The sequence below is a fragment of the Lonchura striata genome, chromosome 3 (assembly GCF_046129695.1).
Source record: "Lonchura striata isolate bLonStr1 chromosome 3, bLonStr1.mat, whole genome shotgun sequence".
Lineage (NCBI taxonomy): Eukaryota > Metazoa > Chordata > Aves > Passeriformes > Estrildidae > Lonchura > Lonchura striata.
The window spans coordinates 75,342,825-75,487,003 of record NC_134605.1 but is presented as its reverse complement, the minus strand read 5'-3'; the positions used below and the strand labels follow the sequence as shown (position 1 = coordinate 75,487,003).

At 36.5% G+C, this 144,179-nt stretch overlaps 1 protein-coding gene across 8 annotated transcripts; it reads left to right on the top strand.

Moving 5' to 3' along the window:
• The first annotated feature begins 37,384 nt into the window (after positions 1 to 37,384).
• FUT9 (fucosyltransferase 9) lies at positions 37,385 to 142,145 on the top strand. Of its 8 annotated transcripts, none has more exons than XM_077782296.1 (3): positions 37,385 to 37,588; positions 110,161 to 110,254; positions 133,033 to 142,145. In XM_077782296.1, the coding sequence occupies exons 2-3, from the start codon at positions 110,188 to 110,190 to the stop codon at positions 134,118 to 134,120; spliced, it is 1,155 nt and encodes a 384-aa protein (XP_077638422.1). In that variant the 5' UTR covers positions 37,385 to 37,588; positions 110,161 to 110,187; the 3' UTR covers positions 134,121 to 142,145. The 8 variants fall into 8 exon arrangements, with proteins under 8 accessions (XP_077638422.1, XP_077638425.1, XP_077638421.1 ...); XM_021545238.3 differs by lacking the exon at positions 37,385 to 37,588 and adding an exon at positions 38,759 to 38,855; XM_077782297.1 differs by lacking the exon at positions 37,385 to 37,588 and adding an exon at positions 85,655 to 85,690.
• The last annotated feature ends 2,034 nt before the right edge of the window (positions 142,146 to 144,179 follow it).

Genomic DNA, 144,179 nt, shown 5'->3' with positions numbered 1-144,179 from the left:
ATAAGCTATACTCTGTAGAAACAGAAAACTGCCAACAGAGAACTTGCTACAGAATTAAAACAGTCATTTGCAATCTTAAAACTCTATTATCTACTCATTTATTGATTAAAAATTCATCCTCATTTCTGTAGTCATTGTCTTCAAACTCTCTTCCTTTATAAAATACAATTCTTGGTACAATTCTCAATCAGTTCTGTTTGCCAAAGGCCCTGAGATAGCTCAGGGAAGTTTCTGCAAAGACAGCTTTAAAACTTTATGATTACTTAGATATTGTAAAATAATCTAACTTGTCTGATATTAATATTTATTTGGTGCAGTTTGTAGTCTCTTTATCTCCTTTTCTCTGTGAACCACGCATGAAACTGGATGTTGTTTACACTGTAACCTGACTATCAGCCAGATCTTCACACATTTTACGTAAGCACAAATTTTGCTCCATATCCCAGTGTTGTGGTTTGATATAGCTTGGCTTTTAGTTAATGAGAAAATCCATCAGTTATGGAAGTGATTCTCTGTGAGAACTGCTAACAGCTTCCTCCAAACCCAACAGAACCAATCAGGTGGCCACTTTTGAGTATTGGCACCCTTTTAAACCACTTAAGAAAGCTGAACATGCCTCCAAATGTGGTGAAATAACATTTAAAAATGAACAAAGCCCGGGAAATCTCTCTTGCTTTTGAGCAGGAGACTGGACGCCGGCCGGGCCAGACCCTGCTCCACCACGCAGCCTGGCCAGCTCAGCCCGGCTGCGGTTCTGCCACCGCTGAGTTCCAACCACGGCTGGCGGGCCAGGCAGCGCCAGCTCGGCTTTGGGAGGAGCCGCGCTCCGCTCCGGCCTCGAGCTGCCGAGCCACCCTGCCAGCCCGGCGGAAAAAGAGGCAGCCCCAAGCCAAAAGCAGCCCCATGGATGGAACTGAACACAGCAGAGGCTGGAAAACAGCCATGCAGCCAGAGCGGCCACTGCCTGGCAGAGATCATGTCACCATCCGCAGGCCTGGGCAACATACTCTTTCTGTACACAGATGAAACTTGCCGACATTAATCCTCTCTTGAGTGACAGAAAAGGAAAGAGTGAAGACGCACAAAGAAAGCAACATAGAGACACCAAGGTCAATGAGGAAGGATTCATATCTCAAATGGGAGGAGAATGAGGAGGCGCCTTAGTCTTGGGCAGAAATTCTCTTGAAAGTCTATGGTGAAGATATAATTGATACATCAGACTTTTTTTTTTCCTGTAACTCATGGAATGCACTGGGGGGATGTAGCGTTCTAACCACAGCCATGAGCAGAGGCACCACTGTTGAAGCAAGCAGATGTTGAAGTAGCTGTGATCCAACTGGAGAGAGAGATGAGAAACCTTTCCCGAGGGATGGAAGAAGAAAACCTCTGTTCTCAGAGATAAGAGAACTTTCATGTCAATATTAGAACAGCTCATCCTTAAAATTTCACACCAATAAGGTGAAATGACCCATGGTGGTAGCTGTAGGAAGACTACCAAACCGTGAGAGGGACTTCACGATTGCAGATTTCCAGGCAGCTGCTATTTGTGAAAATTAAAATCAAGAGAGAACTGTTTCTTATGGAAAAGTCTCCATGGCATGGCAGGAGAGACTCCTCTCCCTAAGTGAACTGAAGAAAGATTATTTTAGAAGTGGTAAACTGACTGAAAGTACCAAATTTTGTCTCAATATTGTCAGTTGGAAAGGAAAGTAGAGTTGAGGGGAGAAGTGTTCTGAAGATTTATTCTGATTCTTATTTATTCTTCTTTTAGTTCTGTTAATAAAGTTTTTCCTTATACTCTTTAAAGTTTTGAGCCTGCTTTTGCCCTTCTCCTAATCTTTATCTCACAGCAGAAAATGAGTAAATAATTCTAGTGAGTGCACTGGCATTGGGTCAGTGCACCCATTTCATTAACTGATGTGTTGGCCCAGAAATTGAATTAGAGAACCAAAATCACTACACTTCATTGTGTTTCTACCTTTTGAACCAAAACTGCTACACCCACTATGTCAAGATCCCAGGGCTTGGTGATTGGGGCAGGGAAAAGACAGAATAGTGTCCTGTTGTTGTACTCCTTTTACACTCAGGGGAGGCAACTTTATTTTTGCTGTTGCTCAAACATGCTACACCTCTCCAGCTCTGAATTACTGTTCAATGCATTTGATTTATAATAGGAAACAATGTTCATTTTTCAAGTCACCTAGGAACAGATGTAGCAGAGCACAGTTGAGTGAAAAAAAAAATAGCACAGGGTTTCCTTCAAGTGACTAAGAAGGCCATCTATGAAATCACAGCCACAGGACTATTTTGCTCATGAGAACCTAACTGTAGTGAAGATCAGTGTAACCCTGACATGCATGGGTAAGGCAGCACTGCCAACAATAATCCTAAAATCCCAAAGCTGATATTCTTCATTTATGATGTATTTATTGGTAAGAGTAGAAATCTTCAACTCAACTACAACTCAAAATGTATTTCTCACTATGATCACACCATGTCTGGCCTGCTGGAAAGCAGCAACTTCAGAGAAGGACCTGGGAGCCCTGGTGGACATTAAGCCATCCATAAGCAAACAGTGGGTCCTTGAGGCAGGCCAACAGTGTCCTGGGGTGCAATGGGAAGAGCACTGCAAGCAGGTCAAGGGTGGTGATCCTACCCATCTACTCAGCCCTCGTGAGGCCATATCTGGACTGCTGTATCCAGTTCTGGCCTCTCCAGATGAGGACAGAGCTCCTGGAGGGGGTCCAACCGAGGGGAACAAAGAGGATTAAAAGCCTGAAGCATCTCTCTTACAAGGAAAGGCTAAGGGAGATGGGCCTTCTCAGCCTCAAGAAAAAATGATTGAGCGGGAATCTCATCAATATCTGTAAGTATCTGTAAGGGATAGTGCTAAGGGGATGAAACCAGTCTCTCCTTGGTGATTACGAGCAATAGGACAAGAGACAATGGGCAGAAACTGATGCACAGGAAGTTCTACCTGAATAGGAAGAGAAGCTTCTTTACTGTGTAGGTGACTGGGCACTGGATCAGATTTCCCAGAGAGGTTGTGGAGTCTACACACAGGTGTGAGCCTGTTGCTCATCCTACCACCCCTGATATAGTACTATGCTTCCATGTAAATTCACACAGATGCAGAACTTCCCCCATGCACTCCAAGCAGTTGCTGTAGGACCAGATTGTTGCTTTTTGCACAGCTGAGTAAATAAAGACATCTTTGCACCTTCCCCCAGATTACATGGTAACAAACAGCTCTGTGAGAAGCTGCCCCTCTGAGCAGCATTGTTCCCACTCTTCTGAGCTGCATCCGTGCCACCATGCTCACCCACTAACCCCAGGAGAGTGCAAGATGATTCACCTCAGTTTTGCAAAACTGTAGAAAACTCTTGTCTGCTTTTCAGCAGGCCCTCAAAAGTCCAGAAAAGAAAGGATGAGGAGTGATTAGTGTAACCAGGTTATATGCAAGTCCTGCTTCTACCTGTTCATTCTTGTTCAAGGATAATTCCATGTCTGCCTTCAGGGCTGTAATGTACTGCAGCTGAAGTAATATTATATATACCTGTATATACTAATGTATAACTAACTTTTTGTTTTAATTTAATTCACTGGCTAACTATACCTCTCTAACAGAACATGAGAAAATAATCTGTTTAAATATGTAAGTAACATTTTCTGATGAATCAGTAATGGTAAATACAACTCAAGCAGCATAGACATTATCACAATCAATTACCACAATCAGTATGATAAATGTAACAGCATAAGAGAACAACAGAGAAATGAACAGTAGCTTCTGCAAAATTTTAATAGAAAATAAAGGCTCCTGGAATTTTATTCAAATCTCTATTAGATATCTCTGTTTTAGAAGAGCATTTAAAAAGAAACTAAAGGTATATTTCACATTCCCAACTTGTAATCACCTACTTATCATAAAAGTAGAGAGAATTACATTTTAAATTTGGTATGCCAATGTGTTACAAAATTATTTTCTGAATCCTTAATTAAAAATATGTTTGAATAAATAAAAATATATGTTTAGTATATATACATAACACCTGCATACATGCACCTTGACTGATTAATGTTATGTCATAGATAGAGCTTCCTTAACCAAAAGAAACAAAAAGAAAATCTCAAAAGTGTGGAAAGCACAATATTACTTCTTGGTCTGAAATTAGAAAGAACGTTGACACTGTTAGCTATCTTTGAAACTATTACTCTTGTCAAGTTATTTTATCTATTTATTTTCTTTGTGATTGGAGATAAAAATCCATAGTTTAGTTGCAATCTGCTACTGATAAGTCTTTACACCTCTTTATTTGTTGTAACTCATTCAGAGCTCTTTAAAACTTGTATCTTTCAAACAAATAATATTTTTACTTGGGGTTTAGTGTATTGGGCTTTTTTTCCCTAAGGGATTTTTGCTATGCAATTCTGAACAGAAATAAAACATTAATGTTTAAGTGAAAAAAACTTTCTCCTCCCTTATCATTATTTTTGCCATTTTGAAAAAAAAAAAAAGCAAACCAAAAATCTCAACAGAATAACTCTATTTTTTGAGACAAAAATGAGTATGCTAAAATTCAAATTATTCACTGGAAATATACTCAGTGAATAACAGTCTACCTTTTCTCTCTGAAGTAATTGGTTTTGACTGGGTAGTTATTTGTACTTGAAAATTTCACAGCAGGCAGAGTCTTTTAAAAACATTACTTACAGTTGTATACGAAAGGAAAACTTGCAGCAACAGAAATACATTCAAAGTGATTTTTCTGAGAGCCACTATTTTAAGGAACTAAAATCTGGGTCTAGCATGAGTTATTTGTACATGAATTATTCTGTGACTCCTGCCATCCTTCCTTTCAGCATATATTCCCATACCCTTTTTCATTATAAGCACTATATTTTCAAGCAGTAGTCAATATAACTTGGAAACTTTGAAATATAACCATATTTATATGTCAGGCACATAGCTAACTACCAAAACCATTGATGACTAATGCCATGCATCTCCCTCATTAACAGTTACCCTAGAACGTCTGAAAGAAAAGTTGAATGGGAAAACAGAAGCAATCACAAATTTCTCTTAATTCTTCCCCAAAGATCCAGAAGTCACATTCTGGCTAATCACATCATTTTGAAATAGAAATCTGAGACTTTTTTACTGAAAGCATTTTGATATAAGTTCGCTGCAAGATGAGAGAAAGAAATAGCCCTCTCTCCACCTCAGGATGGAAAACAGAAATAATGAACTTCAAAGAGAATATTGGAAGGAAGCAATAGTTTCCCCTTATATATTCTTCCCTTCTTCCATGTGTCCTTCACAACCAGACCCAACATTTCAGCCAGGTACCTTATTCAAAATCTGGCTCTATCACTCCAGAATTTCACCCTTTCTTTTCGCCCTTTTATCTCACATTTTATCTGCCCTATTGATTAGAAATCTTACCATCTCCTTTTTCAGAATGGAAAAATCCTCTTTGCATTTATCCCATCAGAGATCATGTTCAACCTGCTAAAAATCTGAATCTCTTCTGGCTTAGAGAGAGAGACTATTAGAACCAAAGATCCTTCTTTTTATGGATCTGTTTTTCTCTGCATTCTTAAAACAATATTTTCTTTCTACTCAACACTTAAAAGTATCCTTCTACATTTGTTTGGGAACATGAGCACGTGCAATTGTGCAGATGGCATTTTTTTACTACCATGGTGTATTTTTCATTAACCTTTCACCTTTGAGAAAAGATCTTTTCACTTCAAAAACCATTTAAGAGATACAGGTCATAGACTCATAGGTACAACAAAAGGAATGAAAGGTAGAATGGACTTAAATGTCTTCAGTGTCTTTGGAGAAGTTTCAGTGTTGCCATCAATCACCACCTGAAGGATTTGGTCCCCTGCTGGTAGGACAGGAATGTTTCAGGCTGAAATTCTTGAACACTTCAGTCTGTACATTTAAATACCCAGTGGAAGAGGATCATCTCATCCTAACCTGGTATTAAACCTGGAGCAGATTCAGCACTGGGGTTCATGAGCACACCAACCACCACCACCAATTCCAACCATATTACCCTTTACTCTATACTAATTTGAGTTTTCTTTTGAGAACATTGTATGAATAAAAAGAAATTAAAATCCATGCATGACACAGGCTCAAGTAGCTGATTTGTTGAACAGAAGTGAGCTGGCACACCCACCCCCTCTGCTGTTCATGTTTGTCATGCTATTTAAATTGGATAATCATGCTGTACAAATGGTGCCAAATCAGGTTCCCCACCTGGCAAAACATGGAAGGAGAAAGCTTCTGCTGGTAACATGGTTCTGGTCAGTGGGAGACAGCTAAGTCCAGTGCTTCCAAAACTAAGGCAGATTTTATGTCCATCCTTTATAGGCAGCCATTTGTGTGGGGTGCTTGAGGATTACAATTTTCAGGTCTGGTATTTTGAATATGTTTGAATTTGAACATCTAATATTTCCGTGTCTCTACTTCATCTCAACCAAGCTGTCAGGCTGTTCCAGCCTCCTCAGTGTGTTGATGTTGCCAACATTCTTTCCTACTTCTTCAAAATTCTATTAACTGTCTGTAAAAAATTGAGGTTTGGAATATGAATTTGGTTTAAAAAAATCATTCTTATTTCTCTCAGAGTAGGAGGTTACACTACAAGCTGACAGTGAAGATGAAAAAGGAAGCGGAGTGTCTGGTTAGAAACAAGCAGTTTGCAGAGTTGCAATACTGTGCCTTGCCAAACTCTGTTCCTAACACCAGAGGGAGCTGAGCAAAGGTATAAATTCTGAAAACTCCCTCCTTGAGAAGCCCAGACATTGCTGGCCCAACGGGACCCTGAGGCTAATACTGCCATCCATAGAAATTCAGAACAGGGAAAAAAAAAATATTACCAATATTGCCATAAGGAGACCATCCATTTTCTTCTGATTGAGGGGGAGTAAAAAATAGATTCACAATGTTTGCCCAAAAGTTTTCTTCCTTTCTATCATGTCACTGAGAACTTCATAATATTCTTTTTTTTTTTTTTTTACATAGCATCCATTTTTAAAACCTAAACTTTCATACATCTACTTCTTGGGTGGCATTGGTAGTCTGTAACTTATATTTATTTCATACACAGTTACATTTTGTAATCTTATCTTATATAATCTTAAATACTGCTTTTATACTAAGCCATAAGTGTTTTTCACAGTTTTGTTATATGGATATCTTCATAGGTTTAATATCATAATCTTATTTATCAACAACGATCTTACCTCTTCTGCAGTAAATGGTGTTTGGCTTTTTGTTTTAGTTTGGTTGATTTAACCATTCATTTTTATGTATCCCTCACAGTTTCAAACATATACTGTAAGATAAAAACTGTATGATCAGTATTCAAATGTCTTGAACTAAAAATGTCTTAAAATATTTTTAAAAACCCACAAACTACCACATTGCCCTTAGTTTTGCTATAATTCTTAAAGAAAAACAAAGGATCTGCTGATCTATCAAGCTCACATATACACAGTCTGTAATTATTTCAGTACTTGTCATCGGCATAAACGATGACATGGGGTATCTGTACTGTACATGAAAAATCTCAACCCTTTCCAGGAACCTAACTACAAAAATGTAGAGACTCCCACTATATTCAGAAGAAGTTCAACACATGTAGTTTGAGGCAGTAGTTGGGTCAAACCAACTAGCCTATAAACTGAACTTTAACATCCAAGAGTTCAGTTTGGGGGATTTTTTTTATTTGTTCAAAACTCTCCTTTTTTATTTTTCAGTGTTTTCTACAGACCTGAGCACTCTGTCATTGCTCATTGTGGTAACCTGCTACATGGAGGACTTTCCATTTTTGGCTTCACTTGCAATTACTGTGCTGCAATAACTTTCTTTAAATATTTACCTTTTGTTTTCTACTCTGACCTTTATGTACACCACACCTCATTTGCTGCCCAGGAGTCCAATTAAATTGAAAAATTACATTTTTGTCTACATTCATCTGTTACAGATCATTTCTGTGCAACAAGTTTAGGTCTGCATGAAACACCACCTACTTGATTTTAAGCAAGCTAAGCCTGCAGTTATAATTACTGATGTGTATGCTGTGTTTCTGAATGTGAAAATGGTCATCATCCATTTGCATGTGCAATTATCCATTCCTCATATACCATCTGCAGGTGAAGGTTTCAGAGGCCACAGTGGTCATTTCACATCCAAAATAGATGTTGCACATTTTACATGCAATTACTCACTTAAGACACCTAAAAATCAAGAGATAAAATTATTTTTTTGCAATAAAGGCAATGATAAAATTCATCAGCCTGATGAAGTTCTAATAAAGATGTGACAGTGTGAAATCTTACGTCATATTATGATTGTGTTTGTTACGCCAAAGCTGCTGCTGGACAAGTAAATAATGCAATACTTTGTAGCAAATCTGTGGATGGATTAGGGCATTTGAAGAAATAATAGCTGATTAATTGAAGAATAAACTTTGATGCAAAGTTTGGCTTTGTGAAAGAAGTTGAAGTTCTGTCATGAAAAATGCAAAATGGGAGCATAGGTTCAGTTTTAGGTGAGGGAGATGTAACCTACTGGTGAGTTGTAGAAGAGAAAGACTTATGAAAGTCTTATGAAAGTTAAATACATTGCAGAAAATGTTGATCAGCTAGTCTTGAACATGTAGCTGTTAGGCCACTGACATTTCACTGTTCAAGCTGCCTATATGTCAAGTTTAAGTCTCACACATATATCAATGCTAAAAGCCATTAGTGAGTGAGGTGAAATAAAGGGTTTTATCCTCACTCAGAAGAATTACTCCATTTTCTATTCATAAAAGAATGTCTTCATCAGGACCTGCAAAAGCAGCAAGTGTGAAAAGAAAGGATTAACATAGATGCCCTTGTGCATTGCTGAAGGAATGGGATTTTCTCCTAGATGAACCCAGTAAAAAACTTAACTTCTTCCATTAAAATCCAAGGCTAATTTGGAATTTGTTTGGTTCCATTCATTTGAAACACTCTCATTAAACTCTTATCCCATTTGTGACTGTGAGAATTCCTGTCTTAAAGATAAGTCTCTTGTAAAACATTTGATATTGAGCATTTTTATTTCAGTCAAATTATAATGCACATTTCAACAGCCTCTTTTCCATAATAATAGTCACTGACTTTCCAGAATTTCTTGACCCTTCTTTTGTTAAAGGACACTATGGTGCATGTTTTTGCTGACACCAAATTTATCCTTGTCAGAGTGTTTAAATTTTTTCTGTGGCAAAAGAAATTAAGTTTTCCTGTGGTCACAGATAGCCTCTGAGCTACCCAGCAAGCTTCACTGGCACAGACATAATCTAAGCAGATGGGTTTCCTGAAAATTGAATTATGTTCCTAACTTATTGAGTAGTAGTGCTTTTGTAGCAATCTAAGGTCACAAAAGAGACAAGGTTTACAAGGAGAAGCAGTATTTTCTATCAAAAGAATTAATGCAATATTGTAAAGAAGTGATATGTTCGGGGTTCAGAATGCCTTAAAATAAGCATCTTTGAATGACTGATTAAAAAAAAAAAAAAAAAAACCTGAAAAAATATAGGAAACTGTGGGAGAATGGATTGGATTGTAAGAGAATAGAGATGATGCCACAGGCAACCTTGCCCCCATGAGTTGCAGCTGGGCTAGTTACCAAAGAGTGGAAGCAGCCTTGTCCTTAATAGGTCTCAGCTATGACCAATAAGGATGGGTGCTATAAAAGAGTGGTTTGGCTGAGTGGGGAGGAGCTGGCTGGTCGTGGAAAAAGAAGAAAGAGCAAGAGAAGGAGTCAGTGTTGCATGGTGCTGCCTGTGGGAAATTCACAGAGAAAAGGAATAAAAGTTTTACTGTAGGATAATAAAGGGCTGACACTTGCCACAGTATCTGATGTCAGTCATTTGAGTCCACTGTCAGAAAACTATAAAAAATAATAACCATTATTAAAAATAAATATATTTTTTTAAATAGGACTAAAATAGTTTATCTATGTATAGACTGTCCTTGTATATTTTCCTCCCTTACTCAGTACTCATTTTTTGTGATGCATTGGAACTGGTGTTTAGTTTGTTAAAAAATATGACTACAAAATAGAGGTAGGGAACTAGTTCTGTCCAGGTCACCATGTCCAGTCATTATTTTGTCAGGTAAACCCTTTCTTAAATGTATTCTGCTTAAAACTGATTATGCTCCTTGCTTCCCCTTTTCCAATCACAGAAGTGTGGTTTAAAAATGAACTGCTCCAAATCTTAGAAATTTGCTCCTAAATTCTACCTCAAGTTAGTTGATGGGTCATTTGTCTTGTGGCACAACAGCTGAAAAAGCTTTTAGCTCTCCCAGGTTTGTAGTTGACCTTCTTATGTACTTCTCCAGAGTAATCATATCTGGTAGGATTTTGCTCACCTTAATAATGTGTCCTCTCGGAAGAAATAAATTCATTTCCCTGGTTGTCTCAGAGCCTGTGCTGGCTGCACTTTAACATAACCTTTGTTAGACATGGGGACCAGAACTGGGTATGCTGCTGCTGCTCCCTTATTGGTATATTACCTATCTGCCCTGAATTGCTGCATCTTTCAACTTTGGTTGTCTTTTTTTTTTCCTGACCACATCACATCAAGGGCTCACAGTCATCTTGTGATTACTAATGCACTCAATATATTACACATTTGTCATGTTGTGTTTGTTCATTCTATTCATTCTCTGAGTCTTTTCCCAGGAGGAGAACCATGTCCAGGGATGTGTCAGTCTTTAGTAGCATTTTTTTCACCCTTAGCTCTGTGGTGTCATTGCATATTTTTTAATTGCTGTCTTATTTTTTCCATTTGAATGAAAGGGTGAGGACATTGGTGCTTGTTGATAGTCCCTGAGCAACTAAATTCAGCACCTCAGACCAACCATACAGATTTTTGTCCTTCACATAGAAAAATTTTGTTCCTAGAACAAAATGTTGAAGATGCACACTTAATGACCATGGTCTTATCCTGATATTCTCGGATGGCCATTTGGGTAATTTGGAAACAAAAGAACTTGTCACCAACATCTTGAAACTTAGAGATTTACCATGAAATAAATACTGTTACAGCCCATGTGACAGCTATGAGCTGCTCACAGAAGCCTTTAATGGTACAGAAAACAATCTGCAATATTTCATACCACCCATGAAGACTTCATACCTTGTACCCCCATACAGCTATACTGCTTGGATACTGTCAAGAGGAGAGGAGTGCATAACAAACTACAGCTAAATAATTCTGAAACATTTTGAGACCGCCTGCAGTTGCTTCAGTGAGAACTAATATAGTTGGTCATGCTTATAGAGGTAGATTATTGATTTTAGCATGAGTGAGGGATACAGAAAGAGGACCCTGCTATCCACAGAAAGCAATGGCTGAGAGAAGAGCCAAATGGTCTGAGCTCCTGGAAATTAAACTGAGAAGGAAAAAAAAAGATTAGTCTCACATTTTTTTCAAATTGAAACCTTTCTTTTCAAGAAATATAAAAGCAACTAAGATTTTCAGGTTATTATCAATTCTGGGAACTTGAGATTTGATATTGGTAATGAGGATATCTATGCATAGAATTCTTAATATATTTTATCCAATGATTTTAATTTGTTTCTTGGCAGAAAGAAGGAATTCACTCAGAACCTCAAAACAAGTTAAAATATGTAAAAGAGTAAAAAATACAATGATATGCAAATCTTATATTAGCTTATTTTAAAAATAATGAGAGAGGGGAAAAAAAGATCACTTTAAAATGCCTTGATGGGTTTATTTTAAATATTGGGTGAATTATGCAGCCTGTTTTCTTGTTTTGTTAATGAAGCATCAGGACCTAAAATATATTTAGTGTTTCATGAATATGCAATGAATTGCTAAATATTTGCAAAGAGTTTTGGCAGTGTGAACTTTCCTGAAAACTTACCAACCTGAACACTTAAAAATACTTTGAATCAGGAAGAAGTCAAACACAGGAGCAGATCAGCTGCTCTCTTTCCTCAAAGAAATTTCTATTGGCTTTTGGTTTTTGGTCAGGGAACACAGAAGAGCAGGCACTATGGATGAAATCTTGACCTCATTCAAATAATATCTTGATCAAATTAGAGATGGAGCTGTTCAAAGGTTCCCCACGTTGGCTGATAGACCTGAATTGAAGCAATTATTATAATAAGACACAGTTGCTTGTTTTGCAGCTGTCACCCAAAACAGAACCTTTAGTACACTTGGAGAGCTTGAAAGCATTTTTCAGCTCTGGTAAACACCAATTTATTTATAAAAGACCAGTAATAAGTAGAACTAGGCTAACTACAAAACACTGTAAAATGGAAGCAGTTTTGTCAGACTGAAATAAGAAAAAGAAATCAGCTTGGAGCTCTCACTTTACTTGGAGTTATGACTGTAGAATCAAACAATGGCTTGAGTTGGACTGGATCTTAAAGATAACCTTGTTCCAACTGCACCACCATGAGCAGGAAACCTCTGGGATTTGTGGTTTTCTGAACCCTAACCCTAGGTGGAGCAGTAAAAGCTGCATGGGGATGAGGCTGGTGCCATGCAGAAAGGTGTGGAGGGAGCCATGTTGTGGCTGACCTGTGTTCCCCTTGGAATGCCTTTCTTATCTGCATCTTATCTGCCTTTCTTATCTGCAGTTCCAGTTCCTAGAGCTCTGGCCTATGTGGGTTTTTGAATCCTTACCTTGTTTTTAACCCTAACCCTAGGCAATAAAAGCAGGTTTGGACTGAGGCTGGTGCCAAGAGCAGAATGGTGTTTTCTCACTTGATTTCAAAAATGGTCAGAAAATTATCCGACCTCCCCCTCCCTCCTTAGTAAAACTGTAATCAAATACTTTCAACAGTACATATTTTTAATTCATGCCAACTATATTTCATTTCTGCTGCTGGTAGCAGAGTTTTAAATAGGGCTCTGAGTCATATCAGGGCTCTGTGTGGCTGCTTTCCTTGAAAGAAACAGGCATAGCTGCATTAGGTGCCCTTCTGCTGCTGAAGTGTGCAGGCTGCCTTTTTATTCCACACTCCTCACAGTAGCTGTTCATGCTGAAATCATAGGCTGCAAATTGCAAGAGCTAAAAGGCATATATTCTTCCTACTTAGTTATGCTGTTGGGAGCGTGGCAGCACTGTCTAAGGAGAGCTGGGGTGGAGAACAATAATCCTATCATCCATTTCAGCCAAATTCCTTTGGACAGTGCAGCAGGGCTGGAGATGTGATACCACCTAGGATAGTGGGATTGCTTAAATGACTTGGTTACAATTAGAAAGCTGCCAAAATATGCTGCCCAGATGGCTTCAGACTGTGCACTACAGATCCAAGACCAGCGTCCACCATTCGAGAAAAGGTAGCATTTATGCATTCTTTTTCTTGTGCTGATGTCAAGTGCCTCATCTCACATGTTATATCTCAGGGTTTTTTGCTCTTGTGGCCAAGGGAGAAAGAAAAAATTGCAATGCTTACTGCAAATTTCTAATTTAATTTTTCTTTTTTTTTTTCTTTTTTTTAAGATTTTAAGATTCTGTGGCTTAGCAAGCGTAAAGGTATTGGGAGTAAACAAAAAAGTCGGAGTCAGCAAGTCTAGGCCCAAATCTGTTAAAACGTACATTTGTCATTTCCTCGTTCAAAATTAAAAAGGACATACAATTTAAGATAAGAAGCCAGGCTGAAGTCACAGAAATAGAAACCTAACTAATGTTTTCAAGCACATATTAAAAGTACAGAGATGAGTCCCTAGCAAGTCCAAGGGATTAATGCAAAACGTGCTGAGTGTGTCACTGTTCACACCTGAACCTGATCTTTGGTAGCCCACTGAGGTTTGTGCTGCTAAATTAGAGCAGTTTTTATAGAAAAGAGCAAACCTATGGTGAAAAATTCAGCATACAGTGACTGGTAGTTAATTAAAACTTTATTTATTCTCAAGTTTGCTGTGCTGACCCTAGAGCTGTACCTACATTCAAGCAACTGTTCAATCTATAATCTAAGGATACTTTGACGTATAGAGAAAACACACAGAACAAGATGACTGGAAAAGTTAGAAAACTGTGAGGATGGTATTCTAAGCTATGGTTACAGCCTTTTGCAGGTTGTATTACATCTTATCAGACAAGCATAATTTCTAATAGCAAAAAATGTATTGCATTCAAATCCCCCTAGAAAATGATAGATGGAAGATAGCTGGTTTTTCTTACATGCAAAGAAGATTTCAGGTTTTTCCTGTTTGAGTTACTAAAAGAGGTTTCTTGACACACAGGAAATTCTGACAGAAGCCAATATTAAAGGCATTCAAGTGAAACTTTTAGAGCTTTCTTCTTCTGAACAGCCAGGGCAAATGGTTCTTTTTGCATTTTCTGAGACCATTTTAATTGTATTTAGAGCCAGCTCAGGTTTCCTGAATTCAGAAGGTCCAGTGGAGGAGAAAATACCAAATGCTTTCAGACTGAATGAATTATCAGCATAGACCCTGATCCCTTAAAATGTTCAGTGACATTGATTCCTGTTTTAAATCACAGTAAGCTGTGATTGTTCAGTGTAATTGGCCCCAGGTGTCCAAGGCACAAGACTGCCCTTTAGTATGAAGTATTTCCATCTTGTTAGCACTAGAGCAATGCTAGAAAGCTGTGTAATTCTGTAACAGCTTGAATTTATATACAATGGGACAAAGAAGGAACTTATAGATATTCAGGAACTGTGGTAGTGGCTTTGGAAAAGGATACATTTCAGGATTATAATATTTGCAGGAAATATCTATTTTCAATCTTCTTTTCCTTAGGACCGTCTATCAGCATAAATTGATTGCTGTGTCACAAGATTCATCCAGTTTATGTGCTCATCATCTAGAGGAATCCAGGAAAGATTGTGCCTGCTGTCCCCAAAACTATGAAGGAGAAAGAAATATTAGACCTCTGTTTTTAATAGTGTGATTCAAAATGTTTTGAAAATTCTGAAATGCCTAGTGTAACTTTAAAATATTCTCATGTATGAAACCATAAGCACTGTAAATATTTCAAGTAACATTCCATGTACAACAAACCATCATAATTTCCTCAGGTTAAGTAAGGTTTATTTGCAGCTCTGAGGGCCAGTGGTTGACAGACAGAGTATCAAAGGATTAACTTGAAAAATAGCATTTGAATATAGGCAGACTTCCCCAAATAACAGGAATAAATACAGTCACTTTACCACAGGAATATTCCCTTCTTGTTTTCAGCTATGTCATAAATCTTTCTATGGTACAGAAGCTCATTAATCAGAAAAAACCTCAATAATCTCTGAGCATAGCCACTCCCTCTTGAATAGCTGAGTTCAAATGTGATCAACAGTAAAATGAATGGTCTTCCTCTAGAAATGGTGATGCACTAAAATAATCAATAGAACATCAGGGTGGTATGATGATGGCATGCTTGTAAGATGTTGTTTGTACCAATCACACCTGAGATTTAATTGCATCAATTTAAAGGTATGAGGAATCTCACTGTCACTAAGGATGAGAAATGTGCTAATCACTGGCTGACAGCAGATCCACACCAGATGTCTGCTGTCACAGTGCTGCAGCACTCATTGAGCCAAGTATTCACTTGGAAAATCTTCCATTTGTTGTTCTAGTTCACCGTTTCTGATGATGCTCTCCCTTAAAACGTGCTTTGGGGTAAAGCAGGTGTTGCAAGCAATACAGCTGGACTGGGCTCTCCTTGGGCTGATGTGACCTGTGTCTTTAGTATTGCTGCCAGGGTAATGCAATCCAGGCTCTGAGGCTGCTTGGTTTGTGATTACTGCCCAATGCACTGTGCTATACTGTGCCAGACTGGCAGAGCTCCCACCTGGGAAGAGATGCAATGCCTAGGACTGGTAATTTTGGAAACTCCTTCTACACCAAAGACAGATGTAGCTTCAGACTCTGAACCATATGATGAACTGCTGCAGTTTTTTTTCCAGGATCCCAGTGTCTCCTGGTGGTTTTCATCAACTTTCCCCTTGTATTTTGACAACAGAGTCTGTGTGTTTCACTCTAAGGTAAAGTAGCACTTCCATAGGGTTCCATCTACAGAAAAAATATTCCTCCTTGTGGTGTGGTATATTATAGTAGTCAATTATATTGTAGCATTCAGGCACCATTAAGAAAGATGTATGTCCCTCTTATATCTAATTCAATGCTTTGATTTCCAAAAGGTGCCAAACCCCTGCTTCACACAGGGAATTTAAAAGAACTATGACTTGTGGGGAAAAAAGAAAAAAAAAAAGAGATTACAGAAATTTAGGGGAAAGAGAAAACCAAAAAAACCAAGCTAAACATGAAAAGGAAAATGTACATTAGGTTTTTATATACAGTTTAAGCAGGGACAATATACATAATGGATTGGTTTTTTTTTCATTAGAGGTATCTCATAAGAATGACATGCATCAAACAAAGTAAGAAAAATGCATGCTAATATGGCTAAAAGTTAAAATGTTAGACTGAGTGAATTAGTGAGGAACAGTAACCCAGAATAATAGGCAAACATTGTGCTTGTGTCTGAAGATCATACAGGGTATTTTGTCAAGCATAAAGAATGCATCTTAAAAATGTGCTGATTAGTAAGATTTCTGTACAAGCAGGAGTAATTATCTGACAAGAGCTAAATACTTATAACTATTTAATATTATCCATCAACAAAACAAATAAAAATGACTGCTTCCCAGCAGGTGGCACTGAAGCTAATGAGTTCTGAGTCACCTCAGCATCTTTCTCCAATCCTTGTAAAAATTGGTATATTTTCATACTGGAAGGTTTCCTTATTCTATTTCTAGGAGGTCTCCCTATTGGACATCTTAAGGAGTCAGAGAAAATAATAGGGGCCAACAGAAAAAATTCAAGTAACACAAAATACTGTCATTAAAAACTACCTGGCTGAAAAGAAGGAGCCTTTTTCTCTCATAAATACTGGGGAAGAAAAATGTACAATACCACAGAAACTTGGCTGTATCATCTTTGCTTTGGAATTCATAGATCATGTTTTGCTGCCTAAACTTCTAGTTCCTTCAATCTACTTTTCTTGCAAAGCTTTGCAATTCATATTCTAATATTCACTCTTTCTATTTTAAAAATTATAGGCAAAATACTAACATGACAGCTGACAAAGCCCCATGAATGTGGTTAGTGTGAGATATATGGTGCAGCCCCGTGGAAGCACAGTGTGATAGATGGATGCTGTGCAGGCTTACCAGCCATCCTGATCTGTATGCAGTGATTCTGTCCTCATTCTGAGACTCCCACATTATGCCAGGGATTATGATTGTTCTGAGACTCCTGATCCCTAGGAGACGCATGCAGAAAAATATCTAAAACTGCTACAGCGAGGCAAAGTTGTAAAGGAACAGCTGGAGGGACCAGCCATTGACAACAAAACAGGGAAAAGACAATCCCCTAGGCCTTAGAGAGATAATTGAATTACATCATCTGTCCCTAGCATTCCTGATATCCTACCATTCTTTGGCCTTGTCTATTATTATGTCACTGCAAATAATAACCCTGTATTTAATAATATTTAAAAAGATGTGTACTATGAATATTTTTAAGTTTTATAAATCATTCTACCTTCATCCTTTGTCTACTGCGTCCTTGAAAGTCTACTAAAGATTGAAAAATCCTGTTAGCTGACATGATCTGTTGTAAAGAAATCTTGATTTTCCCTTTTTGGTTGTTTAAATTTTAAAGTATTTGTTTTAACAGGTTATCTGTATGGCTGTCCCATTATAAGAAAATATTTAAATTTTAAAATCAATTTACAAATTACTCTTCTGTATTCTATGCATTTGTTCGTTAATAATGGATTTCCATGTGATGCTTCCTTATTGCTTTTTTTAATGGAAGAAATTTAGCAAGTCACTCTCCTAATTGTGACTTGATTATATTCCAGTTTTTACAATAGACTTTCCTAAGATCAACTTAAACACAATTAGCTCTGTTCAATGTCAGTTCCCCTGAAAATGTATATCTAACTGGTAGGACTGACAGGACTGCTGCTTGTGCATTCACACAAGAAGCTGAAGGCAGTCCAGCAGAGAAATTGTGAATTTGGGAGGCTATGTTTATTAGAAGTGAATGCAACAGTGTAGCCAAGCATGCCTGCAAAGAATAATATTTCAATCGCAAAAGAGGTCAGTGAAAAACATGTTTTTTTCAAGGTACTTTGATAGAGAAACAAAAATCTCAAAAGAGTACAAATTAATTCAATTAAGAGAGGAGACTAAAATTAATACCTCTTCAAAAATGAGCTAAGGCTAACTTCAAGGAGAATATAGTTGCACAGATATATCCTGACCAAAATTGTTGCTAAAAGTATTAAAATTGTAAATCAGAGTTTCTTAAAAGCCAGGAAGTGATGGAAATAAGGCTTCCTATGGAAACCTGTGTATATATTATTCCTGAAGGAACCTGACTCATGAGCCTCCTCTCCACAGGATCAAGGAGGGATTCAGATATACAGCACAGTGCAACCTCATGCTTAAAAGGAAAGATTAGGCCATCCCTGCAGAAGGTTGTTCTCTTCTGTATGAGTCACCGTGCAGAAAGGGACAGAACCATGTAGCTGGCAGCTTGGCAGAGTTTGTTATATGGCAAGGGAATGTAGAGCAGTGTGATTAAAGAACTGCTCAGCTTCTGAAGGAGATGGGTTTGAACTATTCTCAACTCTCCTTCTCTAGCTTATCTTTATTCCCCTCTCATGTTTCTTCTATCTCTCACTTTCCTCCTCCTTGTCTAATCTCTTCCTTTCACTTTTTATTAATCTATCCTATCCCTTCCTACCTCCCTGTGTCCAGTCAGTTAAACCTCTTTTCTAGAATTTTTCCTCATTAGTCCGAGCTGACGGGAAGCATGGGAACTCAGCTGCAGAGTCTGAAGCCATAACACCCCTAAAAAGGCAAGAGCAACAATAGATAAAGGAATGTTCTTGTAGTCAGGAATATCCTCCAAATGCCCAGGATGGACATTTGGGGAGGCAGGCATGGGGCTATAGTTCAGGAGGCAGCTACAAAGCAGAAATAACAGCATCTTCAGAGGACAGGAAAAATTATTTTTATCAAGTCATATATTAGAAAGCTAAATACTTCAAAATCTTTATAGTTTATTTTATTTTCATAAAATCAGCAAAAAAAATTTAATCTCATTCTTTTTTACCTCAGAAATCAACCTGACAAATGTCAAGTTCTTGCTCAGTAGAACAGAGACCTAATAGCTACCTTTAAGAAGACTTCTAAAATGTGTAAAAGAACATTAGTCCTGTCGCCTGAAAATTTCTGGATTATTTCAGATAAAACTCTCTCTAATAAAAAAACCTACAAACAAGCCCACATATAACATGAACACAAATATTTCAAAAGTTTGACGATATTTTCAGCAACTAGAAAGGAGTCATAGCCTAGAAATTGATGGGAATCTTTTAACATTATCAGATGTATTATCTTGTCAATAGTGTTGAAGAGAGAAATTACCCATTACTAAAACATGCAAAAATTACAAAAAACTCTGTAATGTCTGCCTGTCCAGCAGGAAATTGCCTAACCTGCACCTCTTGCAAGTAGCAAATAGCATTTTTTGTTAGCTAAGCTGTTTTTAAAGATTGATAAAGACCTTTCTGCTATTTATGGTAAATTGTCTATTACTCTGATGATTCCCAGGCTCTAGCACAAAAAAAAAACATTTGCAATAGGGCTTTGTTTGGTACAAATTACAAAAAATTACAAATAATAAAATATCAATGTATCTTTAAATTGTGTAAAACATTTGCCAGCAATACTTCATTCTTTAATAAGTGTCATCAGGATGATAATTTTTTTCTGCAGATTTTCTTCATAACAACAAAGCTATTAATGTAACTCACCACAAGAAAAATACACTTTGTTTCAACCAAACCACTGGAAGAGCCCAGCAGAGGTTGGTAACACATTCTTTATGAGTTTGATTGGCTGTGGTTTCATAGCTCTGATCAATAAACTAATTGAGCTGTGTCCAATTGCTCTTCTGGGCTTTTACTCTTATTAGAAGTAATTCATACTCAGTTTTGGAATAAACACATAGAGGAGACAGGCACTGTGATGAGTCCTCTGTGAACAGCCTAGATGTACTGCACATTTTCTTTCTGTTTTCTCCTCATAGCTCATTCTGTTAGAATAAATACAGTTTCCACGACCCTGAAGTTTCTTTAACTTGTAGTGAAACTTTCTTTTTAACCCCACAACAGCTTTAAACATACTGTTCTGCTCTGCTAGTGTTCATCGCCTACTTTTCTGATCTGAGTCTTTCACTGTCTTGCTGAAGTTGTGCCACATTTTTGACTTTTATTTATCAGGCCTTGCAATATCTCAGTCCTGTGTTGTTTTCACTGTATGTTATTTTTGCTATGCTATGCATATGAAGTCCAAATGGGAGGATCAATAATCTTTGCATTTTGATTAAAAGCTCAAGGGGAGATAATCAGGTATATGACTTTTATTTATTTACTTATTTATATATTTTCCTGGTGACTTGCAGTTGCATTGAGATATCTCTGAACCACATTTTGAAGATTTACAGGAGTCTGCTTCAGGACTACTGTGACAATTCAGCTTCACTATTGACTTAATAATGTCTCCAGAGCTTTATTTCAAAACAAATTCCAGCAGGCATGCACAGATTGTCAACTTCCAGAAGCATTAAAAGTAAATGCAACAATGACAGGGAGGGAATTCCTATGTACAGTGCTGTACTTAGAGTTACTCCAGCATCTCTCTAGTCTTAACAGGTCCTTTTTTATCCCACTTACAGATCCTTCTCATATTGCCACTTATAAATGCACAGGCAAGTTTCTCTGGAGATTTGCAGTCCTGAGCATAGTAGTGAGTAATTTCCTTGAGAACCATGTTTGCCAGAGGGGTCAGAACCTGGGTTTGTACTTCCTTTCCTCTGGTCTTCTACTGTTTTGCATGAGATGTAGACAGAGATGCGGCCACCAGGCAGGTGTCCGCGGGGCGCGCTGCTTGAGAATCCAGCTCTGCTTATTGGAGGGTCCAGGAGAAGTGGGATGAAGGGGTCAGGAAGCAGGGTAGCAGGCAGCAGGATGGCAGGTTGAAGGAGCTCGGAGGCAGCAAGCCATGAATGAGGGAGGGTCTAGGGTATATAGCCAGGACAGGGTAGGTGTGGAGAGGAACCAGCTGGAGAAAGGGCAAGGGGAGGAGCAGGGATGGGGTGATCAGAAAACAACTAATGGGGAGGCAGAGGATAAGTGATGAGTAACAGGAACCAATGAGGGAATACAGAACACTGAACTTTCAGGTACGGGGCATTGAACGACAACTTGATTGACATAAAAATATTTGCATTTAAAACAAAGAATCATGGGAAAAATTTTCAGTCTCCCACTCTGATCCTAACAGTTGTGTCCTCCCAAGGCATTTCTGCCTCATCATTTCCCATCTGATATCTTACACAGAGATATTTTCATGTCAAAGATCCTTGTGCAGCAGTGCAACAAAGAGGTATGGGCCGATCCCCCTTAAGTAATCAAAATAACATCAAGATGAAACTTAATTTTAGGAAATGTTCCACTAGAATTTTGTCTATTAACAGAAAAAAGTTTTATCCTTCTGATCAGCTAAGGCTTGAAAATATTTTGATTTTAATAACTACATTAAACTTTTTATGCTGTCATAATTAAATGATCTGTATGTTCTACTGCTGCAAGTTGTACAAACCTTTGAGTATAATTTCATTATTCTTTCTTAGAGATATGGTTATTAAGGAATGGAATTTTATTTGTGTTTGCAAAGTTCCCTAGTATTTGGTGGTTGAAAGACATATGAAATGTTGTGACTTTCCTGGCAACAAGAACAGTTTTTCAAATTGTTTTCTTTGGGTTTTGTGAGATTTTTTTTTAGAAGGGAAGGAATCTTTTGCACTTTGCACACTTAAAAAATGAACTTTCTAGTAGTTCTTTTTAAGGTCAGAGGTAGGAGATAAAACTACTTTTTTGACTACTTTTTTATTTCTCAACTGCACTTTTTTGGTGAGATAAATGTAACATTTAGCAAATTCACCCTGACACTTTTACTGTTCTGCCTACACTTGGTGATTCCTCCACTAAGGAGTTAACTGGAGGTTTTGCCCATCAGTACGACTACCTTTCCTATCAACAAATAATAACCTTTAATCTGCTTTTAGAAGTGATTTAAACCTTCACTAACTGCAACACTGACTGCCTAGGAAGGTTGTGATGGGAAGACTCCTGAGTTATGCTCTGACAGATACACATTTACAATGAACAGAGGACATGGAGAAAATCAATCAGCTGTCATTACTTCTCTAGAAACATCCCATAATTCTTGCAAAGAGCAGATACGTTGTCCTGTGATTGACCCAATTGATGGGAAAGAGTTCGTAGGACATTTAACAGAAAAAGCCTTACAGTTGACCATCAAGGTATGTAAACAGAAGCAAAGAGAATATGGAAACAATTTCCTGAGGAAAAATTCACACTTAGAATAAACCTAACCCTGTGGGTGCCACTCACCCAGATTACTCAGCATAGGAGATGGTCTTGTGGACTGGCTGGCTGTGCTACACTTACTGGTGTGTCAGCATCTTAGCAAGTATTCGTCAACATTTACCAAACTTTTCTCTTTGAGAACCCAGCAGTAGGGAAGACCAGCATCTTAAAATCAAAGTAGCATGTAATTCCCAAAGAGAGCATCTGGACAACTTAGGAATATATTAGCACAACAAAGAGACCCAATGCATCTTTTTCTGTATGAACTCAGAGGGTTTATCTATTCCTCTAGTATGGTCCAGCCTGTTTTTTCCCCTAGACTGAGAGAGATAGGAGGCTTGATGGGATAGCTAAGGTCCAGATGTGAATGTTTTGTTAACAATTAAATACTCAAGTCATCTGATAACTAATGCATCAAAAAATTTTAAAGTAGTAAAATGTATATAGATTAATTATTGGAAGAATAAAATAAAATTATGATGCAAAAAAAGATTGTTATATGTTTTGCATCTAAAAAAATCATATTTGTTTTCCCAAAGAACATGGTATTGCAACATTAATTTACATGGCAATGTCTCCTATAAATTTAGGATTAGAGCCAGTCTCCACTCTCCAGCCCAATAAATCTATAGTGAAAACCAGTGTAATGCCCAAAGTATTAGTAAAGCCATACTTCTATCCCTTCTACATGCCTTCATTCTTTATTAATGCATGAAAACCTTTCTCCTACAAATTGGTAGAAGACCAATAATGAATAAATCATTCAAATAAGCCTTTTAGCAGAGCTGTATGTTAATGATAATAGTCAATATCTGACATTCCCTCAGGAAAAAAAGTCAGTATTTAAAGTTATTTGCTTTGGGAAATGTTTGGGCAACAGGCATTTTTGTTGCTTCAAAACGACAGCAGGGAGTCTGAAGCAAACTGTTAACACCCTCTTGAGTAGATGTGACTACATTTTCAACCTATTGAAATTCCTGCTGCGTTGCTTTGTATTTAATCACAGTCTTTATTGGCACTTATTCATTGTAACTGTGCTTTATTCATTTATTCACTTAAATGTTTATACAAAATTGAATATCTAAAATTGTGACATCTTTCATGAGCAACAAATAAAAATTAATCCTCCTTACATTGCATGTGCACGTCTATTCAACAGATGCCCTGTTATTGTTTGATAGATGCCTGTGCCAAAAAAGAGCTAGAAGCATATTCTCTTTAGTTTAAAAATAATTAGTTTTTAAAATATTTTGTTTTCTATTTATCAGATACACGCATGTATGTTTATGCATACACTCATTTTATAGTAAGACTGTCATTTGTACTTTCTACAGTAAGAATTCTGATTATTTGCCACAGTCAGAATTCTGATTTAAACAAAGCATGACAGATCAGTCTTCACTGCTAAAAGTCACTCTGTTTTCAGTTTTCATAGATAAAGACTGAGGTCAGTACGGGCTGACTGAAAGTATGGCCAGTGTTTCTCAGAATTACATTTAAAAAAGAGTAAGTCCTTAATATTAAATTACTTTTGTTTTCCTTGTAATATTTTTTCCAATTTTTTTTGCCAAGAAAAGTTTCCAACCTTTGACCACCACCATACGACTAAACCACTGCAGTAAGTGTCACGTCCGGTTGTCTCTTTAGCACCTGCAAGGGTAGTAAGTCTGTGCTGCCTACTCCAATGCTTAATCACCCTTTCAGGGAAAAAAAAATCTTCCTTATGTCCAGACTGAATCTCTCCTGGCCCAGTTTGAGGCCATTTCCTCTTATCCTGTTATTCATCGTCTTTGAGAAGAGGTCGACTCCCATAAGCAGTTAGAATCGTATTTGTCCTCAGATGAGGGAGATTTGGTCCACTACTAGCAGGACTGAATATTCCCAAAAGGCATGTCTCACAGCAGAAAGCCTTTTGTTCTGTGAGCCAATGTCTCAAACTGGGCATTGTAAAGAGAGAACATGTTACATCTTCAATAACTAGACCCATGAATAATTTCTCTGCATGTAACCTGCAAAGCTTTTCCTTTTAACTTCTTTCATCTGGAAGGATGTGTCTGGGAATTGTTTCTAGCACAATTATTTCCTCTTTGTACTTGCAGCTCTCTGGGCCCTCATCAGAGCTGAGCTGCTACAGGTACGGTGTTTATCTCGCCTTTTAAATGGTGATCCTAAAAGATAATTTCTGGGGGAAAAAATAAATTCAGAAATCAAGAACAGATGTTTTGGGCAAACGACTGCTTCTTCAGGCACTTAATTTTGAAATTGCCTCATGATAATCACATAAAGACCCATCTTTTTGTCAGCAAAACCCCTATGGCACTTAATTGCTTGATTCTTGACCACAGTGAACAGTTATGTGTGTCTTTTGTGCCTAAACCACAGTGTGACTCTCAAGTATCTTCACTCTTCCTTAGCTGTGGCATTCTACTCTAGAGCATATACTCTAACCACATGGCATACACCCCCCGGAGAAGACACCCCTGACCACACAAAAATTAACATATTCCCTTTGCACTGACCTTGAGCTGGAAAGACTGGGCTTAAATTAGTAGACCATAAGCTTGAGCATTGGCTTGGAGTAAATTATATTTATAAAGTACCTACAGAAATAATGACACAATCATGAGTTAAATATTAATATTTCACATCATATCCTGCAGCTTGATAGCAAAGATGGGATTGCAAATGGGTGTTGAAACTTCTGCCTGTTCTGTGGGCGGTTTAGCCCTTTACACAAACCTCAGTATATATACTTGGGAAAGAATTAATGAGTACATAAAGGTGTGTCTATCCAGATTGGATTTAGGTTTCTTTGTATCACAAAGAGGGCTTGAAGCCAAGTTCTTCACTTCAGCAACTCCTTCTAATTACCTTAAAAGTTTTGTACACCGAGTTTTGTGAATCCTGTTTTGATCTACCTTTCTGGTCACTTCATCATTGTGTGGAAATTGTACTTACCTAACTTGTGGCCGGGGATGCTGGTAAGTAGAACTAAAGAGGCAGCTTGCCTCACTGCTGCATTGAACAAAAATTCCCTGTGTGAGTCCAGGCCCGAGAGACTATCATTAAGCAGGAAAAAAAAAAAATCCTTTTGATAAGCTTTAATAAGTCTTTTTCAAATTTAAATATATCGATATTTAAGAAAAAAAAAGGAAAAAAAAAAAAGAGTGTTCACATTGCTACAAATTGGAAAGTAGAGAAATAAGAAGAACAGTAGTTTTCTGAATTAATAAAAATTTTGAGTTGCACAAGAGTCTGTGTGAATCCGGTATCAGCCCAAGACATATTTCTTTGTTTATTTCCTTTATTCTTCTATATATCACTGAGATTTTAAATTAAGTTATTTCCGGAGGTTGAAAGGATTTTCCTAGTGATTCATAACAACATAACTTTGGACATATTCCAAAACCATGGCAACTAATAGATATCTTTCACTATCTTAGTCATGCTTTGAGCTAACTCAATGTCTAAAACATGCTCTAAAATACTGACCCAAACAATGCAGTATAAGGTGAATCTTTTATGACTAGTATTACACTTGCCAATAACTAAGTAGTAAAGGTAAGTAACATCTTGAAATTCAATTTATATCCTATAAAAAAGAAAGGAAAAAACCTTCACCTTAGTACATGGTACATAACTTTGCCAAAAGAAGTTTTATTCTGCTGACACTTACACTAAAATAAATAAGAAAATACTAAGTTAATCAAAGACTTATCATTAAATGGATCAAAATCATATTGTGAATATAGATATACACAATACATACAGTAACTGAATATGAAATAATAATGGAGTGAATTTTATCTTAGCTCTTCAGTGTCTCTCAGAAGATCCAGCACATACGTCTCTGTCACGAAGACACAGTCCAGAGATTGCTTCAGATGAGAATCTGGTCTAGCACACTAATGTGATGTGAGCTTACATGTCCAAAGGAACAAAAATAACTGTCACAGAAAGTTGCCATGGTCATTGGATTCCCTCCTGGAATTTGTTTCAGTAAGTTGAGAATGAATGGAGTATCAAAAACTTAAGAGATGACTTAAGGAAATCTAATTACACTTGAGAAACTGTTGAGCCCTCTGTTACCAAAGAGTAAAGATAAATTCCCAGCTGCTCTGTGCAACCTCCCTCATCAATATTCTGAGGTAGGATAGAAGGAAGCTCCTATTGAGTAACTTCTCTGTCACTCTTGCTTCAGTCCAGAACAAATAATTTAATACAGAAAAAAACCTATCTGATGCTAGTCATAGAGCCACTTACCTTTGATTATCCTGTCCATGGAGAGGTTTAGGGTTTGAACTACAAATGTTTGAATCTCAAATTAATCTCTCATCTCCCTGATCAGCAATGCTGCCACCCTTCCCCCATTACCATCCTTGGCTTTTGACATGTCATTATTATCAACAGTAGCTCAAAAGCTGTCACTGAGTATAATTCAGGTAATTTCAAACAAAGCAAAAGGTCCTTTCTATGGCTGTATCCTCAGTAGAAGGGTATCTGATCAGCAAGTAGAAAATGCAAAGGAAGGAATGTCAAACTTTAGACAAGCTTGAAAAAATTTTAACCTGATGATATTTTTGCATAAATCAGCCTCCTGATTTGGCTGTCAAGCAGAGTAAAGCAGAGCTTAATTGTTTCACTGTGAAGTAGTGCAGTTCTAAGTTGAACCTTCATTTAGTGCATCATTGTTCTGGGGTAAAATGGTGATCTTTTGTCAAGCAAAGGGATTTGATTGGTAACAGAAAACAGTAAAATGAGCAGAAAATCCAGAGGAAAGCTCACAAAGAACAGACAATGCTCAATGAATGTGGATAACAGCCTTCTTTCTTTGACCAAAACACCAGTTTGCATTTCTGAAATGTGCCAGAAAACATTCTTCAACTGTCGGCAGCCAGGAACCTGAGCTATTTTCATTAAGGCTTCATTTGTGATATGAATGTTTTTTGTTAAAATATGTTAAATGAAGAGAAGCAAATGTTATTTTCAATCCTCCAAAAACCCCAAGAAATTGCAAAGCTATGCTTCCAGTCCCTCCTGTGAACAGATTTAAGAGATGCCTGCTGAATAGCTGTCCTCAGACTTCCAAGTCTCTACATATATTGACAACCTCTTCATAAGGATTTATGATATGTTTATTTCTCAATAATCACTGCCTCCTTTAAATCATGTTTTATTGCTATAATGCATACCAAAAGATTAATTTACAGAAGATATCCTTGTGCTGTCCATGTGAATGTATAAAACGTATAAAATGTACTTAATGTTCCTGTGTGCCTCCTGCAATACCCATTAGTTACACAAGAGCAGCAAATGTTGCATATGTTGTATATTGTTACAGTATAAGATGCTGTGCAGTTAGCACCATTAGCTGGAAAGTGTTTGATCCCTGCTCAAAGGTTTGCTAGGGATTGTGCAATCCTCAGGGATTTTACAGGTTTGCCAGATTTGAAATACAGAGACATTTTACACAGCGCTTTTGTGGTGTCTGCTGAGTGGTTTTCTTCAGGTTGCATCAATTCACCGCACTAATCAACAGATGACAGTAAACAAGAGTCATTTAATTACTATTAAAGACCACTTTCTCCCTCTGGATATCAGTGAGCTACTGCCAGTGACTTTAAAAACAGATCCTAATCTGAACCTGAGATCTAATTCTATGTAGTTTGGTTTTACTCTATTGTTTCATGGTTTCACTGCTAGTCCAAGGACCTAGATCATGTTTTCATGTGTTTGTTTATGGCTCCAACAGAACTACTTTATCAAAACTCTCTATCAGCATCCTCATATCTTTATCCCCCAAATGCAGAGGTTTTCACATACTGGAATGCCCTCAGCATACTGGAAGGTCGGCATCTAAAAAGCAAACTACTACATTTCACATGCAGCCTGGACCAGGCTACAAGTGGGAAGATTGCTGCTGCCGATCCTCCAAATCCAAGTCTTGCAGGGATAACACACCAGAACACTGCACATGTTGCTCAGTTTTCCTCTTCTAAAATGTTGCAGTGCTGGTGGAAGTCACTATAAAATCTTAAACACTGTGGTTGACATGGAAAGGTGGAGCCAGAGTCTGCCCACACCCTGACAAGCAGGAAGCCATACAGATGTGCCAGCATGGCTTACACTTCTTCCTGCAAGTGGCACAGCAAGATCCTCCCTGTCTTGGTCTCATGGTCCAACTTGCATTTATCTAATAATTTATAGCAAAGCTTTCGCCAACATTATACAATTAACCAAATCATTCCTTAGAGTCATGAATTTAGCCAAAAAAAAAAAAAAAAAAATTTAAAAAGCCAATCTAGTTGGTGAGATTTAAATTCCACTTTGCAACTGCTGACTGCAGTAGGAGTTACAAATTACAAAGTTACAAAGGAGTACATCTTGCAAATTCATAGGAAATTATTCAACATTAGAAACTGAAATGTTGGAGAGCTCATTATACTTTTAAGATTACCATCTATATTTGATTTCATGATTGGTACAACCCAAAGAATTCTGAAACTGTATCTTTACCATGCTTAGTATGTCAGGCTCAGGAACACGCATTTTGCTCCTCACCATTGGTAGCAGCCTAATCCTAGCCTAGTTGTAGCCTGCTCTCCAGAGACTAGATTCACATAATCTCATTTTAGATTCTCAAATGAGATAAATAGTAGTCAAGAACATGCAGTATCCCATGGCTAATTGACAGGTTACAGTTTTTTAATAACCGCAAGGATGGGATTTTTCTGACTCTTCCTGTCTGCTCTTGCTTTGCCAGTGAAAAGGTTTATTCCAGTTTACGCAGTTGAAACTGCAATTACCTAATGAGCAGGTGGACATCACCTCATTTATTTTAGCTTTTCTTAGCTTTGCATGATTTCGTGCCACGGTGCTTATTGCTGTTAGAATGTTGAAACATGTCCTGTAAATAATAGATATTGGTTAGAGGTATCTATTCTAGTAGTTAGTCTGAGTAGAATAAAGCATCCATGTTTCCAGAAAAAACACTATGGTGTAGGGCAATACAAGTGCAGGAGTGGCCACAGAAATGTGTCTCAGACACAGAGGCTTTGGGGCTCTGCACAGCCTGCCTGTTATCCACTTCTGAGCACTAGGGGAATGAAGCCGCTGAAGCTCAACAAAACTGGTTTCTGGTGTCACCAAGAGCACAAGCAGTGTGCATATACAATATATACAATATACACCATATACAATATACACCATATAGAATTAAATTTAGAAGTTATTTGAAATTGCAGACTAAAGAAGAAAGACCTAAGCGTAGGATTTCTTGGAAAGCCATAGTAGGCCCTAATTTACACTTGGTTGAGGAGGAGTAAATTATCAACATGGCAAGACTTGAGATGCTGAGTGTTCAAGTAATATGACTATTGAAATAAAGAGGAAAAGCAATGGCATACAGTGAGTGACTGGGTTGTGGGGGGTGGGGGGGGGGGTGGAAGGGAAGAGTTAATGAGTAAAAGATAACTTGAAAGAAAGTATTTTTGTAAATATTCGACCCATGACATATGGAGACTGATTTATAACAGTGCTGAGTGCTCACATCTAAAAGCAAAATATGCTTGACCAATGTTGAATATATACCAAGCTCTCTAATAAACCTAAGTATTGTGACACTAAGGCTACAAGAGTGATATTTTAAAATATATTCAGGCACCAAAAATCATGCCTATAGGGATTTTCTCAGAAGACATGAGAAATTACATCCCTAACACCCATGAGTCAGGGTTAGCATGTCCTCAGGCTTATGATATCCTGAAATTAATTTGCTTACCTACACTTTAAAAATTTCAGAAAAATCCGTCTCCAAGTACAAGAAAGTTGGGAGCTTGAATTTATATTTTTGACAGGGCTGTCAGGAAGAAACATCAAACTAAAGGATTTAAAACATTCAGAAAAAGAGTGGGAAAGCTATCAAAACATCTTAGCACCTGATCATGGGCAGGTTTACTCCACAGCAGAATGGGTAATGCAGAAAAAACACAGCTCAATCTATAGCTAGTCAGGAAAATTAAGCCTGTGAAGAGAATTTTGAGGGACAGGATATGTCTTTTTCTTATTTGTCTAGATTCTTCAGAACCTGTAAGTACAACTAAAAAAAAAATGAATAAATGTATGATATCTTTAATAAATTCTTCCAAATGTCACATGATTTTCTCAGCCAGAGTGACTTTAACACCTTGAGAGACTTATTGTCAAGTTTTCTATCCTGATTCAGAACCTACTTAGGTATATCAAACAGAAGTTTAAAAGGCAGCTTGATCAGAGTTCATAAGAACCCAGAGGGAAAAAACCTCAGATATTTGAGACACTTTAATCTGACAGACAACATCATAAAAAGATTCAGACTCTGGGTAACTTGAACATAGAAAAGTAAAAATTAGGAAGAAGAGACAGATTTTAGGAAGAGAAGAAATTTTAGGAAAAGAAGCAACTGATCATTGTTGCAGCTTGCCAAGGCAAGTGGAATATTTATCATAACTGAGTCTTTAGTTCAAGATTGAATGACTTTCCGAAGGATGGGAGGCAAACAATAAATGTTGGTGGTAGATAGGAAAAGGGAAAAAAATTTCCTGAGGGAGAATATTTTCTGTCCTGTGTATGCACACATCCAGGCTAAGTCCATGGAATCCAAGGCTGCCTTTCATGATGAGCAAGGGGTGGACATATACCACAGGATGTACAGCATGCATTCACTGAACTCGGCATGGAGCACTTATCTTTTTGGCCTTGTTGTGTGCCTTTGTGTTTTGCTTTGGTGTTTTATTTTTTGTTTTGTTTTTTCTCAAAAAAATTAATTACAGGTAATTATTATGAAACATTTTTTTAACATTATATATCTGTGCTGTTTCTTAATATGTATAAACTCAAACACTGTCCTTGACTTGTGTTCCATCACAAATGGAATAAAAAACTGTTCAAAGATGAAGGAAAACTACTGTATAGTGTGAAAATTGTTTACATTCAAGAATATACAATGACATTCCTGTTTCTTACTTCTGCTGACATTTGCTTGCATTTGCTTTCAATGACTTTATTTCCAAATATTTGAAGGTTTTAGATGTTCCAGACACTATATTCCTTATCAATGGTAATCTAAATAATAAGAATAGATTTTATAATTAACTTTTCTCTCCCAGAAGTAAACATAAATATATTTATATGCATGTAGAAGTAAATAACGTGAGCCACTAGTTTTGAAAGATTTTTATTATTTTGTATCAACCATAAATTTACATTTGAATTGTATGTTCCTAAAATTCAGTGAAGCTCAAAAGATAATTAGAAAACCTTGACAGAGACCAAGTCACTCTATATTTTACACTCCCTCAGGGATATTTTAGTCAATTAAGAGTGGTCATAAATGAAATGGTAGCAACCAAAGAAAGGGGAAGGGGAGGTGGTATAGGAGTACCAGTTCTCTTCCAAATCTATCAGTTAGTTTAGCAAGAGACAAGAGCTTTGGAGCTCTTTCTCCAAAGAGCTTGCCTCTTTCACATCCCTGGATTATCACAACAATCATTCTGCAGATCAATACTTTTTTTTTTTTTTTTTTTTTTTTTTTTTTTTTTTTTTTTTTTGTAATATTCTGACTCATCTTGAGATTTGAGGTTTAGTAGGACCTCCTAGGTTTTTGGAACGTGTTTTCTCAGGAGAGTGAATTAAGCTGAAATATTGACCTCCAGTGTGACTGATCATGTTTTGAATGTACAAATGAAGTTCTGGAGTTTGTCAATGCTCAAAATACATTAATTACTGTATGGATTTTATTGAAGTGGATCTTGGTGGAAAAAAATTTAATTGCTGTCCAACTTGTTCTTCAATCTTACACACTCAAAAAAGTGGAAACTTTTCCAAATGTGCTTTCTTAAAATTTTAAATCTGTTATATGCAAGCAGATTTTTTCCTATTGTTTCTCTAATGATACATAAAGTGTACAAGTGACATTATGTGCTTCAAACAACATAAGTCAAAATATCACCTTACTTTCTTTGCAAATTTACAAATATTTAAACTATAATTTACCATTATCTGTCACGAAAGCCTTTGACCTTATGTATACTTGAAGTGGAGGTTTCCTTAGCTCCAAGTGTTCTTTTTCACCACATCTCCTGCATCTCCTGTGGTCAGCACAAAGGCACAAAGGCAGCCTTTCAAATCCTTCTCTGAGCTACTAACTTTGGCTTGTCTACATACATAAACTTTTCACCACTGCTTCCCACTCCATTGCATATTTTGCCAACATCAAAGGAATCTGAGGCTTTCCATATGTCCCAGCTGCTTAGCCCACATGATTACAGGATTTGGAGCTGATGCATTGTTGTTGTTATTACTAGCTACTAGCTGGAGCCATACCAATGGGCCATGATCCTGTTGTCCTAAATACTTTAGAGAGTGAGAACAAATTATGGGTTGTGATTCCAAGCACCTTATAGTCCTTCCAGACAAATGAGAGAAGCCAGGAATCTAAGACAACCGTGCAAAAGGAAGAGTCAGGTCTATAATTAATATTTAACAATTGTAACTGATACTAAAGAAAAACGCTGAGAGAATAGAGGATAAACTCTCACATGGGCAAGAAGACTTTTAAAGTTTAATATGTCCCTTCAAGGACACAGTAAAATGAGTTACTGGGGAGTTAAATGTTTGTACTTCTCTCTGTTACTTTGGTCACATATATACATATCAGCCTTTTCTAGAGGAAAATGTCCCTGCCCCGCACAGGGAGAGTTGCAACTGATCTTCTGTAAGGTCCTTCCCAGCCCAAACCATTCCATAATTGACTTTATGTTTCAAGTAGAAAACATGTCCATTTTTCCAACTATAGGCTCTGCCCAACCAGACTGGCCTCTCACATGAAAAGGCTGTATTTCTATTCCCCTCAGTGTTAGCAGTAAAAATGGCCAGACCACCTGGGTCCTTATTTTCTTCAGTAATGCACTCAATAACAGTTTCTATATTCCGCTGCCAGTTCCAACTTGAAATTCAGCTATGCCTACATTGCAGACTTCTGTGGGCATAGCTCTGTGATCCACTGATATGAAAATGTCTTACAGAAGCTCCTGTTATAAGCCTATTCACATCTAAAAAAGAAAAGCTAAACACAACAACCCACAAAGAAAAAGAGCTTTTAGCTGTAAGTTTGTTCAGCTGCTTAGCTTGTTTGATTCAGAGGTGATCAAATAAACTATGCAATACATAACTTCACAAAAGAAGTTGCATCTTTATTTAGAAAGAGTTACTACTATGACACATATTACAAAGAACTTTAATCATGTGGCCCTTAGTGAACAATTCTGTTGATAATACACAGAACAGGCAGAGTTTGCAGCATAGTTGTATTCACTTGGCATCACTGGGTAATTTTCAAAGAAATTGGTAAATTCTTTGTTTCCAAAACCACCAGATTTAACACTGAACTAACTTAGAAACAAATCTATTGAAGTTTTTGTACTCCCTTTTTCCTGTATTAAGCTTCCATTTAGTGTACCACTACTGAAATATATATATATATGAAGTATCAACAATATAATACTGGTGCACAAGATAAGAGTCAAGGCAGGAAAGAGGCAGGAGAAATCTATAATTAGATTTTTCTCAGTGCATCCATCTTCATTTATCCAAGAGGCCAAAGTCATTATTATTTACTCAAGAATCTCCTTGGAGAGTAGAACTGTAAAGATTTACTGCATATTATGAGAATCTATAAATATATTGAAGTTCCTTAGTTCAATTATTTGTCCTTTTTGCACTTGATTAAAATGGAAAGAAAGTTATATCAGTTGTATACCATGTTTGGTTTCTGATTCTATCTTCCCTCTCCTAAGTTGTTCTTGTAATAGAAAAGGGGTAACTGTATTTCAATTCTTTTCTCACACTTTTTTCACCAGCTGATATAAGCTTGCCTGTAAAGTTCTTTGTGTTTAGTAAGCGAAGAGGATCAAATTTGTTAAGAAATTTGTGACAGAAAGTCTTAACTAGAATAGTTGTAGTTTTCACAGCAATCCTTTGAGCTCAGGGGAGTTTGATGCTTAGATGCAGTATAGTCCCTTTAAAGATAGTGGTACCCCAGACCATTCTGGATTCAAGAATTAAGTCCTTGCTTTGTCTTGGCCTGTTAGAGCAAAACACTTTTTCAGGATCAGTCCTATGAGTCATAGAGCAGAGGCATTTAATTTTAAATTTTAAATCTGATTATCCAGTATAATGTGGAACTGCTGCTTAGCAAACAGCTTTACTTAGCAAAAATGGTACTATGCACATGCACAAAAAAAGCCAAACCCAAGGCCAAACCAAACCCAAACCCCAAAGCACCCTATTTCGCAAGAGATTACTTATTCTTAATCTTTGTTTATCCTTGAAAAAAACTAATAGGGAAAACAAAATTTTCTGTAAATAAAAGAAAGCAGTAATGTAACCTATTATCTACCTTTCCATATAGAACATATTTTAATAAGTTATTTATTTTATTTTCTCTAAAATAAAGACATTAACGGACAGTATAAATGTGCCTAAAAAGAGACACTTAAACCACTCCACTCTCAGAGTGGGCTCTGACAGCATACAGTTCTTTCTCAGATTCAAATAGTAACAGTATTTTGTGTTATTTGTTAAACTTAATCAAACCCAAAGCCTCAGCCTGGGTTCAGTTCTCACTGTACAACACAGTTTTGGTCCCAATCTAGAATCCTACTCCTTGTCCACAACTTTGCATACTGCATCTAGTCCCTGTGCCCAGCTCCAGGTACTGGCATTAGGCAAACCAGCTACAGAAACAGGGTCAAGTCTAAGGCAAGCTATAACTAATGAACGTCGTGAACAGCAAGCCAAAGGATGATAGATTTTTAAATGATTCATTTAACCCCCAAGCCAACAATCAATTACAAATAGTTAATGCACACAGGACTCCCACAAGCATGGGTTCTGGGTCCTATCCTTGCAAACACTGATGGGATTAAGTTTATGGAAACACCAGTGGAAGAGCACACATTTATGTACAGCATGTAAGAATTTCAGTAAGCTCTTAAATATTTCTTCTTTAAAATCATCTCATATAAATATTCAGATCATGTTTGATACAAAATAATTTTTTTTCAATGATTTTGATTTGTATCTACTTTTGCAGTTGGGAAACTAATTGAGAATGGAATTGTTGTTTCTTTTGTTTTATTTTTGTACTATTGTTCTGTTTCTTTCGACCCTGACAATATAGTGCTATTTTACTTTTAAAATATCTATTAATATCCACATTTTTCATTATGTGGATAAAACCTATTAGTGTGCTCTCAGAAAATATTTTGGAACCTTCACACAGAAGACAACATAAGCTGTATTTCCAGTCTAAAGTGGCAAGCTCAGCAGCCAGCGTTTGCAAAGGCAATTTATATAGCAACAGTATAATCACAAAGGGCTTACATTTTATCTTCAATGGGGAAAAAATATTTACTGCAATTACAAAGGTTTTATACAAGAGGTGAAACCTCATATCTAAGAATAAAGCAGTTCACTACATTGACTTTGAAATGTAAAGGTTAATATTTGTGTTCTTCATAAGCTAAATTCTGCTATAATTTAAAGACAGCTAAATCATTGTACATAAACACAAATCCTTGCACAAATATATAAATGCAAAAATATGAAGTAAGCCCTGTAATATCCTGAAGAACTGGCCAATTGTCAACAAAATAATTTTGGTGAAAAAAAAAAAATTCTGTGGGCATATACAAGCTTGCTTTAATGCAAGCTAAATATGTAGTCAAAGATAGGAGAGCTAAAGCCATTCATCTGAGGAAAGACAGAACCTCAACGGTTCATTTCCTATTCTGAATCTCAGTGAAAAAAATGTTTACACTCAGTTTCTCATTTCTCAGGAATGACTCTAACTACCAGACTACTATTGTATTGTCCCTACTGAAGTCATTCATCAGCAACTAGAGAGCAAGTGAGAAACAACAAAAAAAATTAACTATATTAAAAACTGCATGAAATATACTAAACTCCTATCTTAACTATATTTAAAAATATAAGCCAAATTCTTTGCCTCTCAGGCTAAATAAGATGATGTCATTATCTACACAGAGCCCAAATCTTTCCCACTGCCCTATTTACCTTCTCTGACTACCTCCATTTCTCGTAATAGCCTAGATCCTCTGCTGGAGAAGGCAAGGAGAAGGGGAGAGGACAGAAAAACACAGGCAAAATAGTAAAAATCTGCAAGTTAGAATGGTGCTTAGATCTAATCCCAGGACTGAGACCAGAAAAGAAAAAAAACACTGAAAATTTAATTTGTTGAGTTTTTTCACAGGCCACAATGGTTTGAAATGAAACATTAAGTTCTTCTGCTGAACTTTAGTGATGCCCAGAGCTGGACCTGTAATTTCCCTTTCCTTTCATTTTTGTATTTGGTAGCTTGGTTGAGCCTACAGCGACACAAGACATCCTCTAGCCAGGGGCTGTAACCTGCCTTCTAGTACATATTTTTTGCCAACTGCTGCAGGGAAACACAGTCAGGTCCCTGACCTTCTCTCAATAATAAAAGATGCATATTTTAGTACCTTTTCCTGTTCCCTGGGAGTAATTTTTCTTGTTCCCAGGGAGTTCTCACTAGAATAGCTGCACTCAAAAATACCTTCACGCCAACAGCAAGCTCACGGGGGTTTAAACCAATTCCCACCATGGTTATAGAAATATTTGTATTGTCTACAGTGAATTTTGGGTCAGGCCTCTCTTTCTGAATTAACCTGCTGGAAGACCAGACCTACTCTCTAAGTGATTCTAGCCCTTGCAGCAAATCAGCAGTTTGTGGAGCTACGAGGAAATCTACCCAATCTCTCTCTTTCCTGGCTTCACAAGTGGGAGCTGTTGATACCTGCACAGCTCCTGGTACGAGGCAGAGCAGAAGAGCACAGTAAGTTAATCCACAAGCCATTCAGAAACGTCTAGGACAAAGACAGTGACACCAGGGAATCATATGTCTGCACTGAACATCGAGCAAATTGTTTACTTGGAGGGTTGATGAGAAACGTGCAAATGAACCTCTGAAGCAACTACTTGTCAGGTAAGGATACTAATGTGCTCTAATAAAAAGCAGTGTGTTCTCATCATTGCAGTATCTTTTCCCCAAATGTACTTGCAGCAGTTTATCAACATTATATAATGCAGGGAGGGTTCAGGACAAGGATAAAGAGTTGATAGCCAGCTTTTGGTGTGCTTGTTTTTTTTACTCGCTTGATTCATAGGTCTCATCTTTACACAATGTACTTTGAGCTGTTTTTACTTTTATTTTTAATGATCAATGTTATTCCTGATCCTAAATAAACATCCAAGAAATCCTTTAGATTTCAGGAGCAGGCTTGAAAGACTGCTTTTAAGAACTAATCCAGTGTATGGTTTGTTTCTCATTCAGTCAATGATTATTGCATTCTATGTTTTCCTCTTGTTTACTCCCTTTTTCCCTGCCACAGAAGAACGGGTTTTTTCCTCCTGCCCTGCAGGGAAAAAAAAAAAAAAAAAAAACCAAAAAACCAACAAAGCAGAAGAAAGGAAGAGCAGGAGAGCAGGATAGGAAAGCTCTAGCAGTGCTTTTTCTTTAGGGCTTGTGGCGGGAGTGAGGGAGCGAGGCTGGGGACCTCCTGTCCTTCAGAGGAGCAGGTTGCCCTTCCCAGGGGCAGGGAAGGCGGGGGGGAGGGAAGGGGGAGTCGTCTGAATGCCCCGCGGGGGCAGCATCACGCCCGCCGTGGCCCCGGGGAGCTCCGGGGACACCCTGCGGCGGAGAGCGCGGGGAGGGCACCGCGGGGGAACGGCGGCTCCGCGGCCGGGGAAGCGGAGGGGCTGAAGAATGGCGGGATGGACGGATGGATGAGGGATGAGGGGTAACGGGTGGAGTGATGGAGGGGTGAAGGACAGATAGATCGGAGGATACGGGATGCAGGAAAGAGGGATGCAAGGAGGAAGGGTATTAAAATGAGAGAATAAAGGCTGAGGGACGAAGGGATGGAAGCGACGAAGGACAGGGGGCTGCCAGAGCGAGCGCCCGAGCTTCCCAGCTTCTCGCCCTGCGCTGCGCGCCCCCGCGCGTCTCCCGGTCCCCCCTCCCCGCTCCGCCGCTGCGCGTGCCCGCGCCCGGGGCTGACTCTCCTCGCATCCTCCTCCGGCGGCGGCGACGGCGGCAGCGCCGGGGATGGGCAGCGAGAGCGCGCCCAGGAGCAGCCCGGGCCCCGCCGCTCGCCCCTGCTCCCGCGCCCGCTGCTGCTCCTGCCCCGCAGCCCCCCGCGCACCGGGGGCAGCGCCGCCGCCGCGCCATCCGCAGCCCCCGCCTCGGACGGGTGAGTGACCGGGCCCTGCGCCCTCGCCCCGAAAAGCACCTGCCCGGCATCCCCCCATTCCCGCTCCCGCGCCTCCCGTGCCGGGGTGGCCCCGGGGACGCGTGCCGGGGGAGCGGGGGCCCGCGGGGGCGGCTCCGCGCTCCCCCCCTGCCCCCGCCCCGGGGGAACGGAGCGTCCCGGCCCGCGCCCCCTGCGCCCGTGCGGAAGGTCCGCGGGGCAGCGGGGATGTCCCCGCGGCTCCGCCGGGATGTGAGCAACGGGGCTCCCGCCCTGCTGCCCCTCCCGGGCACCGCCGCCCGTTCCCACGGGATCTTCCACAGGCGTACGCGGACGCCCCGGCAGCGCCGCTCCCCAGCCGCGGCCAGGAGACCCCCGAGCCCCCCGAGCCCGCGCCCCCGGGCGCCCGGGGCGGCTCTCGGAGAGGGGGCAGCGCCTTAACTTTGCAAGGGACCCTTTGGAGGTGGGGAAGGAGCACCCAGCTCAGCAGAATTGGCAGCTTCCCCGGAGTCGCCCCGGAGGGAGGTGGCGGAGGGTCCTGGTCCCCCTCCCGGAGCCGCCGAGCGCGGCCCTTCCCCGGGGCTCGGGGGCGGCTTCGGGCAGGGCTCGGCGCTCGATGGACTTTTCTAACACTCCCTCCACTAGCATAATTAAATAAATAAAGTGAAGGGGGGGGTGGGGGGGGGTGGGCTAGAAGTCTCTGCTTGATCTTCTTTCGCTGCCCAGAGCCGCGAGTGCAAACGACGGGATGCTGTCTCTGAAAAGGGTTTTCTGGTTTTTATGTGTCATGATGCACACGGCTGGTGGTACACTAGTATAGTAACTATCTGTATCCCAGTAGTTCCCTGTCGAAGGGTTGTTATGGCAGCAGCGGTCCTCGCTTCTTTTATTTTTTTTTATCTCTGGCACAGGGTAATGTCAAAGACCTGGAAACAGCCTTAATTAAAAAGAAAATTAAAAAAATTAAAAAGAAAGAAAGAAAGAAAGAAAGAAAGAAAGAAAGGACAAAAAAGATAATAAAGCAGTCTCGTGCCTCTTTGACAAATAGAGAACAAATACAAATATAAGATTCACACTCAATCTTCACTCCCTTCTCCAGAAGCTGGTGCTGTGATAAAGCTAATGACTGGAGGAGGTTGGAGTAAAATGTCTTTCCCCCATACCTAATTCCTGCTTTTTGCTAAATTTTGTCAGAATTTTAGCTTGATTGTGAGTTGTGCTTTTTCATGTGTTTTACTGACACTTTTTTCTTACTTGGAGAGAATGTCTTTAGTCCTGCATTAGACTGGGCAAATGGATTCAAGTGCTCTTACATACAAGTAAAGCACATCATTTGCAATATCTTGTAATTCTGTAGATTTGCTTTTCTGTGCAAGTCACAGGATGATGGTTTTCTCCTTGTAATGCAGAGAGGAATATCTACGAGACTCATCTGAATGGTTTCAGCACATCTTACCTGCCACAGCTGGTGGCAGTCTGAAACAATAAGATTTAAAGGCTATTATGGAAGTAAGTTTCTCTATCACATTTAGTGGTCAGCCTATTCTAAGCCAAAACACATATAGTTCTAAGAGAAACAGTCTGATTCTGATTTCAGTTTAGTTAGTTTTTTAGACACAGTGTTTAAACCCTGAAACCATTGAGGAGGATGGATGTTAAAACTCATAAAATTGGTAGCAGGCTGTACTACTTTGACATTTTTACTCTGCACTTTTGTAGATACCATTTGTTGTCTTTGATCAGAGTTTGCTTGGGTGGAGATTGAGCAGTAAATGATAAGGACAGAGGATTTTTGTCCTGGCAGCTCCTGCATTTTTATTTCCATCAGAATATTTGAAGACTGATATTGATATTGCAGAATGAAATGTTATTGAATTGTGATATCTTGTTTCCAATTGTACATTTTGAAATGTTTGGCTTATCAGTGGGAAAGCAACACAAATGTGTAAATGTTGATTTAAGTTTAAAAAAATGCTGTCCCAGGGTGATTCATGTCTAGAAACAGGCTAGATTCAGGTTAAATAAGTGAACTAAAACAATGTAGTGTAAGTGATCCATAAATAATTTTCACTGCTTATAATGAAATAGGTACTGTTATCTTTGAGTTGGAATTTAGAGATGCTGGAACAGAGATGAAGAACAGCAAAATACCTATATTTAATGACAGACAGAACTCTTGAATAAACATCAAGTATTTCTGAGGGAATGCAAGCCCATTTTGTAGTATAACTTTCGTCATGATTCTGATCCCAGCTAAATCAGTATGAGATTCTCCCTTGGCACTGTTGTGAGCTGAATCAAAGACAACTCTGCTATCCATTTTTGAAGAATGGGAACATGAAAAGATCATTTGTATTTTTCCCCATTATCATAGCTGGAAGGATTTCTTTTGTATCTCATATGGAATAGCCCACACTTTACCCTCCTAAGCAGTAGTCAGGCCTACAGTTCTTACCTGCCCAGACAGCTCAGCTGAGATAATTCTTGTGAGAAAGAATAATACATGTTTTTAGGGGCAGCTTTATTATGACCAAATAATAGTCATGTTTACTGGAAAAAGGTTTGACTTTGTATGATATCTTCATATCAGATAGCACAAAAATTTAATATTAGGGAGTGGGAATAACACATTTCTTAAAATGTGGGGTTTTTTTTGTTTTTTTTTTTTTTTTGCTTTATTTGCTTTAAGGTTCTAATCTGAAAGGACTAGATTAATTTAATCAAGATGGAGGGTAGATGCTTCTATCTTTAGTGATTAAAAATATCCTTAGAGATTTAAAAATAACCTTAAGTCGTAATGAAGAAAAGACAAATTTGGACATTCTGAAAAGGGTTACAAATAAAGTTATTTGATACAAACTAACCAACAGATTGCACTTATTTAACATAAGACAGTAGTAAAATGGAACAAAAAAGAAAGCTGGCAAAAACAAGACATCTTGGGAAAAGCACAGTATAAATCCTGAAAGAGTTGCAAAAATTGCCCAAGAGACTCCAATGTTAACTGTTTGACTCCCTTACGGGAGTCAAAAAGAAAAAGCCCCATTGATTTCAGTAAACATTAATAGTGTGGAATGTATGCTAAGAGAAGAGATGGGTAATTAACTAAGTACCACAAGAATTCAGAGTGATAGTTATTGAAATCAGATTAGAAATGTATGGTCTTTCTACAGTTTGAAGGAAGTCCTGACTTCACTGAAAATGAATTGGAGGCTTGCTATCTGTTTCTCAGGGCCAAAATGTCAACCTGAGAATAATGTTTCAAATTAGTTTTAAAAAACATGGCACATTATAGTTAATCTGGTTTTAATTTGTGTGATGTTTTATTAAAATGATGTTGCCTTTGCCAAGCTCAAATAATTAATTAGTGATTGGTAACCATTTTCTCTTTCTTTTTACATTTTTTTAAATGTCAGTTTTTCAGAAATGGCAAGAAATACAAAACAGTCTTCCTGCAAGACTGCACTTATAAACTGAATAATTCAAAGCCTGTACTGTCATAGTGCAATCAAATTTTTAATATGATGCTGTCAAAAGTCATAAAAAAAAGAAAATCAAATGTGACATCATAGAAGACAACATATATAGCTGACATGACATCCAAATGTTTTAATTTCCCCACATTATATTTAGTAGTTAATGAAGATAGACTTTTCTTTCTTCCCTCTGAGGAAACTCCTAATACAAGATATTAAATCGTCAGAAAAAAAACCTACTTTATTTTCTTAAAAACATATGCAAGTTTTGTGAAGATAAGTTCTGAGCATAAAGGAGATCAAATCATTAAAAGATGATATAAAGCCTGGGAAACAGAACTGAGATAATTTGTGGATGATGAGAAAAAAAATGTTGTCAGACAAATTTTCTAGAATATGGTATGTATTATCTCAATAAAGGACATTTTATTAACTATTCATAACTATGGATGAACCTCTATCTAAAGAAAGAGACGAAGTCACCTATTCTGTGACTTTCTGCAGAAATAAACAGAAATAAACATTTTTCTGCTGTTTTTCTCCCCAAATTAAGTATAACTAATGCCAATTGAAAGTACAAAGTACCAGATTAGCAGAAGTGGAAAATGAAACTGTTTTCACTCAGCCTTTGTGGAGCACAGGAAGCAACAGTGCAGTGTGGTGACCCCAGAATGATCTGCCACTTCAGCCTGGTTTCACTAGCTTCTTGACATGGGAAAAAAGTTTGCCCACTGAGATCTTCCAGGTGGCTAAGGACCAATTTGCTCCAAGTGATCAATGTACTGAGGAAATTTGTCTGGAATGGGATTTCAGTTGATAACCTCAGCCCTGGTTGTGACTCCATGGGGACCCAACTGGATCCTGCAAGGAGCTCAGCATCAGTGCTTTCAGAAGTGCCAAGTGCCTGCTCAGGATCCTCTAAAAAATGGAGTGAAATACCTGTTCATTTCATACAGGCCACAAACCAGCTTTCAAATCATAATGATTTTCCATCACTGTTGCATGTTGGCTGTATTTGAATCAGTGAACTAGAGGTGAAAGGCTCCAAAAATGTGATTATCCAGTCCCATGAGACATTTAGTTCTTCAAAAATAGCTTATTGGAAATGCTTATTTGTATTTCAGAAACTGAGGTAGAGAGAAATGAATTAACAACACAAATATTTTTATTTTGTTTTAAAAAGTGCTTTCACAGATTTTTTTGTTTTGATTTGTTTTGGTTTTTGTTTTGTTTTTGTTTTGGTTTGGTTTGGTTTGTTTTTTTGTTTTTGGTTTTTTTTTTTTTTTTAGAGAGACTGTAAATGCCAGATATTTGGTTCTGGAATACATATCTAATCTGTGAGCAAACAGCCTCATAGATTTGTATTTCTTTACCAAATAATAATAATGCTGCATTTTTGATTTGACAGTAGAAAATGATTTAACCATACGCTCCCACCATACGCTCCCATACATGGCTAAATTGAAACATTCTAATACTAATGTTTGTAGTTTTGGGTTTTCCCCCCATATCTACCACTAAAAGATCATATAAATACTTAAATGTAAAAACAAGTGTAGACTAAATAAATAAACATACTTTATTTATCATGGATCTTTATGTAAAATGGCTTATTTTGTCTAATTTAAACCTAGTAGTCTTTTGGGAAAAAAATCAGCTTAAAACTATTGTAATCATTTTATGCTACAATCCAAACCTACTATGTAAATAATGCTACTGAATTAAGGAAAGCCACCAACACTGAAAATGAATATTTAATTAATAATCCATCTGTTCAAAGATCTCTTGTCTTTTCTACAGATGTCTTCTTCCTCTTAGTTTAACCAGGGCAGCTACTACAGGAATTTCAAACTGAGAAAGTGTGTAAGAGCTGAAGTTGCAGGAAAGCCTGTTTTCCCATTCCAGTGTTAGAACAGAGGTGAGAGGCAGGGACCCATAAGGTCTAAGTTTTGGAGGTTAGCTTTGTCAAAATGATATAAAACAAATGCTTCCATCAAAAATATTCTTGTCACTGAGGCAATGAGTATAGGATTTTTAAAATATGGAATATTGGTGGGAGTGGGGTGGAATTTGTATTTGTCAAGAACCTTTATTTTTAAAATTAAGCAGCATTAACTCCCTGTATATTCAAAGACTTTCTTCAAATGAGTCACCACATCTTGTGAAGTCAGGTACCAACAGCAGTACCCAGAGCAGATTCCTAACCAAAAACAGATGGACGCAGGTGGCAAGGAGACCATGCCAGACACCATGGGGTGAAGCAGGCTCACAAAGCAACAAAACCAGTTTTCCCTGTTTATCAGCATGACATTTCAAATTTCACATCTCTCCTTTGGAAATAAAAGACACAGATTTAGAAGTCCTCAAAAAAAAGTTTATTCATGCAAACATTTTTGATAGAATAAAAGGTATTGTATGTATATTGTAATACACATACCAGCATATCAGAGGCAATTTAAATATTTCTTTTTTGAAATCTTTTTTTCTTTCAAACTAAACCCAGCAAAGTTATTTCAGTTTTGGGAAACAAAATGAATGGATTCCATATTCTGACAAGATAGGACTTCAGTAAAGTTTCTTCCATGGCTTAAACTAGAAAAGAAACACCTTCCTTAAAATTAGGGTTGTAGTGAATGAATGCATCAATCTGAAAATTATTTGTGTTTATGCAGAGCACAGGGAGTGTGAGCATTCCAATAAATTAACTGATTGTGTACATCAAGTTACTCATGTGGCAAGTACTTTGAATTTATCAGAATTAAGTCTTTGGCAAAGCAGTGAAATTCTTGTCTTAGAGGGAGAGGATAGAACTTTTGGTAGAAATTGATCTGCAATTCTCCATCAGGGTTATTTTTCAATGGAAATAGTTAATGCTTTGAAATTAGTAGTGAGGGTCAGTAATAGAAGACCACTAATTTATCTTGAAAAACAGAAAAGCATAAATTGCAATTTATAGTTTGAAATTGTAAATATTTTATATCCACTGCTGATGAGTACTGCATTTAAATGGAATGAGAGGACACCCAACTACACTTAAAGCAATCAAATTATTGCCTATATGTTATGTTTGGAATAAAATTTATCAGACAAGGCTATCAACCTCGGCTATACTGATTTTAAGATTTATTTAAGCTGACAATAGAAGATTTTCACAAGCTAGCTGCTTAAGACTGTTGTTCAGCAGTTCTAAATACCCATAGTTTAAAGGCCAATGTTTAAGCATAATGAAGTAAGATTGCTCTGACACAAATGGTAATTAGTTTCTTGCAACAACCAGACTTAAAAAAGAGTATTTAAGAAACCTCATTTAGATAAATGGAGAAAGAAAATGCAGTAGTATCCAACAAATGGCTTTTTGGGAACATAACAAGCTTGCTCATTCTAGAACTTGCCAAAATTAGGGGACTTTCCAAAAAGAATGTTTGCCACAAACAACATTCACCTCAACCAGCTACACCAAGACAGCTGATGTCCTATGTTCAGTGTTAGGGCTGGTCTTAGAGTTGGAAGGTAGGAGCTCGAGGAAGGGATTGAGTTTTAGTGCTTGGATGGTCTCCATGGCTTCCCTACAGATGCTTACCAGCCACCCTTTCTTGGCAGCATGCCTGGTGAGCACAGGAAGTACCAGCTGCCTCCCCAGCAGAGCTTCCTGGGGAACACAGACAAAATTTCCAATTATTTGACCTCACTAAGCCTCAGTACTGTGTACATAGCTTCCTTACCTGCTGGACCTCCAGCACTGGCCTGTGTGCCCACCTGCCACAAACTGACAGTATTTCAAACTAAAGAATATTTAGGGAGAAAGCTATGAGAAATGGCATTTAAATGGCATTTAAAATATTTTGGCAGTTAAAATGCATATAGATAGAAGTATGTTTCCTTTAAGGCCCAATTGAGATGAAAATTCTTTCCACAGACATCCTAGGGAAGGCAAGCACAAATAGATGAGAGCATCTGTATTTTTAAAGCAAAAACAAAACATAAACATAAATAAAATCATAAACAAAAAAACAAAACCAAAACAAACAATTACATCTGGTTTATAGATCTTTCCAGACAATAGACGTTTAAACCTTGCATGGCAAGTGGCACCAATATTCAATGGGAAGGACCTCCACGCTGCTTGCATTGGAGTGAAACACAACAGCACTCCTATGAAACTCAAGGCTGAGAATTTTTATACAGTCAATAAAATCCAGCATGAGCTTGAAAATAATTTAATTTGATTCAATCAATGAAATAAATAGGAAGGTGGCTGCTATGTGTGTGCACATGCAAACTAGAGTATGAATGAATCAATTCAATAAAAGGACAGGAGTCTGTTACATTATCAATGAAGCGCTCAGCCATTTGAAAACATTATTTCATTTATGGAAATTTTACAGTTTAACTAGTTTTCCAAAAGAGCAAAAGCATAAATTGAATATTTAAGAAGTGGAACTTTTTTTTCAGTCAGTAATTCTCCTTTAGGTCAACTTAGTGGTAGATAAATTTAAAAGACTGATTATGATAAAACCAAACCAATTGGTTACTTCTTTAAAATGGAAAAAGACACTGCAGTGGAAAGATATTTTAGAAGAGAAACCTTACAAATATACCTCTTTCAAAACAATTCTTTCTTGAAATTTGCAGAGTTCCAACTTTTTTTTTTTTTTGTGTAAAAATACCAAGCTGTCTTTCATTCTTCCCAGATAAATTTCATGCAGCTGTAGATCTAGAGGAATTATATCATGTCCTACCAGAAGATATTGGAAAACCTGCAGCTTTCTGTGTTAAAGTGTATAACAGCAGTAGTTTAATTTGATGAACAGTATCACTTTGCCTTAACCATATAATTAGTTTATATATATATATATATATATATAGACTCTGTGTGTGTGTGTGTGTGTGTGTTTATACACATGCATATGCATATATATAATTCTTTAGTGTATATATACACACTTACAAAGGAATATGCATGTATCTAAAAGTATATATATGTACATACACACAAATATATACTTCTTTCTGGTCTGCAATAGCAGCTGATCTCCTCAGGCACCCAACCTGGTTAAAATCTTCCTCCCTGAAACTCAGCAGTTTTGGGGTTTTTGTTTTCCAATAGAGCAATCTGCTGTGGTAGATTGATGAAGTGATTTTTTTTCTTGAACTTTTTTGGTTTAGCCTAATTTGTAATTCTTTTTGCTCACATTACTATGCAGATATTTGTTCCTTTCACTGGCTTGTTATAGAATAAGTAATTTTGATGTTTGTGTCCTGTTTTTGTAAGTGCTTAATGCCATGTAATGATTATGGATTATCTATGGTTTTCAGGTAAGTAGAAAAAAAATAACTTCAGAATTATCCCTCCCTGGAGACCAGAGAAGCACAGATACACATGGAAGCCAAGGCTCTAAGTTCCCAATCCCCAGCTCCAGCCATGTCTCCTCAGATAATACAAAATTAGTTTAGCACAGATTTCCCTCAAAATATGGGCAACAATTTTGATGCCATGAAGGGGAGGTAATGTGTGATAATCATAGATTACTTCACCAGAAATGAGTAAATGCTGGTATAGACTTGGGAAGATAGTCTCTGATCAGTCTAGATAACTTATCTACTGATATGTATACATTTGAATGTACAAAAATTATCTCTCTCTATATATATATGGTATGCATATTTTTTTAAGCTTTCTACAAACTGTTGCTTCAATATAACATTTTCCTGATGATTAATTACCACCTGTTTTCCTTTCTGGTTTGTTCCCTCGTAGTCATTATTTAACATTTTCTTAACTTCTGTGAAACTTTCTTCCTGCATATTGTTCCTCAATATGCAAAATAATGAAACAAAAAATATTTGTTTTATTTCAGTTCTTAATTTCCATCTTGTCCTTTGTATCTTTCCCCCAATTATTCCTTCTTACTTAATTATTGAAAAGTTATTTTATTTGCTCTAGAGAAAAAATGGGGGAAATTTGAAGTTTTCACTAGCAATTATCTGTGATGAATGAAGGCAAAATCCACACAGAGACTTACAGCTCTATAGAGGTTTTTAGGTAGCAGAAAATGTGACTTGGATGTTTTTGCCTGTATTAGCAACCAATTCAGCACAATAGGAGCAGAGCAGTAGACCAAAGCATCTGGTGTGGAGGTCCTTATATTTAAGCGTGATCAATATGTTTTACCACAGACTAGATCTAGTTTGTTGTCTCAGACAAAATGCTATTATACTGATAGTAGTTTGAGGCTATTCAAAGGACTAATTAGTTCAGATCCTTTTGTCCCCACTACAGGTTACAGTACATTTGATACAGACTTTAATCAGAGCTTCCAGATTACTTTGCTTCAAGAGAAATCTAATCCATGCGCACCATGGCTGCTTCCAAGTCTAACCAATGTATGGCAATTGGGATTCATTCACTGCAAACCAACACTGTGTCTCCCAGCCAAGTGGCACTCTCCTAGGTTCCCAACAACAAACTCCACCACCTTGTCCTGCAATTGCACATTCCTAACTCAGTTCTCAGCCTTGAAATTTTTATTTGTTTCTGTCCCTAGGAGAGCCCTAAAGTCTTCTGAAAAGTAAACAAGTCTGAGAACTGTAAATATTTCATTGTTCTGGCTCATGGACCAAGTACTGCAATCAGTTACTCACTTCTTAGTCAGCTGTGTCAGGCATTAGGCTAAAGAGTCATTCCCCACTATTGTGTGGCCAAATAAACATTTATTTCCTTAATTCTGATCATGGTTCCTGCAGGTGTGGCTAAAAATGTGGTTGCTGCTGCCTATAATCTGTTCCCAACAAGCCTCTCCTGTGGAAAAGCAAGCTGAGTTAACCTTCTGGCAACACAGCCAGACCTCACTCCACACTCCCTCAGCTGGCTCAGCGACAGGGGCAAGAAAGGCTCTTTTTGCCAGGTTTTATTCCAGTGAAGGATATCACATGTGACTGAAGGGAACCCAGTGAGGTAAAAGAGAATAAACACGTGGAGAAGGCAGTTTAAGAAGGGGAAGGGATGGGGTGGAGCTAAGGGCTGGGCAGAGGAGTTTGGTGTCCAGGGAAAGGGAGGTGGCCACCAGGGATGCCAATCCAGTGAGGGCACAGGGAAAGCAGAAACCAGGGGAAGTTGACACAGAAGCCCATATGGGCTTTTTCCCCCAGGAGAACTGACTCTGCAGTGAGTAGTTACTGCCATTGCTGGGGCCGAGGACTTGGGAATTGACCATGGTGGGAGAGTTCATGGGATGCTACATGTGGCCAACATTTTATCTCAGTACAGTCTCTGGGAGTAGTAGGTTGCAGTGCCACAAATACAGCAGGGAATCAGCAAAATTGAACTCTGTCAGTATTTTGTCTAGCAAATCAAATCACAATATCATTAGGAGAACACCAGCACATCTCTTATCCTTTTAGTTTAAGAGAAATCTTGATTCCATTTCTTTTTCCTCTCTCTCCAGTTTCTAAAAATAAGTTTAGTTTGCTAACAAAATCTGAAGTCTGAACAGATAGATGCATCTCTTTTTAATCTTGTATAGGCACTTAACTTCTGGCTGAATAAAATTTAAAACAGACTTAGTGATTAAGACTCTCCTCTGTATCAAAGTTCCTTTTCAGTGCCATGGCATTACATAGCTCTCTGGGTTTCCCACTACCCAGTGTGTACTGCTTACCTTCCTGAGAGATGCTCATACACTTCATAAACAGTAAATTATGGATGCTTCATCCATATTTTAGTCCATGGGGACATGCTTCATATGGATGAAACATGCTTCATCCAACATGGGGACAAGACACCAAAAGTAGTGTAGTGGATTGGTCTGCTTTTAGCTCCTTAACACTTCTTTGAATGCAACCATCAAGCATTGCAATGTTGAACTGACTTTGTTTATAAAGACTTTCTCTAGCCTGAGTTAGGCTTCCTGGACAAAGCATAAGAGATAGATGGCTAAGAGGGGCAACCAGAGAAATCATTGAGCAGAAGGAAAAATAACTTCAAGAAATATGGTGGGACAGTAATATACATATAACCTACACTTTTAAGGTATCTCCTTTCAGCACTGGAGAGGTCTCTGAAAATAAATATATAAGACCAATCTTCCTTTTCTCCAAAATTACTAGAACATGCTGCTAATTGATGCCCAAATATCCAGTAATTAGAACACTTACCACTGAGGTGGATGACCTTTTAAACATATAAAGACACTCCTGAGTTGAGAAAAAATTTCTCTCATAGGCATTTTCAGGTCAGAAATGTGCCCTAGCTACTCACTGAATGGTTATTTTAGGATGAAGTTAGTGACTTTCTCCTCTTGAAACCTTGCCAATTTGGATAATTGATTAAATAGCTAATGGAGCAGGAACTTAAACCTGACCCCTTTTCTTCACAGAAGAACAGACTAACATTGGTCTGTGGAGTGAGTTGCTTGCTATTTGGTTGAATAAATATTTAAAAGCAAACTGAATAGTTCCAAGAGGGGGAAATTAAAAAGTTGTCTTGTCAAATAACAAATATTTTCTGGTTAATAGGAACCTCCTGGGAGGCAGAAAATCTTAATTCTTATACTCTCTGTAGATCAGATAAAGTGGGCTTGTCAGTTTCCCGAGAGGGAATTTAATTTTCTGCAGTTTCAGAAAGTCTTGCTTCTATCTTTTTTTTTTTTTTTTTTTTTTTTTCTTTTGGGATTTTTTTTTCCTCCCATTCATGTGGCATCTGCTCTGGCAAGTGTGTTCTCAGAAAATATAGTGGTTCTCTCTGTGGGGCGAGACTGTAAGACTGCTACCTCTTGAAAACAGGTTTGTGGCCCAAGAACCTTGGTAGGCTCAGTGCTTGAGGGAGCTGGTGCATGAGCTCCATGAGCTTGGACTGTGCTGCAGTTGTCTGGAGGCTGGAAAGTGTTGGGGGTGTCTGAATGCTCAACTTGGCATGGAGCAAAGTGGAATCCCTTGATAGAGTTGGTAGTCCATTTTAGGGCATTAAAAAGCAACACTTAGGAAATACAGGAAGACACTTATAATGGAAACATTTCATAATTTTAATATTTTAGAGCAAGATCTTAGTATCCAGTTTGGGGTACTAAAGATCTCTCTCCTTTCAAGTAGGAGATAGAGTGTACTCTGTGATAGTATAGCTTTCCATTTACTTCACCACTTTTTCTCCATTTATTGTCAGAAGGTATTCAAGTGGCAAAATAATAAAATAAGTTAATGTTCAAAGGAAAGAAAAATGTTTTAGTTCAGGGAATTAGGCTTCAGATGAAACTTCATATCACTTCCCATAAATAGTAAATTTTGACTTACTACTTACTCAAAAAGATCTTTACTTAAGTCCTTTACCAGTTGCTCTTCCTATTGAAGACTTTTAAGTCTTCATGGGTCCTGTGTCCCAGAAATCATCTCTGGATTAGCTTGATAGTTCAACTTAATCTGATATAGCTTTTACATTTTTATTTTACATAGGTTTCTGTAGCATTAAAACTGATTTGCTGATGTCCTTAAAAATATAATTTATTCAAGTTCATCTGGGCATTCATAGTTCCTAATGCTCCTTGAGGAATTTTCAAATCATAGATATAATTCCAGAGAAAACTCTAATGTTTGTGGTAAATCGTCCCTCATTCAGAAAATGGAAGAAAACAAATACTTGACATTTATTATTCCCTGTTTAGAAGGTGCCTTCACCTATTAACCTTTTACAGCTTCCTCTAACCCAAACCAATGTGATTTCATGCAAAAAAAAAGTATCTATATAAGTTTTAACAGGTTGGAAAATGTTATTTTTCTGATTATAATGTGTAGCTTCATTGTTACATGTGTAATTCCTTTTGGATGAGTATCCTGTAATTCTTGGATAGATCAATTATGACTTGCATTACTCCTGGACTTACAATCCAGTGACTACAATATATCTATTCCACAATATATTAATCTTTCAAATTATTTTTGGGTTTATGTCTCTCTGTGAGTTTTGCAAAGTCTATATTTTCTTTCTGAAGCACAGATATGCCAGCATAATCATTGTTTCCTGCTAGTCAAATCCTCAGCTATGGTTTGAGTGCACTTTAATAGGTGTGGGAAAGCTAACTTTAAATATTTGCATTTTGAAATCCCTGAGTTTTTCTTTAAAGTCAGTGAGTTAAGATAGAGGTGTGCCTCTGACAATTAAGTATTTAATTAATTTGAAATACAGCCTAACCTTCCTTGTGAAGCCACCTAAATTTTAGGTTTAAGCATTTTAATCCCTGTATTTTTCCTCCTTTTTGTTGCTAGTAATCTGCACCTTTCTTTCTCATCTTCTGTACCTTCCTACCTTTTTTTAGCAGTATTCTTTCACTCAGGTTCATGATCTTACTTGTAATATTATATATAATTACCCAAAGCTGTCAGCCTGGAGAAGTTCAAAATGCACTCATGAGTGGTTTTTCCCTCAGGTAACTTTAGCCACCAAGAAGTCAGCTAACCTTCAAGAGTTCTGTAGTTAGGAGAGAGAAAGCCATCCCAAGAGAATAATTCACTTGACTTTCTGGACCTGTCTCTTAGAGTCTCTTCCTCTATAAAGAAGAGAGTCTATATAGCACAACAGAGGGGCTTCAATGAGTACCATAGAGAATATATACCAAGGAGACTTCTTTTTAAAATATGATGGCATTATTTAAGACTATTAATTATACTTCTACAAGACTTTCAGTTTCCAGTGTGGTTGATGTGGGTTATGTGTAGAGAGCAGGAAAGGAGCCAGAGGAGCTTGCTGTGCTACCCCTGCAGTTGGGAAAGCAGAGGACTGTGGCACACAGACATTTGAGCTGCCAGCACAGAAGCCATTGTGGAGCAGCACAGCTGTGTTCATGCAGCACTGCACACTGTGTAAAGAAACACTGCTGAAACCAGCCTAATTCTCTGGCAGAATAAAAAAAAACTAATATGAAATTTTTTAATAGCAAGCAGATTAGAAAAGCCCACATATTTAGCAAGTTTCTTCCAGATTAACACATTCTTTCAGTTTCTAACTTGGTTTTGGACAGATTATCCCAAACCTTCAGAGATATCTTAGAGACATCTCATGCAAGCTACTTGCTGCTACAGAGTACATGCTCTCCTGAGAAGCAATACAATCATTCCTTCACCCTCCAATTTCTACATGAATGCACATCTATATTAAAGAACATGTTAAGCAGGAAAAAAGTGAGAACATCCAGATATTCAGTTCTGGAGGAGTAATTCAACTTAAATAAATTACAGAAATGTCTTTTTGTAATTTTTTGTTAATGAATTCAAGCTGAATGCTTAGACAAGTGCATATCATTAATTACTCCCAAACCAAAAGTATAGACCACATAAATTTTGCAGTAAATGCTTCCAGTGCCCTTCCAAATAAGATTTTCTGAAGCTTTTCATGATATATCAATATTTCTTTTAGCACTTCAAGACTATGGAGGATAAAATAAAATTGCAATTTTTCTGAAAGCCTGAGAACCAAGTCTGACTTTCTGTACAGTTATTATCATTTTACCAGCTGAATAGATTTAATTTAAGTTAGACCCTGTAGTATTAGTGCTTCATAGGGTTTTGCAACAGGAAGTATTTTGATTGGAGAGAATCAAATCTGTGTTTGCCAAGAAAAATGTCTTTACATTGGAATAGACCGGTCTCTGTTTTGGTTTACTACTCTTTGTCACAAGTATAACTGTGTTGTTTCACCTAAAAGTACTTCTAGGTTGGGAAATGACAATCTGTGTATAAGGAGATCCTAAACCAATAAAAATGAGGCTCAGCTAAATTTATGACTGTCATTCTCAGCAGAGATGAGCAGGGAGCTGACCTGCTCTAAGGGAATTTCTCATGCCTCTCTCTAAGAACTGCCAGGACAGCATGAGCATTTGAACTTGTTCTACTTCGCTGAGCTGCATTTGCACCAGGAGGAAAGCATGGAGACAGCAGCTTTGAGATCCAGCTCTGTCTTCTTGGAGCAGAAAGTTTGCTTTAATTCTTTCACATACACTTTGGTTTCTTAATGGACTTTTGATTAAAAGTAACAAGGCACACAAAATAAGGAAACTAAAACTGGTTTAATAGCAGCAATATCTTTGCATTGTCTCTCCTCCTAAAAATTCACTGCGTAGTTTTCCTACCACTTATGGGCACATGAGAGGACTGGTGATAGCTAATCTCATTATTCTGATATGCTTTGTTGTTTTTTTTTCCCTCTTAATACTCCAACTTAGAAAGTTATAGCACTGCATGAAAATCTCAAATGACATAAACAGCAAAAAATTAAAAAGAGAGAAAACTAGAAATATATCTATAGTAATAGTACTCTTTTTATGCAAAATCCTTTCCAGCTGCTAAGCATATTATTGTCTTCTCTAATAAATACTATTAAAAGTATTTAGGTTACACTACATATTTTAGCCTCAATGACAGAACAAATTATGAGCATGTACTAATGTGAGAAATTTAACTTCTAGATCACAGAAATAATAATTTTCAGGTGACAGGATGAGGGCAGGTAGAAGTTAATAAAGGTAATCATATCTGTAACCAGAAGAGGAAGGATGTGCTTCTGAATCCTGACTTTCTAGATATCATGAATGTAGACAATAACTTCAAAAGGCATCCCATAAAAAAACAAACAAACAAACAAACAAATGGATCCAAAACGAAAAAGTAAAACATTTTAAAAGTATTCATGTGTCTTTCTTTTTGATTCACATAATTTTGGAGCACAGTTCATAGTATCTTTTGAGCTACCATTTTTACGTTCTATACAGAATAGCTTTCATAGGCAACCTGTTAAGAAATTATCTTTCTGATATATAATTCAACCTATCTTAACCTAATCCAAATTTATCTCCTATACTTGGATGATCATATACCTAAGCAGGTAATACTATTGACATCAGTGTGCCTACTCACCAGTAGGAATTTAAATCAGGGTGAGTAATCAGCATGGAAATGTCTAATGCTATGATTATAATCTTTCACAAAGTAGTAGTCCTCTTGACTGTTCATCTTGCTTCGTAACTGAAGATAAGCCTTATGATTGAACCTTTTGTTAGTCTGTGTTTTTTGGTTATGGGGTAGGGCGTGGGAAATTGGAGATGATGACTCATTATGATTTGATGCTGTGAGCTGCAGGTTTCCCAGAGCAGCTGCTTTTTCTGATAAACATAAGGTTCTACACTAGGCCTTTGATTTTCTGCATATTTTATTTGCTCATTAGGTCTTGCTCTTTATATATTACTGCTTCATTCATCTCACCTACTGTACTGTATGTTCCAAGATGGTCAAGTATTTTCATCTGTGCTTTTTTATTTTTCTCTAGCAGAAATTGGTGAAGGTTTTATAAGCATGAGTGAATGAAGATTGAAATTATTCCTCAAGAAAATAGTGGGAGAAAGGTGTGATTGTAACAAAAATAGCTGGGTGGAGGCCAGAATACTGGGGGTGTACACTTTTCTACTGCAGTTTTGAGAGCTAAACCAGTTGTACTAAAAGCTAAAGGTCTGCTGCACCATGAGCACATGCCATTTCTTGGAAACTGTTCCTCTGACTATCACTTTCCCTTGGAAAATACTCAGGTCCTTGGCTGCTTGCTGCCAACATTCATTCTGAGCCCTCCATATGGACAGAGGAGGCATTGTTTAATATCTTCTGTATCTGATGCTTATCCACTTTCATGGGAGAGGTTCTTGTTTGAGTTTTGCCAAAGAAAAAAGGCAGTAGTAATTCTACCACTTAATGCTTCATGTTTACTAAGTAATTTCTTTTATCATTAATCACAATAGATTGTATCTGAAATTTAGCTTTATGTGTTATTTATGTTTTAGAAACTGATAACTCATTAAGCATCTGGATTTTCTTCATGTATTATCAACATTGTTCTGTAACAGATAAAATGTATTATCTACTTTATAATTTTTGAAATTAATGCATTTTGCTATTTTCTTTGGTAATACTCACAAAATATAATAATTTTCATTTTGAATTTTAATCCCAGACTGTATTCTAGATCATGGTATTCTAAAGAATTATAACATCAGCAATTTAATGGCCATATTAAATACAGCATTTTGTTTCTAAAATTTTCAGGAAAACTTTTGGTTTGCTTTAGGTTATTGAATTGTAGGTCACACTGTGGATTTTGGTTTGGGTTTTTTCTTACAGTCTTATTTAAAAGGGATCTAGTTCACAGACTTTTTTCTTTTTTTCTTCTTTTTGAAAAATGGATTTTGGAAATGGAAACCCTCAATTCAATTCATTTAATGTGATATATAACTACTGTGTAGATCAACAATATATCCTCTATATGACTTAGGCATCATAGTCCTCTTGTCCTAGGCAGACAAATATTGATTTCTAGATAGATTTCACTCTATTACTTTTGGTACAAGACTGAGAAAGTTCTTGAAGAATTTTGAGCATTGTGTTACCACCCTTAAGGACCACTTCTTATGTCATTGGATGAGATTGAAAAGACTAATACTGGAGCACAGACTTCAGAGAATATTCAGTTGGATGTATATTTTGGAAAGTTTTATCATCTGGATTTCTAGTTGAGCTTTGCAGTTAACATAATTTTGCTCTAGACACTGGTATGTAGTATTAAAGGAAACATTATTTCACTTCATGCTCTTCCTGTTTAGAAGTCACCCATTTAGGGAGCCTCACAAACACCTAGAATAAGTACCAGGCCTCCAGGGAACACATTCACACTGCTCTGTATGACCCAGTTGCCTTGTGCAAGGTCAGAACATCACAGATATGTTAGAGAGATAAACAATCCATGGTGTTGTAAGGATTTGCTCCTCCCTGCTGCTGTGAAGTTGGAAATGCTGGGCTGCACAGCCAGCACAGCTCCCTGGGTACCCTCCAGGCTTGTCTGCAAACTCTCATCAGCTGAGGAACTGTCACAGGGAACTTACCACAAGGATAAAGGGAAACAACCTTACAGCCTTTCACAACACCATGGAAGGCTTCCAAAATAATCTTGGAAGATCTGGAAAAACAGATCTTCTTCACAGAGACCACAGAACAAACCCTGCTTTCAAAGGAAATTAAAGGAGTTCTGTAACACCTGTCCTCTGAGAAATCCTGAACATACCCTGTTCACACCTGCTGAATAAAATTGTTTTTGAAACTCTTTTCTAATTAAGGAAGTGTAATATTTTCCCCCCATATAAAAGGAAACCTCATATCACAATATTCCACCACTGGCATTTATCATACTAGTTTAAAAGGATGTTTAAAAGACCTCTAGTGTTGCATTCAATGTCATTTAATTTCTGTCTATTATGGCACTGTGGTAGTGCTATCAGTCCATTCTCCAGAACTTGCTACTTCTTGGAAAAAGCAGTAAATTTCAGTCCTTGGAAATGAGCTTAATTTTTAAAAATGTGTCAAGATGAGTAAATTTGATTTTAAAAAATAGGTTTTCCTTATATAGATTCATAGTGATGCTAAATGAAACTGAATTATGCTGATTACACATATATTTATTTTAAATAATGTGAAACTGCATGCATATAGTTAGATCTTTAATGCTAATTTTACAAAATTGCTTCAGTACGGTCAGCATAATCTATTTTTTTATCAGCACTTCAAATTCATTCTGCTTTTGAATCTTACTATCTCTTTACAGCATTAACAATTTTTATTTATTTAAGAAAGTGATTAAACACATTTCAGCATATATTTTTGGAGGCAGTATAAAAAGCTCTTGCTATGATATTAAATGTGAGACATCTTTCTGGGTGAAATTATTGTACTAATGATTAAGAATCTATTTTTTTTTTAGTCCACATTTAAAACTTTATTATCTATACAAATAACATCATTAAAAAAACTAACAGTTTCTTAACAAGTTCCTTTGGAGTGGAGGAAACTTATTCTGCTGTTCACACAGACTGTTTTCCTAAAGATATTTAAACTCCATTGATTGATACAGAAAAAGAAAAATAGTTTCAATGTTTAAAATAATGAACATTTTCTTACTCTTTATCTGAGATTTGGGGGAGTAAATATGTGTTACCTCAGCTTTATTTCAAGGCACAGAATTTGTAGTGAATAAAAACAAGTTTAAGATGTGGCTTTTCAGATCTCTGTAGTTAACCCTGGACTCTCCAAATTTTACTGTAGTTGAACGATTATGAAGATGCCTGCATTGCCATTTCCTCAAGGAGGGAGCATTTCCCTGTGAATCCAGCCTCATGAAGTTTTGGGTTGGTTTGTGTGTTTTTTAACAAGATTAAGAGAAACTTTTTAAATGAATGATAACTTTATGTCCAAGAGGATTTTTCTCTTTATGATCAAAGATTTTTATCTTTAGAAAGGAGTTATCATGAACCTATCATTCAGAGTGGATGATTTAATGATCTTCCAAAGTTGTGCTAAAATATAGGAAATAAAATTTTTTTAAAGACTAGAAATAACAGCAGCATGTAACAAAGTGAAAATGTTCATCCAGAGAAGGATCTTAAAGGAAATAGCTAAAGACAGCAAAATTAAATTAAACACTTTTATGCTGAGCAAAGACAGAGAAGGAAAAAGAAATGCTGAGGATTGGAACAGCCACTGCAGATACATTGTTGAAAACACAATGTCTGTATTACATAAATTATTTCTGAATGTATTTCCAGTTAGATAAATAGAAATTACCTTTAAAATCAGCAAGAAAGGGAAGCATATCTGTAAAAATTAAAGATTTTAATATAAATTCTAAGGGACCAGTGATTTACTAAGACAGATGCAAAAAGCATTGTTTATGCAGCCTGATTTTTGAATTATCAAGGTGCAATTTTTCCCCAAATTCCATCCAGAGCCTCCTTATGAGGGTAGTCACACATTAAGTACTTGAAAAGACTGAGCTGGATTTTGCTAAAAATAAAAATAAGACTGGTGTGACTGGCAGCAAAAGTGGTCATGTCCAAATCCATGACATTTATGGCAGTATCACCCAGGCTGCCTCGTTGTACAGAGAAAATCACTTTCCCTTTGCCCTTTCCATTTCTGCGAATAGGATCATAACCTCCATGATAATTCCATTTTTTCCTTCCAGACAAAGAGAGGACTCATTTCAAATATTAGAAAATGCTTGCTAGATACCTTGCTTTGTATATATTCCTTATTTATCTTTTTCAAAGGGAATAGTTGAATGCTGAAAGTGGGTTGTTCATCTTTAAGAAAAAATGGAAGTGGACACTGTCAGGCAATAGGACTATATATAATTCCTACTTAGATACGCCTCTTTCATGTGTGTAGGTATGGACTACTGCCAGCTGAAAATTAAGTCTGTTCTCTTGGCATGTATAAAGCTTGATTAGCTAAATATTCCACACCAAACCTGTAGGGACCTGCAATATGGAGTCCAATCATAGGCTTCAGAAGACCTGCTAAATTCAGGAGCCCCGACAATTTTCATCACTCCAAAAAATTTGATAAATATTGTCTCTTCAAATATATTTAAATAAATCTGTTTATGATCTGGTTTAGGGATTATCACCTTCAAGCAGCAGGAATACTGAAGGCTGTAATACTTGTGTCCTGCTCATGAGCATGAGGAAAATGTTAGAGTGGCTGAAGAAAGCAGAACCAGAGAGAAGTCCAAACAAGGGATGGTATTTGACCCCATGAGTTTTTTTCCTTGAGCTCCTGACAACAGCACATAACTCTGTATGAATAAATGTGTCCAAAATTAATAAAATAGCTCTATTTAAAGCCAGATATGACAGGTGGACAATCGTTTCTTTTAAATCCTAAGTAAGCAGCCAGATTAGCTCAAGGTGGGGGCTCTATTTGGGTACTGAATTAAGCAAAATAATGATTTCTAACTTTTAAATTTTTAGCAACAGCACAAATTTTTTTCATCCTCATTTGTGTCTTGCTGGTCTTACTATGAGAATTATCTGCATAATGTCTCTTCTGCAGTTGTGACATTTCCAGTCTTCCTTGCTCTGTATCTTTTTTAATAACATGATCTTAAAAACATAGGAAATATCACATCATCTTTCTGGACCCACCTTCTTTTTATTGTTTGATATTCAGTTCATTATCTCCTACATTTAAAGGGTCAATGCTGCAGCCTGCAACCAGTCTTTCAACTTGGGAAATCTGAGGCGCTGTTAGAGCATTCAGTTTTGTTCTGTTTTGCTGCCCTTAGTTGTCACTAGGTAAAGCTTTTCCCATTCCTGAGAAGCACAAGCCTCCTGTGAATAGTTCCCTTATAAAAGCACCCTTTGTCTAAGGTCTTCTCACTCAGCAGAATCAGCAGTATAATAAAAATGTCAGTTTAAGTTTTAGTAGGAAATGCTTGACTTTTTTAACAAGAGAGGAGCACTTGATGTTGAAGCAGTTGAGAAAGAAAATATCTTTTCATGACCACTGAAAATAGAGGACAGGGACAGTGAGGGAGAAAGCAAAGGGTGGGAAACTGGCTTTCTTCCCAAATGAGAAAAAGCTACATTTAAGGACAAAATTGAATGATTTGGCATTACTTTGAAGAAGTAATACAGCATATCCTTTTTAAATTAATAAAATCTAAGTGTATAATAATCCTATGTGAAAAATGAATAAATGTTTGAAGTACCAATGGATGAATTTACAAATATTTTAAATGGAGAAAACAAGTGACAACACAATTGCCATCTGAGTTAAAAACTACAAGGCCAATTATGTTCAATGAAGTTGCGTTAGAAAAAATAAATGAGGAAACTTAAAAAAAATTAACATCTTGTCAGCACACTGTCTTCACTGCTTGCTTAATAGAAAAGTCTGTTATCACTTTTATTTCCTTTGAGGATAGCGAAGAAGCTATTACAGTATAAAATCCCTCGTGCCTATGAGAAAAGAGCTGAAAATAGATTGAAAAATGTGGGGGAAAAGCAGGCATAATCAAAACTAGTTACTCTGAAGGAACATTTCAGTTTTCTATACCCCAGCTAATGATACCTTTTGCACATTTTTCTGTTTACCTAAAGGAGATGCTTATAGTATTTTATGTAAGCACAGAAAGGAAAGAAACTGAATTATAGGTGGTTTGAAGAGAACACCATTAAATGCTGCAAAGGGCATACTTAAGCAAAGACATTCAAACCCAATAAAAAGGGGCATAAATAAATACTGGTAGTGTCTAATTAACAGAGAATCATAGTTGAATCTGTGACATACCGCAAAGGCTAAATATTGTTTTGTGTGCCTAGAAACATGTGTGGGAGGAAAGAAAAATAAGAGCTGTTCATCACAGAGGCACAGTGAAACTTGTCAATAACAAGCTCTCAAAGGGCACAACTTTCATCATCTTTGTACCCAATGGCTGCATAATGTAGGATGATTAATGTAAGTCTTGTCTCCTGGGGACGGGGGTTTGTGCTTACGATAGGGGGGGTTGTGCTTACGATAGGTAAAGTGACTGTCAGGTGACTGGTAACATTTATCTTGTTCTAAGAAATGTTTTGTCTTTCCCTTTTAGTGAGCAGGCCTGGCACTCAGTATTTGAGCGCTCCCAAATATTGAAGGCCTGTGTGATGGCTAGATTTGAGAACAACAAAATCAAAACACATTTCAAGTGGTGGTCAGCACCAAAACGGGAGTTTGCATCTATGTTGCCTGGGAGGCAGAGATGTCTCTGCTACTTATGAGGGTTTTTTTACAGCAAGAATAAGACTGGAGTGTTGAAGGGTTATTTTAGCAGGGAATGATAAGGGGAAAGATTTTGGATGTCATGGAAAGGCACATATACCAAGAATGCCAAAATCACTGTTCCCAACTAAACCTTCTCACTTCTTTTTCCAGGGCTTTCTACATGAGGAAGTCAAACATAACAGCTGGCTTAATATCGATTTTTTTTGTATTATTGCCTTGGCTGCTTCCTTTGGCTGCTTTCTCCATCTCTTGTATTATAATGTATTTTCACTGCAAAGTTTACAATACATCAGGAAACAAAGCACAGAGGAATGTACAGCATAAAAATTGATTGAAAATATGTTGGCAGTGAAAAATAGAACAAGTCAAACTAGCATAAATACAACAATAAGCAGGGAAAATTAGCCAGAGATCTGGTATCTGTCTTATCAACTGGTATTGAATAAAAAATGTATTTTGATTGGAAGTGGCCAAGAAATCACCAATATCCCTCAGGGAAATTCCACTTTGTTTGCTCTGTTCCAAAGAAAGTATGACAAATACCACAAATTATTTTCACTTTTTAACTTTTAATATTGCTTTGCAAGTGCTCATAAGTTTCAAGTTAACACAAGGTGAAGTTCTGCTTTAGTCTGTTATAGCAGTATGGCAGTACACTCTTTTGGTTACCAAGTCCAGTGAGCTGAACACATCATCTTTGACCCAAATTACAATTGCACAATTTCTCTGAGCAAATGGAAACACTGCTGTATGTAATAGAATCATAGAATTGTGTAGGTTGGAAAACCTCTAGGATCATCAAGTCCAGCCATGAACCCAGCACTCCCAAGTCCAACATTAAATCGTCTCCCTAAATGCCACATTTGCATCTCTTTCAGATACCTCCAGAGATTGACTCTACTATGGCTGTTCTAATGCATAACAACCCTCTCTATGATTGAATTTTTTATGATATCCAGACTAAGTTTGCCTTGGCACAACATGCTGATTGGACCTGATACCCTGGTCATCCCTCAGATGCCATGTGATGGCACTGAAGATCATATTTTTGTGAATAGAAGCTCCTCAAGTAAACCAACAAAAATACGTAGTTAGTCTAACACATGTAAACAGACAAAAAAAAAACTGTTTAACAGGCAAATATCTCCTACAAAGTGCCCTGAAATGTTTTTTTTTTTTTTTCCCATACTTTATGGAAGTTATCCCCAATACACTTGAAATGAAAGCAATCACATCGTATACAGAATATTATAAGTTATAGTCCCATTCATAAATATCTCTGTTCTACATTGCTATATTTTTATGTTAATAATTTACAATCTTGTTTTATTACAGTGTAAAGATAAACAAAAACTAAGACAAAAAATGGCATCTTTATTACTTAGTTTTCAGTGCCTTCTCCAGCATAATGTTCCCAAAGATCCTGTTTTACTACTGCAAGGACAGGGAGAAAGCATGGTGGCTTCCATGTATTTTAATAACTTAACATTTTAGTTTTAGAGGAACCTGAACTCCATGTTAGATATGTGACAAGAGGAAGGATATGTACTCTTCAAAACCTGGAGAAGTTATTGTTTGAGACAGAATGAAAAAACCTAACCCTTACCAACAATCTTTTTCTCCTTCCTTTTGCAAGATGAATTTTCTGAGAGATTCATCTGCACTCATTGCCTAATGATAGCAATTGTCTGTGTAATTGGGAGCATAAAAAGAGGTGGGTAAGCTTTTGAGGAAAGCCAGCTAAGCATGCAAATACTGCTTGTAATTGGTACAGAAATTTAGATGGTCTGGTTGCATATGTATTTCCTACTTAATGGCAATATTTAGAAACTTGATATTTGTTCTGCTTACCAACTTTCCAGGCCCTAATCAATGATCCTTCAATGCATTTGATTTTGCATAGCTTTTACAAGACCCTACACCCAGAAATGGTTGTTGGAAATTATACATATTTTATCCATTTGCCTTTTGCACAAAAATAATAATGAAAAAGCAGGAATAATATGTATGTATGGAATAATACTTGGCAGAGAATTCACTGTTTTCTCTTGTGTTGTTTCAAACTTATGTTCAACCTGTTCAGATTGAGCTTTGTCTGAACTGTCTTCTACACAAAGTGGTTTTGAGGATAGACTTGACCACTTATAGCCAATATATCATTATTCTTTTTCAAACTACAGGTTCAGGGTTACTTCCTTCCATAATTTTCCTTTATCCATAGAACAAAACAGGCTTAAGTGGTTCACATACTCTGAAGTTTCTTCACGATTGTATTTTCATCCATAAAATATATTTCCTTAGTCTCCATCAAACTCACCAGCCTCTTCCAAAACCAGCTAATTTTTATTCTGATGCTAACTTCACTTTGTTCTTACTGTCTGGAATCCCATATCCTTCCATTCTATCCCTCCATTAAATTAATTAATTCATTCTTCTCTGTCCTTTTTATCTGTATCTTCCCTCGTCTTTTATATTTCTTCTAACTTCCCAGATTGTCTTCATACTGACTTCCTATTTCTGTCAATACTATTTCCAGTTTATGCACGTCATTGAACTCTGGTAAGTCCCAAACCAGGAGTGACAGTGAATCCTAGAACATGACTAGTAACATCCTCACAAGGTAAAAGATGGTAGCACTATTTCTGAGACAGTGACTGCAGGTTCTGGCTCCATTTCGGGGCTGCACAGATAAAGCACTTTCTGTAGAATTTCTCAAGGAAAAGCATTTCTTTGGTGAAGCTGAACCCAAAAAGATATATCTGTCTGTTAACCAGCAATCTAAAATTGTGTTCACACCTTTTCTTACTGAAAACAAAGCCCACAGATACAATTGGAGATTTGCAGAAAAAATGCTAAATTGGGATGCAGTAAATTGGTGACAGTGCTGATGACCATCTTTATCACTATTTTTTACAGGTAGCAGCAGTTACATATTTAGTCCCCATTGTTATATTTCTTGACAGTGATTGTCCCACTCAGTTTGTGTGCAAGTTTTAAATTGAGACATTATCAGTTGATGAGTACATGTTCCACTAAACATCTCAATTACATCCACTCTCTCCACATGAAATTGTGAATATAATTGTATGCATGAATACTGGCATTGACATTAAATTGTGTAAAAACTGGATAGCTTAGAAAAATAACAGACTGCCTGTTGTTTTATTTTACTACTTTTCACAGCTATTGTCATTCTAGGATTCTGGACTCTGCTAGGGTTCACAGGAGTTTTATTTTTTGTAGCATACTATGTGGTTTCCACATGATTTAAAAAATACTTCCATGTTACTTAATTGTGACATAGATTTTAATTTTCTGAATAAATAATATATATCTATGATGTCTTTTAGAAAGACAGAATCTCATTTTAATGTTGAGAAATGCGTAGGAGAAAGGAGGAAGACATACAGGACTGATAAGACAACTCTTTATTCATAAATTTAATTGAAAAATACCAAAATATGTTATCATCAGTAATATTTGACTGACTCCTTGCAAGGGCTTTTATGTAGCACAAGGTCATAACTCAGGTCCAAAGTTAAAGCCCGGTTCTCAGCTGCACTGAGAAGAAACCTGGAACCTCAATTAACAGAAAAGTTTTTTTATTTAATTAAATATATCCTATCTTCTTAGATGAATTTATTGATTAAATTACTAATGGCTGTCACCTTTCATCTCCCATTTTTACTATGATATATTTGTAAAAATTCACCACAAGGCCTCTTATTCTCATCTTTATTAGGCCTCTTAAATTTTCCTAAAAACAAGATAATCTCCTTCAGGTCATTGTAGTAGGGCTTTTTACATCATTTTTCTGAATGAATAAATTTTAACTAAATGGGGGGAGTGAAATTTTCTGTTTATGAAAACTTACCAGGGAGAATTAAATTCCTGTGATAGAAATATTTTCTGATAGTAACAGGAAAAAAATCATTAATTGCTTTTTAAACTGTGACAAATAGATAGCAAATTTTCTGATGAAAGGATCTAATCCAAAGATGATACACAAATAAACATGTGGGATTTAGATGGTATCAGATGTTATGCAGACATTACAAAAGATGCTATCACAGGAATATTTTGAATGTGCTGGTTATAAAACACACCCCAGTGCAAATAGATTTTCCTAAGATTAGTCCTCTGAGACTCGTCTTGTTACAACTGGTATAAATCAGCTGAGAAATAGGAGAAAAGTGAAACAAACTTTTCATTCATTCAACTGGGAATGCAGTTAAGTATAAAGGAAGACCAGAGAAGAGGATAGACAGGTCAGGAGACCAGTGGATTTCCAATATATATATTTTTGAGGGTAGAGTACTTGTGACTATTCCTCTTACATATTTTCCCAAGTACCCATTTTTGCATTTGCTCTTTGGCAGTGAATTCTGCAGCACTGAAGTTTTCAACACTTCTGTTCAATCTTAGTGCCCACAGCAACATTATTTAATTAAACCATGGGACCCATCTGCTATACTGTAGGAAATGATAGGTCCTTCACTGTCATAATTTGATTTACTTGTAACTTACTGATGAGATGAGAAAAACTTCAATCTTAGAGAAAAACATTTGCCAACATAAAAATGTATTTCATGTACAAGAAGGTGTGCAAAGGAGTCTTAATTTGCCTTTATATATCTATCTCATTGATTACATTTTTATAAACACAGGACATAAAAAGAGAACACTTTTTTTCTATAGTGTAGTAAGATTCAGAAAGGTTTATTTTTATATTCTTTCACAAAAGCAGGTATTTCAGATACAGTTTTGGCAAACTATAATAAATATCTATTAAAATATAAAGGGAGAGCAGAGAAGAAAGAAAGTGCTAATGTCTTAGGGTAGTCATAACTTTTCCTGAAAAATAGTTTGATTGATCCATTACGCTCTTCTTTATGTCTTAAAGATTATTGCAAGTTGCAAAGAAAAAAAAAAAACACAAAACCAGTGATCCTCCCATTGCTGCATGTAGGTAGTCTTTTCACTGAATTTCCTAACATCTGCTGAAACCTTTCAAAACTTTTCATTTTCAGTTTCACTAATATGCAAATATTAAGCCTTATGGCTATTCCAGATGTTTTAGCCTGGGCACATGGTCCTGATTGCTGTAAAGCTCATCTCCAGAAATTATGCTGTACCTTCAGGACTCTTTATGATACTGACTGCTACCAGGAAAGATGTTGTTATTGCTATGAGAAACATTATGTGCTATGAAACATAAAATACACAGTAATGGCACTAATACACCTTAAGTATAAAAATGCCATAAAGCATGAAGTGAGAATTTTATAATGAAATTTTACAATTTATAGAGTACAAATAAAATAAAGATAAAACTGAAATCAATATCTCTTTTATACTTTCCTTTTACAAATTTGCTTGCAGCTCACTACAGATATCATTAATTATTAAAAAATTCTGTGTTGTATTGAAAACTTAGCAAAGATTTCTTTCAATAGTTTTTTTGCAATATCAAAATAAACCAGATAACAAATTCCTTCTTTTCCCTTCCTCTATTTTTTTTCACCATCAATCTGATTTTCCTGTTGGGGCCTGTGTGCTGCCAATCCTTGTATTTTTCCTATTTGGAAGCTTCCTGTACAAGAGAGCATTTCTCCCAAAACACAGGCCATCAGAAAGCCCTTTTGCTAAAAGTAAATCCTGGTCACATTTGCAGGTCACAGCCACAGAATGTGGCAAGAGAAATAATCTTTGTGGTAGCAGCCTAGTGAGCTGTGGGGGATTTCAAACTCTTCCAGCTGACAAACAACTGCTGCAGTTTACAGAGGGTTATTTCCAGTCTCACCAGCTACTGAATTGGATTCTAAAGTTGCACTGGGTTTTTTTGTTACCAGGACCCAGGGTATCTAAACTGAAGTCCCAGAATGAAAGGAGTGATTGACGATTTTGTTCTACTAGCAAAGGGAAACCTTTCCAAGGACGGTAAATCTTATTTAATAGCAAGCAGTGTTTTTGCTGGGGCCAGTCTGAGATTGAGAAATCGACTCAAGCAGGAGGCAAGGTCTAGAACAAGTTGAGTGCCATCCTCCTTTCCAACTGCGAATTAGATTTTCTTAACCTTTCCTTCTGCAACATAAACATTTAGACAAACAGTCAGACAAACATTATATGTTGTATAACAAAACATTACACAGTAGACACATCTTCCCCTGGGGAGAGGAATGAAAGAATAAACATGTAACAACCATTAGTCACATTGCTTAATGTACTACTGGAAAGCACTCAAATATTTCTTGTGAGTATGCTATAAAGAGATATATGAAGTATAATAAGTGTGCTATACAACTTGTCTGATAATTTACTGCACTCTAGATCAGCCTGAGTTAGAATAAAATTTAAGAGTTGTTCCATGTACAGTTGAGAAAAGCATCAAAATCTTGTAAAAAAAAAAATTTACATTTCTCTAAGTGCAGGTATGAAAAGAATTACTGAATTTTTTAAAATTTAATTCTTTAGCAGTACCTATCATTGATAAATTGTCAAAGGCCATCTATATTGACAAACTGTAGAGAAATATCCTGAATAAGAGGACCCAGTCCTCCTCATCACCATCATCTGACTGTTTCCTAACAACCTTTCAGTACCATCTCAGTTTATTTCCATTTCCATAGGGACTGAGACAGCAGCAGTTAACAACTACAACATGTAGATACAGCCTAGGAACAGAGGGCAGCCAGTGGAAGTCAACAGAAGGAAATTAAAAGTTACTGCTCTGCTCAGCAGAAAGTTTTTGGAAATACTTGGGGATCCCTTCTAACTTTAAATATTCTGTGATTCTATTATTTATACATAATTAAAGCTTCCATCACTGGTTGAAAGTTCATATTTACAGTCAGTCACTTACAGTCTATATAAGCATTATTTTTTAGAACAGAACAGACATTTTAGTTGGAAATAGAAATTGATTCTTTATACATATGAACTAGAGACAAAAAAATAAAATCCCACTATCCTGAGTTGTGCACACGAAGTCAGTTGATGGTCTCAGGTATGGAATATTCAAGACAAGCATATTGAAAATTCATTGTCAGTCAGAGATACACTCTGTGGTCTGCTCTGCTGCCAGAATTCAATTTTCTGACATAATGTTAAACTTTTTGATGAAAATAGCAGGTTTACAGTAGATCCTAAATAGAAACAGTTTTCTAAATATTTTGGTTTTGGTGGTGGTGGGGGGTTGTTATTTATTTGTTTGTTTGCCTATTTATTTTGCTTACATGGAATATTTCTCTGTTTCTCATCATGTCTTACCCCCTGGCATAGGATTTTCAAACTGCATTGGATGGATTCAGCTCTGTCACAATTCCTTCTTTAGACCAATCAGTGGTGAAAGGTGAGGCATATCACATCTTACCAGGAGTGAATCCAAACTCTCCTAGTTTTCTACTTCTCCTGTCACTTGCTCACATGTTGTCATCTTGAATAGAATTTAACTTCTAATGTGGGTTCCACTGCAAGTTGTTCAGTATCTCATTGTGTAGGAGTAGCTTAGACCATGAGCTGTGGCCAGAACTGGACAGCAGTTTCATGTGGACAGGTCCAAAGCGTGCATCTAAGTATGCTTCTCTGAGCATTTCCGTGCAGTCTGCAGCCTGCTGGGAATACAGACTTACTCTTTTGATTGCAGAGTTTAGGAACCCACCTCTGTTTCCTAGGTCAGAATTGCAGAATTTTATGTTGGGTTTCCAGTGCCCATTTGTTTCTGTTGATGCAGTGCTTCTTTTCCCTTCTGAGTTCTGTAAGCTGTGTGTTCAGTTAATTACTCAATATTGTGGTGCTAATGGTGACCCAGGAGTTTGTACAGACTGCGCCTGAACTTTTCTGAGGCTATGGGAAAGAAAGAGTAGATCAGCAAGCACACTGTCAGCTAGGTATGATGCACACACTAATAAGACAACTTGAAAGTTGATGGGAATGGGAGGAATCGATTCATTACAACATTTGCAGATGCACTATAGGAATTCCAAGAAATATGTTCAATGACTCTTAGGGAGTAAATTATTTACTCTCTTGCAGAGAGTAAATTATGCAAAACTCTGCCAGTGGCTAACCTTACACAGACTTCAGTGGTTCCAGGATTTAATCAAGTAATTTCAAGCACCACAAAATTAATGCTTCTCTTTGAAAAGCAGCAAATTAAGCTTTGAGTATGTAAAATGTTATAACTGTCACTTTTATTGCATGAATTGAGGCACAAATTTTAGACTTAAGTTTACTTTTCCATTAGAGTTAAATCACTATTTATCATTATATGTTATTTATGTCAAAGGTGGAATTCTGAGAGCAAAGTTTTGTACAAAACTGTAGGCTAAAGTAAACAACCTTCGACTTCTCTTGCAACTTGGTCAATTCTGGTTTTAGTTCTCTCTTTGGCTTTGCAGCAAACTTTGAACAGCTTTTTGTACATAATCATTGAATCCTTTAGATGGGAAGGGACCTCTTGAGAACACACAGTCCAATTCCCTTGCTCAGCTTCACTTCCCTCTCCCATAGCCATTATCACTTTCTGCCCTCTGCTCCAAGCACTGCAAGTACATCACCCACAGACATCTCCTCTGAGCATTCTTCCATTGTAAAGGTTTGTGACTCGGTCACAGGCAACCATTGTCTCCATGTGGGAGTTAATTCAGTTTAGAGCCTTCCCTGAGAGCCGGGGGGAATGGTGCTGGCACAGGCTGATACCTGCTGTCCCCTGGGTAAATGCAGGCAGTATTAAGTGCATCAGATGGGTAACAATTCAAGGCCAAAGACAAGCCAGGAGATCAAAATAATTGCTCAGGAACAGGGCTGGAGACCCTGCAACACCTCTGGAGGGTGCTAAACTGCGATCCTCCGCTGTGGATTGGTTTAGGGTAATTAGACAAGGACAGTCACGTCCACAATTCTTTCACAGCCCTGCAAAGTTCTCTTTTTATTCCCCAGTCTACTTTACAATGTGTTGTGAATAAAAATTATAAATTACTACTGCAAAGTAAAAAAGTGTTCACATAGCCTGAAAAGAATTGAGAATTATCATTGCATTTTTGTTAACCAAAAAATATAAATTATAAGAAAATGGTTTGTAGTGACAAAGTTATATCACTGAAACTGCAAGGTTTCATTAGCAGCATGATATTCTACAAGCTTTGCAAAATAATTGCTTAAACACTCCCAATATTATTCAGAAAGTTCAAACATATCTCACTTTAAGCCTACTGGATTTTGTTCTGATATTGCTTTGATATTGTATTCCTTAGGAAGCTAAATTACTTGTTGATTCGTTAAGGAGAAAAAATATCTAAATGCAAGAACTGAAGTGTATGAAATTGAGGTTCAAATGGAGGGTCATTAACCACTCATTAAATTTTAGTGAAGACACTTTTTCTCTTGGAGCCTTTCCCTGCCAGAAAGTACATTTTAAGAATGAAAAACCTTTGTTATGATTTTTTGTTTTAATATCTCATTCTGAAAGAGCAATAAAAATTACTTTTAGGATGACCCAATACTTTCTTATTTAAGATTATAATCTGAGACTGTGTTTTAAGTACTGCTATAGATATTATTATTCATTATTGCAAATTTTGCAGCATATCACATTAGAGCATAAGCTCCAAAGGAGTAAAGTGATGGAGAAATTTCAAGGTTAGGGAGAAAAGTGTAAAACAGTATGTTTTTTAGTCTGAGTATTGTGAGAGTTCAGCACATTCTGACTTTCCGCTACAGTCAAGAAAAGAAATTTATTGCAAATTATATGCCATTAACCTTTGAAAGTAACTTTTCCTTTACAGGATTTGTATTCTACCAGCTCCTTATTATACTATCAGTTCCTCTGAGTAACAGAATGTTAACTGCGTCTTAAAAATTAATTTATTTTGCTAATAATGGGAGCATCCCTGGTCTCCAAAAAAATAAACTGTACTTGAATTGATTCAGCCCAGAAATATTGCCTTCTTCCAGTGCTGTTTTTCATGAGTAAATAATAAAAAAAGTATTTGAGCATTTAAAAATAGAAGTGTTCTTATCTATTTGACTTCTGCAAGATGTAATTAACTGAATTCCTAGTTCAAGCACTTTATTTTCTTAGTTTCTTCACTGTTGGCAGGTTGGTATCCCTCTAAATTGCTTGTGAGCCCCATAATGACTGTCATAATAATTAATTATGGGCTTAAGTATGCTGTGCTGTATGTATCATTCATCTCTGTATTTTCATCTGCAATTCTATAGGTCATACCTTTAAATATCCTATGAGAAAAAGAAAGAATGAATGCAAGCTCATTCTATGGTGCTATCAACAGCTTCCCTGTTTCTAACATGTATTCATCCCCCTCCCTTTTCTGTTTCCCTTTTCAAATCTACCTCTTACTTCGTGATCTTATGTGGCCTCCTTTTTTTCCTTTTCTCTTCATATGTTGTTTTCTCTGTTCCGTGTTCATTTTCTTTGTCTCTCTCCAGGGTATCTAGTGAGAATATTTATTAGCAGTAGAATTCGGACTTCCTCAGCCAATTTTGCTGTAAGCTTGACAAACATACACAGAAATGCTCTTGTCCATGATCACACAAGTGATCGTACTTCATTGTAGCAGTTCTAGCTGGTGTTTTTAAAGGATCACTCTGCTGTTTATTTGAGGAAAACCAAGTGACACTTAAATAGAAACTTGAGATTCTGACAGTTCAGACCCAATTTAAAGTACTCCTGTGTGTTAACAGAGATTATTTTGAGTTTTTCTTCCATTTATGATGGATTGATTGCATCTTGTAGGGCCTTTCTTTATATTTAGTAAAAGATAAAACAGCTGTATAATCAACAGGTTACAACTGTATTTGACTGGTCAAAAAATCCTGTGTTCTCAAATCTGGATATAAGGCTCCCATGATAATATTTCTTGTGGGTGTTGAGACAGGCACTAAACCAAGATATTATGCATAATTTTAAGAGATATATTTTTAAAAATTAAATAGGAAAATATTTCCAAACAATCTATTAGTCAATGATTTAATTTGTATCTATCTAGATATGGGATATTTACTTTATTTTGCTTTATTTTTGATTCTTTACACTCTTGACACTCCTCCCAACATGAATCCTAAACACATGGATTACAAAACCAGTGTTGGATAATTGCATTCTTAATTTTAAAAGCCAGTGGTTGAAGGGTAATTGAAGCAAAAATGTTGTGACCTTGACATCCAGTATACAGTACAGTAGTTTCAATTTTGATTGAGTATGGAATTCAGCCACAGGAACTGTCCTGAAATAGCTTGCTATCTGCAATACTTTGGCCTTAGAAATACTCAAGCATATCTTAAAGATTATATGAAAGCCTAGAACCTGAGCAGCAATCATTTTTCCTTCAAACATTTAAATTGTGTTAGTTGATGTGATCACCTTTCAGAAAGTGAGCCCACCTCTATTCTCCTTGATTCTCAACTCAGCTTCTACAGTTTCAGTAGAGTAACAAAAAAAAAGAAGATAAAGAAGCCCAAGGCAGAAGTGACACTTCTACAGAGTAGCCCACTAACACCACCATTTACATTTTAGTGTGGGTAACAGGAGACACTGGGATTGCTGCCCTAAATAAAAATATTTTGAAGATAAGAATACAAAACTGCAAAGCATACTAGCAAACTGAGGGTTTTTTTGTCATTTTTTACTCTATTTTGTCTCCTTTATCAAGATTATACATTCCAACAGCCATAGCAGGAGAACAGGATTCAACAACAAGTATTATAATGTATTGGGAATACATAAAAAACCCATGACTTTCTGCAAAGATATGAAGAGCTTCCCCCAAACTACAGACCTTCTGTAATGAAAATATATCTTACTTCTTTCTTTCCAGCTTATTTTGAAAGCTGCTAGAGATTCCTTATCCTTCATCACTCTAGAAGAACCACTCCTAAAAACTTACTTCTTCTGGCTAAACCTATGGAAAATGGAACAGTACCAGAAGGAAAAATTCAAATGGAAGTGATTAGTGAGGTCTCCTGATTTCTGGTGACATATTTTAAGAAGTAGTCATCCCTTTTTATTTGCTCCAGAATTTTTATGCCCTAGTAGAAGAAGTATATATATTATCTTCTGGGTCATGACACCCTGTGGTTCTGCATATCATTTGAAAATGAAATGTGTGGCTTCTATGGGAGTGTCACAGGTTGTGGACAGTGGCAGCTCAGAGGGCAATGCCTTTTCACTTTTGTTATCAGCTACCAGTAGGCTAATACCTATAGGAAGACAGTAAGTTCTTAAAAAGCCACTGTTGGTCAGTTAGAACCTTGGATCCATAATAGTAAAATGAAATTAAGATAAAGCTCACTCACCTGTTGCAATGGCTCATTATTAATACAGAGAAGTCAGCATGAGCAGCAAAGCAGTAAAAGACCCTCCCCATGAATGATATGCAAAAACTATTGAGCATCTAAGACCAAAATTACCAAGAAAAGGAGAAGTATGTATGTCTCACTTGCACAAAACCATAAAACAGACAACTCAAGTAGTAAGACTAACAGAGAAGAGAAAGAGGCAGCTTTCAGACAGACATCCTTTGTCACCAGTGGGTTTCCTGTATCCTTGAGCATCTCAGCTGAACTGCTATTTTAGAGGGTACTGTTGCCAACTGCTTCCATGAGCTATCATAACACATATGTATATTAATTGCCAAAGGTGTTAAATAAATCTTTCTTCATCTTGGCTTTCTTACACATGACAGCCTACACAGAATGGCTTTTTGCTTTGTTACAGCCTGCGATATTTCAAGTGAAATAATATACTGGATTTGTGCCATTGACTTACACTCTGTGCATCCTACTTATTCCAGTAGATTTATGCATTGCTGACAGTAGGGACAGACCATAATCATATATTTCCCCCTTACATTTTAGTGGAAAAAAATTAATGTATCTGATTAAAATATCTTCACAGACTGACAGGGACAGCAGTATCCGTATGAGGGAGATTCTCATTGTGTTTGAAAATTACCTGAGGGGTTTCAGATGGTCTTTTAATTAATTTATAATAACTTCTGAGTATAAATTATAATACAAAATCAAATCATTGAAACAAAATGCCTGAATGATATTCAGTAATTCAACAGGCCTGCTGAATTGGGATTGCATGATCAGATGGCAAAGATTCAAAGATATTTCCATTTATTCTATCCAAAGATAGAATAAATGACCAGGGTGGCACTTTGTACATTAGAGTACTCAAGACTTTTATCTATTGGAACATATGTATTGCTACAGGCCTAATTCTAAATAATGTGTTCTTGCACTTGTTTCATCATCATCTGTACATTGGAAAGATGATGTCCAAATTACCATCTTGAATACACTTGCTAGCAGGTCTTTATACCCATTTTGGACACATTGAAGGTGTCTTCACAGTGGTACCACTATAATTATACACTTAAAGCAAATAGCAAAAATGTTACATGTGCAAATTTATTTTAAAATTAGATTTCTGGCAAGTACATGAGAAAGGATTCAGAGTATGTTAAAATATCTGAAAATAATTGCCACTAAGTTTAATCAGTTATGTGACATGTGAAGTCAAACCAAGGTCACCTTAAAAAGGAATGATTTCAACAGCCATTGCAGAGAACCAGATGGCATGACTGGGAGGTTAAAAACAAGGGAGGACAGAGCTCTTCAACGCTGTGTAAATTTGTTAAGGTATGCAACTAGAACCATATAAATGAAATAATCACTGATTATTTACAAATTAAATTCACTAGCTTTATAATTGATGAATAATTAAATGGAGATAAGAATCTTAAGGCACATACAATAGTTTCCTATTCATAGGAATAAAACGTCCATATATTTTCTTTAAAGAATTTTATATTGTTCATAGACATCTGCTCTTCAGGCTTCCCCTCTCATTTCAGAGTGTAAAGAAGTTCAGGCAGACTGCATGTCTGCTCCTACATTTTAACAGAGATAGGAAATTAAGCATCTAATAATTAGGCATGTATAATTTGTCCTAGGCTATTAAGTTTACCCTTCAGACTATCAGCTCCCCTCTCATATCTGTACTCCAGATGATAACTTTACATACCTTTAAACTATTATTGACTTTGCTGTTGATTAAGACACTTGTCTTTCATGATACCAAAGGCCATTTCATTTGTAATTTAGCTACTATTGTATTAATAAATGAATAGGTCATAGTTGTAAGCAGCTAAAAGCCAAACGTTCATCAGAGACATCTAACAGGGTACTGGACCTGAAGCCAAGTACTGCTTTGGAAGCAAGCATAACCATACTAGATAAATAGGCACTGCTGGAATAAAGCATGACCAGCAGAACCATGGTTCTTAGCTATTTCATCTGATTATAATAAGATGTAGGAGGACAATTTTCAAGGAAGACTTGATAAACATGACAATTTTCAAGGAAGACATGATAAACATGAAGTCCAGTGTCTATAGAAAGGAGGACAGCAATGTCCTTCTGGATCTCACATCGTCAAGCATAAACATGGACTTAGAGTAACCTTCTGCTCTTTGAAATTAGTAAAATTGGCATAAATACAGCTCAGAAACTACTTGGAATGAGGCTTCATGGTTAGTGTGTGTGTGAATGTGTGGGTGAAAGAGAAAAATATCTAAATACCTATGACAGGAATTTACATAAAATGGCTTCTCCAGGAGAAAAGACTTGGTTACTATTACAGGGTGAGATTTAAAAAGTGGCTTGTCATTTAAGAGTCCTGTGCTATGATTAGTATTATGACTCCATTTATTACACCATTTACCTTCCCTCATAGGATGATATTCCTGTCAACTGGCACCTTAAAAATCAGGCATCTTAATCTAAGAAAGGCTCTTTCCATAGCAGTTTAGGCACCCTATGGGGCAATTAGCTATTATGAAGAGTTAAAACCACAGGGTCAAGGATGGAAGGGTCCTCAGAACATTTCTCATCCAACTCACTGTTGTCCAGGGCTTTACCCAGCTGGACCTGGGAAACCTCCAAGGATGGAGACAGCACAACTTCTCCATACAACCTATTCCACTGTTTCTATTTACATCTAGTCTGAACATTTCATGTTTCAAGCTATGCCCACTGTCTCTCACCCTTTCATTGTTCACAGCTGCAAGGGCCAGCTCTGCTTTCTCAATGCCCATGAGTAGCTAACAGTGGGCTGCTGTTCAGTCTCCCCAAAGCTGCCTCTTCTCCTGCTAAACTCCCTCAGTCTCTCCTCAGAGGACAAGTACTCCGGTTCACTGAACAGCTTGGTTGCCTTTGCTGTGCTGCCTCCAAGTTACTGATGCTTTTCCTGGGCTTTGGGAGTTGAAGGATGAGAATTGCCTCCTCCAGGCCAAAAATAGAAGTGTTGAGGGGAGGGGGTACCCAGTTAGACCCTGTGATGATCACTTGTTACTTGCCTTCCTGTAGCATATGACCAACTAAATGCCAGCCCCCAGTCTAACCCTCCATCTTTCTACCCTTAGATTTTCTAATCAGTCACAAGTCCTTATTGGGATACAATAGCATTATGAGAGACAGTCAAAAGCCTTGCTAAAACCCATGCTAATGTCATCCACTGCTCTATCCTTGCCCACAGATCCTTTCACTTTACTATAGAAGGCAATAAAGTCAGTCATATTGTTTACCACCTGCCTCCATGGACTAGAAGTTTATGCACTACTGCCCAAATTAGATGCTTTATACTGCAAAAATGAGATTTAAAAAATCCTAAAATTAGTTTTTCATAGTTCTAGGAACTTTTCATTTATGATGTCCATTGCAAACTCAGAACTTTTTCCATCACCAACTGTTTGAACACCATCTATGAATTCTTACAGCAAATTCAAGAGGTTTCAAGTGAAAAAAATCATGGCATTACTGTCAAAAAAGAAGGGCTTTTGACAGGCAGGATGGTAATTGCAGTATCAGGTATCCTGCTGTTTTAGGTTGGATCCTCAGTACAGCTCAACTTGGCAGAGTTAATATTGACACAAAAACATTATGGTTAGATGTTTTTGTCAAGTTTGCCATTTAATCTCCCGTTATAACAATTGATAAATCTTCCATTGCCTTTTGTGGAAACTAGGTTATGCCATGAGAACAATCCAGAAAATCCAGTTTGTCTCCTTTGTTTTTGAGATGCTGGAGAAGACTGGTTTATATTGGAAATTGGGTTGTTCTGAAAGAATAGAAAAAAATTTGCTTAAAAAAAGAATGTTCAGATAGTCTAATTTCCATACCTAGAATACTTCATTGGCCCTCGTCAATAGGACTTCTACAATACATTTGAGGAACATGACATAAAATTAGCCAGTGTATTTATCTGTGGAGTTCCTAAGAATATTTCAAGCTCAGACCTAATTTGTAACACCTAACAATAAAAACACTGACAACCCCATGAAACAAACTAACTAACATTGCTAACTGCACACTAACAAATAAAAAAAAAATATCTATTTTACATTTCTAACAATGTTCCATACAGATATTGCCAGTGCAGTAGGTATTATGGTCAAGAAAACATTATGTATTTTGGTACTCTCTGACCTCTTTCCTCCTAGGAACCTCTCTTTCTGCAGCCTGTTATATAGTTCAGACTGGCAAGGAAGCCCCTTCAGACTATATGACTTTAATATAGTTTATTTTCTTCATATCCAGCCATCTGTAAGTGCTGTCCCATTTGCCAATCTGCAGGGGCTGTTTCCACATTAAGATATAGAATTGCAAGATCCACCATCATCATCATAAGATTATTTGATACTCTTTTAAATCATTTGTACATATACAGCTAAGTGGTTAGTAAGACTCAAAACCTTATATTGCCTCTATACATGAAAGGCTTCTAGTTCCCAGTTTCAAGCAGTAGTCTGAAAACAAAATTTCTAGCTGTTACTCAGAATGAATCATGGGACTCAAAAGCCCCTCAGAGGCAAATACTCAAGGAGGCAATCTATCCATGGAGAGGAAATAAAGAGACTGACCTATAACATAATATTAAGCCAGAAGTATGCAGTAGGAGAGGGCTAATGGATGCCATGTTATTTATAGCTACAACAAAACTCATTGCCTACAGTTTATAGATAGAAAAATTCAGAGCGGAAATATGAGACATGTTTCTACCAGTGAGAGAAAATTGCTATTGGGCCACTTTATGAAGGAAAGTAGTAGATTTTCTGTCCATCATGCAACATTTTAAAATCAATACTGGGTTTCTTTCCAGAGATGTACTGTATTAAACCATAAACTATTGGATTTCATATGGATGTCATTGGGTGGAGTGTTACTGCCTATGTCACATTATGTGTCAGACTAAATGAGTGTAGTGTTCTCTTCTGGCCTTAAAAGCTATGAAGTGATCAATGGCTGTTTCAGTGCCACAGCCATGGATAAAAGCAATTATTACTTATGGCTGAAAGAAAAAAAGAGACACTATGTGACCTGGTTGGCCTAGTTAGTCAATACCAACCTATAGAGACTCCAGATACTCCTAAGACAGAAAGTAATCAAATATATCAGAGCTGTGCTTTCTGCTTTTTAAAAATTAATTAATTTATCATTTTTGCTCTCCTGAATAAGATGCAATGGATTCTGTTAAGATGTCATTTCATTTCATGGAATGATGGAAGTACTCAAATGAGAGTGGCGTTTTCACGTATGTAAACAATGGCTGTCCTTACGGTAATTTTCATCACTGCTCTATTTTACCCCTTTTCTGACCTGAATACCTCCTTTCCATCTGAATAGCATTTCTCGTATTTTCTCCCTGCTTCCCCTGGCCAGCTTTGGACTAATTAATCATTTACACCTTGGCATTTATTTATGATTAAGGAAAAGATGGCAGAAAAAACCTGATGATTGAGTGATATAACTCAGCAGGAATGAAAGTGCATTAGAAATTCATTCTTCTTTGCTTTCCTAAATATTTTGCATATAATGTGACACAGATAAGTACTTTTTTTTTTTAAAGAACAAACTTAAGAACTAATGCCTTGTTCAGACATAAAAATTCTGGAAAGACCACAGTCTGATATTGTGTATTATCACAGTGACAGAATTGCAGAATGGTTAGGGCTGGAAGGCGCTTCTGGAGATCATCTGGTCCAATCCATCTGCTGAAGTAGGTTGCACAGGATCACAGCCAGACAAATTTTGAATAATTCCAGAGGAGACTCTATAACTTCTTTTGGCAATTCCATCAACCCCAAAATAAAGTTTTTTGCCATATTCAGATGGAGATTCCTGTGTCTCAATTTGTGCCCACTGTCCCTTGTCCTGTCACTGTCCTGAAAATTTGCTGTCTTAATTCTTTTGTGCTATTAATTATGTGCTATCTTAATTAATTTACCTCTAAATTAACCTTCAGGATTCCTATGCAGTCTGTCTAGAAGGTCACTAGAATGCTAATGAATTCTCTTGTCTTCTTTAACTATTCTGTGTACACTAGGTTGTGTGCTCAGAAATAACTGAACTTTCTTTGAGACATTTACTAGAAAACAATTTTCTTGTCAAAAATATGTACTACATGGTGTTCAAGGAAAGTACATGGCTTAAAAATATGAATAAATTCTGAATACTACTTATGAGGAACCTTCATTTTGTTTTCATGATGAAAATCAATTTCTCCTATTGAGTGCAGAGGACTGTGACAAGATGCTAGTGGAAGATAAATTATGTATAGATAGATACAGATATATAGATATGGATATAGAAATAGTTCCATGATCCTGAGAGAAAAAGGAGACAAGAGGATGGAAGGAATATCTCATAGCTGTCTGTGACATCATGGTTTTGGGTGGGGAAGGCTTCCTGTCCCAATCTCATTCAAATACTTTGTTTCAAAAATTGAGTGTCTGGATGAAGCCTCTATGTTGATGCCTTTTCATGTTTTGTACCTTACAAAAATGTTTCTCAAACAGCTGGGTAAAAGGTTCTTGTATATTTATGGGGTTTCTGTGGAAGGGTTTAGTTTCTTATCATGATGTACAGTTATTACAATCCCATCAAAATCCTATCCATTTAAAAGAACTGACAATTCAGATTTATAGAAGTGCAGATAAAATGCTACAGCTTTTTTTTGTGTCACTGTATCGGCATGTAAATTAAATGATTCCTAATATGCTTAGCTATCATATAAAATGACAGGTTTTCTTCTAAGGATTACAAAGCATTGTATCCCTCTGTGCTGTACCTGTCTATGTAGAGTGATATGCCTTTAAAATGCTACAGTAAGATATAGCTCATCATTTGTATATGGAAAGAATGGATAAAACTCCATGAAAGGTTGAATACCATTATTTTGCCTTCATTTAATTGTAAATTCCATAATGTGTACTGGAAAAAAAAAAAAGCTACAGAAAAATGTTGTCTTTGTTCTGGTTGATTTTGAACCCATATAGTTCAAATTCTGAAGGACTAAATTTTAAAAAATAAGCTTGAGAATATTATCTGATTAATTATTCTGAATTTGGTCTAAGTTTCACTGGCAGTTGTAATGATACTTAGCATCTGCAATAAAGATTTGGGAAGAAAAGTAGAATCAAAGAGATAGCTTCTGAGAGCTGTTGCTAGCAAGTATGTCAAGAAATTTAAAGCCTGAAATTTGTTTAACTTACTGAATGTAAGAAAGTAAATTCATATTTACTGAATGTGTAAAAAAGATCAAAACAAATTCCTCTCAGAAGAAAAAAAAAAGAAAAACTAGAAAAAGAAAATATAATTATTTTATATAGCTATATAAAAGCTTAAAATTTATAACTTAAGCATCACTTTAAACCTTAAAGGCCTTATAAGCTTAAAACTTAAAGTTCTTTCAGTCCTAAGTGCTTGGTTTTGAAGACACTTATACTCAAAGAAGAAAATAGCATTTGCTTCCCAGCGCTGTAGGGTAGCCATCTGTAGAGGTTCCCTGCTCCAACAAGCAAGCTCTGGAATGGGAAGCATAAGAGAGGCAACATCCATGTTAGCCAAGTGCCTGAGTAACCATCACTGCAAATTATGAAAGGAAAACCACCTTGGGGTATTCTCTGCTATTTAAAGCATCATAGTAAGACCACTAAATAAAGGAGAGGGGTGAGTCACATAGATGTTGGATGACTTGCTACAGATTTCTCTATAACTTCTGTGAAAAACTAAGCTGAGACCTTTCTCAGTACTGACTTTACTGCGGTCAAAATGAACATAACAATTCTTCTCACCTGCTTCAGATGCTCTGTTGCCAGTACCTTTGTACTCAGGGATTTAGAGTGATTGTAATGAAAGGTTGAGCTGATCATCTCATGCCCTTTTCTATTGAGTGGAAATATTTACATTTTGCTGAACTTCTGAAAATTATAGCCCTGAAAATGAAGGGAAGACTGGAATGCAGGACACTAAGGCTACATCAGCATTAGCTAAACAAACAAGTCATTATCATCATCTTACATTGGTTAGTTTTTAGTATGTTCCCTGCCTTAATTTTCTCTGGAACTAAGAAATGTTGAAACATGGTTTGGAGACTGGCAGAATACATAGAATTCAGCCAGCAGTATCAATAAATCTGCCCCACTTCACGAGAAAGAGGTTTGTCCATGGACATGTGGCATAAGTTATCCTCAGGCTCCGGCTTGGGTTTTAATCTATAAGTGTGACCCTAAATTCATGGCCATCAGCCATCTTTCTTTAATCAAATACTTGAACTGGGCTTCAGTATCTGACCTTAGCTCTCTCCAATCCCAGGTTAAAGATCATTTACACAGGAGGAATCTGGTCATGCTCATGGCTCTGACCAGAATTTTCATTACAGATTGCAGAGCACTTATTGAAAAACAAAACAAAAAAAAATATTTAATATCTTGCTTCCCCAATTTTGCTTCTGAAAACTCACGATTTTCTTATATAAAAATATTGAATCCAAATCTGCTCCAAAGAGCTTCCTGCTTTGTTTCAAGAGCAAAACATTTTTTAGTTTTGAAATACAGGGTTTTTTCTTCTCCCTGTAAATATTTACACCAATTTTATTGTGAACAGGAAGTAAAAATTTATTTTATGCTGTTTTGATTTTTCAGTCACAGATAACAAAATTCTAAGTATTACTGATCAGTCACAGCTCATAATTTAAAAAAAATGAGACAAAATACATAAAGTCTTGACTAATGTTATTTTAGGACTTAGCATTTATACACACCCAACAGTCAGCAGCTGTCTTTCAAAGTTGTTGCAACACTACCGTATCCTTACATAAGACTTTGGTGAAGCCATAGATGTATGTTTACATGTGCACTGACAAACATTATTCTAACATAAGAAATACTAGTCCAGTCCATCAGCTGCTTTCATTAATCTCCTATACTAAATTTAGAGCTCATTCCTCTGGACATCCCTGCTGCTGAGATAGTGTGTAAGGACAGCATGTTTATCTACCAGGACTAGCAACAGACAGCATCCAAAACAAAGTTATGCTTTCAGCATAGCCCAGCATGGCAGAGCACAGCATAGAAACAGAACCTCATGGACCTTCATATCTTCATGACCTTTAGCTCTGATACTTACCAATCCAAATATTGTGGAATTTATACAGAGCTCAAGGCCTCAGAAAATACCCAAAAATGGAGAATTATGAACACATTCTAGTATCTCACATTCAAACTCAAAGTGCATTTTCATAATAAATGGTACCTACCAGCACATGTACTTGGGTTTCATTTTCATGTCTTTTATCAGTACACACATTTAGAAAGAGTATATCTCAAGCATAAGAGATCAGTTCAGAAACTGAAGTTCTTAAACAAATTGGTTATTTCAACACTAGGAATTTACCATGTCTACTGAAGCAAAAGATCTGCCTTCCTAAAAGCAATTCTGCAGGCTGTGTCAGTTAGTAACAGGGGAAAATAAGGAGAATTTAACTTAGACATCAGAATAAGACAAAGATTTAAATGAGACAGAAATGAAATCATAAATAATGCATTTTAATTCATCTGTCATGGCAATAGCTTTATTCACATCATATTCATACAACTAGAGCATTCCACAGCCTCTGAAGTATTGATCTCAGTTTTACAGATGTAGAACTTGTATTATAACTATTTAGAACCTAAATTCTATTTATTTCTCAGGCATCTAGTTTATTTGAAATTTACTGGCAATATTGCAGGAGAAAGTTGTGGCTGATAATTATATGCTGAAATGGATTTTTTTAACAAAAAATTCATTTGTCAAAATAATTGTTACAAAATGAGTGTAAATTAATCCAGATCAGTTACACTTATAGCTGTTGGCTCTGAACTGGAAAAGAGCTTCAATAACAGTAAAAAGAATAGCACTGAATATAGAATATACAGCACACACACACACACACACTGCAATTTAATTTTAAAGGATGAGTGGTTTCTCTCTCTGTTGGTTACCCTTTGGCATGTTCAACTAATGCACTTCCCTCTCTGCCTGACCCTTTCGGTGTTCAAGCCATTTCTCTTGATGCAGAATGAAAACTGCAAGGCTTTTTGAATAGTTAAGTGAGCCTGTTTGACAACAAGTCTAAAATAATTTCTAATAATACACATTATAAAGGAACTCCTCTTATTTTAAGTTCAAAACATATATTTTGTATTCGAAGCCAAATGGAAGTAATATCTGATATTTCATCCAATGCCCAGAATTTAGTAGGCATTTAGCTTAGTGTCTGTTAGGCTATAGGATTTTGATTTTGGTCCAAAATTAAAAGTCTAAAGAGGTTTTCTTCTCCCCTCACCTTAAAAAAAAAAAAAAAAAAAAAAAAAAAAAAGACATAAACCAGCAAGGCTCTGATGTTTCTATACTAACTTAGCAGACTTCTGAGTGGTTACACAAGATATAATATAGTGAAAATATAGTGAGAACAATCCTGAGATTCCCAGACTGGCATTACCATTGCTGCTTAGAAACATTATGAAAAGTCTTGAGGCTTTATGTTTTTATGTTTTGAGGCTTAAACAAGTCTCTGTGAGATCTGGACAAAACACCTAACTGAGAAAATCATATATATTATTAAAAAAAAAAAAAAAAGAGTGAGTTTATAGAATCTTTCTCTAAGCCCTATAACACTGGTTAAAAAGAGGCAAGAGATTGCCTAGCTATAGAATGAACATTAATCTGTAGGTGCTTTACATTACAAAGGTTATTTTTGTAATTTTACTCTTATGAATGAATAGCCCTAATAAGTAAAGAACATAAATGTGAATAAATTTACAGATGTGAATTGAAGATGAAGGAGTGGCACCTTATTTAATGAGCAGTAAGTTAAATGAAGCCACAAAAATAAAAGATCATTTTGGAGTCAAAATGCAGCAACAGATAGATGACACATGGCTGCAAACTAGAGGTGTTAAAAGGTGAAAAAAGAAACCTATCTTTTCCAGCTGAATTGCAAAAGCAATATAGATAGGAATTACCCACATGTAAATTGGCCAAGAGACCAATATTAAATTCATAAACCTCATCTTAAATTGAACCTCTTTCTGGATACACCTTTACTTGTTTATACTCATTATTGAGGCACTCAAGAAAATTTACACTCACTAATTAGGTGCTCAGTAAATTGCTCAGTCCCTGTGACATGTTGTGGTCCAGAATTTGACTTAATGATGAAATAGAATTATGGGCCTTTAAAAAAAAAATGAGAATTTGCTCTCAGATTATTTAACAGTGTTATTTCAATTAACAGGTCTTACTTGCTGGAACCAAACTTTTGGGGCAGGTCCACAGAAAGGCTGGGACAGAGATCAGGCACTCACTGCACACCTGGGATTCACTGAGCAGGTGAATAAATTCATCCTCATTATAGCAATTATAGCAGCAAAGAGGAGTTTATTCCAGAGTCTGGATGGGTATGAAAATGTTTTGTTGACTTCACAAGATCAGGTTTTTGACCTGAAAGAACACAGGAAATAGGACTGGCCTAGATAAAGTCTTTTCTTTGTGTACTTTTTAGGTTACTGTCCTGTTTAAAAAAAAAAAGGTAAATTACTTGAAATTGAATATTACAGTTGTGCAGTTGTAAAGATTCCATACACTAAAAACTACTCATACATGACAGCATAAATGCATTGCAAGATTTGTGTATTCTTGCAATGTTTTGCTTTAGAATAAGAATGCTCAGATCAAACATTATTTCAGGCACTATTTTGTCTTCATCATATAGGCAGTCACTTATGTCTGCTCTTAGGGGACAATTTCATTCCATTCCCAGTAAACCATTTCTGTAAAAAACCTCAATAATCAGTCTGAAAGTGAAGCACAGTTCCAAGTCACTACATAGAGCTGTACAGAGTATCTATATGACAGCACACTTTAACTATAGAGAACAATATGTTTGGAAATAAACTGTATCTTCTCCAGGAGCTATTTGCCTTGACACAGCTGTCTTCTTAAAACATGAAAATTCAATAATGCTGTGTCTTTGCACCATTTTTTTGTTTCTGTTTTTGTCATACAGATTAAAAACCTACGAGTGCTTGTCACTGTATATAAATAAATTACTCCTTCAGTTCTGATTCCTCTTTGCCATTGCCAAGGTTTGTGCTCTTTTACACTGCCATTGGGATTATGCCCATGGGTACACTGTCCATTCTACCAGCCAATCCTTCAGGTGCAGGTTGTAGTGGTGGTTCTGCTGGCACACTCTGCAGGCACCTCAACTGCTTCAAGGTAGGTGCTTTACCCTTAAATTCTTCTCCTTTCTCCCATGACTTCTTCTTTCCTTTATTATCTTCTTTTACATCATTCTAAAACACCTACAGGGTTCCTACTATTTTCTTTAAATCTATTCTGACCAGCCTATTCTTCTGTGATGTCTGCAAGAATCTCATCAGCCATTTATCTACTTAGATATGTTGCATCTATTTATCTAGATAGCATAATAAATAATCCTGACTTGGATCTGTCCTTCCAAATATTAGCATAGTTGTGATAAAATATAATCCTGTTATGCATGGAACTCCTTTGCTCTTACTGTACTGTCCTTCTGCCTTCATTCCTGAGTCTTATATTCATTATGTTACATGTAGTAGAATTTGGTATATTTTCTTTGGATAAGGATCTTTGTGGTTCAGCACAAATATTTGATCATTATTGAGAATCAAAATACAATATTAATTAAGTTTTTGCAATTGGAAACACAAATATATTTTAGCTTACAAAGGCAAAAATGCATTTTCACTCATTTGAATTCCTCTCATAAATATCATGGTAAGGATGTATTTCAAAATAATTTTCACTCATTAAATAGTTTAATAACACTTATTGACTACTTGGAGAAAGTATCAGTTAATATTTTCAGTCTAGAGAATAGGTAGCAAAGAAAAAAAGAAACTATATTCAGGCTTTGAACTATACAAAGAAAGAGTTATCAAATATTATATTAATAGGTTAAAAATAAGATAAGGATTTACTTCTAAAGAGAAATATTTTCTGCTAATGGTGGAATAAATGTACACACTGACAATCACTGAAACACAGGCATGAAAACAAAGGGATGATTGCATAAAAGCATGATAAATATAAATCACAAAAAATGTGATTTCACTGTACTTTTGAATGTGCTATGAATAATGAAAGCAGCATCCTAAAAAGTGGGGGGAAAAAAAATTACATCATTGCAAGGTCATCTATACAGTTGCAGGTATAGTAGCATTTTATCTGGAAAATGGCATGTGATCTTAGAAAAGAAGATGCAAATTATGGTACTTCAGAGGCCACAGTGAGAATTTTAGCATTGAACTCCAAGAAAACAATTCAAAATCTAAAAGCATTTTTGAAGTACTGCTTCATCTCATGGAGAATCTTCCCTTTTGGGATCTCATAATTCTAATCAAAACATCGGTGCCTGCACATACTCCAAAATACAATTTCAAGGAGTAATTTCCATTTTAGGAAAGTATGTGCTGGGTCACACAACAAATGTGTCTTTCCTAACTCTTTGCCTGCTTTTTATTAGCATGGATCATCACTGGAGTGTATCTACCAAAATCTCTTATTCAGGACAGGACCTGCCCCCTCCTCCCCTGCACTGCCAAAAGTTCATGTTATCCCCAGTGACTTTGAGGGAAGAAACACATTAAAGGAAAGGGAAATTGAGATATTTTGGGCCATCACATCAGCAGTAGCCCCTGTCAGATATCCAGAACCCCATGCACAAACTGGAAGTGAAGAAACTATTGAGAGTCTGGGATAATTTGTTTATGACAGTACACACTGATGGCTCATCTTCCTCTTCTTTAAAGATGTTCATATAATATTAATGAATGAACAAAGGAAAAGATGACTTAGATGTCTTAAAAACAAGAGCTGAACAGCATATATGATTAAGGTCTTCTGTGCAGGGCACTTGTTTGCAAATGTCTCTGTGGAGCTGAATTTTGTTTCTCTATTCTGAGCTGCAACTTTCTCATTATTCTGAGAATTTTATGTTTAAAAAGCTTTATGTTCATGGTATATTATCCCACACCCTCTCATATTGTTCTCTTTTAAAACCAAATTATATTCCCATTGTGAAAATTCAGTATCATATGGACTAAACAGTCTGCCGGTATTGGGCAGTATTTCTTTCTTTCAGATATGTCCCTGTCACTTTATTTTTGTGGAAGCACGATCCCAAATTCTCCTGGGGAGCTGGGCTAGTACAAGACCATCCGACATATGAGTTTATATTACACCCATGGCAGTAGGGCATTACCACCTATTCTAAAAAATTGGCACAAAGATTCAAATCTTTTTGCCTGAACATCAAACTTGAAAGACACCCCTTGTTTTAAAATTACAGAAGGTCACTATTTTAGAAACCACCAGTCTGAGACAAATCACAAATGGTGATTTATGAAGACCAATAAAATCTGTGTTTTTCTAACTTGGTTTATTTCAATGTTTTCAAGAGAAAGCATAAAGTATTTCTATAATATTTTATATGTGACCTATAAGTACTTTAAGTCATAATAAAAAGTATTTTTTTTTTCACACTCCCTAGAAAAAAATCAGTTCTTGCTAAACTGATTAAATATTAGTACTTTTTTATATTTTTCTGTCAAAATACCTTCATTATTTGTGACATTTATGCACATTATCCTTGATTTCTTGATAGATTTTTTTTTTAATCCCAAGTTATATAGTTGGGAAACTTCTCACCTTTAAAAAAAATAGATGTTGCCATCTTTTATTCTTTTATGTGATACAAAATTAGTTTCAGTCTCAGAGAAGTGACACCTTTTGTCATTTTACAGTCCAGGGGAAAACTCTTCTGCTGTAATTATATATATATGTATGTGTATATATATATATACATATATATATATATATATATATAGACACACGTACATATACATACATACATAACTCTTCTGAGAAAGCATATATATTTTTGTATTTGAATATAATTCCAGAATTACAGTTTTAGTATGACTTCTGAAGATAATTTGATATCTGGCTTTTTGTGTAACTTGCAAAAAATTACAGCCTTGTTCTTAGAATGAAACTAAGCAGTGCTCTGACTTGTGTACTTTTATGATTTCATATTTCAAGAGGATGCATTCCCTAGTTAGAAATTTTTAACATCTTCCACAGCCAATTTAATTTGCTCATTTCTCATTACTTTAGGGTAGTCACAGTAGTTTCTTCATTATGCAGACTGTGGTGAAAGCATACAGTTGTTAATGGAGACAGTGTTTAAAAAGATGATTCTGCTATCAAAATACATTGAAAGGAATAATAGAGATTTTCCAGCTCTGAAAACAGAAACACAAAGCAGGGAAATATAACAGCAATGAGAGTGCATGTATATGTATATATATGTAACTTTTCTGTTGCAATATGACATTGCCTTTCTCCTCCTTGTCTTTAACTTGAACACCACAACAGCTGCTCTTTGCTGATGGTGTTTAATTGCACTGCTCTTTCATCTAACACTCTTAGACTCCTGGTATCTAAGGCATAGTGAGGATTGCCTCCCTCCCATACTGATTTTTTTCCATTCCTCTTTCCATGGGTTGTGTGTTTCTGCCCCATGCTAATATGTCTCATTACAGATTCCATGAGGTCCTCTTTTAAGAGTAACAAATGTCTAGTCATGGATTGGAATAAAAGGTAGACAAATGTGTAACAAGGAAAGAGAAGGAAGCAGGGAGTTACAGAATAATTAGAGAAGAAATATGTAGTTCAAACATAGAGATAACTTGGATAAATTCCAAAAGGTAGAAGGAAGAAGGAAGACACAAAGGAAGTATTCACAAAGTGAAAGGAAAATTAATAGACAAAAAAGATAATTTTAAACATGTTTATTAATGGTATGGACACTTGTGATCCAGCACAACAAAGATAAATGGAAACATGCATCCACTCCAAATTAATACAATTCATAAAAACTTTATGATATTTGTTATTTAATAATAATATATATTAATATAGATAGTGTGTACAGATTTTAAAAATGAATTTTATAGGTATACCATAAGTGCCTTTCATTTCAAACATAGTATTTTTTCAGCAGATAATATAATCAGGAAAAAAATCAGTCAGCTAGGTATAAAATTGGTGACTTTGACAAAGGTAATTATAGGACAAAATTGATGTCTTTCTATTTTAAATAATTTTTGAATGGCAAATAAAGTATAAATAAGTTAATAGTTTCTGTAGTATGTAGTTTCTTTACCTCTAAATCTTTACTTAAAGTGGAAAAGACTTGCTTGCTGCGTGTCTCGGCTTTTTGGATTAAATAAATTAAATTCAAAATGAAGCCTAAGGATAGTGCTGCTGTATTGTCAGTCACTTGGGCATTATTAATTTGCTTTTTAAAATGTTTTGGTAGCATACCCAGAATTCTGCATTCCCTGATTAAATAATAAATTGAATTAATTGAATTACTCTTGTTCTAGGGTTCAATCCATTAAAAATATTTTATGAGGTTTTTTTCTTATTGCTAAGATTTTTTTGTTTGGGGATTTTTATAGATTTTTTAAATCATACAGGTAAACAAGAAGACAGCTATATGAATTCCAGGTGCAGTTAATTTTCCCTTGGTTGAGCACTGAATCATTATATTTTATTTGTTAGTGTTATGGGACATCACTGAATGTACTTATCTTTGCATATGAAAAAATGTGAAAAAGCAAACACTTAAGTCACTGCAACTGTGAGCAGAAACTGGCTTACTCTCTTTTTTTTTCCTTTGAGTTGGTGGTACTGAAGTATTTACAAAGTTTGTGACACATTTAAACAGAATTGATATTAGGTCTTAAACCTAGTGCTCCAGTAAATTTTTTAGCTACAGTCCTCTCTGATTTCAATGTTATATTCTCATTTAAAGCCTTCAGTAGATTACAATTGCCTAGACCATCAAGTTCATCCAACTGACCTAGCAGTGTCATTCATTCAGTAAGAGTCTGAGAGTAATGGAGGTAGGAATGGACCTTGCGACATTTCTAGTCCACTGTCCTGTTCAAAATAGATCTCAGACCAGACCAGGTACTCAGGTTTGTGTCCAGCTGAGTCTTCTAAATCTCCAAGGACAGAGGCTACTTGACATCTCTAACCAGCTTGGCTGTCTTCAGATTATAAAATTTTCTCTATTTATTTAAGTTTATGTCCATCATGTCTTTTTCTCTCTCCATGTACCACTAGAGAGGATCATGGGTTAGTTTTCTCAGGGACCACCTTGTAGATTTGAAGAGCTGTTAAGTGTCCCCAAAGCCACTTCTTCTCCAGGCACAAAGGCAGTAGTCCCTCAGGTTCTCCTCACAGGGCATGCTCCAGCCCCCCGAGCATCTTGGTGGTCCTTCACTGAATTTACTTGACTTTATCAGTCATGTACTGGACCTGGTACCTTACCACATGTCTGGGTGTCATCTGAGTTAGTGGGGGTTAATAATTTCCTTTGATCTTTGGCCAGATCCCAGATGCTGCTGGCCTTTCCTGCCAGGCACAGTGATGGCTCCCATTCAGCTTCCTGTCTGCCAATACCTTCAGTTCCTTTTCACAGGCCTGTTCCCCAGTCATGACAAGGGGTCTTCTTCCCAGGTGCAGGACTTGGCGTTTGTTACTGAAATTTGCAACTTTTCTTCTGGCCCATTCTTCCAGTTTCCTCCAGCTTGCTTAAATCACTCTGAGTCATAGGCCATTAGCCCTTACCTATTTATTTGGTTGCCAAGGCAGAAAAATTTCTTACCAAAAACACTTATCACAGAGATACATCTTCGTTATCTAAAGACAAAATCATCTATGTAAGATGGTCATTCACAAGTCATTCTAGCAGTGAGAGCTGGAAAGCTCATGAAAGCTAAGCCATTCTTAGTTCAAATTAACATAAATTGTAATTTAAATGGTCATTTTTGGTGCCCTCGTGTAACCTTTACTGCTCATTTAGTGCAGTATTTTCTTTGCTTCTGAATAGGTCTTTTTGAGAAGAACACATGATCTAAACCACCTTTGTTGAAAGCAGTACCAAGCTTGTTTGAATCTTCAAATAATACCTTTTTTCACTCTTTCCTGATATACTAAATCCCACTCATAGGCTTTTTTAAGTGCCAGAAATCCTGAAGCCAGGATTATCTTTAGCAGACAGGTACATTCATAGACATGCTGTACTTATTTTCTTCACTAGAGTATACAGGGATTTTCATGCCATCAAAAAGAGAAAAAAGTAAACATATTTTGGGCTTTCTTCCTTTTCAGATGTACCCATCAAATTCTGTAATTCATATGGCAAACTCAGGGGTGTCCTATTGGAGGCTGGTCTTAGAACCTTTTCATCAACTAACACACCAGAAAAATTTTTCAGTATTTCATTTTATTTCATTTATATTCATATATAAATATGAATGTATTTCAGATCAACAAAAGATTTTCTTTCCATTTGGATGGCATGTGCCTGTGGTCACTAAGGTGAGAGGTCATTCATGTGTCCTCAGACAATGGCAGATGAGTCAGTCACTATTAAGAGAGAGCAAGGTTCAATACTTTCTACAGCCACATGCATTGAATTTAGGCTGAACAAATATCTTACATATATCCTGCCCCATAAGCTGCTTAGCTCCACAGACATACATGATCCTTACATTCTCCTTGCCCAGTGTGATAGGGATAACCATGGAAAAGAAGAGGATATAGGCTGAGGACAGCCACTATAGCAATCAGCATGGCAAATTCTTTTTCCCAGCTCCGTTTTGACATTAGTATGCTACTGAATTTGAAACTAAAAATCTAGTTCTATTGTCTCTATCACCTGTAGTCAATTACTGCCTTTTCTATTTCCATTGCTTTTAAATGTTAGTCAGCCTATTGAGCTCTTTTAGATCATCTTGGAATGAGATAACTGGGCTGCCAATCCCCAGAACCTCTATTATTCCAGTAACATTTCCCTGCATGACTATAAAGCATGCCCACATCCATTGCTGCCTTTCATCCTCAGTCACTGATTAGCAATAGATTTCTTTTACCTTTTTCATTTTTCTCATAAATCAATGCCTCCAGGATTCCTTATCACTTTGTTTCCATTTCATGGTCTTGCTCTCTTTTCATCAATATCCTCTGAAGCCTTCCTGTCCAGGACTGTGTCCTCCCACAGCTGCCACAAAGAGGCATTGTATTTTTTTTTTTATATCAGATGATGCCTTTACAAGAACAACCTATGTTATTTTACTTTAATTTAGTTTATTTATGACTATCTTAGTCTGAAAAGAGAAAATTCTGAACAAATACTGAACTGGAACATATTTCCTTAGTCCTCTGGTAACCCTGCCGACCTGATCCATCTTCACTATGGATCACAGCCTTGTTATTTTCTTTTCAAAGCACACACTTAATTTGCTTTATTTGTTTGTTGACTGGTCAAACATGTTAATAGCAACTCAGGAAAACATTGCAACAATAAGCAAAGTTGTACAGATTGAGAGTTGAGATAGCAGAGTTGATTTTGCCATGAACATTCTAACCTGAATTTTGCAGTAGCTCTATACCAGATTCTAGAGGCCCTAGACAAACATCTAACACTTGCTCACAAAACTCAAACAAACTGAAAAAGAAACCTGAGATTTTGTTTTTTTCCATTCAGATTTGGAGGAGTGGCTAGAATTTTTTTTTTTTTTTCATTTCATAGATTACAAATAATTTATTATTAAACTGGACCAAAAAAAGCTCAAGTGAAAAATTAAAAAAATTTCAAGGGTCTCTATCATTTTTAGACTATCCTACTTCATATAAGTCTTCTCTGTTATCAAAAAGAAGACTGTGTCAAGGATCTGAATAGAAATCAGAACAGCTATTTCTCTATTTTGCTCAAAACACTATTCCTCTTAATATGAATCTCCTGGTCATAGCAATGTTGGTTTTTTTAAATCTACTTGCCCTTTGTTAATTCTTTTTGATTTTTTTTTATGTTTTCCTATGCAATGTCTTCCTATGCAAGACATTGCATAGGAAAGTCTGAGGCTGCTCCTGCTGCAACTTTGAGCACATGAGAGGAAGCATACCTCATTAATTCACAGTGACAACAGAACACTCTCAGGCACTCAGATGAATACAGTAAAGCTAAATTTTATGCAGTGCCTCACAAAATGAAATAGATATGCCATGTGTTAACTTGTTGTCAATTCTACCAAAGATAATGATTTTATAATAATTTTTTCCTAGTTTAAAGCGTCATCCTTGTACTCCTGTTTTAAAGTCGTTTGCTGTTGACCATTTTACATATGCCACCAGTATCTTTTCATCTTTGTCACAAGCTCCACACCTCACTGTCACCTGAGTTCCTCTCAGGCAGGACAATTTCTCATAAAGCCACAAGGGACTTCTATACAGTTGATGAGGAGTCCAACAGCATATTTACTGCTTTTATGTGTTTGAAATCACAGCCTTAATATTAGTCTTTTTTAAGGCATAGAATTGTGAAATTTTAGTGAATTTTTTTTAAAAATTAAATATTCTTTATATCTTTTAACATTTGTTCCCTTATGTTTGGTGCTCTATTTTTATCTTCTCCTCTCTGTTCCCTCACTGCTTCATGTTTTATAGCACATCAAAAACAATAATGGTCATATGCTTCATACCTGGCTATTTCTATGCTCAAATTTGCTGGAATATTTACTGGAAACTTCCCAAAATCACAAGGGCAACAAATAATCTCTATAAAACAGAACAGATGGTGGAAACCTTTGTATTCATTATGGTATTGTTGCTTTAGAAATTTACAGGTCCAGATCCTAAGAAAAAAATGGAGCTTTGTTCACTGAAACCAATATCTGCTGCTTGTTTCACACTGTGTTAAAATTATGGTAAATATGTCATCTTTTTATGACGCAGTAAAAACTTGGGTTTTTATGTGCAATTGCCTGTGGGCCTTTGTTTCCCTACTTCATTTTAATAAGAAAATTGTGGGCTCAAATGCAATCTCAGAATTGTAGCAATCAAAAAAATCCCATCCTATTAATTCTGTTCTTAGCTGATAAACTTGTATTGAGTTCATATCCATCAAACTGGGCTAAGTGCTGTGAACTGAGCAAGAGTTCTCACCACTCAGACCTTGAGGTCTCAGCTTCCTCAAGGCAGGATAGATACAATGGCAGAATTGGAAAAGAAATGGAAGATTATATGATTCCTAAGATCTAGTTTCTACAGATATTTATAGAGTATTTTTTTTATTTCAGAAAAGTTTCACCTCACAGTCTCTTTTCTACAAAAAGAGTTGAGTAAAAGCATATAAGAATCCCTCCAATGTTGCTACTGGCCTATTTTTAAACTACAATGTTCAAATACTGATCTACTATAGAGTAACTTGGAAATCCAATGAAGACTCTTTCCTTTACCTGCAGACTGAAGATATAGATAGCTGTAGATAAACTTACCTGGGAGGAAGATAAATAATTACATGCAATGATAAAAAGCAGAGGAGTGTCCCCAGAGGCATGAAAATATATAGAATAACACAAAGATGTCAAGTCAATTCTTTCTGAAAGCAAAGTAGGAAAAGTTGCTCAGTCTACTTGATGCACAATGAATTCACATTTTTTGGAAAGTTGTGCAACACTTGAATTCAGTTCAGACTATTCCTCTCTTTATTTGAATCACACTTCCTACAAATGGTAATTCACATAAACCAACTCTTCACCCACAAAAAAAGGGTTGAAGAAGGTTACTTGGGCTGGAAAGCCAAAACAAAGAGCTGCGAAGTGTCAGAGTCAAGATTTGTCAGTATCAGTCTACCCTTGTGTGAATGTGTGTTTTATATCTTTAATTGCACAATCCCATACTGGTTTTCCCAAAGCACCTTGCCACACTGGTCACAAAACTTTGTAAATCCTCAGTGAATGGCAAATAAAGGGCTCATCTATTCAAAAAACATTTATACTAAAGGAAAGATGAAGATTTATTGGCCAAGGGGGAAAAGAAAAGACAAAAAAGGAAGTTACTTTTTACTTTATAGGGGTGGAGCGGGTGAACATATAGAGTAGGCATCCAAGTGTCTAAATAATGGTAAGTTTTTTACAGGGAAGTCAATTGAAAGTATCCTATTTCCTTATGCAATTTTCAGAATATTTAAGTATTTAAATGCAAACAAACTTTGAAATTAACAAGCTGTTTGACTTCTACTTACATTAATAGTAGCGACCCAGCTGCATTTTTAGCAACAGCACAAGTTTTCCTCCATACTGCATTTTATAATAGATATTTATAATGTACAGTTTGAAACAATTATAAGACAGCCCAGTTGCACAGATAAATTATAAAGTGAATGTTCTTTAGCTGTATTTAATTGCTAGTTAGTAGAGCCACTTGAGGAAAAAAAGTTATGCTAATTTCAGTCCCAGGAAGATAGCAACAGAAGGATAAGAATATTGTGGATGATCAGGTAGTTCCAGCACATGGAGCATAGTGTGAACATCATTAGGGACAAGAAACCACACTGCTCCCACTCAGCCTCAGTCTGCAGTGTTTTTCTCTGATTATGATTTGATTATTATTATGATTATTCACCATCTGGAAGAGTCTTTAGCTGACCAAAACCAAGAGATGAGAGGCAAGACCTGAGGAAGAATGTCAAGTACTTAGCTCACATACTCCAGAAGAAAAGATAGATAAATCAAAAGCAATCAGTACTATCACTCAGTAGTTTCGCCCATGTTAAAAAAAAAGTAAAGCAATGGTCTAAAAGTCAGCTTCCAAATGCTCAAGGCCATGTTATTTATGTTAACCAGAGTAAACAGCACAAGGACCATGTCTTTTGTGCATAATGATTTCTAGGTGAATAATCAAGTTGAAGGCTGATGAGTATAAACAAAGGCAAGATTAATCCACCTTTTATTGTTATAGCCATCCCATAAACTGGTGATTTCTAAGCTATTAGATGCTATGTCATCCAATAATGCTCACTTCCTTTTATAGCTAATCAGCAGCTTAAGCTCCTCCATAGACAGACCTGGTCAAATTGGCTCATGGGTGCCTGACATAAAATCTGACTACTTTGCCTTCTATCTTCAAAGCAAAACTCACAAATCAGAAAGTCAGTTTTAAAGACATTTACATTACTGTTCCACCTAGCAAACCAGTATGGTATGAATGCACAGAGTAGAACTAAATGAAGGGAAGAAAAATCTTCAGAGGAAAGACAGTCATATGGGAAGATGAATGCAAATAATTTGAAATATAAAGTGCATAAGTCTCATAGGGTTTCCCGCAGTTTAAAACTCTGTCAGAGAAACACAGAAACTTTTTCCCTGCCTGTCACTCCATTACTTCTTTTATGTCCAGTTATAGAGCTATTACAGGCTATGACAAACAGCTATATTATACTTTAAATTGAAATATCTGGGTAATCTTTTTTTGTACATTTCATAGGTACCTAATCTGCAAGAAAACAATTTTCTTTATGCCTTTCCAGTTTCATTCTAAGATTTCTTATGTGTGTGTGCTTAAATAAGTCTCAGTTTTTATGAATTTCTGCCTGACCTGTTGGTTTGACTTTATTTTTCTGAAAAAAGTTTTAGCTGCTTTATTGATTCTGTGGGGTTTTTTGTCAAAAACAGCATAGCTAGCTTTGTTTTTATTTTGATAAATTGCTAAATAAGCATAGGTTTGAACTACAAATTTAGTTACAGAAAGTAGGATGAAAAACAGAGCACATAACAAAAGCAATTACAGAAAGAGATTATTAAAACAGAAAAGAAACTTGACATAGGTGTGTCATGTTTTCACTTGAAACTTGAAGTTTGAAGCAACTAAGCTTTTATCCTGCAAAGGCACGCTCAGAGGCTTGTTTAGCTCACTAAAATCAAGTGGGTTTTTTGCAATGCAAAAGAGCAGGCAGGTGCCTCCATCTTTCTAGTACCATGGCATAAATGTGCCAGTTTATAAAAGCGTGCATGAAAGCCCAAAGTCTCACTGTTTAACAGATTTTAGAGAAAGTAATGGAAATTATGTTAATCTGAACTCCACATTGTTCTTGACTTATATTGTGTTTGCTAAAGATAAAAAAACTGAGTCTGAAGAAAAAAAAAATACACTTCTAAAGAGAGGGAATATGATACTAAAGAGAAAATCACCTTCATGATGTGCTTCCACACAAGAATTGCTCACCACAATATGGCTTTTGATTTTTTCTTTTTTGAACCATTGCCATTACACAGAAATTCATGCAAAAAATTCATGCAAAACTAATTTAAGTCAAACTTTGGATCACTGAGAAAAAATTAACAGATCCACTTCCAGGAAAAGGAGCCTTTTGTATTGGTAAGAACTTAGGTGAAAATAGGGCAGCGATTGTCACAGGGTTGATTCTGACCATGCTTTGTCTCTGCAGTGATTTTTTTCCATCTGATCAATTCTCAGTAGCTTGATGGTAGCAGATTGTGTAGTAGATAAGACAAACCATTTTCTCACTTAAATCTGTGGGAAAATACACACTTATGCTAGTGAAATTAGACTTTGTTTTGGTTTTTAACGTTCTCTTATCTTCTGGCCCAAGTGTAAAGGGATAATCTTGGTTTATGAAGATAATGAGACTCAGGTGGTGTGATTACAAAGAGGTCCAAACCAGCATTTCATGCATCTGCCTAACACTTTAGATGGTTAATTTGTAGTTTAACAGTATACCATGAATACTGGTGAGTTTAAAGCTATGAAGAGATTATCTACAAACTATAAACTAACAGATTACCTATAAACAACAGAAGAGGTTATCTGTAACTAACTACATTTTTTAAAATGTATTTCATGATTTTGTTTAAAATAACTACATTTTTTAAAATGTATTTCATGATTTTGTTTAAAACCAAGCATTCTGTCTCTGAACCAGTTGGTAGACACAGAGAAGTGCTGTTTATTTGTGGAATTGCAAATCTGAATTATAGACATATTTACTGCTAGTTTTTGTAACTGATGTTTTCATTATTCTGCAATTTTAAAAGTGAGTTAATGATTTTTAAAATATTTTAACTTAAATATAAAATGGTTTATATATTTATTTGATTTCTTTCACTATTCCTTTTCCCATCTTCTGCAACCAGATGCAAATTAAATACCAATGCAAAAGACTGGGCAAAGAACCCTTTGGTGTGGGGTTTTTTTGATGGTTTGGTTTTTGTTTTAATTGTGGATAATCTCCCTCACCCATTTTATTCCTGTATTTGAATTTGGATTCTTCTATAAGGCAGTAGTGTCTTCTTTGGTGGTGCAGTAACAGTAATGTCAGTAGGACAGGTTCTGCACAGGTTCTTTTTCAGTTTTCATAGTGATTGTATATTCTAATTCCTGTGCAGAGGAAAAAAAAACATTTTTGCAATGCAAATATTTTGATTAGATAAATGTTCAGTTCTGCACTAGGTGGTATAAATCACCCTTATGAGAAGGACTCACCAACAAAAGGACAAAAATGAGCTGGTTTGAACTGCCCATTTGCAACATTAAGGACATTTCACTTCAGAGAAAAAATTCTATACGTATGGATTTAAATACTTTGTAATTCTCTGGAAGAGAAGTTTTCTGCATATAAAATCTATGCTATATCACTTAATTTTCTTAAGCGGATGAGGGAAAATGCAGCAAAAAGTCACTTATCTTGTGCTAGTTATACTATTGCCAACTCATGTATGTCAGTTTTAGGAATAATAACGGGAAAGAGTGAGCAGGGAATAGCTCCAAGGTATTGAGTTTGCCCTAATACATACAGATGGAAATTCTACGGCCAACACAGGTCAGGCTTTTACTAGCACTGTAGAAATACAGTGAAAATATAAAGTTGCTATATATTCCCAAGACAAGAGTTCTCAAATTGTAAAATAATTTTACTCTAAATTTCAACTTGTCTTCACTCTTTGTGTATTCTTTCCCTCTAAGGATGTGTAACCTTGGATACTTGCCAGCCTGCTAGTAAAAATCCTGATCATGCAATCCTTATTCAAACAAATCTGTTGTTGATTTTTATTAAGCCTGTTCTGTTCTCTCATATTTATCTACACATAGCTACAGTGTCTCCAAAGGACAGAGGATACAGACATATATGCTGGGATATGCTGGGGAAAATATAACTTTCCTTTTGGGAATTGATCATGAACTTTTCAATCAAGCAGAACTTCCAGAAAAAAAAACAAACAAACAAAAAAAAAAAAACTTAAAAAACTTTTTTTTTTTTTTAATCTATTGGCCAAGCTACTATATTATTGTCCCACATTGCAGCTGTGAAAGGTAATGCTCACTTTTTCTAGCTTGGTACCAAAAATTTTGTACTCATATGTAGGTGTGAGGAATCATTTGCATGTGTCTTAGTCTTGCCTTTTTCAAACCAAAAATAGGGCACTTGAATCCAAATTGCTTCAGTACAATATTCTCTAAATAACTACCCAGAGATTATCATTATCTTAAAATTATTCCTGTGAAATGCTTTTGCATGTGCTTAACTTTTTACACGTGAGTAACAGCTCAATAGAATTGTCAACACATATGAATGAAAATTACTTTTATATTTCTTTTAGAAAGTTAGTATAACAAGGAATACCAACATCCTTAAAATAATTTGAATTCTGGAGAAACACAGAGCAATCTAGTTTAATATTAAATTTTCAGTTTATGTTGTAAATTATATTAAAATCTATTTTGTGTCATGATGTAGGTCAATTAAGCAAGTATAAACTGCCTTTTTTGTGAGTGGAATAGGTTTATATCATAGCTAATTAGACAAGAGCATAAGAAATATGCTCAAGAAAAATTATATTATCAACTAAGAGAAATAGCAAAAAATCATTTCTAGGGAAAAAAGAATCACAGGATCAGATTAAATTAGGACAATGAAAAAGAGGCAGAAAACTGGCAAAAAAAAATGTCAAATTAAGATAACCTATGGATAACAAACACAAAAAAACCCCCTGAGATACAGTGAATGCCATTTCATCTAGAAAGATAAAGGAAGTTATCTGATGTTTTAAAAGTAATATAGAAGAACTTGTGGTGGAAATGGCTTTCTCAAATCTTTTGATGAACAAAGTGGATTGACTGTCAATCAACTTAACGATGCAGGAAGAGAAACTCATTGAGGCTGAAGCAGCAGATTTGTGTTATAGAAAAAATAAACACTCACTTTAATATTTTTTTAATTACTTAATTTTATATATGGGCTGAATTTACATTCAGCAAAAGGAGATAAAATTGTTAAATAATTGTGAAACATTTTAGTTCTTAATAAGGACAATTATGTAGTATTTTGTACCTTTTTGTAATAGATTACCAGTAAATCTTGATCAGTTTTTCAGTTCTATTTAGATACTTACTGGTATTTTTGCACATATGTGAACCAAGAAATAAATTAGCAACAAGCAGCACTTTGAAGTAGGAAGGCTTTGAGGTTTCAAGAGACTATTTCTGTTCTAGAAGGTATCATGCTACCTGATTCCCATGAGGACAACTTGCCTAGTGTAAACATCAGTAACTAATAGGCTTTCATGGATGAAACTGGAGAAAGTTTAAAAAGGCTTGCAAGATTTGCAAAGTTCTTTCCCAAAGAGAAGAGAGCTTTCCCATCAGATCTGAAGCAGATAGAGACATTCTAATTTGGAACCAAAGCAGCCATGCTGGTTGTATATATGTGTTGACAGATAAGGGAGACAAGTTTATACTAACCCAGACAGGAACTTTGGAAAATTCCACTTCCATTATTAAGCATCATATATCTTGCTTCGTGTCCATGACCATTCAAATACTTTGTGTTCAACGTTAAGGTCATGAGTAATTCTGCTTTGCTGAAGTGATTCTGCAGGTTCAAATGGAAAAAAATAATAATTTCAGCGTCTAAATTCAAGGTAGCAGCCAAGCTTCATGGGTGAAGCTCCTGTTTTGAAGGCAATTATAACTATTCTGGCTTTATGCCTCCTCAGCACAGGAAGAATTTACTTCTTATGTTTTCAATTATCTCCAGGTCAAACATTATATTTACTGACTACCTATAATTGAGCATATTGGCAGGATACCTCTAGAATACTCTTTTTTAGATGTGTGTTGCAGCAACAAACTTGTGCACTAGTGAGATATGGAAAAAACACAAGCCTTTCACCCTCCATTTCTTTCATATTCTTGGCTGATGAAATGCAACAGGTGAAAAAATAGAAGTTGTTTTACCAACATCTTTCCACAATGAGTTTGTTGGCTAGGACAGTCTTCTGAAAATACTTGCTCTTATTTGGATTTGATGTTCTTGAAGGTCTTTTCCAGCCTTAACAATCATGAGTGCTGTACTCTACAATCATGTATTCTTCACATCCTAGGAAGGGAAGGCCACTTAACACCTTATTTGGTAGCCAAGGTCTGGGGCTGGGCTTCAGGACCCATTTTCCAGTTTAAGAGACATGACCCCTACCATCTGAATATGCCTACTTGTAAGCAAAATGGAGTCGTAGATTGACCAGCTCTGAACTGGTTTAAGCATCAAATAGTTTCAGCTGCTGCTAAGTGCAAATCCAGATGTCCCACTCATTCAAGGGAACAGGGCACCTGCTTTTATATTGCAAACCCAACTCCAAGTGCTCCCCTTCTCAGTAGCACAGTGCACCCCTCAGTGCAAATGTTATGCTTGGCTCCAAGTGTGGAAGTTTTAGGCATTGCAGCATTAAATTGTATCTGCCTGAATCCTTTTCTAGTTCTTAAGACAAATAACTCTGAGCACTGTATTCTCCCATTCTTCAACTTCCTTTCATTAGAAAAAAGTTACAAAAATTGCCGCAAGATTTGGATTATAAGAAAAGGCAGAAAAGCCAGAAAAAAAGTGGCTACTCTGCTGCCTACTTAAATGAATAGAAGATGCATATGAGTTCAGACCAGAGGAAATTATTCCTAATACCTGTGAAGGATGTATTTCAAAGAGTGTTCAATATGATTTCAGTTTGGAGATTAATGTTAAAAGTGAAGTGAGTGGTTGCAGGATGGTAAGACGATTAGTGAGTGTTATCTGGGATGGAATCTTTCCGTTTGGGAAAGAATTATAGTATGCCAGGCAATCTTAGGGCTATTTTGCACTCAGATTCATACTTGTAATTTGATGGAGAAAAAATGATAGAAAAATGAGCAAGAAAATTATTTAACTCAGGACCAATGCAATTATTGAAACATAATTCATCCAGAATCCCCGTTATTGGCTATAAATGCCTTTTGGCTTCTACTTGTGAAGTATAAATGGATTTTATAAACCTCCTTCCTCACATGTGTTTTGAGAGGCCATATCCTGTAGAAAAGGCCTCTTCTTTAAAAGGACTAAGGGGACAGTACCTTCATTCTGGTAGTCACACTGCAGAAGGAGAAAAAGACAATGGTATCCTTTGTAGCAGCCAAGTCAACATCCACTCAAGTTCTAACATCTCGGAGGCTAAGTGCGGAGTTAGTTGTCTACTCAATAACATAATAAATAATGCAATTAGATTTAAAGATTTCAGATTATTCATTCAGAGTATTCAGCAAGCACCAAGCAAACAGAAATCAGCCAGGAGAGATTGAAGACCATGCTGGAGAATATTTGCTATATAGAATATTTGTAAAGTACACTGGAAAGAAAGGGAATAAAATGAGGATCAGCAATAAGAACAATGACTTAGTGTGTGGACATGGGGATACTCTGTGTTTTTCTTACCTAGATGTTCCATCCCTTCCCACCATTAGACTGGATTGCCATGATGTGCTTGCAGATTTTTCAGATAATCCAAACATTAAAAAAACAGCGATGCCTTAACTTGCAAGAGAAAAATTTTAATTTCTCCTTTTCCATTACCTTTATTGCTATGATAAAGCCAGGTGGTTCCTTCAGATGAGCTTACATTGTGTTTTGTTTCATTGCTGCTAAAGGCCTCCTCTGCTCTCTTAGGCTTTTGCCCAGGCTCCTCGCTGCACTGCTCTGCTCATATAAAATACAGCTGCCAAAATATCTGTGTCAGTTGATATGAAAGGCTCGCTTCTGTTCTGAAGCTCTTTCTCCTTCTTCTGTTTCCTACTACATCAGAGTCAGCCTTTATGTTTTTGCCATTGTACTCACCTTGGAACCTGTCCATCTTTGCTCATATAGCTGCTGTGGTAGCAAACACCTTTCAAGTTCCCTCTAGGTTGCCCTTTAATGCTACAACAGGCTCCTCGAGTCAATCTTGCCATTAACAACTAAGGAAAGAAAAGTCAAAAAACACCAAAAAAAAAAGAGAGAGCACTCTGCTATGAATTCACTAGCAAATAGGATGTTTGATCTAGATAGATACTTTAAGTTTTCTGAAGCCATTGAGAACTGCATATTTAAATGCATGATCTTCCTTCCTCTATTTTTGTCTTACCATTCTTCTCCTCTTTTGCTGCCATCATTTACTGTATCTTGGCTCAGGCAAAATATTTCCTGTGGCAAGTTTTCCACCTGCAAGGGAATGCTCATATTGCAAACACAATGCAAATTTGTTTTGATGGAGCCCCCCAGGAACTTGACAAAAGGTATGTTATTACTATAATATTTTAGAAACTAGAACTAAGTGTTACATAAACTAGTTAAACTACATCTTTATAAAGAAGGGGGTTCTGTGGTCATATAGTTTTGCAAAGACTTAAAAAAGTTTGAGCTATCTGATGACCCAAATGAATTCAGTTTGAGATAGGCTCTATCCATCATCTGTTAAGCAGGACATGACTCCTAACACAAAAGTGCAAGTCAAATTCCACTGAATAATAAAATGTATTGTATAAAAAAAAAGTACTTCAGATTTTCAGTTTGAGCAAAAGGGACTAACATATATATCATAGTTTAGAGTCATCAGGAAATAACAACTTCATTCCTTAACTACTGTTTTCCACACATGTTTATAGTACAGCTACTATTTTCATGTATTTAATTATTTCTCAGATAATGTAATACACTCTAGCACTATCTTTTCTATTTGTAGTAGCTAAAATTTTAAAATAGTCTTTAAAACAACAGCAAAAAAATTTTAAAGCTAAAAACAGTTTTGCAGATGCAAGAAGCTTACATTGAATTAGACCATTTGGGATCTCCAAGAGCATTGAGCAAGCCCACTCAGTCCCCCGGCTCACATTTGCAGAAGAAATTTCAAAAACAGCTGAACAAATGCATATGTTAAGCAACTTGACCTTGACTCTGTACTCTGTATATTATGCTAGTGATGTCTTTGTAAACTTGTTTCAGCTGAGTTAATGAGTACAATTCCTAGACAAGATCAGTCTGAGAGCTCAGGAGAATGTAGGTGACTCAGAGCTAAGGCAATATCAGATGGAGCAAAAAAAAGAGCAAAGATACACAATCCCTTTTGATTTCTCTGAGGGGGTAAACAGAAACATCTAAAAAAAAAGTCTATTGGAAGAGAGGGAGTGGGAAAAGATGCCTTTGGTAAGCGTAGGGAGTTAAGAGATTTTGTGCTGCAATTCATTTTCAATATTTTGTGTAAAAAACTGCTCAGAGCATCCTGAAGAGTCTCTCACTGGGACATCTCACTATAGCAAGTAGCTGCTAATTCCATTTTAAATTAGTTTGTGTTCCTGAAGTACAGCCTTGGCGTTTTAAGAACACATCTACTGAATGCTTTAAGCCAAGTGTTCTTCAGCTGCTTGAAGGTAAGGGTGTGCAGCGTGGCGGTTATCCCCTGGAGCTGTTCTCCAAGGCCTGCTGTGTGCTTGGTGCAGGCCTAGTTGTACCCTTAGCACACCAGACAGTTTTAATGTAAGCTACAACACTCAGCTGAAATCCTTACCCTACACACCAGCAAGCTGGTAATATTCAAAAGGCTTTGACTCAGCTTTGAAGGAGAATTTGGCACACTGCGGAGAAAACCAGAGGCTAACCAAGAGGTGTTTTGCTGAGAAGGTCAATGATAAGGAACTAAGAGAAATATTTTAGTGTATGAACCAGATAAAAATCAAATGTAGGTCTGAAAATACCCAAACTACAACTGAAATATTTAATGGATTTGAAATAGCTAGGAGAGGACAAAAAAGGCTCTGTGTACAAAATAAGAAACCTCATGTTTTTCACATTTGGTTTTTTACCCTGAAGGTCAGATTGGAGAGGTGTGACACACGCATGGGAAAGCTAGACAGCAGGAATTCAAAAAAGAATAAACATATTGTGCCTTTTTTTATATTCTAATTGCATCTTTTCCTTCTGTTTCTTCAAATCATATCTGACACTTATATAATGTTGGATTAATCTGATAGATTGCAAATGTATTCCAGGGTTGTAAATGTATTTGGCAAATTAAAAATATGATCATATTGGTCAAAAATATCTGCATCTTGTCCTTCTAAGGGCATTCAAAATTTTTTTGTCATAAATAGGAGACGTGTTTAGTTTGCACTCTTACTTTGCTCAAAACACTATTTAACATACTTACTACATGGTTTAGATCAGTCATTGTCACTTGTCATGCCCGGTGGCTGTGATGTCCTTAGCATTCAATAATATGAAATTTTATTTTTTGCATCCCGGTATTATTTTCTGTGAATTTAAGACCTGTCACACTGACAAATGTTTAATTCTCTTCAAGCCTGTAAAGAGACTATGATTCTGTCCTGAAACGGCTGGTTTTCTTCATCACAGAAAAGCTTATTTTATTTTTGCATGTTACTAATAACATTTTAAATTACAAGGATTAAATTATCATTTCAAATAATAAATAAAATAAATAAGTAAATAATTAAACAGCAAACTTTATTCCAGATTTTCTAATTATTTTATTGTGATATTTTCTAATTATTTTATTGTGTTATTTTCTTTACCACAGCACTTTCATAAACCATTTTTTATCTGTGTTTATTGTGCATAGATTTTATTTTCTTTTGGGTGTTTTTTTTGTTTGTTTGTTTGTTTGTTGGATTAATTTCACATTTGTAATGGCATGATGGAATTTATATCCTGAGCTGCTGCTTGAAGTTTTGAAATAAAATGCTCTTCATAGTCTGTAACATCCTAGGTAGTGGCACTGTCCTTCAGATTTTGATTTTAAAAGAAGGTAGAGAAGACATGTACAGACATGTTCTATATACACTGTATTATGTACACTGCTTTGCACCCTGTTTGTAACAGCTCAGGATCAACTTAGTCTATAGTCAAGGTATAGAATTTTTCTGATGTCTGCATTTTATATTACTGTTCATGAGTATGCATACATGCAAACTCCACAGAGCAGGATTAAATGTAGATTGGAAAGTGTACTAATTTTGTTGTTTTGTTACATAGTTTGTGTGAAAGCATTAGAATTTTTTCTATTCAAAATAATTATTTTTTTGTAACCAGAAAGGATACATGCACCTTCTCCTAGTTTATGCTGACAAATAAATCAAGTGGGAAGTTCCACTTGCTTGGCTGCATCAGATATTTAAAAAACCTGAAGACCTTTGTCCGCACACCCCAATCCAAAGTAACAATACATGAAGACCAATAACTATAAGAAAATGTTTTTGTAAAAATACCATTAACCTCTTTCTCTTGGACTATGTAGGAAATTTTTGAGGATATTTGTTGGCAATTACTTGTTGCTTAGAAGTAGCAGTACTCGTTCATCACAAGTATTACGCTGTAATTTCTCTGAACAAGTCATCAGCCATTAGAGTGCATTTGGTACCTATGTAGCCTTTTTCTTGTAACCAAGCTTGAGAGGTTTGCTTAATGTTCTGTGTGGGGCACTCAGATCCAGCAGCTGTGTGGGCCAGACCTGTGCTTCAGGAACTCATCATCTGCAAAACAAATCTTCTCTGTTGACCACGAGTGTATTCACCAGCTCAATCAGAAGCAGAAAGTTGTGGGTTTATTTCCATTCTCCAGGACTTGCATACTAAGCCTGAAGCTTAGTTTCACGGTGATTTGGGGGGGGTTAAACCATTAAATTGCAGTAAATATATTTTACCTGGAAGACACTCTTTACTCATCTTCCTGTAGAACTGGCAGGTACAATCAGTGGAGATAGACTTGAACATTATTGTTCTCTACTGCTTTTGAGAGTAATTTGGGCATTAATTGCATTTAAGAGACATGAGAAGGACTTCACATTTGTTTCTCAATGCATTTCAGTCAGGGCAGTTGTTGGATATAAAAAGTAAAAATTTTTGTATGATCAAATAGCTGGGCAAAAATAGCAGAGCTTGGTAACAGCAAAAGAAAGTTGATCATTCATCACACTCTGCAATCCTATCTGTATTCCCTCAGAAGATATAAATAGTAAACAATTAAGACCCACAATTTCTCAGCAAGTTGACTCTTATTATTCATGTTTTATAGAAAAACTGCAGGGCATAAAAAATCAAATATTTTGGTTAAGGTCACAGAGTAAGTCTGCTGAAGATGTGCAAATAGATTCAAACTCTACTAATTCTCATTTTGTCTGTTTAACTGAAGAACAGTTTTTTTCTGCAACATTTCTCTCACCCATTAAACATCTCTTGCATAGTTTAAATTAGGAGCATCATTAAGAAGTGAAATTAATTACCTTCTCTCCTTTTTAAAACTATTTGCTTTTTTATATATTGAATAGATTCAAGCAGGATTTCTCATGTGTTTATAATGGTAAAATATCTGAACACAAATATGAAAATAATCATACTGCTTCTCCATGTTTTCATGATATAAACAGCCAATAACACCCACAGAAACTTTATTAAGACAAAGATTAGCAACTATAGGGATTTAATTGGATTCTGTTTTCAAACATATCAAAGCCCTAAAAGATTAGTATTTACACTCTCCTTTATTCTTTCTTTAAAGGCAAACTTGATGTTATGAAAATTAAGTCAGTGTTTGAACCAATAAAACTTACGCACTTTTCTAGTGAAATGGGAGGGTAGTTTTTCAGAGTAAGTTATGAAAGCGTTTCTAAAATCTCATTTTCAAAAACAAGTACAAGGCATGGAGAGGGCAGAATTTGAAGGTATGAATATTAATGCTTAATATAATACCCAGAATATTTGCTAAATTCCCTTGGTTTATTGCTTGAATTTTTAGGCCCTTACATAAAAGTCAAACATTTAACATACAGTCACTAATGGAAATATTTTATATAGAGCCTAGAGAGTCACAGTCTCATTGAAGATAACTTAGGCAACAGCTTCATGTTCATAAGTTCAAATGTTTAGGCACCTGTGGGACAGTCTACCCTCTCAGCTGCCATGTAGGCTTTCTGTCTCTGGAGACCTCTTCATCCAAATTGTTGGTGAGGTCTCTAGCATGGAAATCCACACATTGGCTCCTTGGCTCTGAGGAAGCCACAGACCTTTCTACTGTGACTGTGCTACCAAAAGCCCGAGGACATTTCATTACTCCCCTAGAATTCTCAAATCAAAATGTGTTCTCCCTATATCTCATCCCCTCATGATTTTTGGAGCATGACAGAACTTTACGTAAATCAGCATGGAGAGGAAGTATCGCTATAGGACACAAAAAGCACAACACGAGCCGCTGCGATGGCGAGGCAAAAGAAGAAGGAAGTTTATTATTCTGACTCCAACCTTTATACTTTTTCAAAGGTGACAGTGGATTGGAGAGTGAATGGGCCACCTCTCCAAAGACATTGGACCAACCACCAGTACATCAATTTCCTCCACCCCCACGAAGGAATGCAAAACAATATCTTGTTTATAGAAAATGTGTGGGAAAGTTCTCCAACAGAATGTAAACTCAGAAGGCTTTAGAAAATCTTAAGAATCAGGGTGACAAGGAAGTATGCTTAACTGACATGTAGCTGAAAGCACTGACTTATGACATCACAAGATGACCTTAAAATGTGTTTTGTTTCATTTTAAAACAGATATTTACCCATTCTGCAATCTGTCTCATGAAGCTGCTGTATTCTAGGATGCATCACAGATGGAAGATTTTGTCTCCACAGCCACAATGTACTGGTGAGAATTACATTCTGTTACAGTAGCCAAGTATTTAAGTCTCACCTGTGATGCACAAAGACCTTTATTTCTGAATTCCTCCTTACAGCTCAGTTGTTAGATTTCTTTCCTGGAAGATAAGAACACAAATTACACAGAGAAGGTATTTGGATTTTATTCTCCTATTTTCTAGAACAGCATTTAAGACATGCTCCTTACATTTTCCACCTGCCAATCCAGAAAGAACTGACCCTACTTCCTCCACTTAACTCCAAAAAGAATTAATAACTCTACATCCCCAGAGAAAATAAAAAATAACCATCTAGTCTCCATAAAAGACAGCTATTTTTTGAATTACTTACTGAGTAGTCTCTCTCCCTAAATATGAAAATAGATTATATGACCAATTTAGAAAACATGCCTAACTTTCAGAAGACTGAAGTCCAAATTAAAATGTCTAGGTTTGTTTTGAAATCAGTGGTGGATTTCTAATGCATATCTATGTCAGGTGATTTTTTAAAGTGTGACCTTATTCCTTCCACAAAGAGGATGAATTTCACCAACCTTACTATTTTGACTTGGGATTTTGTAGAATTCTGCAACATATAGCTCAAGCTGTTCTCAAAACCATTAGTATGTACTAAATCAGGAATTTAATGTGGCCATCATCATTAGACTTGCATAGTAAGAGTTAACAGGTTTTTTGTGTGTAAAAGAGTTAATTAAGATTCTTTATTAAATGGCTAGTCCAAAATTAGGTGATTTATTTATACTCCATGTAAACCAGTTATAAAATACTCTGTAAGAATCTTTAAAAAGCTAATTTTATATATAAGTCTTTGCAGAGAAATAAAAACACTTGCTGACACTTAATATTTAATCTTCTTATTGTCACGCCTTTTTTTAGCTTTTTTCTTTAGCTCCCACAGAGAAGTTATTCTGAAAGAAAATAGCAATGAGTCTTCATTCATCCTTATTATCCTTATAATTAAGTTTATAAAACAATATTGTGAGCTTAATAAGACCATATTAAAGTTATAATATGGAAAAAAATAATTATCTGTGATCACTGCTCTAATTCATATGTCATTAAAAAGATAGCTCTGAATTGAAAATCATGTTTTGGGGAAATAATCTGAAGTAGCTGAGAGAAGAAAACTGAACAAGGAATTTTAGGGTAACTTTTGCCTCAGAGACAATGGCACAACTGAAAACTTTTAGAATTTATACTTTCTAAAAAATAACCTTTGTTAATGAATTTTAATAGCAAAGTGCTACAATGGCATAACTACACTGATAATGCAGTAAGAAAGAACTTAACATGGGACAGAACTCCTTACATACTTTCTTTTAATCTAATGTGCAACTGCTATAGTCTACTTGTTCTTATTGATTTCTTTGGGTTTAGATCCATGTCAACTAAAAAAGCACTTGAAGTATATCTGAAAGTAATGAATAGATGAACAGAGACTGCTAATTCTACTCTACTACCAAGTGTGTATATATACAGTTTATAAAGGCAGACAAAATGTAACAGTAATAATAATAGCTGTACTCCATATCAGCTTGCAGTATATTTGCCTAGTCTGCTTTTCCTCTGTGCCCATCAGTGTAATCCTTCTTCATATCACCTTGGGACTAAAAACTGCTTTTTCTAGGCTTTGAAGTCATACTAGAATAGAAAATGTATTTTCTCAACTTAAAAAACTTGGTGTCAATAAAAGAAAGTGCATGACAATCTTTCAAACTGGAAATCCTTTACACACAAGATCCATGCAGTGTTTTACTATTACCTGTACGAGCCTCCTATGAGCAAAGTTCTGACCCCATTGCCCTTTTGTGTGAAGTAGTAGAAGTGCTAATGAATTGTGATTCATAAGGACTGCCACAATGTCTATGCTGTGTAAGATCTTTGCTGCATAGTGGATCTGTCCATACTCAAGAAGTGAGCCAGCTCTGCTCCGTGCTGGTTTTCAGGCCACCAGTGCAGCCAGCCCCTTAAAGCCATGCTGAAAGGTTGGATACATCAGCTCAGGTAAATTACAGCTAGTGCTCCCATTATATCTGAACTAAAATCATTTATTTTGGTCTTATTTGGAAATCAAACACATTGAGGCTATGATCTGGTGATCTGGACCTACCAGAAATGCAATTCAGAGTTTTTTCTGCAGTTACTACAGGTGCACTTGACACGACACTGAGATTAGGAAGTAATCTGATAGAGCACTTTTTGATTTTTGCTTTTCCAGTCTGCTGAATCTCATCTGCACTGATTTGCAAGCCCAAAGCTGTCACAGATCCCAGTTATTCACTTAACAGAGGATTCAGTCAGTACAAGAGAAAGTGACATGATATTAGTTACATTATAATTTCCGTAACTACTTTCAGAATGCTGTACAAAGAAGGTGAGTCTCTTTAACTCGATTTTTTGTTTGAGGAAACTAAATCAAGGCATAAGATCTGACTTGCCAGTGTCCCCATCAGCTCTTTCAACATTGAAGCAGACCAGGTAAAATGTCACCAACACTCAAACTTATGATAGGTTGCTCTCATTTCTAATTTCTGTCAGAAGTGACATCAAAGCTTCTCTTTTATGGCAGTCTGAAGTATAGTTTTATATGTGTAGGAATTAAATGATACTTGGAAAGTGTAAAGAAGTTTACAGTGAAATAAACATGTTCCTTTTGGTGTAGAGGGAGATTTTATTTATGTGACAAAAATCTTTCATTTATAGCAAAATTAAATACCAGACTAGCCATTATGCTTTCTACAATTTCTTAAAAAAAAATGTTTGTTTACAGGTAACATATCTGGCTATACCAGGATTTCCAAAGCTGGACAATTGCTGTAACACTCAGCAATCCTTTGGGAGCAATGCTGAAAACTGATGCCTTGATTAAGTAGTGAGATTGGCAATCTGAGGAAAAAACTGTGGAAGAGGCTAGAAAGTGAATGGGAGCTCCATGTGCATTTGGGAAGACTTGCTGCAGATCAATGTTCTGTTCAGAACAGACGGCTTTGATGGTTCAGAATAAAGTTTTCACCCAAGAATGTATTCTAGATCTGAGAGATCTGCAAGGATCCTAAGCTTTTTTTTTTTTCTTTAATAACAGAATAAGGAAAGAGTCACTTTTATTTATATATAGCATAAGTAGCTCTGAAATCTTTTTTAGACTTCAATATATCCTTCCCCAGCAGAATAAAAGTTTCTGTATAGTTTCTGTATTTTTTGCACAAAATAAACATATTATTCATGTTTCTTCATATTTTAGAAGCAAGGATGGTGCTGGCAAACCATAGTCATTGTTTTCTTCACCAAAGGTGCAGAAAGCAATGTGTATACCATTACTGGGGAAGAGGAAAATGATTTTGTTTCACTAGTGCTCTCACTGGTAGAGATGTCAACAAAGGATAGGAGTGTAAAATTCATGGATCATTTTAGGAGAAAAGAAAAAAAACTCACCACAATTTGCAGAAAATACTTCACCACACATGCTAACTAACATAGACTTACCATGCAGTAAAACTAGACAGGAACATCCAATCAGTGGCAAATTTCTCCAAATTAGAGCAGTAATTCTGTAATAATAGAGCTGGAACTATTCAGACTATATTCATTCCACACCTCTGATGAGTTCCAAATCACAGAGAGCATCACTCGAATATTTTTTACTCTGGGTCTCCTCAGTTCCTAAACCAGTTCCTAATGACGCATTGCAGCCAAACGTGTCCAGCACAATTTCTGCTCCTGACACAAAATAGGCTGCAGTCATGGTTCAGACCCATGTGGCATCAAAAGAAGAAAAAAATTAGGAAAGGTAGGAAAGAGCATTTGTTCAAGACTATTTCAAACCTTCCATGTTAAGAGCTCTCTGCCTTGAGAGAACAAGCAGCAAGTTCTTATACTCTATTGGAAATAGCAGTGAAACTCAGGAGCTTCTTTCCTACAGTCTCCTAATAGGATTTTTTGCAATCAGTACCATATTTTTTCATCTTAGTTTTTGGGGTAGAGTACATTATTTTTTCAAACTTTGCAGTAATGCTGTGATTCCTAGAAATGTATCTCCTTGGAGAAACATTTCTGCCTAACTCTGTGCAGTTCTGCACAGTGCTGCAGAACCCAGGAACTTCAGGCTTCCTGGATTTAGGTTTGCCATGAAATTGAATCAAAACCAATGGTGAAAACATTTTGAGTAATTTTATGATGTGGGATGTTTTTGTGTGGAAATTCATATGCCTGTATGCAAGCATGCAGGAAAGATACTAAGAGGCAGAAATTATATTTGTTATGCTCTTTCTTTACCATCTTCCAATGTTATAGTGTCCCAGGAGTGAGGTGCACTGAAATTTGGCATTTCTCATCCATGTTTGACTGCTTCTCAGTAGCTGTCTAAGCAGAGCAGTTCACAGCATAGGTGTACTTTCCTGCCATGTTTAGCTGTTCACTATGTTCTATAGTGTGTCTGGGATGTTGAACAAGCTAGGATTAGAGATGTTGTTCAGCTGTTTGATTGCAATAATGCTGCTTCCTTCATCACAGACATTTTTATTGGAAATCTGCAGTGAGTGAGAGTCACAGAGGACAATGTTGATGTGATTAGGATGCTAAAATGACAGTGACAGCATGTTAGTTGAACTGTGGGAATGACATCCAAATAGTGGGTTTCATACTCTGTATTTACCACCAAAATACACCTTCAGACTTATGACACACGATAGCAAACATCTGCCACCCTTATTATAGAAAAGTGGAGTAACAAGGAGTTTATTTAGGGAGTAACAACAGCTTTCAAAGCGAAAGGCAAAGTGCTGATCAGTGAAGAAAAGGAAAGTCCATATTTGTGCTTCCCCTATCTTTTTTACCCTTAGAAAAAAGTCTACCCCAAGCAGCTATTTGGAATTATTCTTCTTAGGAGACTTTTCCATTAAAGTTAAAAGGGAAAGGGCTAAGAATTGCCTTCCCTATATCATTTATTTATTAAGCTTCCCTTGCTTTGCTTTGTCTAAGTGATTTTCTTCCCTGGCAGCTACAGAATGAATATTTTTTTTTGTGTGTTGTACTCAGTTTGATAATAGTTATGCTCTATATCATTCTGTGGTTTTGTTTATTATGCTGCTTGATGTGGAATCATAAATTGACCAGATTGGTGTACAGATATCTTTATAGCTTAGTGGTCATACTGTGGCCAGTCAAAAGGGAAAGTTTGAGAACAGTGATTCCAAATTACATACACATATTGAAAGCTTACAATTGTATTTTAGGCATATTAAAAGTGAAGTCCAGTTTGGAACCTCACTAAAGATCAGAAGAGGACCAGGTAGATGTTGGGCCAGCTTCAGGCTCTGGACCAGGCATGTTGAGGAACATAGGGAAAATCAGCTTGGTTCAGAGCATCATCACTGGTCACAGTGCTTTCACCTGCAGCCAGAGTCTTCCAGAAGATCTGAGAAGCAGGACAGTGAGGAAACTTGTTTTGGGAACAGACAGAGCTGAACACAAACAGAAGAACATAATGCATCTTATTTCAAATGAGGTATTTGTGATGCCTTAAGTTTTAGCTTTCATATTTTTTAGATTCTGTACTGCCTTAGTGTGTGACTCTGAACTTCATATAACATGTTAGCAAACACTCTGTCTAACTGTATAGTTAGACAAAACAATCCTTTTCCATCTTGAGAACCAAGGAGGCTGTTGCATCTTTAGGCTCAAGTATACACAATGGTGAATTGAGGCGAGCAGTCTGGGAGGATGGGACTTCACAACCTGAAGCTGTAACTGGACAATTGACCCCAATATGTAAATGGACCAAAACTTATAAAAGTGTGAAAATTCATGACCGGTTGTGCATCTTGGGTCCATCTTGTGTCCATCTTGGGCAGAGCCATGGCCAGGCCCTTATACTGCCCAAAGTGTATCCCTTGAAAACCTTTTAATAAATACCTACTTTATTCCTTTAACTCTGTCTAGCCTCTGTTCCAAGTCAGCCTCTTTAGACATCATTTGGATGGTGATCTACACAAAGCCTGCAATCACAGGTCCAGAAAGATTGTGCAAAATAAAGTGTTATAACCAAATTAATGGGATTTTTAATTCATGCTCATTAACTGGGTAATGATTACATCTGAAAGTGTCATTGATTAGATCCTGCAGTCATTTTTAATTTGGAGTGTCTGCTGCTGGGGTAACAAGGTCCAACTCTAGTAATGAATGAGTAGAGTCAGGGTGGTATAAAATGCATTGTAAGATTAAGAGCCTACATGAAATGTCAGGGATGTAATGTACCCTGCACCTTGTCTCCATGAAAGTAACTGCAGCACCCTTCGTGTAAACATGCATAGGCATGGAAATTAATTCTGCATAATAAATAGCATAGCAAAGTCATGATCCTTCACTTCTGATCCAAAACCACAGAATAAATAGCACAATAGGACATATATATATTATGTCTTTAACATAAAAATAACTATCAAGAAACTGCCTCTGTTCTGCCACCTTTACTCTGGATGAGTCTGGAGATCCTTTCTCTCCTGAGCACTCTTGAAGTCTTAAGGCTTCCAGTTCTTTAACATTCCCTGTCTGACCACTGATAATCTTTCCCCTTTTTCAAAGGAATAGTGCACAAAGGAAAAAAATATACAATGCTTCCAAGTTCTTTTCTCCTAGTCTTTTGATAGATCTCTATTTCACCAATTTCCATGTATGAAATAATTGTTGTTGAATGAATATGCTGGGCCCTATCAAGAACAATCAAAGTTCTGCTAATGTGTCTTAAAATATGTAAATGCTCAGTAAATAAAAACACTCTAAATTATGACAAAGGCTAGGAAAAGAGGCATTGGCAGTGTTATTTGGATACTTCAGTGAAGTGGTTTGTATGTTGCTGGAGCTGACAGATTTCCTTAGTAATTTCTAATTCTAAGAAATTGAAAGGTTCTGACCTTGCCCCAAAAAGAAAGGAGTAAAGATGAAAACAGGGTCATAAGAATTATGAAAAGGGAACAGTAGAAGGAAAAAAAATAATAGAGGGACAGTTAAGAGAGCAGGTCAATCTGTTAGTAGGAGCATAATATCTGGGTTACCACCATAAGGAGAAGCATTGTATTGTAGAAGCATTGTACATGTGCATGTTCAGGTACAAGCTTTTTAAGACAGGTCTTCTGAGGCGCCCTTACCTAAAATCTTTGGGGACAATGGGAAGCTTAGGGGACACTGGTACTCCTGTGGGTGCTTGCTGCTAGAGCAACAGTTGCTGGATTTTCTCCTAATAGAAACTACTAATTACTCAGGCTGTAATTAAGGTGAGATACATTTCTTCCCCTCTTACTTTCTTTTAGAAGGTCATACAGTCATACAGCTCATGAGAGGGATGTGATGCTGTTGTCATATCCCACCCTGACAGCATCCTGACCTTGTGTATCTCTCCATCAAGCTTGAGAGCAGAACAAATCCTCCAGCCATTAAGGGAACCTTTATGATCGCTGGGATAATTTTTGTCCTCTGAAAATTTTTTGAGATATTGAAATGTTCCCTTTTTGTCCTGAGCAAAATGGAAATCTTTCAAACTAATCTCTCCCTAATGAAGTACACTGACATTAAAGCATCTTTGCGCTTCCCTGAAAATTTGTTTCAAATATGGCAAAAAAACATTGCTGAGAAAATGTTAGCAAACTCAGCTTTCCCAAGATAGATTTTTGTGTTGAAAAGCTTATAACAGAAAAAAAAAATTTAAACATTTTGTGGTCGAGTATCTTTGAACTTTCATAGATCAAAATATAGTTTTATGCACAATGCATCAAAAAATCATTTTAGAAGCAGTTTATGAAGAGAGAATAGAGAACAAAGGACACAATTCATCTTGTCCAATGAAAATAAGAAATTCATTTCCATCATAGTTTATAGCTTCTGTGCAGTAAATCTGAGTTTGTCCTTCACTGGCAAAAAACAGGTTATACGCTGCAGGATTTTGGAAAATAGATTTTAAAAACTTACTCTTCACTTCAAATAATTATAGCAGTAAAAAGGTTTTTATTGTTCTTAAATATTGTAAGTCAATCTATTCCAAAGCTAAATTCTGATCCACATTTTCCTGCATGCTGTTATTTTTATCTAATTTTCTTTCCATGTGGCAGATAACAGTAATGTAAAATCCAAAAGGGAAAATAAATCTAGCTGGAGTAATCATATTATCAACACATCAGGTCTGCAAAAATTCATAAAATGACAATTTAAAATATCTTTCCAGAAGTCTCATGGAGATTATTGTATTTTATTCTCTATTTAGGATTAAAAAAAATCTTAGACAATCTATCTGAAGCCTCCTAGTGAAATACTTACAGTTCAGTTCAGCATTATATGCCAGTTTCAGAGAGGTTGAAGTGCAATTTATTTCATTTTACTTTCATCAAGTCAAGTTCATCCATCCAAGACCAGCTTTTCTGGATGCATACATTTCATTTGTTACCATTTTAAGTAGCACAGATTGCACTCAGTTCCAATATCTGTCAATCACACACATGTACTCTTAAGTAATATTTTATTTTCTATTTAAATGCTTACACCATAAACATTGAATAAATACTTGCTTGGCATTAAAACAAACAGCATAAAGCAGCAAAACTTCCTTTAAACTCTATGGAATTTTGTGACTGTCTGATGGGTATCTGAAAACTCTGTTTTCCAGTTAAATTATTTTGAATCTATAAAAAAGTATTCTGCTGCAACTACAGGTGCACTGTAGTTACACCTCAAAAAATCCAAACTAACCCAATTTTTAAAAATACTCCTCTGATCTTCATATCTTTCTCTTGATTTGTTGTACCAAATTCTACTTACATTATAATCTTCTCTTTTGGCATTGCAGAGCATAATTTCAGAACAATAAATAACAAAACTAGATGCTAAGGTGTTGAACATGACATAGGAACCTGAATAACTTAAAAACCAAAGAGAAGATATGTAGAAAAAGCCTTTAAAAGGCTTTATTCTAACATGTTCTTAGAATTTTTTATTATTTTTTAAGCATGCTCATAAATCTTAGACATCTGTATTTGCAACTAAAATTAATCCACTAAAAATAGTCTGTTGAAAACAATTGTGTTTGTCTTATTCATAACTTAAAAGAGCAGAAGGCTTGAAAGAAACTGGTAATAAAAAAGAAGTTGATAATAATTGCTGGTGCTGAAAATGCAAAAAGGGACAGAATATGAATGAAACTTCAATTGGAGTTTAAGAATCGTTTCTCTTTAAAGCTTTCTATTCATATCAGCTGTATCAATAAACATGCTTGTTTACTTAATGGAGAGTAAATTCACAAATTCCCCCCATGACATATTTCATCAGAATTCTAGTCTAAGTAACTGCCTTCTGTTCCTTCCTAGACTTTTTCTAGAAATCTAAAGGCAGATTTCCATCTCCAGTAATTAATACAGAGGTTTCATGCATCTCATGTTGTAAATATTTTTCAGGATTGCAGGATACAGCTTGCTGCTGTGTTTCCTGCTGAAATAATTGTTTCAGAGTAATATGTTCTTTCATGTCCTCTCTGACAAAAGAGTTAAAGGACATAAGAAAGAAAAATATTTTATTTCTTCTATAATAATATTACCTGTCTCTTCTTTCTGCCTTGCTTTCCCATCCACCTCTCCCTGGCTCAGTGCCCCAGTGAATTCAGTGCTCGATTTCCCTCCTCCCTATTTGCCAGCACAGCAGTAGTAGGAACTCCATTGCCTTCTGCACCCACTGGCTGTCACATTGCAGCACATCTCACAATGACAAGACAACAGTAGCACTTCCCATTGGATCACAGCCTCCATCCAGGGCCAGCAGCTTGAGCAGTGATGCCTAAACATTCATAAAATTAAGTGTGCTAGAAATACCATGTAAATAGTGCATGTATATATATATATATATATATAAAAGTATACATAGAAGTATGTATTTATAAAATACTGCAGGTGTGAAATCTGAGAAACACTTCAAAAAGGTGATTAAATCTTTCCTGAAGTTGCAGACTGTATGTGTCACTGTATGTGTGTGTATAAGGGAGGGTGTTTATTATTTGCACCTTGTTCCAAATTTTAGATACGCTGTGCTCTAACTTACATCTGTCTTGCTGTCTCCTGAGTTGCCTTAGGATTTTTACTTCTAACTTTAAGGAGCACAAAGGGATAGCTTTTGAGCTCTCTTTTTTTTCCCTCTTTTTACATATTACTGCAATCCACTGAAAGAACAAAACCTTTGTTTTTTTCTGAAAGTGAAATTTCAGAATTTCATACTGAAATATGAAATTCTGAAATTAGTACGTTTTCCTACTGAAATTAATAGGTTTTCCAGTGTTTCTGTGAGCAAGATTTCATCTCTGATACTTCTTGTCTTTCAGCAAATCCAGCTTTGCTGGTAGAATTTCAACTATAGCTCTGCAAAAGGGTTGGGGTTTTCTTATTTTAAAGATCAAGGGGTCTTTGACTTTTATCTGATTAAATCTTCCATTTTACTGAACTAATTTACCTCAATCAAGAAAATTTGGATGTGTTTTCAGAATTTTGAAACAAAGATATATAAAAAAAATATCTGATCTGAATGTGATATGACTACCTTCTGGTGAAGTTTGAAGAAAAAAATTCTATCCTACAGATTCCATTACTTTGATGCAAATTTAAGTCATAGTTGTCAAATACTTGTTCAAATTTTCATTATATTGTAATGGACTTGATTTCCACCCCTCCTTTACATAAAGCAGTTTCAGTAATAATTTTCTGACTGTGCTGTGATTAAAATTTTATGCTTGCAAAAGTCCAAAAGATTCTTTAGGGAAAGGCTTTTCAAAAGTGAATGTATTGTTATTACTAGAGCAGCATTTATTTTGCTGGTACTGTTAATTGATAGATTTGAAATTATTTTATTAAAGGAAAGTAGTCTTACACTTTGGCTATCTATGAGACAGAAAGTGATTAGTGCCTAACTCAAATTAAATTCTGCTCAACTAAACTCAGATTAAACTGATAAAAGAGTCAGGAAGTTCTCTACCACGTTGTTCTATGTCCTGTGTATGAGACTTGCCAGGGTCAGCAGGCTCTAATTGCTCTGGTAAAACAGTGCTGACCAACGCACTTGTCATTGGAATAAAGAATTCCTAACATTATTATCATTGCTTTTGATTACACTTCCTTTAGGAGGACTTACAATAGCCATATATTCTAGCAGACATTCCATTCAATTTGGCTGGGAAGATGTCTGTGTGGTACTTTAATATTTGTTTTTTGTGACATTTGACTGCAACTAACCACAGAGATCAAAGGCTGTCCTCAACAACCACCAACTTCTGACCATCAGCAGGTCTGGTTGTTAGCCCAAAAGCTTCCTTAGGGTTCCTGGAGCACCTACCTAATGCAGACAATCTATACAAGTGCAACACACCACAAACAGTGAAAGAGGCTGCCCAGGACAGAACTGGGATGTGTCTTCCTCCATCCTTCACCAAGATACATCCAGTGCTCTAAAGGACTGGTTCCTTCTTGGAATTCAGAGCTGGGAATCCTCCCTCAAGAGCAGGGATCTAGTCCCTTCCTTTTATGAAGGAGTTAGGAAATTACACGTTTTGAAATCCAGCCAGAAAATTATTCACCCAAAATAAACACCAGTTTTTGTGGTATTTCCAACAATGGAGATGTAAACCCTCTCTTTCACCTTCTCTTTACAGGGTTGTAAACTGCATGAGAAAGGAAGCTGACTCTACCTTCTACTGCTGCAGATGTGCCCCTGGGCATAAATCATTAGGAACTCAATAGGCAGGAGACAGAAAGAGGTCAAAAGAAAAGAGTATTGTCTTGATTAGCACCTAGACCTCCAGTGAGGGGAAAAGGATTGCTCACCTCTATTCCTAAAGCTCTTCGCACATTGTAAAATCGACAGATATTGTTGTCTAGGAGCTAGAAAGCCTTTAAGGAAATTGAAATATCGAGATCTGAATCACTTGAGGATGAAGAAAGATTCATATCTAATAGGTCATAGCTTCAATTTCTGCATAAGGGGACTTCATCCTATGCCTGTTTCCTTTAAATTCAAACAAACAAAAAGCAGCTGTTACAGTGCATTTAAGATGGAGTCTGCTCTTGCAGGCACATCCATTTCCTTAGGGCTCAGAGCTGGGGTAATAGCTAGTTTATCGATTTTGAGTGGCCCTTCCTCATGAAGAATGAGCCCCTTCTGGGGATGTGCTGGCATCAGGCAGAGCACAGGAGTCTGAAAGGCAGAGGGTCAGAGAGAGTTTAAGCATGACCAGCACTAAAAGACAAATAAACAGAGGTTTTCAGGGTTGCAGGACTGCAACATGTCTCCCTGATCCCTACTAGTAGAGCCTGTTTCTGGTTTGGGGCTTCTTAGGACTTGGGATAGCCTAATCAACTAGGGATTTAGGTTCCTCTTAACATTTTTGTCATCAAATTTGTCCTACCCACATTTGCTAAACTGAATTAACTGCATGGATTCTCAGTCTGTTTGAAAAGGCAACTGCTTGCCATCACTTTTTTTACACCAATTTCCTTGAAGCAAAGGAATCCAGCATTAAGTGCTGCTGACCTCATATGTAGACCCCTTTTTTAATCTTTTCCAATTTATTTCCCTTGCTCTTTTTCTTTCTCTCTGTGTTTCCTCCTACCTATCTAAGCAGCCTTTCTTTAGAAAGTTACTTTCTGAGTAAAATTGCTATATAAAGTCTTCCTTGAATTGTAGGAACAAAGGAAATCTCTTTCTTTCCACTTTTTAAATGCCAAGTTTTAATAGGCAGTCAAGTTGTGCCAGAGAAAGACTATGCAAACCTTAAGATGGGAAAAAGGCTACTTGGCAAATTGTATTTCTAAGACACAGTAAATAATTGTACATTGAATTGTTACTCTAGTGGCAAAACATTAATTAATTCATTATGGATTTTTTTTTCTATTAAGAGTAGAATAATGTATGACACTAAAATCCAGTAAATGAACATTAGAATCAAGTGCAAATTGAATATTAAAATTAGACTTAGACTGCAAACATTTATCTTGTCTTTTTATGATGCTTAAAAGGAAGACAATAAGCTAAGAAATATCAAATAACTTGACCCTTTTCAAAAGAAATATGATCTCAGGACTAACTGCTGGCCTGCTTTGTGCAGTGTTGTTTCAGCAGCCTGTGCAGAATATTCCTTATTGCCACGTTCTAACCTTGAGTTGCTCTCAGAGGCATCAGTGTCTATGTTAACCTGGACAATAAGTAGTGAAAAGAAAACATCACCTTAGAACATGTCGGTGTTTGCAGCTACTGGAGGATTTTTTCAGACAATTGTTCTTTCAACCCATTCCTCTTCTGTATTTGCTATTTCTTCACTGAAGGACTTCAGGTCTTTTCCACCTAAAAAGTCTCTTCAGTGACTTTGTTAAGCTTTGTATTTCTCAGCTTGTTATACTTGTAGTTTTGGCTATCTGCTCTTCCTTTTGTTGTGCACACAAAGAGAAAGTTATGCACAGTACAAGAAATTAACGACTTCTTTCTCTCAACTGGAATTTTGTTTTGTCAGAAGAGTGTACAGTTAGACAGGTTAAGTGATTGTTAGTTTTGCTGGTTTTATAATATACACTATCTAAAATATTTTTCTTATAAATATGGTTTCATTCTGGTTTTATCATGCTTTAGGTTTTGGTTGATTAAGTTATTTTTAAAGTTTGTGTGCATGCGTATGTTTAAACTTCTTATTAGGAAAGTTTCTGAATTTACTTTTTGTGGATCTTGCTCTTTCTCCCTGTGTTTGAGTAAAAAAGCACTTCTATAAGATAGTAAGTCTTCTGCTCTTGTTTTCAATGTCCAAATTTTACAGTATAGTATAATCTTTATTGTGAATTACTAATCTTGCTCTAGCAAGACAAGTACTTCATTCAAGAGTCTTGTTTTATAATCACCTTCTATCTTACACTTAACAGCTTATGCTTTTGAAATATTTCGTACTACCAACACAAATAATCTTGAAAACATAGCTGTTAGTGCACAATGAAAATGATCGGTGTTGTTTTTCTTTTTTTCCAATTAGTGCTGGTGTCCTTACACACACAAGAGCTTTACAATCCATCAATTATTTGAACTGCACTTTTCAAGCAGCCATTGTTTTTGGCACTCAGTATATTACAATATGAAGTATTCTCTATGCACAGAATCTAAACTGAAGCTTTGAGTCATTGATGGGCTTTTAAGAAAGCTGGATCAGTGAGGAGTTCTGCTCAAGGCATTTAGACAACTAGAACCTGGATGAGGACTCTTGGCTATCCTGGATCCTCTTGACAAACACTTAATTACTTCTTAGCTCAGAATAGTCAAGAAATGCAGTTCTATTGATTGCATTGTAAAACAAATGCCTATCTTTCCATCTGTAAGGGAAAAAAGTCTAATTTGCAAAGAATATGGATGGACATATTTTAAAAAGTAAGCCTATAAATTGTCACCTTTCTTCTCTGTTAACATAGTAGTAAATAGCATTCTCCAATTCAGCCACAGAGCAGATTGCAACTGATTTGAGCTCTTAAATAGCTTTTTTTCCCTCTCTAGGGCAGTTGTTGTCTCACTGGCAACTAGTATCCATGGCACAGAAGATTTTTCAAATTAAAGCAAGAACATTGATCTGCATCCCAAATAACCAGTTATATCAGTACAGATCCCAAACCTAGAGGTATAACGGGTCTCTTAAGGAAGAGGTGCTAGGCAAGCAGAGAAGTGGAATGTTAAGCAGAGATCAGATTATGGGGAATTTATAGTATTTCTTAAAGGCCTCTCAGGTCTCTTTCTTTCCTGGCTACAGAGCTATCTCACAAGCTGTGTTGCCACTGGCAAAATCCTCAGATCTATGCAGGTTTATCTGCAAAAAAAGGCAGCATTAAATCTCAATTAAATTTTTTGATCTTGCTTATGCAGCAGGATAGAGCAGTGTAACTACTGCACCTAGCCTCTAATCATATCTACACAAACAGCTGGTGCTGAGAGCTCTAAAAGCCTTGCTTTGCACAGAACTAATATACCCTAGAGTAAGTGTTCAATATTATAAGTAGGCATCCTCTGCTCTTTCCTGATTCTGATTTATCTTCTTCACAGGAGGAGGTGTTTTTCCACTATACAAGGGACCTATGTATTAGGAAATCAGTCAGAAACAACTGTGATTTTTTGATGGAGAGTTTAACTTATGTGCACAGGAATGCCTATGGTTCTCCTGCCACTTCGTGCTCACTCTCTGTTTGGCTTTGCTCACATCATTTTCACAGCCACTGTGAGTTAATCAGGACTTTCTGGTGGGCAGGTGGCCATCACAAATACATGGCTTGTGCAGGTATTTTATTCATATTTCAGCTGGCTGGCTGCAGCTTTACAAGCCAGTCACAAAGCTGCTGAAGAGCTCTTTCTGCAATTCTGGCAGAATCAGAGAGAACAGCAGTTTGCTGTTCCCAAACCACATGGAAAGAGGGGAGGAAGAGACCACTTGCTTTTGGAGCACTTTTCTTTGATCAGCTTCATTTTGTGCAGAGCCTTTTCAGGGCTTTTGAAAGAGGCAGGGACTGGCTTGTGCTGGATAACTAGGATGAGCTTTATATTCAGAAAGATAAAAAGCTCTTTTCTAGCAAGGCAGATAAATTTGCTACTAAGCTACAGTGGTGAAGAACTCCATTTTCTGTACCTAGCAGAGTATGGAAAGCCCTCACCCCTTTCACAGATTGCTGTTGGTCATAAACTAGCTGTGATGTGGACAAGCAAACGTGGAAGTTAAGGTAAAGAAAGGTTCTGTCTGCATGCTACCAAGACTGGTAGTGCTGCTGAGGTTCTGATTATTTTGCATGCCATTTATTTTCCAGTTGTGCCAAGGGAAGGAAAGAGTACCTCCTGTACCCTCTGAGACAAAGTCATAAGCTCATGATTAGAAAGCAATGTTGTTGCCATGTGGAGTGTCCTGACACTAACTCTGGATTGCCTGGAAAAGTTTCTTGCTGATAGGACTGTGGTTTTTGGATTTTTGTTTTGTTTTGTTTTGTTTTGTTTGTTCGTTTGTTTGGTTTTTGGTGGGTTTTTTTTTTTTGGTTTTGTTTTGTTTTTTTGTTTTTTTTTCATGTGTGACAGTGCTGGTCGACATAGAGTCACTCCAGTGTGGACAGCAATGCTTTAGCCATTTTCCCCTGCTGTTCTGAGAGACTCTGTGTCCCTGGCTAATGCCTTTTGCTGCACAGTTGGATCACAGTAAGAACCACTGAGCTGTTGCATAAGCAGCTGCAGAGTAGCAGTGTGTGACTGCCATGGAGAGAAGGAGAGGATAGATGACAATCAGGGGGAAGGCTGGGGGCTGCTGAGCCATAGCAAGATGCTATGCACTGCACAACAATTTGGGGAAGAAAGCTGAAAATAGGGTTTTCTTCAGCAAGGGGTCAAGATTCAGACATTCACAAAAAAAAGCAGCTGTACCCGATCTAGCAATTGACAGGAAGATTTAGGTTTAGCCTTTAAAAATAGGGACTTTGTAGTTGCTATGGTTCACATAATTTTTTGCTTTCCTTCACGTTTTCACTCTGTGCCATGTGGCTACTTCATAGTTTGCAAGACAATTTTGAGGATGGGGGATGTTTTTACTCATTTATTCTGCAGTTCTGTGCAGGTTTAGACTGCCAAGTTGTGTTCTTATTAAGTTGGTTTTATAAGAATTCGTGTTTAATGCTATGAGCACAAGGCTGGAAGGAACTAAGTGAGGTCATTCTAGCTCAGCCCTAGGACCTGGGGGCACAATCTGATCTCTCATTGTTTAGTGGTGCTTGTCTAAGCTTGCTCTTACCAGTCTCCAGTGATAGGGTCTGCACCATCCCTAAGCAATCTATCTTAATGGCTACCTGTCCTCGGGGTGCTTTTAGGTCATTTTTCTAAAACTGGTTGAAGTAAAATTTACCACCACTGAATAAAATTATTCTATAATATTCTCAGAGTACAAATACACAAAACTGGAATCTGTGGAATTAACAAATAACTCAAAAACAGAGGAGGTGGAGAGGGGAAGAAAAAGAATGCTGTAAACAATAGAATAAAAATATGCAGTCTGAGATCAGCAGCTCATTCAGTTTTCAGCCTTTTAACTCTGTGAGGCTCTGTTTAGCCTTTTCATGCTGGGCTGTTTTCAGAAGTCTGTGGACAGGCATGGAAATGTGTGGAAGCAAGCCTGTGTTTGGATGTTGGGGGAAAAAAATCCACTGTTCTGGTTGAAACAGAGGAAGCTTAACTGGGAGCAGTGAGAGTTAATTCCAATAAAAGGAGCACTCTTCAGTTTCAGAGAGCTAAAGCAAAAGCTCTTGAGGGCATGTCCATGCAGCAGTGACTTGGAGATAAGAAGTTACTCACTGGCTATCCTGAGGCAGTCAGGTTTTCTTTAATACTGCAGGTGAAAAAGCTCCAGCTAATTGGAAGTGTGCTTTAAGAAAATCCAGCTGTTAGCATAAATGCAAATATGCCATGGCCGAGTCTGGTAAAACATGCCAGAGGACAGGGAGAGCTATCTCAGATGAGTTTTCTTTCTAAAAATAACAATTGTTTGCTTGCGATTCCTATTAGTTTAAACTGATAGGAATCAACTGTCCTTTTATAGCCCTGAAGTATCTACCTAGATTTCTAGAGGTACCTACCTCTGACAGCTCTGTTAACCTCAAAGTCCTTCACCCAGTCTGATGCCAGAAGTGATCCTCAGAGACTATCTTGAGGTTAAGTATTTCTACCTGAGGAATCCTGAGACCAGCTGGTGGTGAAGACAAGAGTTAGTTCCAAACACTTAAGAATTCTAAGGTATGAAAAATAACATGATTGCTTTTTCATTATTCGGTGTCCATGCTTTTAAGATTATTTTCTTCATTTTTTTTATTTTAAAGTACCGTCCTTTTCATTTGGAAAATCTCAGTACTAGACTAGTAATGAAGATTATACCTCTGCAAGTCATGATATATTTTGAGCTATTGACAAAACCTTGAGAAACTGGAGAAATTGGTGCAAAAAATGCTGGAGAAATAGGCATCAATATTATTGAAAGTTTATATTTTCGTTCCACTGAAGTATTGCACAATCAGAAAAAAACCTACAAAACTTATCTGTCCCTTCTAGAATGACTGAGAAGTCCTAGGTGTGAGGAAAATATGATAAAACAGCTACCATAAAATTCAATTTTATTTCTTAATAAACGTAATGCATTCAAAACCAGATTTTTTTGCAAGCCTTGACCGGTAAACTTGGGGTTAACAGGGCTGGTACCCCATTACTATCTCCCTGTTTGTGCTGCTGCTAAATGCAGTTGCTTGCTGATGGAATGCCAAGATTTGCACTTAAAAAGAAGCCTTGCTAAGTTTTGTAGAAGAAAAACAATCTTGTACTGATAAAATACTATACTTTCAACTTGGGGAAAAAAGCATCTAGAAAATACTTGCTATGCCACAACACTCTGAAATGTACTTTATAACAAAACTATCAAAAGTACAGAATTCTTCCAGCTGGCAAAAATCTCAGTAAACACATCTCTTTGACAAAGTTCTCCTTTCAGACTTCGACATGCATGGGGGAGGGAATCCACAGAAAGGAAATTTGTGATTCTATGGTGGAAGGAAAGCCATAAAAGAGGAAGGGTGAACTAAGGTGACTTGCCTGGATGGCTTGTACCAAATGTCTCCTTATATTGTCACCTTTATACTGAGAATTACAGTGAGATGCTAATGGTTATCTTGGGCACAAAAAAGGACATAAACAAATATGGAAAAGATTCCCCATTTTGTAGATTATTATGAAAAAAAATAGTCTGTGAATTCTAATGTACCATAATCTTTATGTCCTAGTAGTATACACAAGCTACTTCTCAAAAAAATCCTTTCCAACCCAAACAATTTTATGACGCTATGCAAATAATATTTGTCAACAAGTGCTTAACACATGCCTTCACCGTACTTACTGCTGCCTGACTGTGGCCAGGACTCAGTCCCAAAAGCCATGAAAGCAGTTTGCTGGCCCATTCCATGGGTTCCTCAATCTGCCTTGTGAAGCACAGAAATTATTGATTCTATTAATACTTCATCATGAAAAATCGCCGCTATTCCCAGTATACATCTTAATAGTTATTACTATATTCTGCAAAATGGAATACAAAAATAGAATTCCATGAAAAAATCCTGCCCAGCTCCTCAGGGTGTAGCTAAGTGGTATTTTTAGGAGTCTGCCCAGGTCCTTTGCTTCCTTGCAGGGAATTTTTTAATGGGTCTTGCTATTAGAACCTTTTTTCACCATTCCATTAGCAGTAGTTTCAGAGCAAAGCATGCCAATACCTCTACTGTATCTGTGAACTGCATAATGAATGGTTAGTTCTCTGAATCCAAAAGATGCAGGAATATAAGGGACTATACAGCCTGGATGTGTTTTGTGGATGTAAAAGGCAACAACTAAAAACCATAATCCCACATCATAAGGGGGACATGCGTTCATAGGGCAGCAAAGCCAGGAGAGGAAATCAACCCAGAAGATACAAAAATAGGCAAAGTTATCTGTTTAACATGGTCAGATGTTAATATTGGTACTTGGGGTAGCACAGACCACAAGTGATTATCCTCACATTGGCTCTACACTTCAGAAGCTTCTTCCACGAATGTAAGTCTGGATAAATTAGAATTTCAGGCAGAGGAGAGAATACATAATATCTGGTCATTTCCTATGTAGTAAGAATTGTCATGTGATGATGCAGGGGTTTGCTATTAGTTAGCAGAAGAGCTTAGCGTAAAATAATCCCTGTCAGAGACTTGAGTCAAAAGGCTTTTAACTGGAGGGTGTCTATGTTACAAGGCATAATGTTAAAATCCTTTATTTCTGATTTTTTCATCATCCTTTTTAATCCCTAGAGAATTGTCAGCTCCTGTGAATAAAGGTCTCCCATCTATTGTTCAAACTCAGGTCACACTCTCTGTTCAGTGATAAGTTATAGTTATTCTGTGTATCACTTTCAAAAGCACAGAAACAAAGAACAGCTTTACATGAATATCAGCTCAGCCTCTTGCTTTTTCCTTGAGCTGCATCTCCTAGAGCTGTTCAGCCTAAATCCCTTCTTCCTCAGAGGTCCCATTCTCACTTTCCCCGTAGTAAGGCAAGGCTGCAGTCTTAGGCTTATAGGTCATATCCTTCCTTCTAGAAATATTTTCCACCAACAATCAACACAGGCTAAAAAAAGCCAATGTAATGTTGCTGTAAAGCCTCATTTTACTTTCAGAGGGATTTAAACTGATAACTGGAAAAGCCATGGACATGTCATTCTGCTCCTTTACTCTCCTCAGGATCATTTTGTTAAAATCAAAGAGGGCCTGCTAAATTATGTCCTTCAGAAAAAGGGCCTAGATAAAAGCACCAGACTCTGCATTCCATGTATTTTATATAATTGTAGGAGATGTTTGTGCCCAGGCACTGGCAGCGGAGACTGCCAGACAGCCTCTGCACAGAGCGGCCGGGGCCACCCCGTGCCAATTCCAGCATATTCCAGCACACCCACTGCAGGGCATGGCTAAGCCCTGCAGCCAAGGTGCTGGCATCACTGGGAAAGTGTATTTAACAAAGGCACAAGCAGTGGAGAATGAGGGGGAAAACGTGAGAAATAACCTTGGAGCACCAAGGTCAGAGAAGGATAGGAAAATGTACTCTGAGCACTAGAGCAAAGATTCCCCTGCAGCCCACAGTGGCCTGGGAAGGACCCTGCAGGAGGATGTGTCCTGAAGGAACAGCATCCCAAAAATAGGACTCAATTTGGAGGAAGGGAAATACATGAGGAGGAAGGAACAGCTAAGAGGAATAGTTATGGACTGATCACAAGCCTGCACTCCTATCCCCCTGCGCTGCTCAGGGGTGGGTAGGAGGTATAGGAGTTGGGAATGAAGGAGGAAGCTGAGCCTGGCAAGAAGAGAGGGAAAATTATTTTAATATTTGTCTTTGTTTCTCACTATATAAATCTATTTTAAATGGCAATAAAACTCATTATTTTTCCCCAAGATGAACCTGTTTAGCCTATGAAAGTAACTGGTAAGTGACCTTCCCATCCTTACTTCGACCCAACCTTCCCAACTCCAACTTCCCAACCTTACTTCAACATGAGAATTTCATCTTATTTTCTTCCCATATTCTGTTGAGGAGAGATAGTGAGAGAGTGGCTGGGTGGGTCTGACAGCCAGACAAGGTTAACCCACCACTATAACTAAAACCAGAATTAAGACCATCCATCTTCCCAAAACCAGGAGATATTGTGACAAATTCCTTTTCTTCAAGATAGAGTGCTAGAATAAAGCTAAGCTAAGGGATGTTACCTCTTTCTTCCTTTCCTGAGCAGTCAATGTGAAAACATTTCTGTTGTAACTGTGGTGATACACTCACACATAAGTTTTTTACATTCACTAAGGCAGCAAAGTTATGTGCTATTAGTGGGCCTCTGAATCACATTCTACAATGTCTTCATTCTGAATTTAATGATTTATTTCATAGTAGGAAGAGATGAGCTATGGAAGTGGATTTAAAGTCCTGAAATTCACTTTCTGCTTTCTTTGACTTTGATTGTATATATATATATATATAATCTATATATTATTATATATTTTTTTATTTATAACGGTGGAGTTTTAATAAAATTTTTTTGTGGCACTATCTAGCCAAGAAAACAAAACACAAATAATTGAAAGATGTGCAGAAAAAGAAAGTCAGACAAAAATTACTGTAACACATTGTAAAATCTACAGTGTGCCAATATGTTCAGAATACTTTTTCGTGGTAACTGATTTCCCCTCCTTTTCCCTTGTGTGCCATGGTGCTGCATGGTTAACTTTTTTTAGTTTTAGAACATCTGTGAGTTCTAGGGCTACATTCAGGATCAAAAGTCAACTATTAACAATCCCTAACTAGGTTGTTAGGTTTTGCAAGGACCATATGAAAGAGTCATTCTGGAAAGAGACTGATCACTTCTCTCAGAAGGAAACAGCTAGAGCAAGGACAAAGGAGGCTATATGAATGTCTCAGCCCTATCTCTCCATGGAAAGAAAGATACCTCATAACAATGCAGCATATCTCTGCTTTTTCTCCTTTTTAACACATAAAAATATACAAGGACTTCTTTTATATCAATTTCTCATTTTTTTTCTTTATGTGGGAAATATATGAGATATGTGGCTGCATAGGGAAACCCTCTATTGGTGCTTCCTCCCCTAGGTATTTTAGGAGTCCCCTGGAGAAGGCATGAATGTTCATCCCTATGTAGCCACCAGACATGAACTAGTTTTCTAATAAGAGTCTTATTGATTACACAATTAAAGTTATAGTCCCTTCCTTTTCCAGTCCTCTAATCCTATGTCCTCCACAGTCACACAAATACAAATCAATAAATCTGCAGCATGTTATCCTTTACACAGACACGAGGATAGAATTATAGGGTAATTTTGTCTGTCTTCTGTGTTCAAAATGCTTGACCTAGGTTCTGAGCAAAAAAACTTCTCAATATGTACTAATTCACCAAGTATGAGACATATTAAAATCCTGGTATTAATTTGTCAGTGAGCTTTTAATGTGAAGAAGGGAAATATTGTCACTTTGTCACAGAGCACAAGAACCCATGCCCTCTCCAAAGGAAATTTCTGAGGTTGCAATTCAGTGTTATTGAAGTTCTATCTATTATGATGGCTGATTGTTTTAACAGGACACATATATATGTAATTTAATACCTGATATTATTTTCTTTCTCTTCCTCTTTTTTTTTTTTTTTCAGAGCAAATTATGACATCGACATCTAAAGGAATTTTCCGGCCATTTTTTATTATCTTCATTATCCTTGGTTGTTTCATGGCATTTATATTAATTTATATCAAACCAACAAATAGCTGGATCTCTGGTCCTATAGAATCAGCCAGTTCAGTGTTGAAAATGAAGAACTTCTTTTCTTCCAAAACTGATAATCTGAATGAAACTACTGTTTTGATCTGGGTTTGGCCGTTTGGTCAGACATTTGATCTAACATCCTGCCAAACGATGTTCAACATCCCTGGGTGCCATCTGACTATTGACCGCTCGCTATATAACAGATCCCACGCTGTCCTCATTCATCACAGAGACATTAGCTGGGATCTGGCTAATTTACCTCAGCAAGCCAGGCCACCATTCCAGAAGTGGATTTGGATGAACTTGGAGTCTCCAACTCATACTCCACAAAAGAGTGGCATTGAACACCTTTTTAACCTGACCCTGACTTACCGGCGTGATTCAGATATCCAGGTGCCTTATGGCTTCATGATGGTTGGCACCAGTTCCTTCACATTTGAAGTACCAAGTAAGGAAAACTTGGTCTGTTGGGTTGTGAGTAACTGGAACCCTGAGCACGCTCGAGTCAAGTATTACAATGAGCTTAGCAAATACATTGAAATCCACACCTACGGACAAGCCTTCGGAGACTACGTCAATGACAAGAACTTGATTCCAACTATCTCCACCTGCAAATTCTACCTTTCCTTCGAAAATTCAATCCACAAAGATTACATTACTGAGAAACTCTACAATGCTCTTCTGGCTGGATCAGTACCAGTTGTACTGGGCCCTTCCAGAGAAAATTATGAGAATTACATTCCAGCAGACTCTTTCATACATGTGGAAGATTTTCTCTCCCCCAGAGAGCTGGCAGAATATCTTCTGATGCTTGACAAAAATAATAAGATGTATCTTAGTTATTTCAACTGGAAGAAGGATTTTTCAGTGCATCTTCCTAGGTTCTGGGAATCACATGCATGTCTTGCTTGTGATCATGTGAAAAGACATCAGGAATACAAGTCCATTGGAAATTTAGAAAAATGGTTTTGGAATTAATTGGCGGGGGGGGGGGGGGCAGGGAGGGGGGGAGGGCGGGTGTGGGTGTGTGCGTGTGTGTGCATTTTTTTGAAGAAGCCAGAAAGGACTTCAGTCCAAGTGGAGAGGAAAGGAAAAGAGAAAAAAAGGAAGGAAAAGAGAATCTCATGTCATGGTTTATAAGTTATTATCTCTTGGCTATCCTATTTATATTTTGTAAGATATTTTAAAAGATCAGCAGCAGTCATCAGTACCCAGTTTCAAATTATAATACAGATACTAATTATGTGCACTGAAAAGTATTTGATTGCTTATTATAAATTTCAAACAAAATTTTCCACATTTTCTGTGAAACATGTCCCAGTCTTACACTTGAAGTAGTCATTTTTAGCATTTTCTTAACATTAACTTTGTTGTTTAAGCTATTTGGAAAAAAAGAAAATTTTAAGAACATAGTTTGTTGTTCCAGACAGACGTGTGTAATACTTCAAAAGACAGTAAAGTTTCATATGTTCATCTTGCATTTAAGTACACAGTAGAGTACGATACCTAACATTATGGAAGTGTGATTAAGTGTTCCCCTTTTAAGGGTAATGAACCTAGAACTATAGTTTTAAAATGTATTAGAATACTGGATAGTCTTTGTTTCTAAAAAGGTTTCTTAACAAACAGTCCCATTATGTTGCTTCAGGAATATATCCCTTCTTACCCTTGAAAGAGGGTCAGATTTAGAGAAAATTACCAAAGCCCAGATTCATCCAATTTTTAAGTGTATTCAAATGCACCACACCCTTGGCTCTCAATATGTCTCAAGTATTTTTAACCTTAACCAGGGCTTTAAGTAGTGAGATAAACAAATTTTAACAAAGGTGTTTGATTACATCAGCCCTATGCACTGAATTCAGCTGGTAATAATGGATTTTTAGAAGCAGTTTGCTGAGAAATTTCAGAAAACTCTCTTATATAATTTCTTGAATTATAGTGAATTTTCCCCCAGTTCTGTAAAGATCTGTTGAATTTTTACTGTAGCTGGACAACTTGATGTTATGAGACACAAGTGTGGGGAAAAATTACTAAGCAGTCAGTTTTCTCAGAGAAACATGCTGAAATTCAGTAAGTAAGCTATCAGGTTGCTATATAACATTTCAACCTATTATACTAATGAATTTGGGAAGTTGAAAATATTTTGTATGAGAGGTATTAAAAATGCACTCTTCAGAGGAACAGCTGCTGTCAATATTTGATAATATAAGTAGATTTTTAGGTATTAAATTTGGTCTAATAGCAAATACAAAATTGTGATGATTGTCATAATTTTTAAAATGTCTGCTTCAAACATGTATAATTTTATTTTACTACTTCTTTTTTTCAGTTAAGACAATTTTCTGATTGCCATATGCATTCATATGTACAAGGTTGTTTTAATGACATAAATGTATGGGTATGTTTTGGTATCAAATGAAAGCCAATCAGCCTGGATTTTCAGGTCAAAGTTCTGCAAATCATACCTGCTACTGGAAAAAAAAAAAAAAAAAAAAGAAAAAAGTTAAACTGAAAAGACTTTTGCTTATGGGATGTATAAGACCCTGATCAAGCAAAGTAGTCAATCAAGTAACTGAGATTAAATTTGCAGAAAAAAATGTTGCTGAAGTAAGGAAATGAGAGATAAATTATAAATATTTAGCGAAAGACAATGGGGCTTATTACAGGCTGGAATAGAAACACAAAAGGCCATAAGAGTAATTAGTTAAATTTCTAGAAATTAAAACCCTGTGGAAAAGTTATGGAATTACTTCTGCTCTGCCTATGGTTTCAAAACCTGTATTCTGATCCAGCTAGATTTCAATATACTGTGAATCACCTAAACTCACCAGCATTCTAGTATGCAGCAAGATAAGCTTACCTTGAAAATTAATGCAATATAAGGAAACTGAGTCTTCTTAAAACAAACTTCTGATGTGCATGTAATCTGAGTAGTATTTTATAATTTTGAAGGCAAGTGGCTTTAGCTTATAGTCTGTCCTACAGGACATCATAACATTTTTTTTTCAGGAGGAGTGTGAAATTCCCAGTCACTGAACATACCACTGGTTTGGCTCAATAACCTGATTCCCTCAGTGCTGGAATTAGGAAGTCCTTTGCATTGACCTCAGTGAAAGGTGAATTTGTACAACCATTCCTCACTTCAGATCATGAGAGTTTTTCTGTGTGCTAGAAGGCCTTGGGTCAATTCAGACTGGTTTCTTGGCAGCAAGTTCAGCTAAGTCCTTATAGTAATAACAAGCAAGCATATATAAGATATATGAAGTGTTACTACAAATATTTGTCAGTGTATACACAGGAAAGTTTTGAAATATACACTGAATTTTAATCTTCTAAGTAATGTCTTTACCTCTGTAAGGACGAGATCCAGTCAGCATGGCTAATCTTAGGCTGAATTTTAAAAAATGTGAAAGTCTTTCCATGGAACTGGAAAGAATGTTGTTCTCTTCACAAGAAGCTCCACACAAGGCTTGTATATAGTTCATTCAGGAAACATTGCTAAAATTGCTTCAAAGATAAATAAAACAGGAGAGAAAGCTAATCCAGAATTATGCATAAAAATCATTACCAAATCCAAAAAATATACATTACCCTAATGCCACTGTGGCATTCTTGAAGAGTAAGTGCTGGAACAAAATTGAGCCAATTTTTATGAAGATTTTAAGGTGATCTGCAAGTATCAGGCCTTAAGCAGTTCTGGATATAAAGATCTTTGCTGACAAAAGATGAAGCATTTTTAGACATGTTAAGCCTATATAGTAAATGTTGTGAAGCAGTGGATACAAAACATCTGTGCTCCATGCATGCATAAAGGTTGCCTACCTAGACCTAGACACTTAACTCACCTAAGGCTGCTTCCAGTTTGTATATGACATTCAGCTTGGTGAGGTCTGTGCTTCTTTTGTGATCTACTCTACATGAGCAGCAAACATAAACAGAAAAATAACAAATCATTGTGAAAGAAAATGAGCAAACTCAACCAACTGTGGAAGGGACTAGGCAAAATAGGTATTGTGCTTTGGTATCACTGGCAAAAGAAGATAATTGTAGCAGAAAAGTGAACTAGAAGATAGGCAATCACACCAGTTCTAATTGTTTTCTCAACAATATTCTTTCAGAAATTCAGTTTCTTTTGTTTGCTAGCCCACAACAATCTTGAATTGCATTCATCACAAGTTAACTAAGCAGCCAGTGAAGACACAGAGTATCATCATTCTTTCTTTTACAGTGGCTTACTTTGGATGTTTTTGTCTCTCTGTCATGCACTGAGCTATCAACATAACTGCTTTTCTCAGTATGGAAAATAAGACCCAAACCAGATAAAATACTAAGTGCAGATGTGTTTTTACCCTACTGAATGTGAGCAGGTACAAGACAAAACTGGCAGCAGATCCTTCTAAAGCAGTTTTCCTTTTATTTCATAGACAATGTCCACAGCAAATCTTGCTTAGTATGAGATCCCCATTCCATAGTGAATCCTCTTGCCAGTTTCTTTGAATGCCTCATTCCACACGTCTATACCACAGTGAGCAAGCAGCCTGAGCAAGGCCCACAGAAAGTGGAGACATCCAGTAACATATTTGTCTTTTAAGAAACAGATCAAGTAAAATGAAAGTTTGACTGATAGATCATAAATGTGGGGCTTTGTAGAGTTCATGCAGGCTCCCATGAGCAAGATGTGAGAAATTCACATCACTGAACATAATAAAGAACTACTTGTTCTCTCTGGATGCTCATGTTTTTTTCTCAAAATAGGCTTGAAAAAAATCCACATAATTTTCTCCCATTTCTAAACAAGCAGTTAAATAGCCAATAACTACTCCTTTTTATTCAAGAATGGGACTCCTGTTAGTCTTGTACTGTCTTTTTTATTAGATGCAGAATAACATTCAGGAGAAGAGAGAAGTCTGTCAATAAGATAATTCTATTTCTTATCTAGATTCAAGGATCTTTATTCTTATTTGATTTACAAGTCCTCATGCATCAAAATTTTCTGGACATGATACAAAAAGACCTAAAGTGTATGCAGATGACCATGAGACTTAAGCATGTGCTTAATTTTAAGAGCATCTTAAATGCTTTAATGCACTGGGGCTCCAGAGAATATGTTTTCATTGCCTTTAGGAATTGTGCCAAAGAGTGCAATCTATAGACATCAGAGACCAACTTGTGTGGCCTCTTTTACGTCATGTCTGTAGAAAGTAAAGAGTGGCTGACTACTGAGCAGTCCACACTGAAATACTTGGATTCATTCTGATTTGGTGTCTAACCAATAAATCTTCGCCCAACTTTTCTTCTCCTCCACCACCTCAGGCCACCCCCTCAGCACAGCACTCAGCTTACAGCCTGCCTGTGCTGTGCTGGGTTGCTGAACTTCCATGTGACATAAAGAAGCCAGAGTGGCTGAGGATGCTGAGGTAGTATTTTGAGGCCTGTCCAAGGATGAAAGCATAAAATGTGGTCATGTCCTAAAATCTGGACTCACTGTGCCCTACAGGGAGTCAGTCTCAGCCACACCTGATTTTACTGTGAGGAAAGTATTTGGTTCATTCTAGGTGAGACTGAGTAATCACTGTGTGTGCAAAGTGGGAACAAGAGGTATCTCTGTGTAGGCTGACAAGGACATTTCTGACATATTTAAACCTAGCAGTGAAAATTTAACAAATACTCAAGTGTTTCCTTGGTTAAAACTAGTATGTTATTGAGAACAGAGTCCAGGGGAAGTATTTGTATATCTACCTAAAAGCTGGTGGGCTTTTTCATTAATTTTGGCTGACAGTGGTGTTTTAGATTTTTGTTGTTATTGTTTTTAATAAAATTGATTTGAAAATGTTATAAATCAATCAATACGATTTATACAAGATCGTTATTTCACCTTTATCTTTTGCTCCTTGCTTGGGCAAATCTTCTACCAGAGTTATCAGGTGATTTGGGAGATTCCTATGCTAGTAACAAAGGATTGAGCCAAGGGTGAAATGGCTTGGCTAGAAAAACCCTGTCTTATTAATGGATATTTACCTTCTAATATTTTAATATCTAGTTAGTGCTACGGCAAATTCTACATTCAGAGAAACAATGTAAAAAGCATACTTGTTAGATATGCTCATAAAAAGTACAGAAATACCAATAAATTGATTAAATAAACCATGCAGTGGTAATTTTAATTCATGGCACAATTGCTACAGGGCGATACAGATGATAAAACCATCAACTTGTGAGAAATAACTTTGCCTAGAGACTTCATCCAGCAGTTTTCGTACTGGAGGAAGTCACTTCATTAGTCTATTGTAAAAGTAATTAATTGGCAATCTTTTGTGTCACCATATTCTCGACGCTATTGACTGAAAGCAACAGTCTCTGTGGAGTGAATAGCTCAGAGGTTCACTCATGTGGCACAGAGCCTCTCACCCCCAGCTGAGCAGCCAGAGTTAGGACTTGGCTGGTGCAGATCCCTGCTTGGCAACCTCTGGAAGGTGCTTCTGTGGTCGCAGGTTTTGCATTGCTGCTTTCAGCCAAGGAAGGCCAGGAACAGAGCTGAGACTCATCTGACACCCTCTGTGCATTTTACGGCAGGCTCACAGGGTGGCTTAAGACACTCTCACTCCTGCAGCCTGTACCCTGCTTGTTTATGGGAATGCAGAAGGCTTTGCTGCTCCAAGTAACAAGAGAACTAGCATTTTTTTGAGGTGTGGTGCCAGTCTGTACAAATGAGTTATTGATACTTGGGGGAACTCTTCATTAACATTCTTAAGTAATTAATTAGCAGGAAAATAATTTGCTCATTGCAAATTGGCAGCAAAAGCAACTGTTTGTTATTCTTTATTATGAATTAGTCCAGTGGAAAAGAGGATTTGATGAAACTTTATCCCCCTGGCTTGATTTGTCCTGGCTGGATCCAGATATAGAAAAATGTTTGATAGCAAAATTTGAAAGATATATGGTAAACCAATGCATATATAAAAAATTGGGACAAATTTCCTATAGAACCTTGAAACTATAAATAAGCACTTTAGCAATTACCAGAAAGAGAATGTTCCCATCAATACATTTCTTTATAACATCATGAGAAAATCAGCCTGATAGATGCTGTTTGGCAAATAAGTTAATTACAAAACCTACACTTTCTTTGCTGCTTTGTAACACACATAAGAGCTGAGATTAAAAAGTTTGGAAAGTTAACTCCCTTGGTGTAATTTAATGTTTTAAAGAATCCATGATACACTGAAAAGAAGTGAGAAGCTTTTCCATCTATTCAAAATCCTAATGTGCCAAACTGTTTCCATTGAATGAACAACACAGTTAAGTACACTTACTTTTTATTAGGATTTACAAAATCTTCTATTAACGCACTGTAATTTTGCACTATTTTGTAAGAAAATTTAAAAAAAAATAAAATAAAAAAGGAACTGAAAAAGAAGCAGAAAAAAAATCTAAAAATAGATGCCAAATGTATAGTTTGTAAAATACTATTTTTCTGATATAAGGTGTCATTACATTGTGAATTTAACTGTGTTATTGTAAACTGTGAAAAATGTGATGTTCTGTTGTGACACAGGCTATGAAGGGCCATTTCTAACACAGATTATTCATCTGGACTTGTTTATATGAAACATATTCATAAATCTGAGATCACTTTTATACTTATTTTTTGTAGACTATTTTTCCACATTTGCAGCACAACTGTTATTTTGTATCAAACATTAATTTTGCTTTAAAATATTATTTGAATAGGTGGGTGAGCATCTTAAATGTGCCAGAGATTCAAATCTGTAACAGAGATAATTCAGAAACTATTTTTGCCAAACTGTAATGCTACTGAAATCAATGATGTTTTGTTGAAAAATAGGCACATTGTCAATAAACATAAGTTTCTAGTCCAATAATGATGACAATGTCACATTTTCTAGGATAAATGCCTGGTAGTTACAAGCTGCATTTCCCTACTGTCTTTCTGTCTTTATTTCCTGCTGAGGAAATAAAACTGTATGCCATAGCTGAACATCATAGATATTCAGTCTCTTAAATAATGTGCCATAGATTTGACCTCTGATATACATTAATGAGGATTAGGAGGAAAAAAACAAGCTGTTTGTCCTGATTTAAACTCCGTTTCTGTGATGGGTCCCATGAAAATGGGGTGGTTGTCAAGGCAGGACTGGGACAATCTCAGCAGGGAGAGTAAGTTCTGTACATAGAAACATGTGGGGACTACATTTATTGTGTTAGTGAAAGATCAGGACCAAAGTCCCTTTCTTTTACATTTGAATTTACACACATAACATTGAGTGTGATCTGATAGGAACCCTTTCTTCAATGTTCCCAGCTAATGATATACCTTGTACTGAAAATTTTCACGTGTTTTATATAATATATATATATATAATGCATAAATTCATGTGTAAGAAAGAGTAACCATGGCAAATTGAATCTTAATAAAAATAATGGAAACCATTCTTACCTGCAGGCACATTTTAAGATGCCATGTTGAAAGACCTTGTAAAAACCTGTATTTTTTATTTATTAGTGATTGTATATTTTGCCCCATGATCTAGACATTTTATATCAGGGAGTCTACCAAAAAACATTTTTTCTTCCCTTTGAACACTACCATCACCCTGAGATGCATCTGGAAAATGTAGAGATCAACCACTGATGTTTTGTGGTATTTTTTTAGTATGATGTTGTTGTTGAACTTTCTTCTGATTACCTATAGCTATATTCAGAGTTTTCAACATAATTTAACTGCAGGCTGAAGATACCTACTGAATGAAACTACAGGTAACCATAATTATTTCAGACTTTCACCATTTATGAGAAATTAATATTTCAGAACACTGAAACTACAAGATGGTTAACGAGCAGCTCATTGACTCTTATTTATTGAGCACTGGAATTCTCCCTAAAGGATAAACACTGAATCATGTAAATAATAGTGCTCTATATAAGCCTAACAAAATATTGTAATAGGTATATTTAAAATAAAAAGAGAACATTCCAAGTGTACTACAGTCTCTGATCATTATTTCATAGGTCTGATGTCACTCTTTTTCTTCTTGTGATACTTCTCATCAAGAGCCTGATCTGAAGATTGTTGCTACTCATAACCATGACTTCTGGCAGAGATTTCACAAACAGAATTTTGGTCATTTTCAAGCTATTGCACAAGGGATTCCTGTAACTGCTCAGGATTAAACTGAATTCATACAGACTGTCATGCAATTTTTTTATGTACAGCAACAAGTACAGATTAATTAATATGATCTTGTAATTGACATTACTTTGCCCTGTTTTTAACAATGATCATTAAAATTTTTCCATGTGGAATAGCAATTTACATGGCCATTTTTCATTTTTATATCTACTGTACAAATAACCTACATTTGCAGAGATTAACTGCATCTAAAATAGTAAATGGTTACAACAATAGTGACAGATTTATTTTTAAATACATGTGCAAACAATATAAAGAGCTGTCACTGAAATAAATGTAATAAATAATGCAGTATTTCCAAAAGAAAAGATCCTCTGGTCACAGCAATTGCAGTTTATCCAACACACAATATTACATCTGACTGCTGTTCAGCTTCAAAAATAGGTTAGGGATCTTCAAAAATCCTTTTCCTTTCTATCAGACAGCCAAATTTACTTCTGAGCTAATAAACCCTTGTTAATTTGGATACATTCTTTAAAAGTTTATTTAATTTTTGCCATTTACTTAAAGCAAACTTACCATTATCTTGAGCTCATCCTTGACAAGCACAGAGACAGACAGACTTTTCTATAGTATGAGTGACAGAAGTCCCTGCCACGTTTCACACATACACACACACACACACACACACACACGCACGCACACACACACACACACACACACACACACACAACCCTTTCACATTCTTCCATTCAAAATCCACTTCAGAAATTCAATCTAGGGCAGAACACAGAATTTTCTGTCTTTAAAACAAGCCAAGCCTTCTTCTTAAATGATCCACTTCTATTTCCTCTCACAAAATTCTCCTCGATATGCCAACAAAGCCTTGTGTGTTTGGAAAGCCAGGTCTCTGCCTGTCAGAAGCAGTCAGTTTAATGATACACTTCTGAAAGCACAGCACTGAAGTGCAACCTGAAAGAGAAAAGGGTCGGGCACAGGAGGTGTGCAGGTTTCTAACCCTGCCAGCAATAGCGTGCTATTACAGATGCTGAAACTACATCTCTGGGTGATAAGGCTGCTGTTGGCACAACTTCTTCATGGGGTGAAACAAACAATAAGCTCTCCATAAGCTCTACACAGGCTGGTACTACAGCACGAAACACTTAATTGAAACAAGTGTGCTGCCAGTGAGCCTGAGAGTAGGCTACCACCACTCAAAACACAAAATATTCCATGTCAATTCCCACACAGACTAAAACAGAAGCCTCCTTACAAGAAATATATCAACATATATTTCAGTTCTGATAAACCCTTTGGATAGAATAACAAGTCTTTAGACCAAAGACCTGGTGGCAATTTAAGATACCTCAGAACAGGTTTCTACAGGTAGATGGACAGACAAGCATTGAATTTCTAAATTTCCAGTATACATAAGATAGTCACAAGTTTTAAAAAGTAAATGGGGTCTGAGAGTAACTCATCTTACCTACCCAGAGTGTTTTCATTGTTAATCCTATCTAAGATCATATTAAAAAATAACTTAATGACTTGCAGTTCAATAACTATTGTTATTAAAATTTATTTTTATGTACAGTGAATCAAAAGAAAGAAAGAAAATGGCTTGTGTTGAAATGTGAAAAATTATCAGGTTTCATTTTCCAGTCAAAATTAGTTGTTTCTGACATTCTGATTGATGGTTTTATGAAAGATCAAAATTACTCTCAAAATTCCTGTCTTTAATCAAAAACCTATTATTTCAGTAATTGCTAAATAAATTTAATTTCAGAAATTTCATACTAATTTTAACACTATTTTTCTGAAATAGTTCCTTTTCCTAAAAGAGTTTGTTTTTCTATGGCAGGATTCTTGAATGAGGAATATATCAT

Bases quoted from the DNA above. Each gene is read 5' to 3' on its own strand.
- FUT9 (XM_077782295.1), top strand. From the start codon at position 38,711: ATGGGCAGCGAGAGCGCGCCCAGGAGCAGCCCGGGCCCCGCCGCTCGC. The intron at 38,856-133,032 runs GTGAGTGACCGG...TTTTTTTTTCAG, and splicing joins GCAGCCCCCGCCTCGGACGG to AGCAAATTATGACATCGACA.